Source organism: Pinus tabuliformis, chromosome 2_2 (assembly GCF_031772625.1).
Source record: "Pinus tabuliformis cultivar Carrire ecotype Pingquan chromosome 2_2, CPIR1, whole genome shotgun sequence".
NCBI classification, from domain to species: Eukaryota; Viridiplantae; Streptophyta; class Pinopsida; order Pinales; family Pinaceae; genus Pinus; species Pinus tabuliformis.
The window spans coordinates 1237414125-1237558303 of record NC_142300.1 but is presented as its reverse complement, the minus strand read 5'-3'; the positions used below and the strand labels follow the sequence as shown (position 1 = coordinate 1237558303).

General features: G+C 37.1%; 1 protein-coding gene and 1 pseudogene across 1 annotated transcript; both read left to right on the top strand.

The window, feature by feature from the left end:
* The first annotated feature begins 52093 nt into the window (after positions 1-52093).
* LOC149197962 (dirigent protein-like) lies at positions 52094-53123 on the top strand. The gene has a single exon (XM_089404024.1). The coding sequence runs from the start codon at positions 52316-52318 to the stop codon at positions 52904-52906; it is 591 nt and encodes a 196-aa protein (XP_089260150.1). The 5' UTR covers positions 52094-52315; the 3' UTR covers positions 52907-53123.
* A 15009-nt stretch (positions 53124-68132) lies between these two features.
* On the top strand, positions 68133-131759 carry LOC149197961 (dirigent protein-like; annotated as a pseudogene).
* The last annotated feature ends 12420 nt before the right edge of the window (positions 131760-144179 follow it).

The following is a 144179-nucleotide window of genomic DNA, read 5'->3' as shown; positions in this document are numbered from 1 at the left end:
TGGTTGTCAATATCTGCACAATTTAAAGCAATGTTATATTTATATAAAAGATCATAAAAATAACCATTTTCATACTATTGTTTTAAGAGAGATTTGCTTCCTTCATCTTTCTTTGCTGACATAGTTGGTTGGTACATGTCTTCATCCTCTTTAATCAAATTTGTTGTTGCAAGCATGTTTTTGATCTAGGTGGATATTGGTGGCCACCCGCCAATTCCACTTGGACCCCCACCATTGTTTCTTTCAGTTTTTCAGTTTCCTTAATTGTAGCACAATTTACTATTTTTAGCAGTTTTTCGGGTCCTAAACTTCTAGAGCCGTTTTGAGGCCCTAAATGACATATTTTTGGCAATATACCGCTAGTGACTTCTTGCCTAGAATCGTATTTTCCATCGTATTCCTCGGAGAGATCTTTCCAACGGGTTATCATGCGTGTCAAATGAAGATAATATGACCAAGTCGCGACCCTAGGAAGTTGGCTGTCCATCTCACCCCAAAGGGCTTGTTAGCCCTTGAGGTGCAGTGCTTGTATTTTTAGCAGAAATGTCCCATGCTTCAGCTCCAATGGCCACATCTCCTTTGCTACACTTTGGCCATAAGCTAGACTTCAAAATATTACTCTCGCATCTATAATTGCATCGGGTCCTGATCCAAATGGATCCAAATATGCTCTCTAAGTCTTCAAAAGCTAGTAAAATCATGCCAAAGATCAAAACCATTGCAGGAGAAGAACCCTTAGAATGGCGGAAAAACATTATCGGGAGGCAAAAATCCAAGGAAACAATGAAAAAGCTGAGTATAGGAGGTCTAAACAGTGAAATGCATAGCAGCCGTCAGATCTGGGTGATCAACGGTCTAGATCTGATCTGCGAGTCGCAATCGGTGGTGGCAATCGACGGATTGAGGGTGAACCATATGAAACTTATGATGGCGACCGGCGGAGTCAACTAGGACCGTCGATCAAGCACACAGATCGATGGCCCACGTTGCATCGCAAGATCGCTATCGGAGAACACAACAGAGCGCTCACCATTGGCCCGGGGCATGAGCGATATGTGATTGCGATCAATCGCATCAGCGGATCGCAATCGGGGAAACATTATGGAGCAGGGCCTTTATACATGTATATGTGCGATGCGATTAGCCGAACCCGATGGCTATATAGGCATTATTGCATAGATTTTCAGATCCACCGAAAGGCATTTGTTAATGTATTTTCACATATTTTGTTATTTAACAAAATATAAAGGGACAATGCCGATGCGATAAAACCCGGACCCGAAGGGGTTCAGGAATGAAAATATATAATATTTCAAATCTGCCAAAGCCATTTTTTCAGGATTTTTAGTGTTTTTTAACGTATTTCAAAATACGAAAGGAAACCTTGGAAACAAAGCCAAAGTGACTTGCGATAGCGATTGAGGGCGGACCCGATAGAGGAATAGACCATATTTGAGGGCTTTTGAAGTCCGAAATGAACTGTGCTTTGGTGGAATTTTACAGTGTTGCAGCATTTCTCTGTGTTAATAGAAAGCGGCCATTTAAAGGATTTCAAATTCTCGATGCACTCATCCAAACAAAGGCCGGGAGACAGAGGAGGGATAAAAAGCCACAGCACGATGTTGCCAAAACCAACGGAAGTGATCATGGAGCATCGCTAGCACGAACGCTCCCTGACAGCGCAACAAATTACTAGAATGCTTTTACTCTGCTGTTAGAAAAGAAACCTCCGAGCTCATGCGTGTCTAGTCATGGCATCAAGTCGTTGAAAAGACATAAAGGATAGATTAAGACACTTCGAGCCTTTGAGAGCTCAGGAGCATTGTAAAAAAGCCTATAAATGGCTGAAAGTTAGAAGTATGATGGGTTCAACTTTTGGAGACTGTGGATACTCTGCTCCTCTAGCTTCTCATCTTCATTCCAATAATATAAGCTTCTTTTGTTGTTACATGTTCAATTCCCAATTTCTCTTCTATTCTAAGCTTGCACTTGAATAGGTTATTCATGTTTTCTCTTGTGTCTAATGCCAAATAACTGTCATCTTATCTTTGGGTTGATAAATTAGATTCGCAAACTTCATTAACTTCCTGTAGCTAGCCATTCATATGTGTTTATATATGCATCTGTTGGTACAGTCAGTATTCTCCATCTATCCATTGAATCTATAAACTATTGAGCATTAGTGGTCTAAAGACTTGTAAAGCTGAGGGTGTTCATGCATGTCTTGAGTGAAAACAGAGTTGAAACAGGCATCTAACTTGATCCAAACCATCATCCATTCCAATAGTTTAGAGTACAATATTGAAGATTTATATGTTACCAGGCATCTCCGAGCTACAACCTAGGAGATCTTCCTGTAGTGATAACATAATTAGCATCATTGCCGGGGAGAGGAGACTAAAGCTCAGCTTCCCTGGGAGACGACACATATCTAGCTTTGATGATAGACAAAGTCTGGGCACTTTTTCAGTGGTAATCATCTATCTAGCGGCTCTACTAGAGGACAAACCTCTTGGCAACTACACTTGATAGTTTTGGCTCAGTTTGTGAGGCATACTCAGAGAAATCCTTAGAAGCCACAAGCTGACCCAGTATCTGACCCTGAAAAAATCATCAAAGAAAGAAAGGCATTGCAGAAAGGAGCATCAGGTTTAGGTAGCTCTAAACAATATTCTATATCTCTTCAAGAAAATCCTGTAATAGAACAAATACATGTTGAGAGTATAACATCTAATACTAGCAGTGAAGAAAAAATCTCACAAATTCATAGAGCTCCTTATTCTTTAGGTTCTCCTTTTGTTGCAAGCCCAAATGAAACCTCTCCTCCTTTCCCTCATACCCCTTTAGTCTTATCATTCACTCCTCGGCCCTCTGTCATTCAGACTTCCAGTACCCTTATAGCCACCACAGCTATGGAAGGCCCACAAGCACCTACCAAAATGGAAAGAATCATAGCTGCTAGGTATGGACCTCTAGTACTGCCCACTCCTTTGAATGCCATGCCTACTGGAGAATATCATAAGGATAGGCCTAAGTTCACTGGGACTGAAGGTGTTTCAGCTAAGGAACATCTTGAATCATTCTATAGCTATGTTGATAACCTAGACATTAGTGAAGATGACGTATGGATGAGAGTCTTTGTCCAAAGTCTAGATGGAGAGGCTAGAAAATGGTTCAGAGAACTGACCCCAAGGATAGCAGATATTGAGGCTTTGGATGATGCATTCCTAAAGCATTGGGGGGATAAGAAAGATCTACTCTACTACCACACAGAGTTTGGGAACTTAAAGAGGGAAAATGGTGAGTTGTTGTCTGATTTTAATAAGAGGTTTAACCGCATGTACAGCAAGATACCAGCTGAAGTAAAACCCACTACTACCTCTGCTAAAATCACCTATGCCAGTGCCTTTGATTCTGACTTCTGTCTACTATTGAGGGAGAGGCGATGTGCTACTTTGGCTAATATGCAGGATGTAGCCTTGTAAGTAGGATCAAACATCATGGCTGTAGAGAAGCTCAAGGGAAATGTTGATAGAAGGAGACAGAGAGGCGAATCTTCATCATCTTCAGATCCCAAGATAGATAAAATGACCAAGATGATAGAGTCATTAGCCTCTGAAATCTCTAAATTAAAGGTTGAGCAGCATCCTGGCAAAGGAAGAGTTCCTAATACCTTTGCTCCTAGACAAAGGTATTAGTCATAGTCTGGAATGAAATCAATCTATTGATTTGATTGCTTCCAATATCCAGTGTCTTTGTATACAACATTGTTGTGTGTTTTATTCACATTTATTCTATGTTTAGTTGATAAGGGTTTAGCTTACATTGTGCCAAATGCAAATATGTGGAAAAATATTTCATTGTGTACTTAGTTTCCCTTTAAGTTTGGGGTATGTAATCTTTGATGAAATTTTTGGATCCAGTTAGAGGAAGGGACTTTGGGGATACGTGACACTTCCCAAGTGAGATAATTGTCATATCCTAGATTCCAAAGACGCGTGTATTCATAGCTCGCATTGTTAGTTGGTTCCCTAGGGACTAACTACTCGTATGGGAAAACCGAATACCCTAATTTGTGAAGAACAAATTTAAACAAACTTAGCTAGCAACTAGATGAAGCTTTTATGGTCTGCTTACATTTGTATGTGATAGAGTTGCAAAGAAAGCACACTTAACACATATAACATTTGTGTACTCTGCATGTGCGCAATTGCGTGTAATGAATAAATGTTATGTGGGACAATGGTCATGTGAAACAAACAACATAAACTTTTATTTAGAAAGTTCGTACCTTTGCAGGAAGCTCTAACTGCGAAGGTGTGATTTTGCCTAGGTAGGAAAAAAGCATAGTGAAAGCTTTTTATTGTATCTCTGCACTCCATATACCATATAACATTTTTTGAAATTTATAACAATGTTCTTTCAATGGTCAAATGTGATTTTAGAAAGTGTCTCTGCTTTATAACAGGTCAATAGAATTATGCAAATTTACTCTTTAAATAATTTAGTTTTCGTATATGCATAAAAATATCTGCCATCACCATGTAGAATGAACCACAATTGTGAATAGCCATGGATGATGTAAATGGCGTCGTTCGGTCTCTAGATAATAAGATTTATTTCAAATAAAATTGAATTGTTGAAAAGGCTTGTGGAACTAGTTTACTACTACAAGGCTTATTAATTGTTTCACAGAACAACCATCATTTGGCTTAAACCAGAGTGCAAAGAAAGGAACAAAAGCTTTCTTCTGCAATGTTCCAATGCTCTAAATCATTTTTTTTGTCTAGAAAAATCTTCTGCACATCTACATTTGTGATCTTACAATTGTAATGCTCTAGATGTAGAGATGTAGAAGTGCGAAGAAAGCACAATTAAAACATGTAACATATTCATATTCCATATAAATTTAAACAATTGAAACATATAACATTTTTCAAACTGTCTAGTAAATAGAACAACAAAATTTTTAGTTACATGTATATCGAGTGCGAAATAAGGGTGTACAGAGGAACGTGCAAAACACATAATAGAGATGTGGAGTTGCAAATACTTGTACCTTTTCCAATGGCTCTGGGTTTAGATATGTGGTTGTGCATAGATACAAAAGAAGAATAATGAAAGATTTTTTCTGCATCTCTATACTTCCTATCAAGAATGTTGTTCAGACAAATCATCTATTATTGATTTATCATTCAATTTAGAGATACATGGCACATTTATAGTAAACCATCAAATGGTAAAAAGTCAATCTTGGAATATTCATTTTCGTATTAACTAGTATTTAATTATTTAGGCTTCTTGGATGCATAAAACAATGCCAACAGAGATATAGATTGCACCAATGCAAATAAAGCTTCAGTGTAGAGGAGGATTTCACTGTGAGGAATGCGGAGATGCAAAATAAACTGATATATAATATTTCTCGGTATTTACTTGATAGGAATCTCAAGACTCGACACAATGAATATTTTCCAAACAAAGATTTCATTGTGCACATAAAATTTTCTGACCTCAGTGTTCTTTAGTATATTCTCTATATGAATTTCCGAGCTTCGCTTAATATACAAACCTCCACCTTCGCACATATTCCCCTCCACACAAATAAAATGATATGTAATATTGATCAATATTTGTTCAATATGAGTTTCCTGTCTTTGCACAATGTATGGATCCACAACTATGTATTTCGCACAATGTATTAAAAAATATGAATATTTCATTATAATCCTAAAAAACATAGTTGGGTGGCCGCATGTGCAGAGTACAGAAGTGCAAAGAAAATGAAGAAGCATAATTAAACCTTTTTTCCACACTCTGCATAACTTTAAACAATTATAACATATAACATAAAATTGACTACTCCAATTACAACTCCATAAATATGGATGGAATTATTATTTATTGTATGATTTGCATGGAAAATTGCCATCATACATGCAAATGATAGAACTACAATATATTGTGTTCTAAAAAGCATGGAATTAGAAAAAGTATTACTTGGTTTACGAAAACTTTCCTATCAACAATATTGTGCACAAAAATCTACTATTATTGATTTGTTGTCTAGTTTCAAGATCCATGACACATTTATAAGAAACCACCAAAAGGAAAATTGTGATCATGGAACATGAAAATGACGAGATTACAAGATACCGTGTTTCAAGAGGCATGGAAATGAAGAAAGAATTACCTAGTCCGTGAAAAGTGATCATAAAAATGGGAAAAAGGAAGAAAAGTAACGATCATGGAACATGAAAATGACGAGATTACAAGATACCGTGTTTCAAGAGGCATGGAAATGAAGAAAGAATTACCTAGTCCGTGAAAAGTAATCATAAAAATGGGAAAAGGAAGAAAAGTAACCATAAAAATGGGTGGGAAGCTTTCATTGCACCATTGTAATGCACAATGTGGATAAGCTTTCATTGTGTCGAAAAAGGTTAATAAACCCTTCATTGTGTCGACAACACATATGTGAAAGTGGCTTTTATTGCGAAAACAAATTTATACTATGCATGGTACAAAGTTTTCATTGTGGAATGCAGATATGGGGAAGAAGCTGATATCAATTCGTACACTCTACACAAGGACGATTGTGTAGAGAAATATTTCATCATGCGCATGAAATTTTCCGTACTTAGTATTCCTAGTATATGCTCAATGTGAATTTCTAGGCTTTGAGATATTATTAATTTGTCATCCAGTTTAGTGATCCATGACACGTTTATAATAAATAATAAACCATCAAAATGTGTAAAAGTCAATTTTGGAATATTCATTTTCCTGTTAACTAATATTTAATTATTCAGGCTTCTTGGATATGTAAAAGAATTTTGAGAGAGATATGGACTGTACCAATGACAAAATGTGTACCCTACATTTCCTTAATCAAATAATTAGCAATAGAGATTCTGAGCAACGAGGTTCAGCAGGGGGGCACGACGCTCTGAAACGGAGTGTGAATCTTCCAAGATCGATGAACAACCAGCCCGGTTATAATATATTCCATTTAAAGATCCATCCCGTCCATTCAGAGCATCATGTCCGATGAATTTTTACACTTTTATATTTAAAAATTTATAGTTACAAAATGTTAGCAATTTAAGACTTTCTTTTAAAAGAAATAACAGAGAAGGTTAGGTTTTATAAAAAATTATCAAAGTTAAAATATATTTGGATCTCAGGTTGGATAGTAGCTATTATAGGAATTGCGGTCTATTGCTTAATTCAATTAAAAGGTTAATAAATTTGGATCTCAAAGTCATATGGATTGAGATATATATTTTTTACTAGACGGAGAATAATGGAAATTTATTTTTAATATCTAGCATTTCATTTTTTTACATTACATTTAGTTTAAGTTTTTTTGTTCATACCATTAGATTTTACTTATATGTTTCTAGAATCTTTAATACTGTAAATTTGATGCATTTTATTTTTTTGGGTCATTTTAAATTCAAACAAGATTAATAATCAAAATAAGTAAAAAGGGTATTGGCTGGTTCTCTTAAAAATTCATTTCGATTTTTTAAAATTTTGAAAAAATTAATATTATATTACTTTTATCAGATGTATATTCTCGAATTTTTACTGAATTGAATTCTACACACTTTTTTTTTTTCAGTACCGAATTGAATCGGATTCGAAATCGATAATTATAATTTTAATTGAGTAAATAGCTGAAAAACATAAATAACCATTTTAAATTTCTTGTAATAAGTCAAATTGAATTAAGTGAGCCTTATAACTTGAATTATCTACTTTATAGATAATTGTATGTGGAAAACAAATTTGTATCATTAATCAAAGAGTAATAACTCATATTATTTATGTGTGTAAAATTTTGTGTTGCTTTCCTCTTCTGTGTTCAAATTGGGTTACATTTTACTTTTAATGCACCAGTCAATTTCATTTTCTACGTGTTTTCGCAATAGCAAGTTCTCGCTCAGCGAGAATCCCTTTCAGAACCTAGGTATCTGTCTCTGTTTTTGGTTGATCACACGACCTATCTGTCTCTCTTTCTCATCGATTCTCTTTAAAACTGTGTTTACTTTTCGTATTTAAAGATATGATGCATGTTTATGATTTGAAATTAAAAATCATACGAAGGTAAAAAAAAAAAATTAATATCATATGTTCATTTTTTATTTTTTATAAAATTTTGTTCATTGAAGAAGCCGTCTATTTTCTCACACCATGCTTTGAGGGCTTTTCTAAATTTATATAAAGTTTCTTCAATATGTAGAAAAGATGTTCTTTACCTTGTTTCACAAAGTCACCTAGTTGAATAAGGTAAATCTCTTTTCTTTTTTTTAATTTTAATTTAGAAAATTTAATTTTACATCTAATTGGTAGCTTTTAATTATATTTTGTAATCAATGTTATGATCATGATTCTAATTTTGTTTAATTTTGATATTGTTGCAAAAGTATCTTCATATTTTATAAGTTTGTTTTGAGTAACTATTTGCAACAAATCTTGTCTTATATTTGTCTATGCTACCATCAACATTAAATTTTAGCTTGTAAAACCACTTTGATTCTATAAGGACTTGTTTTGAAGTAACTCTATTAATTAACATGTTCCATTTTTCATAATATAATTATATTATTTTGGGAGTCCATCTCTCCTTTTGTTTTTTTGGAGTATCTTCAGCTCTTCTTCTTGGTTTACCATGATTATTTGAGATGTCCATGCTACTCGAACCTTATGCTCGTGTTCAAAATGCAACAAAAAAATATCAGTTTGACTTTGCCTTGGTCAAATTAGAGAAATTTCGAATTTATATTTTGGCAGAAATCTTGGAGGTAGTTAACTGAGGTGATACAACACTTGTCACTCAGTTAATTCGAGTTGGGGAAGCTTGAGTTCTGTTTAGTATTTTTGATTGTAGATTTGTAGCAATCTATGTTAGTTAATTTGAGTTATTATCAGTGTAACTAGTTCTAACTATTAGAAGAAATACTGGAGGTCAAGTTGTGGAAGTGGAACTTCAACCACACTCAGTGATCAACTAGTTAAGTGATCAATCAACCCAAAATAATTGTTGTATGAAGACAATTTGAGTTACTTATTTCAGATGGAGATTCCAAGGAAATGTATTATCAATTGTAGCATATTCTAATGTGTACAGGTGGTGCATGTAGTCAGAGGAAGGACACTGGGGAATTGCACAATTAAATAATGGGAAATTCCTAAATAATAGGGGCCAATTTCCCAATGAAATAACACAAGGAAATAGGAGCTGGGAGGGCCTAAAAATTGGTTATGTTGGCCAAATTCAATCAGTCAGGAAAAGGGATAGACTATACACTTGCAAGGTGTGCTCAAGCTTGAGAAAACATATGTATTTCATCTCTATTATTTGATTAATGATTTATAGATACTAAGGGGTTTTGAGCAATTGTTTCCCCTAAATAAATTTCTATGCATGTGTGATGGTTCCTTTCGCATATCTATGATTTGTGTTCTAGATGGTGATTTAACTTCCACAGATCAATAGAATAACTTCAAGTCTTGTGATTTAGTAAATTTCATGAGCAATATTGAATCTACACATTAATTTCTACATGGTATTAGAGATAGAATCACTGTACAACAAAGATTTCAAAGTTGTCATTGCACGAGGTTCGAATTTGCAGATCAGTGTTGTAGGTTTTCTTCGGGACTAAGAAGATGGCTTTCAATGGACTAAGGCTTGAGTATGCCCTTAAGGGAAGCTCAAATTATGTTGCATGGAAGGACCTTATGGAGGTAGTATTAGAGGATAATGGGTTAAAGGAATTTATTTATAATGATATTCTGAAACCAATAACATCTAATGCTAAGAATCTAACATAATGGAAGAAGTGTAGCCAAGGTGAGGAGAGTCATATTAGAGGGAGTATGAGACCATATTGTCTCAAATATCCATGGGAAAGAGACTCCATATGCAATGTGGCAAGCACTGACAAATTTGTTCTAAAATAGTAGTGACCACAGGAAATTGGCACTCAAGAAAAAGCTCTGAAATATCAAGATGCAGAGGAACAAGACCATTCCACAGTACTTGAGCAGGTTCACACAATGTTGTGATGAGCTTGGTCAAGTTCGTGTTACTGTAGAAGAGGATGATTTAGTGAGCCTAGCCCTTCTAAGCCTTCCCAAGAGCTAGCACAACTACCAAGATTCGGTGAATGGGAGGGAGAAAATACCAAATTGGGAATGCCTATGGTCTGATTTGGTACAGGAGGAAATCAGGCAGAATACCAGAGACAAGCATCATCCAAGGGCAAGGATGAGGAGAACTATGTCTTGGTTAGAAAGGAAAAGAAAGGGAAAGGAAAGAAATCCTAATCCAACGAAGAATCTTGTCAGGGGGGCAAGAAGAAAGACTTGTACAGAATCAAGTGCTTTCACTATCATGAATTTGGGAACTATGCCACAAAGTGTCTACATAAGAAGACAAGCAATAAGACCTCAGGAGTAGCGACAAGTGAAGCTTTGGCTTCATAGTTCGAGCTTGATTTTACTCTCAATACATGCATGACCATCACCATGATGGGAAGTGTGTGGTACCTGGACAACAGTGCCTCGTTCCATATGACACGGAACAAATATTTTTTTTAGTGATTTGGAGGAGAAGGATCTCCATATACACATTGAGATGCGACGTGGTGGAAGATACAATGCAACCAAGATTGGTATAGTCGCCTTTCAGAGGGAGTCAGACTCTACTCTTAGACTCAAGGATGTGATGTTTGTTCCAAGTCTAAAGAAGAATCTTGTCTCTTTTGCAGTTTTGGAATACTATGGTTACGATGTGATCTGCATCAAAGTAAAGGCATTCCTGAGACACATAGCCATGAGACAGGTGAAGCATATGGGGGTTCGTGTGAAGAACCTCTAAAATCTAGATGTGGAGGATTGTGTTGCATTGATCACAAAGGTGGAGAAGATGTAGAGTCGCGATGTCGGTGGAATTTAGCATAGAATATTTAGCCACTTGCATCATGGCGCTTTGAAGATGATGCATCATATTACCACAGGCCTCCCCAAAGGACCACTAGAGCAGCAGGATACATGCAAAGGGTGTATCTTGGGGAAGTACAAAAAACCACTTTTCATGATCGGGATAGCATAGCACATGTAGTCCTTGAAAGGATCCACTCTGATGTTTGTGGACCTTTCTCGATAGCCTCCACTCCCAGGCACAAATATTTTGTCATCTTTGTTGATGACTTCTTGCGGAAGTGTTGTATCTTCTTCATGCGGAAGAAGGATGATACTTTCTCCAAGTTCTTAGAGTTCAAGGCACTCGTGGAGAAAGAAACATGCAAGAAAGTGAAGGCTCTCAGGAGTGATAATGGAGGTGAGTACGTTTCGAATGAGTTTAAAAATTTCTATGCAAAAGAAGGCATTCAATGAGAGTTGACAACACCCCATAACCCACAATAGAATGGGGTGGCTAAGAGGAAGAACAATAGAATTGTTGGAGCAACACGGATGATGTTGCATGACCAAGTCCTACCTCTACACTTTTGGGTTGAAGCATGCAACACAACAGTCTATTTGTAGAATAGGAGTCCTCATCGAATTCTTGGCATGATCACACTGGAGGAGGATTTCTCAGGGAGGACACTGGATGTTTCACACTTCAAGATTTTTTCCATCTTTGTTTACTGCCATGTCTCTAAACAATCAAGGAAGAAGTTAGAGCCGACAATAGAGTTGGGGGTCTTTGTGGGTTACATAGAAAATCCCCACAACTACCATGTGTACTTTCCATCCCTCAGAATGATAGTTGTATGAAGGGATGTCAAATTTGATGAAGACAAAGCCATGTGATTCTCTCTTGAGAGGGAGCTTCAGATCCCATTAGAGGAGGAGATTTTAGCTCCAAAGAAGGAGCCTCAATATGTTGTGGAGTAGCCACAAGTTGAGGAGAAGAGAGTGGAGATAGCCACTCAAGCAGAATCATCTAGAGAAAACAAGAATAGAAGCAAGGAAGCTAAGAGACTTGTGCAGGATGCAAGGGAGAATGTGGGTGCTCCTTCAAATTAGCATAGGTGGAGAAGGTCACCAGATCGGTACACTAGCTACATGGCTCTAATGACTGAGCTAGTAGAGATTAAGCCATCCTCTTTTGAGGAAGCAATAGAAAAACCGGTATGGGTTGATGCCATGGTCGAGGAGTACAAATCCATTGCAAACAATAGTGATTGGGAAGTGGTCCCAAGACTAGCAGAAAAATCAGTTATGGGTTCGAGATGGATCTTTAAAGTGAAGCATGTAGCAGATGGAAGCATAGAAAAGTAAAAGGCCTGATTTGTGGCCAATGGGTACTCTGAGGTTGAGGGAATTGACTGCGAGGATACCTTTGCTCCTATAGAAAGGTACTCATCAATGATATCAATCCTTGCTTTGGCTACAAATATGGGGTGGAAGATCCACCAGATGGATGTGAAAACAACATTCCTCAATGGAGTTATGGAGGAGGAGGTGTATATCGAGCAACCAGAAGGCTTCGATAATTTTGATCGAGAGTCTCATATGTGTAGACTCAAGTGAGTGTTGTATGGTCTCAAGAAAGCACCTCGTGCTTCGTACATAAGGATTGATAGCTATCTCACTGATTTGGGATTCACCAAAAGTGAAGCAGATGAAAATCCCTTTCATATTTTGGTAGAAGGTAAATTTTTTATTATTGTTTTATATGTTGATGAATTGATCTTGACTGGTGATGAGTAGATGATTAAATCTTACAAGGAGGACCTTGCAAGAGAGTTTGAGATAAAGGACATAGGTCTCATGTACTACTTCCTTGGGTTGGAAGTATGGCAAGGTGATGGGGAATTGTTTGTCTCTCAGGGAAAGTGATGCACGAGCATTCAGCCCAAGAAAAATCATTGTATTTTAGTGGACATAGGGGTATTGTGTTTTCAAGGAAGTTGGTTTCCTAAGAGTGAATTAAATGTAATTATTAATGTTTTGAGTGATTTTAATGAGAGAAGCTAGAATAGGGAATTAATTGAATATTGTGAGGCATAATTGTAAATGTTCTCGAATATAGGAGAACATGAGAGATTTAGGATAGTTGAGAGATTGAGGGATTTGAGAATTGATTGTAAATATTAGATTAGGAGTCAGTTCATGAATTTATGGATTAGTGAGGAGTTTTAGGAACAAGAAAGAGATTTAACAATTTTGTTAAGGAATTTATGGATCTAAACCAGAATTGGTTTTAGAATTCCTTTGTATAAATGTAAGCCTAAAAGGCAATGATAGGAGTTAGAAAAGTTAGATAATTAGCTGGTTAAGCTAGAGTGTGGGATTTAAGCCTACGGGCAGAGTGTGAAACAGAGGCCACTGACATTGAATATTAGGCCAACAGTGAGTCTTTTATGTAAATATTTGGTTATTAATACAAACAACTCAATTCTGAGTTCGAATGTGTATTTGGAGTGTTGAATGATGAGTTATGATTGAATTGGAATTTAGTATAAATATGTGTGCAAGCAGAGTCGAGGTGAATACACAGAGGAGGAGAAGAGACAAAAGATCTTAATGGGCATTGAAGGATTGCAGAACCAAAGTAATGGTTGAATCATTTGTCAGTGAAGAACTCATAGAGTTAAGCCAGGAGGAGTGCGCAGTGAAATAGAGAGGAAGAGAAACCTTTGAAGAAAACCCAGGAACCACGGTAAACATTGAAGACATGGTGAAAAACCAAAGTAAAGAGGCGGACGAAAGAATGAAGTATTGTTGAATAGAAACCGTTGGATCTAATAGATCAATGGACCAGATCCAATTGCAGAGGAGATGGAAGAATATCGCATCGGCAGAAACCCCTCAAGTGTTGTCGGATGGCCGAAGGGAATAAGCGATTGTGATCATGTGATTAATTTTCAACCGTCGAATCACAAGCCTGATCGACGGTTGAGGTGTAGTCACATATCGCAAAGGTTAGGAGCTAAAGGACGGTGCGATAACCATAGCCGATAGCGATATTGCGATATCGCCAATAAGCCGATGAGGTCGATCGGCGATCGGAGATCGGAACGATCGGAAGTATTGGCGTTTCGGGGAAACGGAGATCGGGAGTTATAGCAAAAAGGTCTGAAAGGCGCGGAACCAAAAGGTTATAGAGCCAGACTCAATTCCATTTGAGTTCCGGCCTTAAGCGTTGGAGCGGGGTTCCATGTGTTTTCTGTGTAATGCAGAGATTGGACGGGAAATGCAACAAGCGATGTGAAGCGGACCCGACAGGGTTATATGGGCGTGTTTGTTATAATTGAAGTCCGATAGTTTAATCGCATATCGGATGTGAAGGAGGTGTGTATTATTGTGACCCGCGGAGGAGCCGATACTCGATTGTGATAAATGTGGAACCTCGAAAGACGTGCAGAGGCTGTATAAAGCGAAAAGGTATGTTTTATGGGTATTTTCTTTGTAAAAGGGTTATAAAAGTAAATATCCCCGACGAAAGGTTTACGTATTAATTTATATGTAAATCCAACATTGTGAAGGAATATAAAGATCTCATGCGATAAATATATGTAACCAATGGTTAAAGAGGGAAGGTTATATAGAAATATGTATAGATATATGTGTGTGTGTGTGTGTGTGTGGTTAAAGGGTTAATGAAGGCTTGAGGGTTGATTTAAGTCCCGATAAGTGGATATTGCCTAAGGGTTAAGCTAAAGTCTAAACTAAGGTTTATGCGGGGTGATTAATTTCCGATAGAAAGGAAAAGGTGGGTGAATGATAGACTTTGTTAGTCTATAAGTTATTCCACATGAGACTATAAAAAGGGGCCTTAACCATTTATGGTTGTAGATTTGACTCCTTGGGGAGTTAAATTCTTGGGACAAGTGTGCTTATGCATTTCACATGCATACTGTGGGTAAAGCAGGGGTAACCCTACGTCATTTGGTATCATAGCATAATTGTGATTGAAACAATTGATAGGAGAACAGAATAAGGAAATTCTGTAGAAAAGAACTTAGAACAGAGTTGTGTTTTAAGATGTGTATGCAGGCAAGGGAGATCAGATTTTAATCTGACAAATAGTAGGCACACAGAGATGATGTGGAGCAGAACTTGCAGATGCAAAAGACAAAGGACAATCCATTCAAAGTACAGGAAATGGTAGAACAAGATCATGCAGAGATCTTGAAGGTGAGATGACATGTTTTGTTTAATTTGATTTGAATACTAGAGAGTTGTGATTTTTTATATTGACACACAGGTGACAACATAAGGAGGTGAGAAGGTTGTAGCAATCTAGAGCAAGGAGTGCTCAATTGGTTCCAGAGAAGAGAACCAGAAGGATGCTAAAAGTCTAAGTTCAGAGGAGAGAAGCTTAGTGAGGCATATGTAGCAAGAAGGAGACTTGTTACTACAGAGGTATTGTTGCAGCTCACAAAGGTAATTCTACAAAGGATATGGGTAGAATTGTCTAGGTAATGAAGGAAGCTGGTAAGACTTTATAAGTGAAAGAGGAAGTAGTCAGAACCAAATATTTCATGGTGATTGAAATACAAGAGGACAGTTGTGTTCTTGAGAAGATGCAGATGAGTTGAAGCCTAAAGGAGCAGAGAAGAGTGCTCAAAGGAGGTTTCCGAGATAGAGGACCCATGCTTACCAAAAGACTGAGTGAGGAGAGCTTGGTGAGGTAAGTGGCAGCAGGGAGGACTTTTTGTTGTAGAGGCTTTAATGTAGCTCATAGTAAGTGAGTGAGGAGCTCACAAAGATAGAGAAGAAGATGGCTACTAATAGTCATCATAGAGGTTCTGAAGAAGACCACAGTAGAAGAAATATGAAGGAAGAGGATGCCAAGGCAAATGGCAAGAGGATGAGTCAAGAGGAGCTTGACAAAGAGATTGCAGAGATGAAAGAACAACTCAATGTATTGATGATGATACTCGAGGAAAACCAGAGATTAGGTTGGGTCTTGAGCAAAAAGCCAGTGAGGTGGCATAAATTACAAAGGAGACTATAAAAGAAGAGAAGTCAGCAGGTGAATAGGCAATTAACAGAAGAGCTGATAAAGCTCGAATAGGTACTGGGTATTCAATTGAGATCTGAAGAACTCAGAGAAGCTGAATTGGAAGTGGAAGTATCCATTTGTGAACCAGAACAAGGTGAAGTTCTGGGTGAAGAAGAAGGAATTATTGATGATTTTCTGAACTGTTGGACAAATGCAAACCAGCAGGAAAAGGTAAAACCTTGTATTGTTGAAACTAATAATTTTGATGTGATTACAGGTTTTACAGAGGATGAGCAATCTTTTGAAGCTGTCAAAAGTATGGAAGAGTATCTTTCTGAAGATAAAAACTCTGAAGTAAAGGATGATGGAGAATGTCTCTTAAATGAGAGAAGCAGTGAAGTATTGTAGCAAAAAGAATTTGATAATGCATTGATATTTGAAACTCTGACAACACAGGAACAATTTCTTGTGAAAGAAGGAGATGAAATTCAGTCGGAAGAGCTGATATGTGAAGCAACAGTTGAGACTGTTGAACCTTGTAATTTTCAGATTTATAGTTTTTGTACAAATGCAGGAAACATAAGTAATGATGAAGTACTTATGAAGTGTCACAGAGAACTTGAATTGCTGGAGTATTTGCTGGGAAATTTAGAGTATGATAGTGTGATTACAGAGGAAGGAGTTCACTACATTGGACAAGGGCAGAAAGACGTCATAGAAGCAGATGGTATGGAGGAGATGCTAGCTAATAGTCTCGTGAATTCTATTGGGAATTAGAATCAGCATACTGATGTGCTGATAAAGGAGGAAAAATCATAGCAGCATACTGATGTGTTGCCAAAGGGAGATAAGGCACAGAAGCCTTATGATTTTTATTTTAACAAGTGTTTGATGAGTGCAGGTTTAGTTGCAGATGCTGGAGGAAACTTGGCACAGATGAGCAGCCAAATAAAAAATGGAAGAAGAAGATTATATGGAAGAATTTAATCCATGGAACAGAGATGTTCAATTGTTGGAGAAAATGATGGAAAGTCAGGATTCAGTGCAGACAAAGATAATCTTGACAGAGGGTAAGGATGAAAGGGAGGCAGTAAGTGTAGGAGTCAAAACAAGAGCAAAAGTAGAAGGAAAAGTAAGGAACCAGCAACTACAAATTGAAAGTAACCTACAACAGTTTGAAGAGTTAGTGGACAATAGCAACAACCTGAAGCAGAGAGAAAGAAATAGAAGTAAGTGGAAAAGTATAGACCAGACCAAGGATGTGCTAGACACAGAGATTGAAGAAATGTGGCAGCTGATGATAAAACAATCCATATGGAGGAGATTAACAGTAGCAGGAAGAATGATCAATCAGAATTTGAAACTGATTGAAGAGAAGAAAATGAAGTAGAAGACAGCAGACATACAATAGCAGCAAAGGAACAAAGCATTTAGGCAGCTACAAACTAAAGTTTGGGACCCTGGAGGTTTTTTTTATCAACTTATGAAGACACATGATTAGGAGATCATGAAAATTTTCTACTTTGGGAGTCTGATGCAGGAGCATTCATCCCAAGAAAAATCATTGTATTTTAGTAGACATAGGGGGATTGTGTTTTCAAGGAAGTTGGTTTCCTAAGAGTGAATTAAATGTAATTATTAATGTTTTGAGTGATTTTAATGAGAGAAGCTAGAATAGGGAACTAATTGAATATTGTGAGGCATAATTGTAAATGTTCTTGAATATAGGAGAACATGAGAGATTTAGGATAGTTGAGATATTGAGGGATTTGAGAATTGATTGTAAATCTTAGATTAGGAGTCAGTTCATGAATTTATGGATTAGTGAGGAGTTTTAGGAACAAGAAAGAGATTTAGGAATTTTGTTAAGGAATTTATGGATCTAAACTAGAATTGGCTTTAGAATTCCTTTGTATAAATGTAAGCCTAAAAGGCAAAGATAAGAGTTAGAAAAGTTAGATAATTAGCTGGTTAAGCTAGAGTGTGGGATTTAAGCCTATGGGCAGAGTGTGAAACAGAGGCCACTGACATTGAAGATCAGGCCAAAAGTGAGTCTTTTATGTAAATATTTGGTTATTAATACAAACAACTCAATTCTGAGTTCGAATGTGTATTTCGAGTGTTGAATGATGAGTGATGATTGAATTGGAATTCAGTATAAATATGTGTGCAGGCAGACTCGAGGCGAATACACAAAGGAGGAGAAGAGACAGAGGATCTTCATGTGCGTTGAACGATTGCAAAACCAAAGTAATGGTTGAATCTTTCGTGAGTGAAGAACTCATAGAGTTAAGCCATGAGGAGTGTGTAGTGGAATAGCGAGGACGAGAAACCTTTGAAGAAAACCCAAGAACCATGGTAAACAATGAAGAAACGGTGAAAAACCAAAGTAAAGAGGCGAACGAAAGAATGAAGTATCGTTGAACAGAAACCGTTGGATCTAATAGATCAACGGACCAGATCCAATCATAGAGGAGATGGAGGAATATCGCATCGGCAGAAACCCTTCAAGTGTTATCGGATGGTCGAAGGGAATAAGCAATTGCGATCATGTGATTAATCGCCAACCGTCAAATCGTGAGCTTGATCGACGGTTGAGGTGTAATTGCATATCGCAAAGGTTAGGAGCTGAAGGATGGTGTGATAGCGATAGCTGATAATGATATTACGATGTCGCCGGTAAGCCGATGACGCCGATCGGCGATCGGAGATCGGAATGATCGGAAGTATCAGTGTTTCGGGGAAATGAAGATCGGGAGTTATAGTAGAAAGGTCTGAAAGGCACGGAACTGAAAGGTTATAGAGGCAGACTCAATTCCATTTGAGTTCTAGCCTTAAGCATTAGAGCGAGGTTCTGTGTGTTTTCTGTGTAATGCGAAGATCAGAAGGAAAATGCAACAACCGATGTGAGGCGGACCTGACAGGTTTATATGGGTGCGTTTGTTATAATTGAAGTCTAACAGTTTAATCGCATATCAGATGCGAAGGAGGTGTGTATTATTATGACCTGTAGAGGAGCCGATACCCGATTGCAATAAAGATGGAGCCTCAAAAGATGTGCAGAGGCCGTATAAAGCGAAAAGGTATGTTTTGTGGGTATTTCCTTTGTAAAAGGGTTATAAAAGGAAATAGCGCCAAGGTTTATGTATTAATTTATATGTAAATCCAACATTGTCAAGGAACATAAAGATTTCATGCAATAAATATATGTAACCAATGGTTAAAGAGGGAAGGTCATATATATGTGTGTGTCTGTGTGTGTGTGTGGTTAAAGGGTTAATGAAGGCTTGAGGGTTGATTTAAGTCCCGATAAGTGGATATTTCCTAAGGGTTAAGCTAAAGTCTAAACTAAGGTTTATGCAGGGTGATTAATTTCTGATAGAAAGGAAAAGGTGGGTGAATGATAGATGTTGTTAGTCTATAATTTATTCCACATGAGACTATAAAAAGGGGCCTTAACCATTTATGGTTTTAGATTTGACTCCTTGGAGAGTTAAATTCTTAGGACAAGTGTGCTTATGCATTTTACATGCATACTGTGGGTAAAGCAAGGGTAACCCTGCATTAGAAAGTATGCCAATGAGATACTTTAGGGGTTCCGCATGGATAGGTGCAAACCCATGGAGACTCCTCTAGCGACAAATTGGAATAAAGAGGATGCCACTTCACGTGAGGAAGTGGATGCGACTGTTTACCAATAATTGGTGGGTTGACTCATGTATCTTGTGAAAACATGACCAGACATGTGCTTTGCACTTAACCAGTTGAGTTAAGCCAACCAGTTGAGTTAAGCTATGGTTAGGTCAACCAAATTGTTTTGGAGAGAAGCTAAGCGTGTTCTACAGTACCTCAGAGGCACTACCTAGTTTGGACTATGGTAGAAACGGACAGAGGGAGTGAAGCTGTGTGGATTCACAGATGCATATTAAGCGTGAAGTCCATCAGACCAGAAGAGTACATCAGGTGGAATTTTAAGTTTTGGGTATGTAGCAGTCTCTTAGTACACCAGGAAGTAGAGATCAGTGGAACTCAGCTCAATAGAAGCAGAATACATGGCTGCCAGTCAAGCATCATGTGAGGTGGTCTAGATGAGAAAGATACTTGTTGGCTTTTTTGGTCAGATGATGGATCCTACTGTGATTTACTGTGATAATAAGAGTTGTATCAAACTCTTTAGAAATCTTATTTTTCATGATGGATCCACGTATATTGATATCTGGTATCACCATCTACGGGATTGTGTGCAAAGGCGGATTATGTTGTTGCAGTACATTCCAAAAAAGGAACAAGATGTTGATATTTTGACAAAGCCCTTGTCAAGAGGGAAGTTCAAGATCCACAGGTGCAGGATAGGGGTGGTTTTTAATCCCTTTCTTGCTGAGAGGGAGTGTTGAAAATGCAATAAGAAAATCTAAGTTTGACTTTTCCTTGGTCAAACTAGAGAAATTCGAATTTCTATTTCAACAAAAATCTTGGAGGTTGTTAACTAAGGTGACATGGCACTTGTCACTCAATTAACTTAGTTAATTAGAGTTGGGGAAGCTTTATTTCAATTTAGTATGTTTGATTTCTAATTTGTAGCAATCTGTTTTAGTTAATTTGAGTTATTTTAAGTTTAACTAGTTCTAACTGTCAAAAGAACTAAAGGAGGTCAAGTTTTGGAAGTGGAACTTCAACCAGACTTAGTGATCAACTAGTTAACTAATCAATCTACCCAAAATAATTATTGCAAGTAGAGAATTCAAGTTACCCATTTGAGATGGAGATTCCAAGGCAGAGTACTCTCATTTGTAGCATATTCCAATTTGTACAGGTGGTGCATGCAGTCAGAGTAAGGACCCTAGCGAATTGTGCAATTCAATAGTGGGAAATTCCTAAATAATAGGGGCCAATTTCCCAATGAAACAACAAAAGGAAATAGGACCTTGGAGGGCTTGAAAATTGGCTCAGTATTGGCTAGAGTTAGTCAGTCAAGCAGAAGGATAAACTATAAACTTGCATGGTGTTCTCAAGCTTGAGCAAGCATATGAATTTTATCTCTATTCTCTAATTAATGCAATATAGATAGTAAGGGGTTTTGAGCAGTTGCTTTTCCCTAGATAAATTTATGTGCATGTGTGATGGTTCCTTTTGCATGTCTATGATTTGTGTTCTAGATGGTGATTTAACTTCTGCATGTCTGTAGAATACCTTCAAGTCTTGTGATTTAGTAAATTTCATTAGCAGTATTGAATCTACACATTAATTTCTACAACTTGCCCCTATTAAAGAACTTCTCCATCTTTGAAAATAAACAAAAGTGAAGAATTTATACATGGGTGGTTGGGTGTAATTGATCTTCCCCACTGAGATTCAAATCCCCTAATGACATGATGAGTTATAATTCCTTGATAATTATTGTTGTAATGGTTTCGAGCCTATGAATATCGTTGTATTAACTTTGATCCTTGTGAGATCTTAAGTGAGTATATATGTACCCATATTCAAATCCCCCTAGTGACATGATGAGCTATAATGCATTGATAAATGAATATTGTTATATCTGTTTTCATCCTCGTGAACGCCTGAGTATATATGTGGGTTTTCATGCTACCAAAAACCCCACTCTATTGTTGCATTGACTTTGAACCTTATGAACTAGCACATGTGTGGGTTGGGGTGGTACCAACAACCTCACTCTATTGTTGTATTGGCTTTGAACCTTGTGAACTCTTAAGTGAATATATTTGTGGGCCGAAGTCGTACCAACAACTTAACTCTAGCTTTGAAGCTAAGACAAGGACTAATTTCTTTCATATACATACATACATACATACATACATATATATATGATCTCTAATTATTTTATTATACCTATCACATGCACGGTATTATGCATTCAATTTTGCTTTGACTTTGTATTAGTTTGTTTTTCACCAAAAATTTATGATTATTATTTAACTTTATTTATTTGTAAGATGATTGGTTGAGGTCTTATTATGGGTTGTTTATTAACTTCCATTTCTATTAGTTACTAATTTTTTGTTTTTAGTTTTATTTCATTTTATTTAACTTTGTGATTTATTTTCCTTTTTCTAATATTTCTATTTTCATGACTTTTAGTGTTTCTCTCCATATTTTCAATTTAAGATAACTTACTATCATATTAAAAACATATTTTAATAAATTAAATTATAAAAAATTATATACATTAATAAGAAATAAAACACACACACACACATATATATAGATAGTATATTTTTTTTGTAAGCTTGGTAGGACTACATCTTCATCATGTCCAACTTCTCACCCCTATCGGGCATAGCACAAGATTTGAACCCAATACTTCCCATTCCAATTAAATTGTATATTGTTAATATAAACAATTTTAATTTTTGGTAATGGCATTTAACAATACAATATTTTATTTGTTGTTTTATTTTTTCCATGAAATTTTATGTCTTTATTTTCTTTTTTTTTGTAAATGAGTACAATATTTTATATTAATAATAACAAAGTTTTACTTATATAAATCTTTGTCTTTATATCTTTATTATTTAGTTTAATTAAACTATATTTAAGCTAAACAGTAGGTACTAACTACTATGTAACACTTATTTATAATTAACATTAAAAATATGAATCTATTTATCAATATTTTCTTAAATACAACATATCAACTCCATATGAAATACATAAAATTATATATAATTTTTTATAATTATATATGAAAGTATCCATCACTCTTATATTATAGAAAACACAAGAGTAATTTTTTTCTTCACTTTCCATTATTACATATAAAATAAATATTAAAATATTTATTTCTTTTAATTAATATTGATTATTTTAAATGTTATATATCAAATCTACGTGAAAGTAAAAGGAGTGATATATATTCTTTAAAGTAAGATATAAAAAGTGTTTATAAACCTAATAATTTACTATTTGAATTTTTATTTTAAATTTCATTTTTAAAATTAAATCATATAGTTTATTTATTTATTTGTTATTATATTGTAGATATAAGGACTTTTTTATATACAATTATTGATTTGTAACAAGTGACACAAACTTGTAGGTTATTTGTTATTTTTTTTAGGTTTTCCAAACACTTTTTCTTGTAAGTTATTTGTTAGGTTTTTTTTGGAGGGTTTTCTAACATTTCTCTTGATCGAATAAATACACTATAGATAAGAGACAGTGTCTATCTATTAGATTTTTTTGGAGATTTTGATAGTGTTTAGGCATTTTTTTGGGGTTAAATTTGTATTTTTGTTTAAATTAGGTTTTGACTATATATTCGAATTCAATATAGTGAAAAACTCTCGAGCATGTAAATTGTGGAGACTTCACAACTCAAACATGTGATTTTAGCACATCTTTGTTGGATTGCCCAAAATAACTCATAATACTCAGGTACTTAATAGAATCACAAATTTGAATTGTGAACTTTCCACTATTGGAGTTCCCCTAATTTTTTCAGGTATTAAATTCATATATAAAATCAAAAACTTAATTTAAACAATAATAATAAAAATTTGAGCAAAAAAATCCCACCAAATTTCAATCAAATTCTCTAAAAAAAAATAAAAATAAAAAATAAAAATCAAATAAAATCAAATAGTTAAATAAACCTACCTTTATTTTTAAAAGAAATTCATATGCTCCTTAATTGTCCAACTTTAATATTCAATCCTATTCTCTTTCAACGTTGACTTCGTTCCGTTTTTATTTTTAGAATATGATGCGGTAGTTATATAAATAAACTCCTAAAAACTTAGACTTCAATTTCTTTTACATGATTATATGAATAAAGAATTCCAAAAAAAAATTATTTTTTTATTTTATAAAATTATTATAATTATTATAACATATATGAACAAATTTACAATTCCATGTTATACTTACCACATTTTTATTTTTATTTACATGATGTATATTTTCTTTTTATAGAAATGTCAAAGGTCTTATGAAGTAAGATACAGGGTTGCGGATTGCATAAAAGATTAATATATATTTTTATATACATGATCTATATTTATCTATTACATATTTTTATATACGTAATTTATATTTATCTATTAAATATTTTTATATAAGTGATTTATATTTATCTGTTAATGTCAAAGCTTTTATTAAATAAAAAGAGCTAAATATTTTTATATGCATGATTTATATTTATCTATTAATGTCAAAGTTTTTATTAAATAAAAAGAGTTAAATATTTTTATATACATGATTTATATTTATCTATTAATGTCAAATTTTTTATTAAATAAAGAGTGTTATGGGGCAGCAAGTCTCTTCTTTGAGTAGACAAATAGTGAACCCGCAATCCTTCTTAAAACATCAATGTTGAGATAAGGAAGCAGTTGTCAATATTAAGATAGAAACATAGAGATAGTTGATAGTGAGTTTTAGATAGAAATCATTAAAGACCTTATTAGGAGGTTGAGCAAAGAAATACTTATAGGTGTCTTATTCAGAACATAAATAAAACAAAGTCAAAAGTCAATATAACAACAACAATAAAAGAGCCAACACTAAGAGTTGATCCTGCAGCAGCAGGAGTAGTGGCAAGGAAAGCAATACCAGTACCAACCCCAGTCCCTCTGAAAGGCGGTCTCTTCTCTCAGATCCCTGTGTTCTAGCCACTACTTCCTCTAAAGGGAGTATTGTGATAAAAGGAATCTAAATAGTCAATGAAATGAGAAAAACCTTTGTCCCATCCAAGAGTATCAAAAGATAATACTTCATCAACATGTGATGCAGGGGTTACCCCCGCACATACCCACAATATGCATAAACATGCATAATTACATCTGTCCCAGGTATTTGACTCACAAAGGAGTCAAATCTTCACTTTACATGGTTAAGGCCCCTTTATCAACAGTTCCTTTTATATCGGAAGCAATCACCCCGCTTAAAACCCTCTATCAGGAGTTAAATCAATCCTCTAGCCTTCATTTCCCATTTATTAAAGTCTTCTGTTATATCCTTCTTATCGGGACTTAAGCTTCCTCACTCAACCCTTATGAACCCATAATTCACATATATATAACCATCTCCCTTTATACATTGGTTACGTATGGGTTTAACACATCAAAACCTCACTTCGACGCTTTTTACTTATAAATCATTTACAAAGGAAAACATACGCAATCACACCTTTTTTCCATCTCAGTACGGCCTCTGCACACTTTCCAAGGATTGGCTTTATCACAATCAGCTATCGGCTCCTCTGCGGGTCTTAAATTAACCCATACTCCTTCCACTTTCCGATATGCGATTTTCTTTTAGAACCTGACCGCATCACTTGAACAAAAATACAAAGGAATAACGGAAAAACCTGCTCCGGTACATATAACTGGATTTCAAATCTGATAGACCCACCACTATAAACTCTGTCGGGTCTGTATCTTCCGCTTTCCATTCGTCACTTATTCCTGCCGAACTCCAATCTCCTACTCAATCTCTGTTGTCCATTTCATTCGTCGATCCAACGATTATCGGCGCATTACTGATCAGCCTATCGGCATTCCATCGCAATGTCCCTTGACTGCTCCGATATGCGATTAGCGATTAGATCTGGGCCCTCGATTTGGACTCTCGATCTGACGGTCCAGGATCCATCACATTATCACAATCGCTATCCTCTAAGGTCGGACCCCTTCCACTTCAAAACGATGATCCAATCAATCTTCCAGACCCGATAAGGATATAGGCCACCCTTTATAACATTTCAAGTCCGGATTCCAAATCCGACAATGTTTTGCGCTCATTTTTAGTGTAAGTTGGGTTTTATACTTGTGGGACTTAAACTGAGTAATAAACTTCGCCGATGTGATATTTCGCTTTGGTCCTCAGCGACATCATCTCAACCGTTGATCTTCCAGATCTAACGGTTGCTGAGCGCTGATACTTCACTTCTCGCTCCTCCTTCTTTATTTAGTTTTTATGCTAAGTCTTCAGTTCTTCCATGGTTTAGCTCCTCCTCAAAGAGTTCGATTCCTTCACTGTTTTCGCTGCGACTCCCTCCTGAGCTTGATTTCTATGATTTTTTATCACTGACACTGGGCTTTAATTGATCTTTCGAATGGATTCAAAGATCCATCATGAACCGCTTGGTTCGTTCTTCTCCTCTGTACTCTACTTCGACTCTGCCTGCAACCTCCATTACAGAATCTACGAGTTCACAATAATCAATCATAAAACACTCAATTCACACATTTGCATACTCAGAATCGAATATATCTATATATAAACATATAAATAGTTGATTACATAACGAGACTCTCTATCTCGTGACCTGATATTCTACTATCAATGGCCTCTCCCTCTACTCTACCCATAGGCTTACATGTATGCCAGATAGTTTTGTTGAACTAATCCTGGTTCAACTCTTAAATCCTCTGAACTGACTCCTAGATGTACTCTATCCTCTATGTCCACTTCTAACTCATTAAATTCCTAAAATCTCTCTCTCGTTCCTCAAATCATGAACTACTTTAAGAGTTGGATTTGACTTCTAACTCTTTGTCATTACTAACCACTCATGTCCTCCTTATTCGAGAGCATTTGCAAGATATCTTACACATCTAATTTGATTCCTATTTTAATCACTCAAAGTCTAATATTACATCAATTTATCAGTTAGGAATCCAACTTCCTAAAAATACATGACCCCTATGTCTACCTAATTACAATGATTTTCTCTTGGGTTGAATGCTCCTGCATTAGACTCCAAAAGTAGGAAAAATTTATGATCTCTTGATCATGTGTCTTCTGATCTTTGTCTTCCTGGATCCCACACTTGGTTTTGTAACTGTCCACATGCTTGGTTCCCTTGTTGCTGTTGTACTTCTGTTTTCTTTTACTTTATCTTTCTCTCCTTGTCAATCAGGTTCAAGTTCTGATTGATCTTGCTTCCTGTTGCCACCATTTTCCTCCATTTGAACTGCTTCATCATCAGTTGCCACATTTCTTCAATCTCTTTTTCTAATGCATCCTTGGACTGGTCCATATTCTACTTCTTACTTCTTCCTCTTTCTCTTTGCTTCAGGTTGTTGCTGCTATCTACTAACTCTTCAATCTGATGTTGGTTACTTTCAGTTTGTAGTTGCTAGTTTACTTTTTCTTCTTCTTTTGCACTTCCTCCAACTTTTACTTTGCTTACTCCAACTTTTTCCTTTCTTGCTTTGTTGATTGTCTCCCTATCATCCTTACCCTCTTTCATGATTGAATCATGACTGTTCAGCACTCTCTCCAGCAATTTAACATCTTTGTTCCATGGATTGAATTCTTCCACAGAATCTTCTTCTTTCATCTTTAAGTGGCTCAGCTGTGCCAAATCTCCTCCAACATTTGCAATAAAACCTGCACTCACAAAACACTTGTTAAAATTAAAAACACAAGGCTACTGTGCCTTATTTTCCTTTGGCAACAATTTAGTTTGTTGCTCTATTTCTTTCTCCTCTGTTAGCACATCAGTATGCTATTTTGAATTCTCAAAAGAATTCATGAGACTGTCCATTAGTCTCTCTTCCACACCATCGGTCCTAATGATGTCTTCCTACTCTTGTCCACTGTAGTGAACTCCTTCTTTTGTAGTGTCAATCTGTTGAACTTTCATATCCATCTCCTTCTCCTTATAATTGTCATTCATGACAATGTTTTTGTCTTCCTTCTTCAGCAATCTCTCTTGAACATCTATTCTCTATTTTTCCAACTCCCTTCTTTGAAAGTATAATTTTCTATACAACTCAATAATTTCAATTGGAGTAGATTTTGGAAATTTCACACAGTTTTCCATACCTTCCTTTCACAAATCATCAGATGTCCTTTCTCCCTTTGCTAAGTCTTTTGCATAGACTTCTTCTTTCTTAACATCTTTCAGTAGATGTCCTTCTTCTTCAGTACATTTTGCCTTGATGTCCCTCTATAACTCTTCTCCCAGAGTTATCCTTGTCTCATCATCTTCATTAACATCCACCTGCATTTGTTTTTCATCAATAACATTAATAAAACTCATTTGATTACCTTTCTGAGACAATATTTCTTCATTCTTCATCAGAATAAGATCCTGATTCCTCATCTCCATGACAGCTTCTATAGACTCATCCATAGACTTTTCCTTCTGTATGCAGTCAAATTCCTCCTCTTTTGAAATGTTTTCTTTGTCACCTTTTATTTCTAGATCTTCATCTCCTCTGAAGATATCTTCAAAAGGATGCTTTTCTCCTGCAAGATCTGCCATCATACATAAACTATCTGTTTTAAAAATATAAGGCTTTGTGGTCTCACTTGATGGTTCAGCCATCATATCTCCTTCATGTTCTAAATCCTTCATATGATTCATAAATTCTTCGATGGTCTCTTCTTCAATCTCCTCAAGCCCTTCACTTGGTTGCTTGATATTTTTCCCCAACTGTATATGAGACCTATCTATCTCATCTTCTTCTAGAACAAAATTTAGATTCTGCTTGTCTTCTTTCTCCTTTATGACAATATTAGTAAATTGTCCTTCTTTACATATTTCACCTTCAAACATACATAAATTGTCAGATTTAAAACCATGTGACCCTTTGGCCTCCCTTGTAGTTTCAGTCTTCAAGTCTTCATCTTCACTTTCTCCCAGAATTTCTCCTTGTTCTGGTTCACAAATGGACTCTTCCATTCCCAACTCTACTTCTTTGAGTTTTCCCATCAGCCACCTTACTTGCTTTTGTTGTAGCCTTCTCTACATCTCATGCCATTTTACTGGCTTCTTCCTCAATACCCAACCTTGTCTTTGGCTTTCCTCTAGTATTCTCCTTAATGCATCGAGTTGTTCTTTTAACTTTGCAATATCCTGGTCAATTTCCTCTTGGCTTATCCTCTTGCCAATTTCCTTGGCATCCTCTTTCCTCATCTTTCTTCTGTTGTGGCTTCTCTCTGAACCTCCGTTATGACTATCAGTAGTCATCTTCTTCTCCTCTTTCTTCATAAGCTCCTCTCTTATCTGCAACAGCTAGTCCTGCTGGCTGCAATCTTACCTCACTAAGCTCTCCTCACTCAGTCTTTTGGCAAGCACAATCCTCTATCTAGAACCTCCTCTTGAGCAACACCTTTGCTCCTTTTAGGCTTCTGCAATCTCTCACTCTCTCTTGAGAACACTTCAACTGTCCTCTATGTCCAATCTCTTGTTGGATTATTCAGGTTCAATGTCACTTTTCCTTCAGAGTGTTTTCCTTACTCTATCTTCAAGAACACATCTGGTTCTCCTCTCACAGCTTCTCTTACTGTCACCTATGCATTAGTGTAAAAACGCACATTGTCAATTTAAAACAGAACATATTATCTCACCTTTAAGATCTCAGCATGATCTTGTTTCACCATTCCACCTGTACTTTGAATGGATTTCCTCTATCTCTTGCATCTGCAAGTTCTGCTACATATCACTTATGTGTGTCTTCTTCTTATCATATTAAAATCTGATCCTTCCTCTTGCCTTCATAAACACCTTAACACATAACTTGTTCTCAATTCTTTCACATAGAATTTCTTTGTTCTGTTTTAATTACAATTCTTCTCTGACACCAAATGATGTAGGGGTTACCCCTGCACATACCCACAGTATGCATAAACATGCATAATTACATTTGTCCCAGGTATTTGACTCACGAAGGAGTCAAATCTTCACTTTACATGGTTAAGGCCCCTTTATCAACAGTTCCTTTTATATTGGAACCAATCACCCTGCTTAAAACCTTCTATCAGGAGTTAAATCAATCCTCTAGCTTTCATTTACCCATTTATTAAAGTATTTCGTTATATCCTTCTTATCGGGACTTAAGCTTCCTCACTCAACCCTTATGAACCCATAATTCACATATATATAACCATCTCCCTTTATACATTGGTTACGTATGGGTTTAACACATCAAAACCTCACTTCGGCGCTTTTTCCTTATAAATCATTTACAAAGGAAAACATATGCAATCGCACCTTTTTTTCGTCTCGGTATGGCCTCTGCACACTTCCGGAGGATTGCCTTTATCGCAATCAACTATTGGCTCCTCTGCGGGTCTTACATTAACCCATACTCCTTTCGCTTTCCGATATGTGATTTTCTTTTAGAATCGGGCCACATCACTTGAACGCAAATACAAAGGAATAACGGGAAAAACCCGCTCCAGTACTTATAACTGGATTTCAAATCTTATAGACCTGCCACTATAAACTCTGTCGGGTCCGTATCTTCCGCTTTCCATTCGGCACTTATTCCTGTCGAACTCCGATCTCCGACTCAATCTCTGCCGTCCATTTCATTCGCCGATCCAACGACTATCAGCGCATTGCTGATCAGCCTATCAGTATTCCATCGCAATGTCCCTTGACTACTCCGATATGTGATTAGCGATTAGATGTGGGTCGTCGATATGGACTCTCAATCCGACGGTCCAGGATCCATCGCATTATCGTAATCGCTCTCCTCTAAGGTCAGACCCCTTCCACTTCAAAACGTTGATCCGATCAATCTTCTAGACCCGATAAGGATATAGGCCACCCTTTATAACATTTCAAGTCCAGATTCTAAATCCGACTATGTTTTGCACTCATTTTTAGTGTAAGTCGGGTTTTATACTTGTGGGACTTAAACTGAGTAATAAACTCTAGGGATGCGATATTTCGCTTTGCTCGTTAACAACATCATTTGGACCGTTGATCTTCCATATCCAATGGTTGCTGAGCGCCGATACTTCACTTCTCGCTCCTCCTTTCTTACTTAGTTTTTATGCTAAGTCTTCAGTTCTTCCATGGTTTAGCTCCTCCTCAAAGGGTTCGATTCCTTCACTGTTTTCGCTGCAACTCCCTCATGAGCTTGATTTTTGTGATTTTTTATCACTGACACTGGGCTTTAATTGATCTTTCGAATGGATTCAAAGATCCATCATGAACCGCTTGGTTCGTTCTTCTCCTCTATACTCTGCTTCGACTCTGCCTGCAACCTCCATTACAGAACCTACGAGTTCACAATAATCAATCATAAAACACTCGATTCACACATTTGCATACTCAGAATCGAATCCCTCTGTATATAAACATATAAATAGTTGATTACATAACGAGACTCTCTGTCTCGTGACCTGATCTTCTGCTATCAGTGGCCTCTCCCTCTACTCTGCCCGTAGGCTTACATATATGCCAGATAGTTCTCTTGAACTAATCCTTGGATCCCCACCCCAAAGAAATGCATGGTGGGCAGCCAGATGCAACAAAGGAAGCACTTTTGAACTCGTTTGCCCATAATATTGATGACACACTGACACTACATAATCAAGGGAAAAAAATCTACAATAAAAACAACTCCATTTTCAAGTGTAAGATGAATAAAATAATATTAACTAAATTGTAATATTCACATTTATTTAAATCAACTTTTTTAATAGTATTAAAATGGAAAAGTTGTTCATACCTAATAGGTTAGTAATTTGTTTTGACTTGGAATGAAAGAGGCCAAGTCAGTTTTGTGCTGGGTGCATTACATCATTTCAACGCACCAAATCAAAAACCCAAACATTTTAATTGTAACTCTCTTCATAAACGTAATATGGACTTGGTTGATGTAACATAAGTTTTATCTTTAACCTCAGACGGATGAGTATTAATCTCACTAAGTTTCATCCCTTAATACACGGTGATAGGTTTGATTGTAATTTTTTCAAGTTTGTTGATTTTTTAATTTGCATTTTTCTTCCTTTGATTATTAAAATTAAAATTAGTATCAAGATTATATATTTTAAAATTAGTATTAAGATTATATAATTAAAATTAGTATTAAGATTATATAATCTATAATTTAATATCGGAATTTAAGCTTTGTATGTATCTCGACGTGGACATTAGTTATTCGGATCATTCGACTGTGATAAAGATGAGACTGAAAACAATGATAAGTCATAGGAACTTAACCTCCGTAATCATATTGGCGTTGACATTAGAGAGATACCAGATGTCTTTTTAGTAAACAAATTTATTTGTGAATACTTTATATGAAATTTAACATGATATATTTTATTTTAGATAAATATTGAGCACTATTTTTATCTCTACTTATTGCATTTTCATTTTTATTTATTGGATAGGAATGATATAGTATTTAATATGATATATTTTATTTTAGATAAATATTGAGCACTATTTTTATCTCTACTTATTGCATTTTCATTTTTATTTATTGGATAGGAATGATATAGTATTTAATGAAAAAAAAAACCGACAATCAATTATATCATTAATTTGGTTTAATATATGATATTTTATATTTGTTATTTGATTTAGATTTAAACTATATAAGATGGATGTATATTGTAGAATTTTAGAATATGTTAGAAATATAATTGAAAAGTGAAATAATTGATATTTTCTTAATCTTAATTTGCAATCTACGTAAGTTCATCATGTAAGATAATAAATAAAATAAGTGAGGTTTGTACAAAGGGGACGAAAGTCAAAATTGTTACTATGCCCATAGTGGCAGTCAAGAAAATTTCTTCGGATCTACAATCACTTCCTAAAAAGCTCAAAAAGCCAACAGTCGTTTACTACATAACGTGTAATCTCAACTTTCGAACAGTGGAGGTTTGTGCATAATCTATTCAGAACAACAATGATATCAACTAGAGAAGAACAATGATATCAACAAGAAGGATGATATGAACACCACATGCACAAATGCCCCACTACTATGCCTTATCAAAGAAACCAACATAATCCATCATAGGAGCCATCAGAAAAGGGATATAGCAAACCTTTCTGGACGGCAAGGTCAAAGATAGTCATAAAAAAACCTAGTATCTGAGGAAGAATCCAGGAGATGTCGAAAATGTGGGCCTTCAAAGATCTTCTTGTTGCGGACTTTCCATATGCTCCATGCAATGAGATTGGCACATATTTATAGTGCCCCAAATTACGAACCCATCATTCAATCAAAGATTCCAGAAAATTGATTGGACCACATTCCCAAAGATTAAGTGTGAACAATGATTCATACCACAAGGCTCTAGAGAAATTAGAGTTAAAGAAAAGGTGATCCACATATTCTGATCCCTACATACAAAGGATACAAATGTTTGTACCTTTGAATCCGTGTTGAATCAAGTTATCGTAGGTCAAAATCTTGTTGTCCAATGCCAACGAGATAAAACACTTAAGTTTTGGAGGGATTGGCCATTTCCAAATGATCTGCTTCCACCAATTTACACAAGACGAATCAAATTTTTTAGTGATGACATCATAAGCGAATCTGGCCATGACCTATCCAATGAATGCGTTCCCAAGCCAAAGAGTGGTATCGTCCCTGTTGTTGAGTAACAACCCACTACATGACAAATTAGATATTAAGTCATCTCACTCGAAGGTTGGTGATCCGGATTTAAGCAGGAACGCAATAGATTACAGAGATAACCATAAATACGGAGATGCGATAACCATAAAAACAGAGATGCAGCGGAATTAATACTTCATTTCATTAATGGAGAATACTGAAATATGCTTACAAATTGAAATAACCCAGCTAGGGCGATGGTAGCTTATCTCTGAGAAGAGATGTGTCTGCTACATGCCTCTGAACTGTTTCGAATTGTGTTACAATGAGGCTCGAGGGCCTATTTATTGTTGAGAAACAATGGAAAACCCTTCACATTCCAAAACCTAACCCTAGAAGATGAAACGCCAAATTGTGGGCCCCATTTTTGGGTAAGTTGGTACATCAACTTCCCGGGGTCACGAATTGGTCGTACTATCTCCATTTGACGCGCATGATAGCCCGTTGGAAAGATCTCTCCAAGGACTACGATGGAAAAGACGAGTTTTAGTTAGAAAAATCGCTGGCGGTGGATTTCCAAAAAAACGTCGTTTAGGGCCTCAAAACGGCTCCGGAAGTTTAGGACCCGAAAAATTGCTAAAAATAGTAAACTGTGCTATAATTAAGGAAACAGAAAAAACTGAAAGAGACAGTTGTGGGGGTCTAAATGGGATAGGTGGGTGGCCACCAACATCCACCTGGATCATTCCTCCCCCCTTAGGAAGCAATGGTCTCCATTGCGTTGAGTTCCTCCCTGAGATGAGGAAGCTTCTGCAGAGCTGGGTCTCTGGTGAGCTGTTCTGCAATCTCTGATGTGTCCAGAAATGGTGGGGAGCATGGTCGGCGACGGTCCACATTGAACACTCGGTGCAAGCGAAGGAATGGAGGAATGCTGTGCTTCAAAGCATTGTTTCCCGTAGCCTTGTTACTGGTGTAAGGACCATGTCGAAGTGGTCTGAGTTTCTGATGGGTTCTGGTAAGGCGCTCCCTCTGCAAATGTAACCAAACTTTGTCGCCCCCCTGAAACTTGTGTGGTACCCCTCCGAGTAAGGAGAAGTTGTTCTTGTGTTATGTCACGACTGTATCCCTCTGTTGCTGCTGCTGTGTGGAGGAACCCTTCGCGGGGGTCATGGATGTAGCAGTGATCTTCCCCTTACTTTGGGAGCAAACCAGACAGAAAATAAATTTCCTAGTCTGTGAGATGAGCTTGCTGCCTTTCTTAGCAGTGATCAAAGAGGTGGCGGTAGGTGGGGCTACCTCCGGTATCCTGTATAATGAATTATCCAAAGAAATGATGACAGCGCGAGGCCTTGACTCATACACAGCATGTCGCCTCCACAAGTATGGTTGGCCTAATAGTACATCACAAACATCCAGAGGTGTAACATCACACAATACCTCGTCTGTGAAGGGCTTGATGCTGTAGGGAAGGTGGCACTGCTGGCGAACTTTGAGATCTCGTCCTTCGTGAAGCCAACCGATACTGTACGGCTGTGGGTGTGGTGTAGTTGGTAGGCCCAACCGCTTCACGACCTCTGCTGAAATGAGGTTATTTTGGCTACCACTGTCGACAATGAATTGCAGCGGCGAACCCTTCACCCACATCTGTGAGTGGAAAAGACGTTCCCCCTCCTCTGCATCTTCGGGCTCATTTTTCTGGATCTTGGCAGTAGCAACAGTGGCGCTGGGATCCGCATCAATGATATGCTTCCCTTTGTCATTCCCCTTGTCGGGTTCTGACTCAGAGTCTGAACATGCATCTGATTCGGAAGCCTTCAACTCGGCCACCAGGGACTGCTTGGTCCGACACTCACTTGTGTTATGAGTGGGACTCTTGTGGAACTCACACCACTTTCCTGTGTCCTTCTTCGGCTTCGTGGTGTTGTTCTTTTCTTGCAGCTTCGATGGGTTGTCTTGGGTCACCCCGCCTTGGCTTTGTCCTTTGGGCTTTGGATTTGCAGATCCAAAGTCTCGCTTCTTTTGTTTGAACTTTTGCTCGATTTTGACAGCATATCGGTATGTTGTGCCGAGTGAGGAGATGTTCAAGAACTCCATCTCTTCCTGGATGTATCTGTGTAGGCAGCCGCGGTATTTGAGTACCAGATGCAGCTCAGAATCTTTGATACCCAATTGTGTGCGAAGGGTATGAAAAATGTTTGTGAACTCCGGCACATCTTGGTCTCGTCCCTGCCGCAGTGTGGTCCATTTGATGTATTTGTCCTCATAGCTTTTGACAGGGTAGTACTGCTCCTTGATGGCATCCCGGAAGTCATTCCAAGTGGGTGCGGCTGAAAACAATGAGCCTGTACTTTCATCCTTCTGTTCGCAGTATGTTTCCCACCAGTCCTTGACGTGGGGGGCTGCTTTGAGAAGAGCGAAAACGATCTTTTCCCGACTTGAAAATTCATGAACAGAAAAATACCCATCTAGCAGATTTAACCATTTATCTATGGCATCTGCGTCTATTTGACCCTCGAAGATGGGGATTTCAAAATTAACTTGTACCTTAAACGGTGTGGCGTTTCCAGAGTAGCTATTGGAAGCCGATGCGTCACCTCTGGGTAGCCGCTGAAGGATCTGCGTAAAGCTATCCATCATCGCGTTCCTTTGCCGCTCGAGGGCTTCTTCGAGCAAGATTCTGATAGGATCTCCTGCCCCCTCGTCTTTCTTCTCATCCGCCATGGGAGGTCGTCGAGATTTGTGAGGCTGGTCTTGCAAAGGTTCGACCAATTCAAGCCCTAACTCCTTATATCCCGACCTCGTTGGGGACATGCAAAGAAAAACAGAGAAAAAGCAGACCGCTCTGATACCACTGATCCGGATTTAAGCAGGAACGCAATAGATTACAGAGATAACCATAAATACAGAGATGCGATAACCATAAAAACAGAGATGCAGTGGAATTAATACTTCATTTCATTAATGGAGAATACTGAAATATGCTTACAAATAGAAATAACCTAGCTAGGGCGATGGTAGCTTATCTCTGAGAAGAGATGTGTCTGCTACATGCCTCTGAACTGTTTCGAAATCTGTGTTACAATGAGGCTCGAGGGCCTATTTATTGTTGAGAAACAATGGAAAACCCTTCACATTCCAAAACCTAACCCTAGAAGATGAAACGCCAAATTGTGGGCCCCATTTTTGGGTAAGTTGGTACATCAACTTCCCGGGGTCGCGAATTCTTCGTACTATCTCCGTTTGATGCGCATGATAGCCCGTTGGAAAGATCTCTCCGAGGACTACGACGGAAAAGACGATTTTTAGACAGAAAAATGGCTGGCGGTGGATTTCCAAAAAAACGTCGTTTAGGGCCTCAAAACGGCTCCGGAAGTTTAGGACCTGAAAAATTGCTAAAAATAGTAAACTGTGCTATAATTAAGGAAACAGAGAAAACTGAAAGAGACAGTTGTGGGGGTCCAAATGGGATAGGTGGGTGGCCACCAACATCCACCTGGATCATTTGGAGAGCCCCGAAGGCCCAGATCGTGAGAGTTAATCCATCTACCATTTTTTTGTTCCTATGCACTAGGCATGTAAGCATGACCAAGCTTATAGATCCCACGAAAATTCAGTACAGTAATAAGATGTGGACATAGATTGTAAAAGGTCAACACCCCAGTAAAAGGGTCTGTTTCTAGACAAATTTTGTCTCCATGCCCAACATTCCATGCCATCCACCTTATGATCCACAATATTGCATCCATTAGACTCCTTCATATGTTTTAACCCCCAACATAATTCAAATTATTGTTAGGATCAATGACAGGTAGATTCTTCAAATATTTCTCTACAAAGATATTGCTCCAAATGTCAGAACCAGTTATCACCCTTTAAAAACTTTTCATAGCCAATGTTAAACCAAACCATTAGAGGTTATTAAAACCCCAACCCCCACTATATTTTGGATGTGAGAGAGTCTCCCATTTAACTAGATGAAAGCCACAACTTTTCTTTTATCCTGCCCATAAAAACTTAGACATAATATATCTGATCCTCCCAAGAATTGTTTTAGCAACCTTTGAAAGAAAAATCCATAAGACAAGTATGCTTTCAAAGACCTATTTCACCAATATCATCCTCTCACCAATGGATAGCCATCTGTTACACCAAATACTAATACGATGGTCAATGCGCCTCTCTAAACACATCCAATCCTCCACTAGATAGCAGTTTGGCTTAAGGTGAAAGCCAATATAGGTAATACCATGCTCCAATTGTGTCATCTTGTAAGGAAGGAAGGCGGTAATGGATCGCAAATTTCAGCAGGGATATTGTGTTGGAAAATGAGAATGTAACCGAGATGACCAACATTCCAGTTGCAACACAAAAGGAATAGAAAATAACATTATATACTTTCCATTCCGAGACAATCCCATCAACAAAAATCAAAACATTGTCAAAAAAATAAAATGCATGATAAATATGTTCTTTGATAACTTAACACCTCTAATGTTACCATCATCTTTGACCTATTTGATCATTAAGCTTAAACACTTAATGACCATCATAAATAATAGAGGGGGCATAGAACATCTATGATGCCAACCACGAGAAGATGGAAATAAATCTAATGGGATGCCATTTATGAGCACTACAAAATTTGCAAAGGTGATGCAACACATTATCCATTTCATCACCTACCAATCCATCCAAGGTTCACAAGTGTGCTTCAATGTCTTAGTCTAGCAATTTGATGAGAAATTATCCATGTCAATGGCAAGGGCTTCACTGTTAATCATATTGGCATGTATTGTTTTACAATTATTAATAAAACAAAATGGTTGCATTCTTTTTCAAATCATTTGTATGTGTCAAGCTTTTGATTGCATGGTGGTAGCTTCACACATTCTCTCTCCCATATCTCTCTTTTTTTAATTACATAAAAGAAAATCATACATAAAAATATATTTAGTACTAATAAAATCAAGCATTTTTAAAACTTATCTAATAATATGGTAATTTATTTAATTTGATTTTTTACCTACTAAACTAATTGATATGCATAAAAACATCCTAATCATAAAGATTTCCATAACTATTACTAAATATTAAAATTAAAATGAAAATTTGAGTTTGTGTAATAACTCATGAGTTCAATTAGAGAAATCATTAATAAATGCTCTTGCATCATGGACATGATTTCTGCTTTGGTCTGTACACAATTAAAAAAGGGGGAGTTTTAAGACAATATTTAAGACATTTTTTTAGTAGATTGTATTAACTTGAGACAAAAAAGACTTGTAAATTGTCTTAAATATTGTCTTTAAGTGAGTGTCTCAAATTATTGTCTTAAGAAATTGTCTTTATAAAGACAATATAGAATATATGTATTATTGTCTCTTAAGAGACAATTCATTTTTTTCTCTGAAGAGACAATAGCTACGATTAAAGACATATTGTCTCTATAGAGACAATATGTATTTAATCCCATATAGAGACAATATGTCTTTAATCCCAGTTATTGTTTCTCTAGAGACAATAAAAAATTGTCTTTAGAAAAAAAAATATAAAATGTGAATCTCTTTGCTTCTTTAATGACTAATTCATGTTAGGGCATGATGAAATTGAACCACCAGCTTCCTACTTGCAAGGCAAGTGCTCTTCCATTCAGCTAGCACCCTTTAAAGAAATATGTTATCTCGATAAGAAAAGAAAAAAATCAAACAAAAGGAATGTCATAATGTCTTATCTCGGTAATGTCGCTCAAATATAAAAGTACCTCCGGTCAATATGGCAATGAAATCCAAGTATTGGCTTTTCCTCTCTCCAAATCCATGAGCTTTCAAAGCACCAACCTTCAATGCACCCCAAAGCTTGTTGACAACAATAGTAACTAAGCTTCTTGTTCAATGTCCTCCGCAATGATCAAAATGGGATACCTCCCACAAATGGCATCTTCTAATATTGTGATCATGTCTCTTGCATTTGTGATCTTCTTATCAACCAAAAAAAGTTGCAATTTACAATAAATAAAGATTCAATTCCAGTCCTTGATAAGTAGAATGAAAAAGAAAACACAAACAAATAGATATTTAGCAACCCTATGCTTAGCAATGCTCATCTTTCTTTTTTATCATTAAATCAACACTCCCAGTTTAATAAACAAACAAAAAAATACCTTGAGGAACAAAATATACAATTTCATAAAAACCAATAAAACCCAAAATCAACCTTGAGGGTGTATGATATGCATACTAGTAAGATGGAAGTGACTAGGAAATCATTTCACAATTTCATTGAGAGCAAGGGTTAAGAACCAGATAGAATTTCTTGGAACCTTGATATAACCAGGTTTCTACCTAGCTGGAACCTTGCAAAACATCAAAGTTCCACCTATATTTATGCCAAGTGTGTATGGCGATGAAATATTGAGGGTTTTATTTAAAAAAGAGTGTGATTTTCAATTATTTTGTCTCACATTAGAAGGAAAACAAATGAATAACAACACAAAAAAAACAAGAAGAAACTTATTTTGCATCAATTACCTTGCAATTATCATACTCAACGAACATCTTCTCACTATCTGTCACAAAGTGTGGATAAATATAACCACGATCAAATTGCATTCCCTCTAGAACATACAAATTATTTTATGCGTGTTTTCCCTCTTCAAGTGTCACAACAACTTTCCTTCCAACTTTATTCAAAGCCTCTGTTATCATTTTTCCTATTTCATAGTTATTCATAGCACTCACTGAAGAAACATCTACTAATTCACTGTCTTCAACCTGGAAAATAATACAAATTTCAAAGAGTTAACATGTGCAACCATTTACACATAACAAAATTTCCAAAAATACAAATGTTTCACAAGAAACTCTTCAACATGCTACCCCGGAATAAGGATTAAACGATAATGCTACATAAAATATTTCCATAATAAAAGTTCACCTCAACCATAATATTAAAACCTAATGACCATCATAAATAATAGAGGGGATATAGAACATCTATGACACCAACCACGAGAAGACGGAAATAAATCTAATGGGATGTCATTTATGAGCACTACAAAATTTGCAAAGGTGATGCAACCCATTATCCATTTCATCACCTACCAATCCATCCAAGGTTCACAAGTGTGCTTCAATGTTTTAGTTTAGCAATTTGATGAGAAATTTTCCACGTCAATGGCAAGGGCTTCATTGTTAATCAGATTGGCATGTATTGTTTTACAATTATTAATAAAACAAAATGGTTGCATTCTTTTTCAAATCATTTGTATGTGTCAAGCTTTTGATTGCATGTTGGTAGCTTCACACATTCTCTCTCCCATATCTCTCCTTTTTTAATTACATAAAAAAAATCATACATAAAAATATATTTAGTACTAATAAAATCAAGCATTTTTAAAAACTATCTAATAATATGGTAATTTATTTAATTTGATTTTTTACCTACTAAACTAATTGATATGCATAAAAACATCCTAATCATAAAGATTTCCATAACTATTACTAAATATTAAAATTAAAATGAAAATTTGAGTTTGTGTAATAACTCATCAGTTCAATTAGAGAAATCATTAATAAATGCTCATGCATCATGGACATTATTTCTGGTTTGGTCTATACACAATCGAAAAAGGGGGAGTTTTAAGACAATATTTAAGACATTTTTTGAGTAAATTGTATTAACTTGAGACAAAAAGGGCTTATAAATTGTCTTAAATATTGTCTTTAAGTGAGTGTCTCAAATTATTGTCTTAAGAAACTGTCTTTAAAAAGACAATATAGAATATGTGTATTATTGTCTCTTAAGAGACAATTCATTTTTTTCTCTGAATAGAAAATAGCTACGATTAAAGACATATTGTCTCTATAGAGACAATATGCCTTTAATCCCATATAGAGACAATATGTCTTTAATCCTAGTTATTGTCTCTCTAGAGACAACAAAAAATTGTCTTTAGAAAACAAAAATATAAAATGTGAATCTCTTTGCCTCTTTAATGACTAATTCATGTTAGGGCATGATGAAATTGAACCACCAACCTCCTACTTGCAAGGCAAATTCTCTTCCATTCAGCTAGCACCCTTTAAATAAATATGTTATCTCGATAAGAAAAGATAAAAATCAAACAAAAGGAATGTCATAATGTCTTATCTCAGTAATGTAGCTCAAATAGAAAAGTACCTCCAGTCAATATGGCAATGAAATCCAAGTATTGGCTTTTCCTCTCTCCAAATCCATGAGCTTTCAAAGAACCAACCTTCAATGCACCCCAAAGCTTGTTGACAACAACAATAACTAAGCTTCTTGTTCAATGTCCTCTGCAATGATCAAAATGGGATACCTCCCACAGATGGCATCTTCTAATATTGTGATCATGTCTCTTGCATTTGTGATCTTCTTATCAACCAAAAAAAGTTGCAATTTACAATAGATAAAGATTCAATTCCAGTGCTTGATAAGTAGAATGAAAAAGAAAACACAAACAAATAGATATTTAGCAACCCTATGCTTAGCAATGCTCATCTTTCTTTTTTATCATTAAATCAACACTCCCAATTTAGTAAACAACAAAAAAATACCTTGAGGCACAAAATATACAATTTCATACAAACCAATAAAACCCAAAATCAACCTCGAGGGTGTATGATATGCATACTAGTAAGATGGAAGTGACTAGGAAATCATTTCACAATTTTATTGAGAGTAAGGGTTAAGAACCAGATAGAATTTCTTGGAACCTTGATATAACCAGGTTTCTACCTAGCTGGAACCTTGCAAAACATCAATGTTCCACCTATATGTATGCCAAGTGTGTATGGCAATGAAATATTGAGGGTTTTATTTAAAAAAGAGTGTGATTTTCAATTATTTTGTCTCACATTAGAAGGAAAACAAATGAATAACAACACAAAAAAGAAACAAGAAGAAACTTATTTTTCATCAATTACCTTGCATTTATCATACTCCATAAACATCTTCTCACTATCTGTCACAATGTGTGGATAAATATAACCACGATCAAATTGCATTCCCTCCACAACATACAGATTATTTTATGCACGTTTTCTCTCTTCAAGTGTCACAACACCTTTCCTTCCAACTTTATTCATAGCCTCCGTTATCATTTTTCCTATTTCATAGTTATTCATAGCACTCACTGAAGAAACATCTACTAATTCATTGTCTTCAACCTGGAAAACAATACAGATTTCAAAGAATTAACATGTGCAACCATTTACACATAACAAAATTTCCAAAAATACAAATGTTTCACAAGAAACTCTTCAACATGCTACCCTGGAGTAAGGATTAAATGATAATGCTACATAAAATATTTCCATAATAAAAGTTCACCTCAACCATACGATTGAACAACTACAACTATTAAATGTCTAACAAGACCACACAACCAAATGTATTCCTCAAGACAAATATTGAATGAAAAATGAAAAAAGAAAATTGAAACCAAAAATACCTTAGGTGACTAATTCATTCAGTTAGATGCAATGCCAAACCATCAAAAAAATATAAAACCAACCTGCTCAAAATATGAGGATTTCCCTCCTTTAACAAACATTTGTGTTCTGAAAGAATGTCCTTTGTTTTCATGTCTATGCGCCTACTAATTTGAATGAGTTTGTGATCTGAAATGGGGCACTAAAGGCTTCTTGTCAGCTTACAAGAACCTCTCCCACTCCAAAGCTTATATATTCCCAAGATCTATGCTTATGATTGACAATTTGCGGAATAAATAACTTGAAATAAGTGTATGCTTTTAGTTTGCCTTTGACTGCCTAATTGCCTTAAGTTTATTTTCTTAAACTAATATATAAACACACATAACAGTAAATGCAGCAAATAAACAAACACATAAAGACAACAAGTTTAATTAGGAGTTCACCCTGATATCTTGGGCTATGTCTCCATGAGCTCTAGTCAACTCAACTAGGCTCTTTGGGATTATGGTAATGCTTCTTTTACAAGTTCCACACTTAACTCCATTGGTTTACAACTGAACCTATGGGTTTAGAATACCATCTTATCCCACTGGTTGTCCATACTCTATAGATAGATCTAGGTTTCTTTGGACTAGATTCCTTCAATCAGCGCTCCGTGCTATCTTGAGCTCCTGGCTTGCACCAACACCCTCAGAATTATTTTACTGTCTCTAGAATTCCTTCTTCTGTCTTCAACACACTTCGGACATCAGCAATAGCTTGATCATTTGATCTCTTTGTTGTTCTACAACTTCATTACAGCCCATGGCTCTTAGAAGTCTGTTTTGAGCTCTCTGGCTCTGCGACTCTGGCTCTCTAGCTAACTAGCTCTGGCTCTCAGTTCTCTGGCTCATCTGGCTCTGGCTCTCTTAGATATCTGGCTCTGTCTATTTGGCTCTGCCTCCAAACTCTGGTGGCTCTGCCTCTATCAAGCCTCCCACCTCTGGTGGCTCCTTTGGACTGCAGCTCTACCTCCAACCTCTGGTGGCTCTGCCTCTGTTTGGCCCACTGGCTCTGAAGCACTCGGCTCTCAAACTCTCGGGCTCTCTATCCCTTCCTCTTCCTGAGGAATCATCCTTTTGACATTCGCCCCCAACCTCTGGTGGCTTCTGCTTCTGCTTTTCTCTCTAGCTCTGTAGCTATCTTGCTCTCTGGCTCTCTGGCCTTCATGCTCTCGGCTCTGTGGCTCTTTGCCCAGCCGTGAGCTCCCTGAAGGGAGACTAACTTCTTCACTTGGTTCTCTGGCCTTTGAGGAATCCTCCGACTCTACGGCTTCCATCCGTTCCTCTGTCCCCAATCATGAGGAATCATCCCTTTCTGGCTCTTCAACTCTGTGTGCTTCATAACGCATTCCTATTACAGAAACACATGCTTATAGTGTGGCACAGGTGCGATGGACTGTTCCCAATGGAAATGAATCGGTGTGCACGAGGAACCGGTCATTTTTCCTTCCTCTGGCATTGACTCCCGTTATAGCCAAATAACAGAATACACAGGCCAACGCACGAAAAACACATCACGAGCCTTTTAGCCAGACTTCAAATAATATGCTATCGCCCCTATAAGACTTTTGGGTCCATCCTTTCATCACATATCGCAATCACTTTGCGTAGGCCAAAATCCCAAATACATGGAAAATACAAAGAAAATCCGCAAATCTGGATTTTAAATATTATGAAATCGCATCCATAACCTTATCGGGTCTGGCTTTTATTGCATGTCGCAATCGCACGTTGCATTAGCATGACTCCTTTGTGCCGGTCGTTGATCACATATTGCAATCGCATGTCGCAAGTCGCAACGGCCCTTGTATCGGGGATTCATCGATCGTCAATCCTCGATCGCTTTATCGGCGCTATTGCTATCGGCTCATCGCATCAGCGTATGTTGCATGTAATGGCCCCCTTGGTATTTGCGCGACCCGATCGCCAATCGCCAATATCGCAATCACTAATCACACATGTAAACGGCGTGGGGTTCCGATATTGCGCAAAGCCTTCCTCCGATGCAATATGTCAGAGATCGCTAATCGGGGAGTCCTTCCACCTTTGCTTAAGTCCTCCCTTTGAAACTTTCCAATGCAACATTTACATATAACTCCGCCTTTGACCCTTTTCTTTATCTGACTCAGATTTACAAAGGATTTGTGCCATATAGCACCTTTTACCGCTTATATGAAGTCATTTAGACTTAGAGGTTTATCTAAGATCCATTTTGGATCACGCCTTCCCACTAAAAAGCTTTTGGACTCCAAAAGATTGATATACTGATCTGAACAGTAAATGAGAGTACATCACCCTCTTCCTTCAGCCTCCATACACTTGCCTTGCATAGTGCCTCTAAACCAAAGCCTTTAAATACTTTCCTTTCTGGATGTGCTTGTCCTCCTCGGAAGAACTGTCTTCCTCCTTGACTTCATGCATAACTCCTGCTGAGAAGGTTACAAAAGGTAGTTTGAACCTCTCTTCCTCGATCATTGATCCAAGGTGGCTGAAACAAATGTGAGGTTACGTCTTCTTCACAAAATTTTACATTTTTATCTGTTTGACATATTGTCAACAACAACTATCAACAACAATAGAATTACAGACAACAACTAGATGGCCTAAACTCTTGCTTCAACAAAAGAAACAGATTTCACATCTTGTGAACACCTCCATGTCTTTACATCTGCATTTACAAATGATGGACTAGATAACCAGCTCGATATTACATGTATGTTTAAAAACAAAGCAATCAACTCTTCAAGTTAATCACACATACATGTTCAAATACAAGGAAATCATCAGCATCCTTGTGTTCATGCACATGATTCTCATGCATGCATTTCATCCTTCAACTTTCGCTTAAGTACACTGTACTTTCGAAGCTAAAATGAAATATAATGTTTCATCCTTCAACTTTTGCATAAGTACATTGTACTTTCAAAGCTGAAATGAACATAATGTTTGCAGCAATAAAGTGAGTCTGTCTACTCAACTTTTTCATCCTGCAACTTGCATCTCATTAGCAACGAAATGCACTAAATCAAAAGACAAGCAACCTTTTGCAACAAACGTCTTGTGCTTCAAGGATTGTCTTGAGGTCCTTCGGGATAAGGAGAATGCCTTCATCTCTTCTTCCTTCTTGTCCTCTCCTGGACTTAGCTATCAATAGATTTCCCTTCACCTTTGCAAACTCAAACAACAGTCAATTTACAAACAATCAAATGGTCTGAATTTGACTATTTGAACACCTTTCAAGTCAAACAAACATATAGATGGCTCTATCGATCAAGCATTCTAATCTGATACCACTTGCATCATGATACAACCTGCTTCATGATACAACCTGCTCCATGATACCACCTACTCTGGTATAACTTAAGCTCTGATATTACCTTCTTTGAAATAGGGCAATAAAGGCTTCTTGTTAGCTTACAAGAACCTCTCCCACTCCAACGCTTATATATTCCCAAGATCTATGCTTATGATTGACCATTTGCGAAATAAATAACTTGAAATATGTGTATGCTTTTAGTTTGCCTTTGACTGCCTAATTGCCTTAATTTTATTTGCTTAAATTGATATATAAACACACATAACAGTAAATGCAGTGAATAAACAAACACATAAAGGGAACAAGTTTAATTAGGAGTTCACCCTGATATCTTGGACTACATCTCCATGAGCTCTAGTCAACTCAACTAGGCTTTTGGGATTATGGTAATGCTTCCTTTACAAGTTCCACACTTAACTCCATTGGTTTACAACTGAACCTATGGGTTTAGAATACCATCTTATCCCGCTGGTTGTCCATACTTTGCAGACAGATCTAGGCTTCTCTGGACTAGATTCCTTCAATCAACGCTCCGGGCTATCTTGAGCTCCTGGCTTGCACCAACTCCCTAAGAATTCTTTTATTGTATTTGGAATTCCTTCTTCTTTCATTAGTACACTTCGAACGTCAGCAATAGCTTGATCATTTGATCTCTTTGCTGTTATGCAACTTCATTACAACCCACGACTCTTAGAAGTCTGTTTTGAGCTCTCTGGCTCTGCAGCTCTGGCTCTCTAGCTAACTGGCTCTGGCTCTCAACTCTCTTGCTCATCTAGCTTTGGCTTTCTTAGCTATCTGGCTCTATTCGTTTGGCTCTGCCTCCAACCTCCAGTGGCTCTACCACTATCAAGCCTCCCACCTCTGGTGGCTCCTTTGGACTGCGGCTTTGCCTCCAATCCCTAGTGGCTCTGCCTTTGTTTGGCCCACTGGCTCTGAAGCACTCGGCTCTCAAACTCTCGAGCTCTTTGTCCCTTCCTCTTTCTGAGGAATCATCCTTTTGCCATTCGCCCCCAACCTCTGGTGGCTTTTGCTTCTGCTTGGTTGTCTGGCTCTGCAATTATCTTGCTCTCTGGCTCTCCGACCTTCAAGCTCTCGGCTCTGTGGCTCTTTGTCTAGCCATGAGCTCCCTGAAGGGAGACTAGCTTCTTCACTTGGCTTTGTGGCCTTTGAGGAATCCTCCGACTCTGCGGCTTCCATCTGTTCCTCTGTCCCCAATCATGAGGAATCATCCCTTTCTGGTTCTTCAACTCTGCATGCTCCATAATGCATTCTAGTTACAGAAACGCCCGGTTATATCATGGCACAGGTGCGATGGACTCTTCCCAATGGAAATTAACCGGCGGGCATGGGGAACCCAGTCATTTTGCCTTCCTCTGGCATTAACTCCCGAAATAGCCAAATAATGGAATACACAGGCCAACGCACGAAAAACACACCACGGGCCTCTTAGTCAGACTTCAAATAATATGCAATCGCCCCTATAAGCCTTTTGGGTCCGTCCTTTCATTGCATATCGCAATCGCTTTGCGTATGCCAAAAACCCAAATACATGGAAAATACAAAGAAAATCTGCAAACCTGGATTTCAAATATTATGAAATCACGTCCATAATTGTATCGGGTCTAACCTTTATCGCATGTCGCAATTGCACGTTGCATTAGCATGGCTCCTTTGTGTCGATCGCAAGTCGCAATGGCCCTTATATCGGGGATTCGCCGATCACCGATTGTCGATTTCTCTATCAGCGCTATCGCTATCAACCCATTGCATCAGTGTATCGCATCGGCGTATGTCGCATGTAACGACTCCGTTGGTATTTGTGCGACCCGATTGCCGATCGCCGAAATCGCAATCGCTAATCACACATGTAAACAGCCTGAGGTTCTGATATCGCATGAAGCCTTCCTCTGATGCGATATGTTGGAGATCGCTAATCGGGGAGTCCTTCCACCTTTGCTTAAGTCCTCCCTTTGAACCTTTTTGATGCGACATTTACATATAACTCTGCCTTTGACCCTTTTCTTTATCCAACTCAGACTTATAAAGGATTTGTGCCATTTAGCACCTTTTACCTCTTATATGAAGTCTTTTAGACTTAGAGGTTTATCCAAGATCCATTTTGGATCAGTTTGGCATGTGCTGCAACAAATTAAACAAAAAGGTTTCATTTCAAATTATGATTCAGAAATTTAATATACAATCTTTGTATGTTGGGTCCTTCCTAACAAGCTCATAACAATTGACAAAAGGGTTAAAATTTTCAAATACCTGATGACAATTTTTTCTTTCAAATACCATCTTAAACTCATTAAATCCCAAACCAAAACTAAAAAATAAACACCATAAAACCCTACAAAAATGAATAGATCGTAAACCAATACTAGTGGAAAAGAATTACCTTTACATCTTCAATTATTAAACCATGTGCAAGCACAACAGATGTGGTGGTTCCATTCCCAGCTACCTAAAAAAATATGCAATTATGCAATACCCTAGAGATCTATTGAAAAGCATTCATAGTTTATATTCCATATCATTATTCATGGATATTTGTCTTATAACTTAGTCAAGCTTATAAAATATATTTCATAAGAAATAAAAAATATATTTCTTCAGTATTCTGAGGTGTGGAGTATGATTTCATTGTGCATCTTGTGCACTTTCGCATATTCGCACTCCATACAATGAAACTTTTTTCCATATTCTATAATTAAATCAATCTATTGATTTTATTGATTCCTATATCAAATTTATTTGTATACAACATTGTTGTGTGTTTTATTCACATTTATTCTATGTTTACTTGATAAGGGTTTAGCTTACATTGTGCCAAATGCAAATATGTGGACAAATATTTCATTGTGCAAGTAGTTTCCCTTTAAGTTTGGGGTCTGTGATCTTTGATGACATTTTTGGATCCAGTTAGAGGAAGGGACTTTGGGGATATGTGAAACTTGCCAAATGAGATGATTGTCATATCCTAGATTCCAAAGACGTGTGTATTCGTAGCTTGCACTGTTAGTTGGTTCCCTAGGGACTAACTACTCGTATGGGAAAACCAAATACCCTGATTTGTGAAGAACAAATTTAGAAAAACTTAGCTAGCAACTAGATGAAGCTTTTATGGTCTGCTTGCATTTGTATGCAATAGCGCTGTAGAGAAAGCACACTTAACACATATTACATTTGTGACCTCTGCATGTGCACAATTTCATGTAATGAATAAATGTTATGTGGGACAATGGTTATGTGAAACAAACAACATAAACTTTTATTTAGAATGTTCGTACCTTTGCAGGAAGCTCTAGTTGAGAAGGTGTGATTTTTCCTAGGTACAAAAAAAGTATAGTGAAATCTTTTTTTGTATCTCTGCACTCCATATACCTTCAAACAATTATAGCACATAACATTTTTTGAAATTTATAACAATGTTCTTTCAATTGTCAAATGTGATTTTAGAAAGTGTCTCTGCTTTATACTGGATCAATAGAATTAGGCAAATTTACTCTTTAAATAATTTAGTTATCGTATATGCGTAAAAATATGTGCCATCAACTTGTCGAATGAACCACAATTGTGAATAGCCATGGATGATGTAAATGGTGTTGTTTGGTCTCTAGATAATAAGATTTATTTCAAATAAAATTGAATTGTTGAAGAAGCTTGTGGAACTAGTTTACAACTACAAGGCTTATTAATTGTTTCGCAGAACAATCATCATTTGGCTTAAATGAGAGCAAAAAGAAAGGAACAAAAGCTTTCTTTTGCAATGTTCCAGTGCTCTAGATCATTTTCTTTTCAAAAAAATTATTCTACACGTCTACATTTGTGATCTTACAATTGTAATGCTCTAGATGTAGAGATGTAGAAGTGCGAAGAAAGCACAATTAAAACATGTAACATATTCATATTCCATATAAATCTAAACAATTGAAACATATAACATTTTTCAAACTTTCTAGTAAATAGAACAACAAAATTTTTAGTTACATGTATATCGAGTGCGAAATAAGGGTGTACAGATGAACGTGCAAAACAAATAACGAAGATGTGGAGTTGCGGATACTTGTACTTTTGCCAATGGCTCTGGGTGTATATATGTGGTTGTGCATAGATATAGAAGAAGAATAATGAAAGTTTCTTTTGCATTTTTATACTTCCTATCAAGAATATTGTGTGGACAAATCAATTATTATTGATTTACCGTCCAACTTAGAGATACAAAGCTCATTTATAGTAAACCATCAAAATGGGAAAAAGTCAACCTTGGAATGTTCATTTTCTTGTAAACTAGTATTTAATTATTGAGGCTCCTTGGATGCATGAAATAATGCTGACAGAGATACAGATTGCACCAATGAAAATAAAGCATCAGTGCAGAGGAGGCTTTCACTATTTGGAATGCAGAGATGCTAAAGAAACTAATATATAATATTGCTCAGTATTTACTTGATATGAATTTTGAGACTCCACACAAGGAATATTGTCTAAAGGAATATTTCATTATGCACACAAAATTTTCTAACCTCAGTATTCCTTAGTATATGCTCGATAACTTCGCTTAATATACAAACTTGCACCTTCGCACATATTCCCCTCCACACAAATAAACTGATATGTAATATTGATCAATATTTTCTCAATATGAGTTTTTGGTCTCTGCACAATGTATGGATCCACAACTCCATATTTCGCACAATGTATTAAAAAATATGAATATTTCGTTATAATCCTAAGACACATTGTTGGGTGCCCACATGTGCCAAGTACGGAAGTGCAAATAAACTAAAAAGCATAATGAAACATTTTTTTGCACTTGTTTATAACACATAACATAAAATGCACTATTCCAATTACAACTCCATAAATATGGATGGAATTATTATTTATTGTACGATTTGAGAGGTGCAAAAAATAATGTTGTAATTTACCTCTCGTACTAGCAACTTCAATCATTTTCCTAAATTATCTAATAATGTTGTGATTTATTTAATTTGGAGTTGTCTATAGTGCGACTTTTTGAGATTCCGGTGACGGAATCCGGCGGAAGAAATTGAGATGAAATCATGATTTGTTGCAGTTAAAATGGTTTTTTAACTGCATATTCGGATTCAGCACCCTGAAAAACCCCTGGGACGCTTTCATTGTGCAGAAACTAGTTATCAAACTTCGATTTCAATAAATCACTGCCGGATTTTCACCGGAAAAAATCGCCGGAAAGGCTTTCAAAAAGTCGCGTTAAAGACTACGGCATTTAATTTGTTCTCAGCAAACTAATTAATATACATCAAAACCTTCTGTACGATAAAAAGATTTCAAAATTATTACTAAATAAAATTTTGAAAAACCCCACTTCCTTACATGTGTGCAATTAGAAAAAATCATTAGCAAAATGTTCGTGCATCACGGAACATTATTTCTGCTTTGGTTTGCAGCAGGCGGTGCCTCTTATTTTATGAGCTTAAAAACAAAATAATCATTTACCTCAACAAGATTCACGGGGACTTTTCGTCACTCCACCCACCCACTTGAGCTCCATGACCGTCACAATACTTGTATTCTTTAATTTTCCTTGAAAGTGCCACTTTATGTTTCTATATATTGTCAGATTCAATGGTGGGCGGCGACCTAACTTTTCCGTTTCCAGCCAAGCCGTCCAACGAGTTCTCCACATCCAAGCTTGACCGCCCATCACCAGAAAATTATTGACTTCCACTTAATGCTGCCGTAATCAAAGAAAAGCACTAGAATTTTATATCCTACTTTGCAAATTCCATGTTACCACTGTCTAGGGCAAAATATAATATGTAGCGCTAGCCAATGAATTTTCAGTAATTTGCTTCTAGTTGGCGAAGGTGGAAGATGGCTGGTCTTACGGATAAAATATAAACTATAATGTCAAAATGTAAAATGAAGATTATTGTGGTATAGATGTGTAGAGTAGAGTTTGTATCAAAATTGACTACATGCTCCGACTGTGATTAATCCTTGCTGAGTCAAGCCGATATGGAAGCTTAGTTATTTTTATATTCAAAATTGTACATTTCCTAAAGACTAGTCCACCGAATGATCGTGTATATATAGAGAGTTGAATGGGCAATACTATCAAGCGTTGCACTGCACTCGGGGAGCTCTTCTCGCTAGTTGAGCCCTGCCGCTCCCACTTGTCATTAGTCTTGCAGCATTGATTCATTGATCCCATATCGTCTTCTACATCACTTTAGTGTATTAGATTGGCAATGGCAATCAAGAATCATAATACAGCTGTGCACTTGGGTTTTATATGGCTTGTGGTGTCTAGTGCTATGTTGTTGCAATCTAGTGATGCACACAACTATATGAAGCGTTCACTCCCAAAGCCATGTAGGAATCTGGTGTTGTATTTCCACGATGTAATCTATGATGGTACCAACGCCAAGAACGCAACATCTACGCTTGTGGGTGCTCCACACGGGGCTAACCTCACACTTCTCGCTGGAAAAGACAACCACTTTGGAGATCTGGCGGTGTTCGACGATCCCATCACTTTGGACAACAATTTCCACTCCCCTCCGGTGGGCAGAGCTCAGGGATTCTACTTTTATGACATGAAGAACACCTTCAGCTCCTGGCTTGGATTCACTTTTGTGCTTAACTCCACAGATTACAAAGGCACTATCACATTCTCTGGAGCCGATCCAATCCTTAAAAAATACAGAGATATATCTGTCGTGGGAGGCACCGGGGATTTCTTAATGGCAAGAGGAATCGCCACAATCTCTACGGATGCGTACGAAGGAGACGTTTATTTCCGTCTGTGCGTGAATATCACACTCTATGAGTGCTACTGATATCATTTACTTGTACTTCGTCTCTTCTCTCCTTCGGTTTTGCGTTTCTATGTCCATCTAATTTGAATTAGTGTATTCCATAGCATGCATAGCTATGGAACATGTTCATTGAATAGCATGCATTGAACTTGTTCTGTAGTGTGAGAATCTTGTATTTCGATCTCGTATAAGGCCATATCCAATAAGAATTCTACGCCGCTCGAATCGTTTTCTTTTAAATTGTTGAAGTATTGGTTACATTTTGCTTTTAATGAGCTAGTCAATCTCATTTTCTACTTTGCTTCGCAAGATCAAGTTCTTGCTCAGCGAGGATCACTTCCAGGACCTAGGTATCTGTCTCTCTCTTGGTTGATTCTCTTTAAAATTGTGTTTAGTCTTTTCACTTTTAACCATATGATATATATTTCTGATTCGAAAAAGAAAAATTCATAGTTTTTTTTTTAGAATTGTATTTGTTATACAAATTAGTACAAATGTTGATATTTGCTGAGAGGCATATATCTACCAAATGGAATTATATTGTGGGCACATACACAAATAAAAATTAATTTATATTAATACACTCAAATATACAATGGATATAAATATTATTTCCCATCAATATTGTGCACAATGGTATAAATATTATTTCGAATCAATATTGTGAATTATATTGACTAAACAGACGCATCAATCAAACAAACAAAATTAGTGTGTGTTTCAGATATATTGAACAAACTCAATACAATACATGAGCGTTATATTGAGAGTCATAAAATTCTAGGTCAAAACGTACTTCTGCTAGCGCCTAGTCTCCTGTCTCAGACCAAGAGTAGATTGAGAATAAGAGCATATTCTATTTAAAAATATATGAACCTTCTTTCAGACATTAATTTGCACTGGAACTTCAAATCTAGATGTGGGTTATTTAAGGTTTTAGGGGTTTTGTCAAATTTATAAGTCGATTAGTGCATTATTGCAGGTGATCAGATTTAGTGTCTGCGCTTTTAAATTGTATTAATATAATTTTGAGGAGTGTACCAAAAAAAAAGTTGGAAAATTTAATTCTAACTATTTGCTAAGTGTTACTATTGTTACTTTACATGTCTTAGTTCAATTTTAGATAGTTCAGTTAAGTTGAGTTTCACTGCAGCCATATATTTAATGTTATCTTAATTTATCACTGATGTATCCAATGTAATCTTATTTAACTGATTCATAATATTAAGAAGAGTAATCCTTTGCTCCATGTTTTCTCTTTGTATCAGACCTAGGTCGCTTAAGACTCCAAAAAGAGCACCAGAGACCAAAAAATAGAAGAAGAGAAAAGTCTTCGCTGTTTGAAGAAACTAGTTGTGTGAAGTGGTTCTGCGAAGAAGGCAAGTCAGAATTTTAAAAGGAAATGTCTTTAAGAGAAAAAGCCTTCGCTGTTTGAAGAAACTAGTTGTGTGAAGTGGTTCTGCGAAGAAGGCAAGTCAGAATTTTAAAAGGAAATGTCTTTAGTGGGATTTTTTGGAATTTTTAGTGTCGAAATCTTGCAGAAAAATTTGAAGTAAAATCTTGATTTTTGTTATTTAAACTGGTTTTTTTATTGTACATATGGGTTCAGCACCCTCAAAAACCCCTAGAGCACTTAGATTGAGCAGAGATTACCCATCAAAGTGATTTCAATAAATTCCTACCAGATTTTAGAGAAATTAGACAAAAACCCACCAAAATTTTTTAAAAACAAATCACAATAAAAACAACTGAATTTTAAAAGGCCAAGAGAAAGAAGCAGATTGTTTCCTCAAGTTAAAAAGAAGACGGAATTTTTTTTTGTTAATTTAAAAAAAAAATGAGTGATCAACACACCCATTTTCAGAAAGCAAGTGAAAATATCCGGAAGTGCGCTGACAGCCAGCTTTCGGTGGTTGTTTTTAATTAGAGCACGCCACACTCAAAGTCAAAAGGCAATTAAGCCACGTTCTCTTTGACGCAAGAACGTCAGCTGATTTGGAGCATTCGACACTTATAGTCAAAAGGCAACTAAGCCCCTAGTCAAGTATTTTTGCTAGTGAACCACCGGCCCTTTATTCTAAAAAGGGGAAGTTCCTTTTAAAACATAAGACAAGTTTGAACCCCGAATGTCAGGCAGGTCAACAGTTCGAACCACGGGGATTATGACAAAATCCCTCGACGTAGAAAAGTCAAAGCTTCGTTTGGTAGGTAAAAACGTATATTTTTTTTAAGAAATGCTCATGGAATAATTAAAAAGGGGCATGTGCATAGGTCGAAATTTTAAAAGGGGCTTTCTAAGATTTAATTTTTTTTATTTAAAAATTTAAAAATGGTTTTATTTATGGATTTTATATCAAAAAGATTTATTTGAATTTTATAAAAAAAATTCATGTTCTTTGGAGTGTTGTTTCAAGTTATATAACAGGGAAATCACATCATAAATGTTGAAGGGTTTACAGAGGTTTAATTTTTATTTTAAGGTAGTCACTATGTCTATAAATTGATTTTCTTGTTGAGCCACAGTCATACATTTCTTAAAAAATGGGAAAAACCAAGAGGCTAAGAGACCAAGACAACCAAGGAGGCATGAGATGCCCTTGAAAGGAGTTTTGGTGTAAAAGGGAGCAATCTAGCTAAAGACAAAGAGTTTGGTGAATCCCACTGTGCTCAAACACAAGTGGATGAAGATTTGGTGAATCCAACAACAAACCTCGCTAATGATGGTGAAGCAGTCAATGATATGCTGAATCCAACAATTCAATTTGTTGATGTCAAGTTTGATAAAGACTTGTTTCCTAATGATGAATGGTTGCAAATGTTGCAACAAAAAAATCATATCGACATGATGTTATTCAATGAGAGAAGCCCACTTGAGTCTGAAAACCAAGTGTAAGACAACTTGTCTGCAACAACACAGGTTAGTAAAGAAGTGGAAGTGACAGAGACAAATACAGAGATACAGGGAGAGGCAAAGAAGGAATCCCACAAAGAGAAAATAGAGAAAGAGGAAGAGGCAGAGAAGGAAGCGCAACAAGAGAAAGCTCTTATTGCAAAGCGGGAGGAACGTAACTAGATACAAACAGAGGCAAAGAAGAGGGCCCACAAAGAGAAAACAGAGATAGAGGAAGAGGCAAAGAAGGAGGAACAGTAGGAGAAAGATCTCATTTCATCGTAGAAGGAACAAAACCAACATGGTTTTGTAGATGTTTTTGCACTTACCATTGATTTCCAATGTGCAGGTAAACAGGACGATTATGAATAAGAGTTAAATTTCCTTTAAGCATGGATTGCAACACCACACCTTGATAAGGTTTGCATAGAAGCTGCAGAAATGAATGTTGAAGACACCATACATGATGAACACATCAATGGAATTATTAGGTATTGGAGTTTTGAAGATATAATTTTTTATTCTCATCTTATGTTGCAACAAATTGATGATAAAAAACACACTACAAAAGATGACATGTCGCATCGGTCCACATACAAACATATTTTTGAAAAGATAGATGATATGCATACACTATGTGGAACAAACGAAGACTTGCACCAACAAATGAAGAAACTAAGGTTTGAAGGATACAACAAAAATAAAAAGTTGAAACAATTTAGAGGTTATAGGATCTGGAAGGAAAGAAAAAGAAAAGGAAACTGAGATGATATTAAATTTTTAACTTGTAAGATTAGCTGAGACATAGACCAACATGCATCTTTGTTTAATTTTTTTTGGGTTGAAATTAAGGGGGAGTGTTGGAGAATCTATTTCCAACCACCTGCTAGGTGTCATCGTTGTTACTCCAAGTGTCCTAGTTCAGTTAAGTGGAGTTTCACTGCAATTATTTATTACTGATGTCTCCAATGTAATATTATTTGTCTCCAATGTAATATTATTTAACTAATTCGTAATATTGAGAAGAGAAATCCTCTACTCCATGTTTATCTTCATTCTTTGTCAAAAATTTCTCTTATTAATCATAAAACTAAGTTAATAATATGATCATTTAAATCAAAACTATTAATTCAACCACTAGATTATAATATAATAATTTTTTATAAATCAGAAAAAGTGATGAAACAATCACCAATAACATATAAGAAAAGCTTCCACATTAATAAAATACAGTACTTTATTCCACTAAATTGTCATATTAAAATTAAAAAAAATAAAATATCACTAAAATTGAAAAAACTAAATATCACATTAACAAAACAAAATGTAATTAAAAATATGTCGTTTGACAGATATACATTGTCAAAATTGAAATATCTTCTCCTTGGAACATTTCTCCAATGACTCCCTCCAACTTCTGTGCAACCCATTTCCACTTAATTCCACACAAATCAAAGCAAATTTTGTTAAACCTATTTCACATTCTTTGTTGGTCCAACTAATCGCACTATAACAAACCAAAACAACGTCGTGGGGATGACAATAACTGCAAAATTGAAGTTGGAATTGAAATTGTGATCGAAATCAAAATTGAAACATGTAGTGGAAGAGAAACATTGTCGAAAGGGAATGGAAGAGGTGGATTAACAGATGGAAAATTATTTTCAATTTGATAATTTTGGTTTTGAAGCTGAAAACTGTCATCTTCCATCTCCTAAACCTTTAATTTAATCTGTCTCATTGTGACATAAATGAAGAATATTCAGCGTATATGAAATCTCGACCATCCAAACAATTTTTAATTTATAAAGAATTAACATTCCTCGACCCCAATTCTAATATAGACAATGCCTATTGGTGTAATTATGATCATTTTTATTTTTTATAAAACATTGTTGAAAGAAAATGTTGATTTGGTACAGGAGGAGATAACGCAGAGCACGAGAAATGAGACCTCATCCAAGGGCGAGGATGAGAAGTGTGCCTTGGGTGGAATGGAAAAGAAAGGGAAAGGGAAGAAATCCCAATCCAATGTAGATTCAAGTCAAGGGGACAAGAAGAAAGACTTGTCTAGAATCAAGTGCTTTGACTGTCCTGAATTCATGCACTATGCTACGAAGTGTCCACACAAGAAAGCAAGCAAGAAGACCGCAGGAGAAGTAGTGGGTGAAGCCTTGGATTCATAGTGATGGGTAGTGTGTGGTATCTAGACAACAGTGCCTCATTCCACATGATGAGAAACAAATAAGTTTATAATGAATTGGAGAAGGATCTCCAGATGCATATCGAGATGGGAGATGATGGAAGGTATAACTCGACCGACATTGGTATAGTGACTTTTCAAAGAGATTTTGGCTCCCTTCTCAGGCTCAAAGATGTGATGGTTGTACCGGGTCTAAAAAAGAATCAAGTTTCTGTAGTTGGCTTGGAGGAATGTGGCTACGATGTGATATTAAGAAAATGGAAGGTTTTCCTAAGACATATTTCCATGGGACAAGTGAACAAAATCAGGGTTTGAGTGAAGAACCTCTATAAATTAGATGTGGAAAACTCTACAACATTGAGCACAAAAGCAGAGAAGGTGCAGAGCAGAGATATCGGTGAATTATGGCATAGAAGACTTGGTCATTTGCATCATGGTGCTTTTAATATCATGCAACATATTTCTACAAGCCTCCCCAAAGGAGCACTAGAGCATTGAGATACATGCAAAGGGTGTACATTGGGGAAGTACACAAAATCCACCTTCAATGATCGGGAGAGCAGGGCACATGCAGTCTTTGAAAGGATCCACTTTGATTTTTGTAGCCCTTTCTTGACAACCTCCACTACCAAGAACAGGTATTATGTTATATTTATTGATGATTTCTCACGGAAGTGCTCGATCTACTTCATGTAGAAGAAAGACTAGACATTCTAAAAATTTGTTGAGTTTAAAGCACTTGTTGAGAAAGAGAGTGTCAGGAAAGTGAAGGCTATAAGGAGCGATAATGGTGGTGAATACATGTCGAATGAGTTTAAAATGTATATGAAAAGGTAGGCATTCGATGGGAGTTGACAACACCCCATAACCCACAACAAAATGGGGTGGTTGGGAGTAAAAACATAAGTATTGTGGGAGAAACACGGGCGATATTGCATGACCAAAACCTACCTCTACACTTGTGGGCTGCAGCATGCAACACAATAGTCTATTTGTAGAACAAGAGTCCTCATAGGATTCTTGGCATGAGTACACGAGAGGAAGCTTTTTCAGAGAAGAAACCAGATGTGGCACACTTCATGATATTTGGATCATCATTTTACTGTCATGTTTCCAAGGAAATAAGGAAAAATCTAGAGCCGACAACAGAGTTGGGCTTATTTGTGGGGTACACAGATACACCTCACAACTATCGTGTGTACTTTCCATCCCTCAGGATGACAGTGGTTAGAAGGGGTATGAAATTTGATGAGGAGAAGAAAATGAGGTGTTCTCTTGAGAGGGAGCTTTAAGTGTAGTATGATCATGAGTGTTTGGCTCCAAACGAAGAACCTCGGGAAGTTGTGGAGAACCCATAAGTAGAGGAGCAGAGAGTGGAGAAATCCACTCAAGAAGATACATCTAGAGAAGGAAGGAAGCGAACTAGGGAATATGAAAAATTATTGTAGGATGCTAGAGAGAATGTGGGAGCACCCACATCACAACGCAGGCAGAGGAGGTCACCAGATCGGTACATTGGCTAAATGGCTCCGGTGAGTGAGCTAGTAGAGACAGAGTCATCCTCATTCGAGGAATTTGTAAAGAAACTAGTATGGGTTGATGCTATGGTAGAGGAATATGATTCCATCGTCAGAAATAATGTTTGGGATGTGGTCCCAAGACCAGTAGACAAATCAGTGGTTGGTTCAAGATGACTTTACAAGGAAAAGCATGCAGTAGATGGGGGCATAGAGAAACACAAGTCCAGATTTGTGGCCAAGTGATTCTCTCAGGTGGAGGGAATTGACTACGAGGAGACCTTTGATCCAGTAGCAAGGTACTTATCCATTAGGTCAATTCTAGCATTGTCATCACAGATGGGGTGGAAGATCCACCAGATGGATGTGAAGACACCATTCCTCAATGGAGTTATTGAGGAGGAGGTGTATATTGAGTAGCTAGAGGGGTTTGAGACTATTGATAGAGAGTCACATGTGTGCAGACTTAAACGAGCATTGTATGGACTCAAGTGAGCACCCTATGCTTGCTATATGAAGATCAATAGATATCTCAATTGTTGGGGCTTCACCAAAAGTGAAGCAAATGCAAACCTTTATCACATTGTGGTAGAAGGTAAATTATTGATTATTGTTTTATATTTCGATGACCTGATCCTTACTAGTGAAGAAAAGCTAATCAGATCTTGTAAGGAGGACATTGCAAGAGAGTTCAAGATGAAGGACATGGCCCTCATGCACTACTTCCTTGGTTTGTACGTATTGTGAGGAGATGGGGAACTATTTATCTCTCACAACAAGCATGCCAATGAGATACATAAGAGGTTCAACATGGACGAGTGCAAACCCATGGAGACTCCTCTGGAAGGAAACTGGAGGAAAGAGGATGCTACTTCAACTGAAGTAGTAGAGGCTACCATTTACAGGCAACTTGTGGGTTCACTCATGTATTTGGTGTACACATGACCAGACGTGTTATGCAGTTAACCAACTTAGTCAAGCAATGGTTAAGCCAACCAAATTGTATTGGAAGGCAACGAAGCATGCATTGAGATACCTCAGAGGCACTACTAAGTTTGGACTTTGGTACAGATGAACATAGGGAGTGAAGTTGCAAGGCTTCACGGATATAGATTGGGCGGGGATTCCATTAGAAAGGAAGAGCACATCAGGAGGAATTTCCAGTGTTGGGTCAGCAACAGTTTCTTTGTACAACAGGAAATAGAGCTCTGTGGCACTCAGCTCAGCAGAAGCAAAGTACATGGCTGTAAGTCAAGCAACATGTGAGGCTATCTGGATAAGAAAGATTCTTGTTGGGTTATTTGGTTAGAAGATGGATCCTACAGTTATTTAATGTGATAATCAGAGTCGTATCAAACTCTCTGAGAATTTAGTATTTCATGATCTATTGAAGCATATCGACATTCGATATCACCATCCACAAGATTGTGTGCAAAGACAGATCATGTTGTTGTTGTACATTCCAACAGAGGAACAAGATGCATATATTTTGACAAAGGCTTTGTAAAGAGGAAAATTCAAATTCCATAGAAGCAGGATTGACATATCTGATAATCCCTTTCTTGCTAAGAAAGAGTGTTGAGAATGTAGCAAGAAAATCTAGTTTTTACTTTGTCTTGGTCAAACTAGATTAAAATTCGAATTTCAATTTCAGTAGAATACTTGGAGGTAGTTAACTTGGATCTTTTCACTCAGATAACTCAATAAGTTTGAGTTGGAGACACGTTTTTTCAGTTCTACATGATTGATTGCTAATTTGTACCAATCTCTTTCAGTTAATTTGAGTTATTGCTAGTTTAATGAGTTCTATCTATCAAAAGAACTAGTGGAGGTCAAGTTGTGGGTGTGTAACTTCAACCACACTGAGTGATCAACCAACGAACTGATCAACCAACCTAAAATAATTGTTGCATGTAGAGAATTTGAGTTACCAAGTTGAAATTGGAGTTCAAGGGTAGTCTACTATTAGTTGTAAACTAATCCAAGTTGTACAAGTGGTGCATGCAATCAGAGGATTGGCCTATTTTAATTGCACAATTTCTTGGTGTAAAATTCCTTAATAATAGAGGCAATTTCCTGATTGAACAACACAACGAAATAGGAGTTTGGGAAGGCTTGAAATTGGCTAAGTGTTTGGCTAAGTTCAGTTAGTCAGGTAGAAGGATAGACTATACTAGAGGAGGGTGTGCTCAAGCTTGAGCAAGCATTGCATTTCTTCTCTATTATCTGATTAATGCAATACAAATAGTAAGGGATTTTGAGCAGTTGCTTTCTCCTAGATAAATTTTTGTGTATATGTGATGTTTCCTTTTGCATGTCAATGATTATTGTTTTAGATGGTGAATTAACTTCAGCATATGAGTAGAGTAGCTTCAAGTCTTGTGATTTAGTAAATTTTATAAACAATTTTAAATCTACACATTAATTTCTATGTTCTCTCTCCCATCTCTTTTTCTTAAACACATTAAAAATTTCATACAGCATTCTCCTTCCCATCTCCTCTTTCTCCCTTTTTTTTAAACACATTAAATATTTTATACATCAATCTACAATGACAAAACATTTAATCATTTTCTTAAATTATGTAACCCTCTCTTTATTTATATATATATTTTTAATTATCTAACCATCTCTTAATTTATTTAATTTGAAATTAATTAATATACATCAAAACCTTCGAACCAGAACTATTAACATCATTAACAAAATGCCGGTGCATCACTGAACATTATTTCTACTCTGGTCCGGAACAGACACTGCCTTCTAAAAATAAAATATTCAAATAATTTTTTAAAAAACCCACTCGAGTAAATCATGAGTTCAATTAGAAAAAACCATTAATAAAATGCTCCTGCAGGAGGAAATAGTATTTCTTCTTTGGTTTGCCGCAGGGCGTGCCTCTTATTGTATGAGCTTAAAAACATAATAATCAAATACCTGAACAGGATTTACTGAGAATTTTCGTCACTCTACCCACCCACTTGATCTCCATAACCGTCACAATGATTGTATTCTTTAATTTTCCTTGAAAGTGCCACTTGATGTTCTTCGCTTTTCGAATGACTCAGTTCCGATGCATTTTATCTATTGTCAGATTCAATAGTGGGCAGCGACTTTTCCGTTTCCAGCAAAGCCATCCAACGGTTAATGACTTGCATGTGCTGCTGCCGTAATCAAACAAAAACAATAGAATTTTATAATCCGAGTCTGCAAATTCCATGTTCTCACTGGCTAGCGAGAAATATAATATGTAGCGCTAGCCAATGAATTTTCGGTAATTTGCTTCTTAGTTGGCTAATGTGGAAGATGGCTGGTCTTACAATAAAATATAAACTTTAATGTGAAAATGTAAAATGAAGATTTTCGTAGAGATAAGAGTCACTACAGTTTGTATCAAAATTGACAATATGGAAGCTTAGTTATTTTTATATTCAAATTTGAACATATCCTAAAGGCCACTCTACTCATCTATCGTCCATATATAGAGAGTTGTATTGACAATATTCTCGAGTGTTGCATTGCACTCGGGCAGCTCTTCTCGCTAACAGAGGCCTGCTTGTAAGATTTTTGAGATACACAGATCTAGATCTGCAAAACAATAAACAAGCTTGCAAGAGAAGGAAGGAAGCGAGCAAGAATTGAGAAAATAATGAAAAATTGATTCTACAATATTAGTTTTAGAATAAATACATAAAAGCAACTAAGTTAAGCTTAGTTGTACATGCAATAACTAAAGCTAACTAAAGCTAAGTGTGCTTTATTTTATGTTAATGTGTACATGTGCCACATGCAAGCAATAAGTTAACTGGAGCTAATCTAGGTGCATATACACCAACACAGCTAGTCTAAGTGCATGTACACCAACACAGCTAGTCTAAGTGCATGTACACCAACACCCCCCCTTAAGCATAACTTAGGTGAGTGTGATGCAAAATGAATGTGTCCCGGCAACACGGCGATTTTAGGTACCCATATACAATGCATAAAAAGGAGGAAAGAGGGAAAACCCAGTGGGAAGAAAACCCCCCCTCAAAATATAATGCAAAAGTAGAGAAAAGACAACTGCTAGGCAGTCGTGTCCTTCACCCCGAGACGATCTCGCAGGAATCGAAACTTCTGCTCAGTGAAAGTCTTGGTGAAGATGTCAGCAATCTGCTCGGAACTAGGACAGTACTGAAAATCGATGATCCCATCATGAATGAGTTCTCTAATGAAGTGTATGTGGATCTCGATGTGTTTGGTACGCTGCCGCTGCACTGGATCTCTGCAAAACTTTAGCGTACTTTGATTATCGCACCAGATGACAGTTGGATGATGGACACTAATCCCAAGCTCAAATAGGAAATGTTGTAGCCAAATTGCCTGAATAGTGGCATTGACTGCTCCTCTATACTCGGCCTCTGCTGATGATAAAGCAATGGCAGCCTGCTTCTTACTTGACCAACAAATTGGGCCGGATCCCAAACTAAGTACATAACCGGAAGTAGACTTGCGATCAATGGTGTTGCCAGCCCAGTCTGAATCTGTGAACCCGATGAGATTCAAAGAACAATTGGCTGCATAATGAATCCCATAGGTGATTGTCCCCTGGACATATCGAAGGATGCGCTTTGCAGCATTCCAGTGTAACTCATGTGACTCCTGCATGTATCTGGAAACTGCTCCGACAGCATAGGAGAGATCAGGACGGGAGTGAGTGAGATAAATAAAACTTCCCACAAGCTGGCGATACAATGTGCAATCAACCAATGGTGTGTCTTTGCCATTCTCAAGCTTTATCCCTGATAAGAAAGGTGTGGCTGCTGGCTTGCAGTCACTCATGTGAAATCGTGCCAAAAGATCTCTGGCATATTTTGGTTGAGAAATGGTAATGCCAGAATCACGCTGATGGATCTCTAGTCCAAGGAAGAAATTTAGCAAGCCCATGTCTGTCATAGAAAACCGCTTATGCAATGCAGTTTTGATGTTAGTAATGACAGAAACTGAACTACCCGTTATCAAAAGATCATCTACATAGAGTACTATGATCAACAAGGAGTCAATTTTCTTCAGAAAATAAACATTGGAATCAGATTTGCAGCGTACAAAATTTTGAGATAACAAATAAGAATCCATCTTTGCATACCATGCTCTAGGTGCCTGCTTGAGGCCATAGAGAGACTTCTTTAGTTTGCATACCAGAGATGAATTCTGCATGTATCCCGGTGGCTGCTCCATGTAGATTTCCTCCTCGAGATCACCATGAAGAAAGGCATTCTTCACATCCATATGATGCACCTCCCATCCTCTTGCTGCTGCAATGGAGAGAGCTAGCCGAATGGAATCCATTTTTGCCACTGGAGCAAAAGTCTCATCATAGTCAACACCATGTACTTGCTGAAAACCTTTTGCTACCAATCGTGCCTTATATCGACTAACTTGGCCATTTGATGCTTTCTTGGTCCGGTAAACCCACTTGCATCTCACAAGTTTGTGATTTGAAGGTAGCAGAACCAAATCCCAAGTCTGGTTCTCAATGAGAGAGTTATATTCCTCATCCATGGCGGCTTCCCATTCAGGATGCCCATTTGCTTCTGCATAAGTTTGTGGATCAGATCCATGCATCATATAAGCATGCATGGGCATGGATGGCTCCATAGCTAAAAGTTCTTGCGGATCTTCCTCAAACAGAGGGATAGAGGCAGAATCATCAAGGATATCACTCATGCTGCGCCATTTTTGTGTTGAAGGTGGTCGAGAATCTTCCGAACTACATGCAGAAGTATGATCTCGATGTTCAACAACTGGTGGCCTAGCAGGGGTCACAGGAAAAGACTCATCTTCATCAGAATGCTGGTCTGAAGTTTCATTTGCATACTCATCAATGAGTGGTGATGAAAATTTGGTAACAAGTTCATCTACTGGTGCATGCGAAATATCTTCGTCAAACTTTACACTCCTTTCAATAAAGAGCTCTTCAGTGTGGATATCAAGCAATCTGTACCCTTTGACTTCATCAGAATATCCAACAAACATGCATGCTTTGCTTTGAGGCTCCAAAGCCTTTCTCTTCTCTGGAGGAATGCGGGCCCATGCTCGAGATCCAAAAATGCGGAAATGACTAACTTCAGGTTGCATGCCAGTCCAAGCCTCAAAAGGTGTTTTTCCAGTAACAGATTTATGAGGACATCTGTTCTGGATGTATGAGGCACAATTAATAGCTTCGGCCCACAATTTCGACGGAAGAGATCTTGCATGCAACATGCAATTAGCCATCTCTTTCAAAGATCGATTTTTCCTTTCAGCCACGCCATTTTGTTGTGGAGTGTAAGGAACTGTATGCTGCAACTGTATGCCTGCTTCATCACAAAGATTCTTGATATCTTTGTTGACATATTCCGTCCCATTATCTGTGCGGAGTATTTTGATGCGTTTTCCAGACTGATTTTCCGCATGCGCTTTGAAAATCTTTAGATGTTGAGAAACTTCAGACTTGAGTTTCAAGAAGTAAACCCAAGTGAATCTCGTGTAATCATCTATAAATGACAACACATATCTTGCTTTGCTCATTGAAAGCACCGGAAATGGACCCATGAGATCACTGTGTACAAGTTCCAAAGGTGAAGAGGCTCTCCATGCATGCCCCTTCTCAAATTTTTCTTGTGGATGCTTTCCAAGAGCACATCCATTACAAACACCATCTGAAAATTCAATGGTTGGCAATCCTTTGACCATCCCTTGCTTACTAAGCTGTTGCATATATCTGAAATTCAAGTGCCCAAATCTCTCGTGCCAAATCCTACTTTCTTCATTTGCATGCGTAAGTAGCAAAATAGAATCTGATTGAGGAACAAAATCAGAAACTGTATATAGACGAGATTGATCATTTACCTTGCCAGATGCAATCTTCAAATTGGTTTGCATGTCATAAATGCTCACGGAATCTGGGGTAAATTCCACTTTCCTTCCGCTGCCTGTGTGTGTCATCTGATACACTGAGAGAAGATTCACAGAAAGCCTTGGAATATGCAAGACATTTTCAAAACTTCCATCTTCGAATTGCACTCTTCCTTGTCCAGTTGCTGCAACTGCAGAATTATCCCCCATGAGAATGGGAGGACCTGAGTATGCATGTAGAGAAGAAAAGGATTCCTTTGAAGAAGCCATATGATGTGAAGCTCCTGAATCGATGATCCATTCTTGTGGTGCAGAATGAAGAGCAATCAAAGCATGCCCGTTACCTCTTGGATCTGGTGCTTTTTCTCCAGACTTCTTCTTAGCATTCTCAGGAATGTGGTCTCCAAGATTGTGTTGTTGGAGTGTCTGCGCCATAAGATCTATAGTCTTCTTCATGCATGCAGATTCAGGATGAAAACCACAGTGGCAATAATTGCACATGGATTGCCCTTTTGTTCCTTTCCTTTCCTTTGAGCCAGATGATCCATCAGGGGGTTTGGGATGTCCTCCCTTTCTTGGATCAAGATCCTTCTTCCCTTTTCCTTTCTGATGGTCTTTGGAATTTGCCTTTCCTTACTGTGCATGCGCTTTGGAATTTTTAAGTGTGCCCATTTTGATGAGCTTATCTTGCTCATGCATCAAAGACTGAATAAAAGAATCCAGTGAGGGCATCTTCCAAGCTGCACCAGTTGCAAATCTGACTGTGTGGAATGTAGAGACGAATAATGCATACTCTGGACCAAGTTTTGATAATGGAAAGAATCAACTGATTTTCTTGCTTGGATTTGTCGATCCCGCATCCTTTCAGCTGAACCAACAAGGCTTTATACCTTGTGAAAAAATCTTGAATGTTCTCAAAGTTTCTCGGATCTAATGATTTTAACTCATTTTCGAGAATGTGACCTTGCATTTCATCCTGTTTTCCAAACAATCCTTCCAAAATTTTCCATACTTCATTTGGAGTTGAACATGATTCAACATGAAATAGCAGTTTCGGAGAAATAGATAAACATAGGATGCCGAAGGCCTCGTCCATGCGATTGAAATATCTTGTTTTCTCCATTGCCGATGTTGGTTCAACTTCCGTTTCCATGGTTATTCGAAATAAGCCTCTACTTCTGAGATGAAGTTGAATCTTTGGCTTCCATTCGAAATAATTATATGGAGTGAGAATTTCCGATTGTGGAAACTCTAATTTAGACTCCATTCTTTGTTGTTGCTTCAATCTTCTGAACCTGCAAATAAAATTGCTTGTGCACTGATTACAAATCCCTGTGCTCTGATACCATGTAAGATTTTTGAGATACACAGATCTAGATCTGCAAAACAATAAACAAGCTTGCAAGAGAAGGAAGGAAGCGAGCAAGAATTGAGAAAAGAATGAAAAATTGATTCTACAATATTAGTTTTAGAATAAATACATAAAAGCAACTAAGTTAAGCTTAGTTGTACATGAAATAACTAAAGCTAAGTGTGCTTTATCTTATGTTAATGTGTACATGTGCCACATGCAAGCAATAAGTTAACTGGAGCTAATCTAGGTGCATGTACACCAACACAGCTAGTCTAAGTGCATGTACACCAACACAGCTAGTCTAAGTGCACGTACACCAACACTGCCTCTCCCGCTTGGCATTAGTCTGGCATTGATTCATCGACCCCATATTGTCTTCTACATCACATATGTCTATTAGATTGGCAATGGCAATCAAGAATCATAATACAGTTGTGCACTTGGGCTTTGTATATGTTGTTGCAAACTAGTGATGCACACAACTATATGAAGCGTCCACTGTAGGAATTTGCTGTTGTATTTCCACGATGTAATCTATGATGTTACCAACACCAAGAACGCGACATATACGCTTGTGGGTGCACCATAGGGGGCTAACTTCACACTTAATTCTCACTGGAAAAGACAATCACTTTGGACATCCGGCAGAATGCAGATCACACCACAAACTCTGAATTTACATTGCAAAGAAATCATTTTATACGTCATGGTGAAGCTTCATTTTATACATCATGATGAAGTTTTTGGATTGTCGTTGACAATGGCTTCTTCAAGACGCTATATGAAGCTATATGAAGTCTCTAGAAGCTCTGAAACAATCTCCTGAACTCTCGAGAAGACTTCCTACCCAATACAGTTAATGCGGAAGGTTGGTTGATTGGAATTAATGTTTTCCAATTCTTTCCCTATATCGCAATTCATAAGACATAAACATACTCTTAATTGACATGCCTACTAATCTAAGTCTCAGCTAGGCTTACAACACAATCTGGATTTTCTACAACACATGATTTGATATCATATCTTTCATTTTTTCCTTCTTACTAAAGGGTCCATGCTTGTTCATTTGTTGTTGCAATTTCATCTTCACCTTTCTTGCCATAAAATAGTGATGGAGCTTCTCCTTTTTTGATTGCGAGTTAAAATTCTTTATATTCAATAATGTTGTAGGTTTTTTGGACTTATACTTGTCCTTAATGCTTGCAATTTCTTCTTTTATTGCTTCTTATTGGCTGTCAATATTTGCACACTTAAAAGAAATGTTAGATTTATATAAAATATCATAAAAATAACCATTGTCATACTGCTCTTTTAAGAGAGCTTTGCTTCTTTCATCTTTCTTTGCTAACATAGTTGGTTGATACATGTCTTCAGCTTCTTTAATCAACTTTGTTGTTGCAAACATGTCCTGCATTTGATTTGTGCACGGAGGTAGGAAACTCTTCTCACCGAACAACAACTCATCAATAAGATGCTTTTCTTGCATAAGATTGAACCACTCTTCATGGGATACATAATTCTCATCAAATTTCACTTCATATGTCTTTGCATCACAGGGAGTTTCATCACTATCACATGCTACTCTATTGTCAACTATAGACATACTTTGAGTCTTGATCCCAATTATGATGCTTTCAACACAATCACCATTTTTAACACCACCACTTTCATCATCGTCAACTTTCTCACTCCCCTCCATACTATACTTCATTTCAAGAACATCTCAAAATATTTTTGTATTATGTATTCACCAAATTCATGCAAAATACTAGACAAAATGTTTTCATCTAGAACTGATATAATGAGAAATAATGCTACTGCACTTCTACACTTATCATCAAAATTCATAGAAGTTTCTAGGACAAATTTCCATAAATCTATTGAATCCAGCAATCCTTGCATTTTAATTTCCCAAGATTAAAATTTTTAACTATGAAAGTAGGCAGAACTGGCATTAGTCGCTTCAATATTGCATCAATGTCTTCAAATTCTTTGAGTTGGTTCAAATTTTTATCTAGTATTTCATATTTTGCCTCTGCTATTTGATTATCTCTCTTAATATTTTTTAGTTCTCTTCGAAACTCTTTGAGTCTCTTTTACTGACCCATTGCTCGTTGCTCTACAACATAGCCAAATCTTTATAAGCGTTCTCAACAACCAAAATAAGAAACTCAGATAGCCCAATCGATCACGCATTAAATCATGCCTTAAGATTCTCACTTTACACCATGAGACATTCATGGTACAAAACCCATTATATATATATATATATATATATATATATATATATATATCCCTTTGAACGGAATAATACAAATGTCTCCCCATATATAAAAGCACTTTTTTTTAATAAACCAACTTTAAAAAAACACTCAAAAGTCTCCAAATTATTTTAAAGCAAGGTGCTTTCACAACTTTAATTACATTGTGTGAATATATTAAATTCTTTTCTTTTATTTAAATGGACCCTCCTCCCTTTTTGTTTCCATGCAACGCTACTAAAAAAGAACATTTGAAAACACTCACTAGGTTTAAAGAACTTTACACTATCTTTAAAGAAAATTCAACGAGCTTCAACTACGGCCATGTTGTCCACAGGTTGTGAGTTTTTTCTCAATGCTCCTTGGCCTCCAAGCTCCTTCACGCTTGGCACATCGTTATTTCACTTCAACTTCACGTTGACAACATCTCCACATAGCGGTGGGCCACTTCAAACACAAAACTCCACGATGGTACAAGTTCAACCCTCTTCGTTGGGGAATTGAAGTTTTCACTGGCCTTCAGAATCACTCTTCTTCCCAATCCACAATTGTTAGACTAATTCAGCGATCCACAGTGATCGAACAACGATCTCCAGGTGCGTGCTCTCAATTATATTTCATCGAGTCCAATAGCTTCGTCCCGCCGGCTCCAGCTCAAATCTCCCTTGCCAGTTCTATACAATATCAATTCAAACACTTAACACAAAATCTTGTACTCTAGATTGCAAGATCTCCATGATAGCTCATTAAATACAATAGCAGCGGCTCTCTGTTGAGGTCGAGAGTTAGTGCCTCTCTTCAACCACCTCTTAGGGCTCCACACAGCTTAGTGTGACTATGTCGCTTTCCCATAACAACAAGATCTGACGCTCTTTGCACACTCAAAACAACAAATAAATTCACATTGTTTCATGCTCTCTTCATAGTGGGCTCTCTCACATCTCTTCCACACACAACATTGCAACAAACAAAAGACTCGGCAGAAGTCTCTAGTTCTTCACCGTAGCAGACCAATCTGATGGTTAATAGGCACAAAACACCCTCACTAATCTTCACACACACAAGGCACTTCTGGAAGTCCGACAGCACTTCCAAATGCTACAATATTCCTCAACCACCACGCACAACTCACATAAGCTCTGATACCATATCAGAGAATGCAGATCACACCAAAAACTCTGAATTTACATTGCCAAAGAAATATTTTTATACATCATGATGAAGCTTCTAGATTTTCGGTGACAGTGGCTTCTTCGGGAAGCTATTTGAAGTATCCAAAAGCCACGAGACATCCTCATGAACTCTCGAGAAAAATTCATACACAATACAATTAATGCAGAAGGTTGGTTGGATGGCATTAATGTTTTCCAACACTCCCACTTAATTCCAACCACATAATAAACACAGAAAATACCCAGTAGCACAATTCATAAGACGCAAACATACTCTTAATTGACATACCTACTCGTCTAAGTCTCAATCAGGCTTACAATATGATTTGGATTTTCTACAACACATGATTTGATAACACATCTTTCATTTTTTCCTTCTTGCTAAAGGGTCCATGCTTGTTCATTTTTTGATGCAATTCCATTTTCACCTTTCTTTCCATAAAATAATGATGGATCTTCTCCTTTCTTGATTACAGGTTAACATTCTTTGTATTCAATATTGTTGTAGGTTCTTGCCCCTTATACTTGTCCTTAATGCTTGCAATTTCTTATTTCATTACTTCTTCTTGGCTGTCAATATCTGCAAAAGGAATGTTAGATTTATATAAAATATCACAAAAGGAACCATTGTCATGCTGCTCTTTTAAGAGAGCTTTGCTTCCCTCCTCTTTCTTTGCTGACATAGTTGGTTGATACATGTCTTCAACCTCTTTAATCAACTTTGTTGTTGCAAACAAGGTGTCCTGCATTTGATTTATGTATGGAGGTAGGCAACTTTTCTCACCAAACAATAGTCATCAATAAGATGCTTTTCTTGCATGAGATTGAACCACTCTTCGTGGGATACATAATTCTCATCAAATTTTACTTCATACATGTCTACCTCACAGGGAGTTTCATCACTAACACATGCTACTCTATTGTCAACTACAGACATACTTTTAGTCTTGATCCCAATTATGATGCTTTCAACAAAATCACCATTTTTAACACCACCAATGTCATCGTCTTCAACTTTCTCACTCCCCTCCACACTTTACTTCATTTCAAGGACATCCCAAATTATTTTTGCATTATATATTTCACCAAATTCATGCAAAATACTAGACAAAATGTTTTCATCTAGAGCTGATATAATGAGAAGTAATGCTACTACACTTCTACACTTATCATCAAAATTCATAGAAGTTTCTTGGACAAATTTCCATAAATCTACTAAACCAAGCAATCCTTCAATTTTAATTTCCGAAAGCTTAAAATTTTTGATAAAGTAGACAGAACTGGCATTAATCGCTTCAATATTACATCAATGTCTTCAAATTCTTCGAGCTGGTTCAGATTTTTATCTCATATTTGATATTCTTCCTCTTCCTTTTATTCTCTCTCTTAATATTTTTTATTTCTCTTCGGAACTTTTTGAGTCTCTTTTACTGACCCATTGCTCATCGGTCTACCACATAGCCAAATCTTAATGAGCATTCTCAACAGCCATAATAACAAACTCAGATATCCCATTAAATCACGTATTAAATCATGCCTTAAGATTCTCAATTTACACCATGAGACATTCATGGTACACAAACCCATTTTATATATATTTTACTTTGAAAGGAATAACATAAATATCTCTCCATATATAAAAGCACTTTTTTTAATAAACCCACTTAAAAAAACAGTCAAAAGTCTCTAAATTATTTTAACGCAAGGTTCTTTCACAACTTTAATTACATTGTGTGAATATATTAAATTCTTTTCTTTTATTTAAATGGACCCTCCTTCCTTTTTATTTCCATGCAACATTGCTAAAAAGGAACATTCGAAAACACTTGCTAGATTTTAAAAACTTTACACTGTCTTTAATGAAAATTCAACAAGCTTCAATTACCACCATGCTTGTCCACATGTTGTGAGTTCTTTCTCAACGCTCCTCGGCCTCCAAGCTCCTTCATACTCAGCACATCGTGATTGCACTTCAACTTCACGTTGACAACATCTCCACACAATAGTTGGTCGCTTCAAGCAGGAAACTCCACGACAATACAAGTTCAACCCTATTCGTTGGCGAATTGAAGTTTTCATTGGCATCCAGAATCACTCTTATTTCCAGTCCGCAACTGTTAGACTGATTCAGCGATCCACATCAATCTAATAACGATCTCTAGGTCCATGCTCTTAATTATTTTTCACCGAGTCCAACAGCTTCATCCCGTCGTCTCCAGCTCAAATATTCCTTGCCGACGTTATACAATATCAATTGAAACAGTTACAATAACAACCTATACTCTGGCTTGCAATATCTCCACAATAGCTTGGTAAAAATAATATGAGTGGCTCTCTGTTGAGGTCGAGAGTTCGTGCCTCTCTTCAACCAGCTCTCAGGGCTCCACACATCTTAGTGTGATTATCCCGCTTTCCCACAGCAGCAAGAGATCACGCTCTCTGCACACTCAACACAACAAGCAACTTCACACTATCTCATGCTCTCTGCACAACGAGTTGTCCACACAAATCCTAAACAACGCACACAGCAGGCTCTCTCACAACTCTTCCACACACAACATTGCAACAAACAAAACACTCGGTGGAAATCTCTAGTTCTTTATTACATTAGACGAATTTGGGGGTCAGCAGGCACAAAACAACCTCACCAATATTCACACACACACCAGGCACTTCTAGAAGTCTGACAACACTTCCATAGGCTGCAATCTTCCTCATCCACTACGCACAGATCACCTAACCTCTGTTACCATATCAGAGAATGCAGATCACACCACAAACTCTGAATTTACATTCCCGAAGAAATAATTTTACACATCATGATGAAGCTTCTAGATTTTCAGTGACAATGGCTTCTTCGGGAAGCTATCTGTGGTCTCCAAAAGCTGCGATACAACCTCCTAAACTCTCGAGAAGACTTCCTAACTAATACAATTAATGCGGAAGGTTGGCTGGTTGGAATTAATGTTTTCCAACACTCCCCCTTAATTCCAACCAAATGACAAACACACAAAATACCCTATAGCTGAATTCATAAGACATAAACATACTCTTAATTGACATGCCTATTGGTCAAAATCTCAGCTAGGCTTACAACATAATATGGATTTTCTACAACACACGATCTGATAACACCTTTCATTGTTTCCTACTTGATAAAGGGTCTATGCTTGTTCATTTGTAGATGCAATTTCATATTAACCTTTCTTGCCATAAAATAATGATGGAGCTTCTCCTTTCTTGATTGCGGGTTAACTTTCTTTATATTCAATATTGCTGCAGGTTCTTGTGACTTATATTTGTCCTTAATGCTTGCAATTTCTTCTTTTATTGCTTCTCCTTGGTTGTCAATATCTGCACAATTTAAAGCAATGTTATATTTATATAAAAGATCATAAAAATAACCATTTTCATACTATTGTTTTAAGAGAGATTTGCTTCCTTCATCTTTCTTTGCTGACATAGTTGGTTGGTACATGTCTTCATCCTCTTTAATCAAATTTGTTGTTGCAAGCATGTTTTTGATCTAGGTGGATATTGGTGGCCACCCGCCAATTCCACTTGGACCCCCACCATTGTTTCTTTCAGTTTTTCAGTTTCCTTAATTGTAGCACAATTTACTATTTTTAGCAGTTTTTCGGGTCCTAAACTTCTAGAGCCGTTTTGAGGCCCTAAATGACATATTTTTGGCAATATACCGCTAGTGACTTCCTGCCTAGAATCGTATTTTCCATCGTATTCCTCGGAGAGATCTTTCCAATGGGTTATCATGCGTGTCAAATGAAGATAATATGACCAAGTCGCGACCCTAGGAAGTTGGCTGTCCATCTCACCCCAAAGGGCTTGTTAGCCCTTGAGGTGCAGTGCTTCTATTTTTAGCAGAAATGTCCCATGCTTCAGCTCCAACGGCCACATCTCCTTTGCTACACTTTGGCCATAAGCTAGACTTCAAAATATTACTCTCGCATCTATAATTGCATCGGGTCCTGATCCAAATGGATCCAAATATGCTCTCTAAGTCTTCAAAAGCTAGTAAAATCATGCCAAAGATCAAAACCATCGCAGGAGAAGAACCCTTAGAATGGCGGAAAAACACTATCGGGAGGCAAAAACCCAAGGAAACAGTGAAAAAACTGAGTATAGGAGGTCTGAACAGTGAAATGCACAGCAGCCGTCAGATCTGGCTGATCAACGGTCTAGATCTGATCGGCGAGTCACAATCGGTGGTGGCAATCGACGGATTGAGGGTGGACCATATGAAACTTGTGATGGCGACCGACGGAGTCAACTAGGACCGTCGATCAAGCACGCAGATCGATGGCCCACGTTGCATCGCAAGATCGCTATCGGAGAACACAACAGAGCGCTCACCATTGGCCCGGGGCATGAGCGATATGTGATTGCGATCAATCGCATCAGCGGATTGCAATCGGGGAAAAATTATTGAGCAGGGCCTTTATACATTTATATGTGCGATGCGATTAGCCGAACCCGATGGCTATATAGGCATTATTGCATAGATTTTCAGATCCACCGAAAGGCATTTGTTAATGTATTTTCACATATTTTGTTATTTAACAAAATATAAAGGGACAATGCCGATGCGATAAAACCCGGACCCGAAGGGGTTCAGGAATGAAAATATATAATATTTCAGATCTGCCAAAGCCATTTTTTCAGGATTTTTAGTGTTTTTTAACGTATTTCAAAATACGAAAGGAAACCTTGGAAACAAAGCCAAAGTGACTTGCGATAGCGATTGAGGGCGGACCCGATAGAGGAATAGACCATATTTGAGGGCTTTTGAAGTCCGAAATGAACTGTGTTTTGGTGGAATTTCACAGTGTTGCAGCATTTCTCCGTGTTAATAGAAAGCGGCCATTTAAAGGATTTCAAAGGCCCGATGCACTCATCCAGACAAAGGCCGGGAGACAGAGAAGGGATAAAAAGCCACAACATGATGTAGCCAAAACCAACGGAAGTGATCATGGAGCATCGCTAGCACGAACGCTCCCTGACAACGTAACAAATTACTAGAATGCTTTTACTCTGCTGTTAGAAAAGAAACCTCCGAGCTCATGCGTGTCTAGTCATGGCATCAAGTCGTTGAAAAGACATAAAGGATAGATTAAGACACTTCGAGCCTTTGAGAGCTCAGGAGCATTGTAAAAAAGCCTATAAATGGCTGAAAGTTAGAAGTATGAGGGGTTCAACTTTTGGAGACTGTGGATACTCTGCTCCTCTAGCTTCTCATCTTCATTCCAATAATATAAGCTTCTTTTGTTGTTACATGTTCAATTCCCAATTTCTCTTCTATTCTAAGCTTGCACTTGAATAGGTTATTCATGTTTTCTCCTGTGTCTAATGCCAAATAACTGTCATCTTATCTTTGGGTTGATAAATTAGATTCACAAACTTCATTAACTTCCTGTAGCTAGCCATTCATATGTGTTTATATATGCATCTGTTGGTACAGTCAGTATTCTCCATCTATCCATTGAATCTATAAACTATTGAGCATTAGTGGTCTAAAGACTTGTAAAGCTGAGGATGTTCATGCATGTCTTGAGTGAAAACAGAGTTGAAACAGGCATCTAACTTGATCCAAACCATCATCCATTCCAATAGTTTAGAGTACAATATTGAAGATTTATATGTTACCAGGCATCTCCGAGCTACAACCTAGGAGAGCTTCCTGGAGTGATAACATAATTAGCATCATTGCCGGGGAGAGGAGACTGAAGCTCAGCTTCCCTGGGAGACGACACATATCTAGCTTTGATGATAGACAAAGTCTGGGCACTTTTTCAGTGGTAATCATCTATCTAGCGGCTCTACTAGAGGACAAACCTCTTGGCAACTACACTTGATAGTTTTGGCTCAGTTTGTGAGGCATACTCAGAGAAATCCTTAGAAGCCACAAGCTGACCCAGTATCTGACCCTGAAAAAATCATCAAAGAAAGAAAGGCATTGCAGAAAGGAGCATCAGGTTTAGGTAGCTCTAAACAATATTCTATATCTCTTCAAGAAAATCTTGTAATAGAACAAATACATGTTGAGAGTATAACATCTAATACTAGCAGTGAAGAAAAAATCTCACAAATTCATAGAGCTCCTTATTCTTTAGGTTCTCCTTTTGTTGCAAGCCCAAATGAAACCTCTCCTCCTTTCCCTCATACCCCTTTAGTCTTATCATTCACTCCTCGGCCCTCTGTCATTCAGACTTCCAGTACCCTTATAGCCACCACAGCTATGGAAGGTCCACAAGCACCTACCAAAATGGAAAGAATCATAGCTGCTAGGTATGGACCTCTAGTACTGCCCACTCCTTTGAATGCCATGCCTACTGGAGAATATCATAAGGATAGGCCTAAGTTCACTGGGACTGAAGGTGTTTCAGCTAGGGAACATCTTGAATCATTCTATAGCTATGTTGATAACCTAGACATTAGTGAAGATGATGTATGGATGAGAGTCTTTGTCCAAAGTCTAGATGGAGAGGCTAGAAAATGGTTCAGAGAACTGACCCCAAGGATAGCAGATATTGAGGCTTTGGATGATGCATTCCTAAAGCATTGGGGGGATAAGAAAGATCTACTCTACTACCACACAGAGTTTGGGAACTTAAAGAGGGAAAATGGTGAGTTGTTGTCTGATTTTAATAAGAGGTTTAACCGCATGTACAGCAACATACCAGCTGAAGTAAAACCCACTACTACCTCTGCTAAAATCACCTATGCCAATGCCTTTGATTCTGACTTCTGTCTACTATTGAGGGAGAGGCGATGTGCTACTTTGGCTAATATGCAGGATGTAGCCTTGTAAGTAGAATCAAACATCATGGCTGTAGAGAAGCTCAAGGGAAATGTTGATAGAAGGAGACAGAGAGGCGAATCTTCATCATCTTCAGATCCCAAGATAGATAAAATGACCAAGATGATAGAGTCATTAGCCTCTGAAATCTCTAAATTAAAGGTTGAGCAGCATCCTGGCAAAGGAAGAGTTCCTAATACCTTTGCTCCTAGAAATCCAAATCCATATAGAAGAGCTAATGAGCAGTTGCAGATTTTGCAAAGAAGCAAAGATGCCAATGAAGACCAAATGGTGAAGACCCATTTCCAGAATGTAGTCATGGAAGAAGAGCAATTTGAAGAATATGATGAGATCCATTGTCTGGAAGACAAAGGTAATGCCTCCTTTTTTACCTCACCTACCCTTGAAAAGTCATTATTCAATGACCAGCTCAACCAAGAATGGGATGGTGAAGTTGTTCTGCAAACTGAAGATCGGCACAGGTATGATCTGAGGTCGAATATGAATAATGCCAAGGAAACTCATGTTCAAAGAGCTGTTGTCCCTGCAGTACAACAAGCTAATAAGCAGAAGCAACTGGCAGTTGATCCCATCATCCTCAAAGCTCCAGCGCACGAGGTAAGAGGCCTTGACAAGTCTCCTTCTCCTTTCAGTTTTCAATCAGAAATTTAGAAGCTAAGAATACCTATACCTCTGATTGAACTAGTGAAGAATGAGTCCTTCAAGAGATCTATCCTTAAGGCCCTTGAGCCAAATGCCATCCAAGCCTCCACTGACTATGTAAATATGCAAGATGACAAACCAGTTGTTGTTCTCAGCCCAATGATTGAAAACTATGATGACAACTCCCCATCATTCTATGTCTCTCTGACTATTCATGACAAAATCCTTCACAACTGCCTTCTGGACACAGGAGCCAGCCATAATCTAATGCCCAAGGCTGTCATGGATGAGTTGGGTCTTGACATTACCAAGCCTTATCATGACTTGTTTTATTTTGACTCTAAAAAAGTGAAATGTTTGGGATTAATCAGGGACCTAGCCATCACTTTGTCTCAGCTGCCCATGAAGAGCATGATGATGGATATTGTGGTAGCAAATGTACCCCCCAAGTTTGGTATGTTGCTTTCTAGAGGTTGGATCAAGAGATTAGGTGGAACATTAAAAAATGATCTGTCCTATGCTACTGTCCCAGTTTTTGGAGGTGAGAGCAGGAGATTATAGAGAGAAGCTCAGTTGGCTTATATCATCAGTGATGAAAGGAATCCCACTAATTATCCCATCTATGCTGTCAACACTGATTTTGGAGCCTATATTCTTCTGATTGAAGAATCCCAGTTGGCCTCCATGCAGCTTAAGAAACTAGTTTTCCAGATCACAGAAGAAGAAGCCCCACAAATTTGGGACATTTTCTTTGATGGAGCTTGCTCTAACGAAGCTGCAGGGGTGGGTGTAGTCCTTGTGTCCCCCACACAAGAATGCATTCATTTATCTTTCAAATTAACTTTTTAGGTCACAAATAACATAGCAGAATACAAAGCTTTGATATTGGGCTTAAACATTGCTAAAGAAATGGGCATCAAAGGTCTGAAGGTGTTTGGAGATGCAGACCTTATCATTTAGCAGGTCAACAAAACTTTCCAAGAAAAGCATCCAAGGCTGAAAGCATACAGAGATGAGGTATGGAAACTCAAGGACTCTTTTAATATTTTCAGCATTTCTTATATCTCGAGAATGAAGAACCAGCTTGCTGATTCCCTTGTTGTGTCTGCTAGCATGTTTATTCCTCCTTTGCCTCCTAAATTGACTTATGAAGTTCATGTGAAATATAGACCATCTCTGCTTCAAAATGTCAAATACTGGAAAGTTTTTGAAGACGATGATGAAATTAATATATTTTTACAAGTCATTGAGGAATTTTCTGAAATGCACATCGACCAAGAAAACAAAACCATGGAAGAGTGCAACCAGTCCAAGCTAAAGGATGAGATTGGTCAGTACAACATTGTTCAGCTGCCTAGTAACCATATACCCAAAGGATTGGTGCCCCTAGAGAAGCTATTTGAGCATAATGATGTACCTTATAAGCCTTCCAAAAAAGAAAATGAGTCTGTTGTTCATAAACATAATGTAGGGAGTCCTAACCATCCAAAGTACATAAATCTTTCCACTCACTTGTCTTTTGCCCAGAGTTCCAAGTATTGCACCCTGATGAAACAATTTGCTGATATTTTTGCTTGGGAATACAGTGATCTTAATACCTATGACACAAACATCATTCAACATAAGATCCCACTAGAGAAGAACACCATCCCTTTTAAGCAGAAATTAAGACCTATTAGCCCTCTCTTATTGCCTTTGATTGAAAAAGAAGTCAAGAAGCTGTTGGATGCCAAGATCATAATTCCCCTAAGGTATTAAAAGTGGATAGCTAACCTTGTGGTAGTAAGAAAGAAGAATGGAGAAATCAGGCTTTGTGTTGACTTTAGGAATTTGAACAAATGCTCTAAAAAGGACACCTACCCCCTGCCTAAGATGGAACACTTGCTGCAAAAATTTTCTAGGGCTAGAGTCATGTCTTTCTTAGATGGATTTTCAGGTTACAATCAAATTGGTGTACATCTAGAAGATCAAGAAAAGACCACCTTCATGACTCCTTGGGGCACTTTCATGTACTCCAAAATGCCTTTTGGACTGATGAACGCTGGGGCTACTTTTCGGAGGGCCATGGACATAGCCTTTGTGGGAGAGAAGGACAAGTTTGTCCTTATTTACCTTGATGACATAACAGTCTTTTCCAGCGCTCACAAGGACCATTTGCAGCATTTGAAGAAGGTGTTTCTAAAGTGCAGACAGTTTGGAGTTTCTGTGAACCCAAAGAAGTCACAATTTTCTCTAGAAGAAGGCAAACTTCTGGGACATATTGTTTCTATCGAAGGTGTGAAGATTGATCTAGCAAGGGTTCAAGCAATTCAGACATTGTCCATCCCAAGATCAAAGAGGGACATTCAATCCTTCCTGGGTAAGATTAAATTTGTAAGGAGGTTCATTCCAAACATTGCAGAGCTAGTGAAGCACATCACTTCCATGCTGAAGAAAGGATCATAAATAAAATGGACAGATGCTGCAAGAAGCTCTTTTGAAGCCATTAAACAAGCTATCATGGAAGCTCCCACTCTAATCAGCCCAGATTACACCAAGGAGTTTTATATCTTCTCTTTTGCCTCTTATGATACACTTGCAGCAGTTCTGTTATAGAAAAATGATGAAGGCGTAGAACACCCTGTTGCCTTTTTTAGCAAATCTCTGAGGGATGCTGAACTAAGGTATGACCTTATTGAAAAACAAGCTTATGCTCTCATAAAATCTTTAAAGGCATTAAGAATTTATATTCCACATTCCAAAGTGGTAGCATATGTACCTTCAGCCTCAGTAAAAGATGTCCTAACTCAGCCAGATATTGATGGAAAGAGAGCTAAATGGATTGAAAAATTCATAGAGTTTAACATAGAGGTGAAGCCCACTAAGCTTGTCAAAGGCCAGGGCTCGGCTAAACTTATGGCTGAGGAAAATTGCAGTCTGTTAGACATCAATTGCATGGGTTCAAATTCAGGTGATGAGTAGACAAAGGAAGCATCAGAAGAGCAAGAGCAGAATCAGCCTTTGTCTAAAAATCTAGCCACCTGTGAATGGTATTCCAGTATAGTTCATTTTTTGTAGAAGCTAGAAGTCCCTCCAGGGCTTAGCTCAAGTCAAGCCCAGGCCATTAAGCTCAGATCAGCCAAATTCTGCATTAATAAAAACCTACTTTATTGGAAAGACCCATCAGGAATCCTCTTTAGATGTCTAGATAAAGGACAATCTGTGGAAGTCATGCACTAGTTCCATTCTAGCATCTGTGGAGGGCATCATTATTGGAAAACCACAGCCCACAAAATCCTGAGAGCTAGTTATTATTGGCCTACTATGTTCTCTGATGTGTTTTCTTTTGTGAAATCTTGTGACAAATGTCAGAGGTTTGTAGGAAGACAACATCTAAAATCTCTGCGCTTGAATCCAGTACACATCAATGGTCCATTCTAGCAGTGGGGCTTGGACTTCATAGGTGAGATTAATCCACATTCCTGTGGCCAACACAAATGGATCTTGGTAGCCACTGATTATTTCACCATATGGATTGAGGTCGGACCCACTAAAAATGCTAATCATCAGGTTATCATAAAGTTCTTGAATGAGAATATTTTCACTAGATTTGGTTGCCCAACCAAACTAGTCATTGATAATGCAACAACTTTCAGGGCAGAAGAATTGGTGGACATGTGTGAATCCATGGGCATTCAATTGGTGCATTCTACCTCATATTATCCTCAAGGCAATGGCCTGGCAGAATCATCTAACAAGAGTCTTGTAAGGATAATCAAAAAACTGTTGGAGGACAACAAAAAGAGCTGGGATTCCAAGTTGAAGTTTGCACTGTGGGCTGACAAAGTTACCAACAAGAAGTCCATAGGAAATTCTCCATTTAAGCTGGTTTATGGCGCTGATGTTGTTTTTCCTATCCAGCTGATTCTCCCTGTGGCCAAATTCTTTCAAGAAGAACAGGATGAAACGAATGACATGGTAAGGAGAATGAATAACCTGGTTGAATTACAGCAGATCAGAGAGCAACTGGTTGAGAAGTCAAAAGTTCATCAGAAGAAAATCAAAGAAACCTTTGACAGGAAGGCAAAAGTGGACAATTTCCAAGTTGGTGACTGGGTTCTCAAATGGGATGCATTGAAGGAAAAGAAAGGTAATCATGGTAAGTTTGACTCCTTATGGACAGGTCCGTTTGTCATCACTCAAATTCAGCAGAACAATACCTTTATTCTGCACAGTCTAGAAGGAGAAGATGTTTTTGGTAGCCCAGTCAATGGGCGGTTCTTGAAACTTTATTTCATTTAAGGCTTTAAAGCCTTGATATTGTAAATATGTTTTTCAGTTTTTATTTTCTATGAAAAATAAACTCCATGCCCAATGGAACACTAGGAGATAGATTTGATTTTGGTTTTACAAGAAAGGCATTGGTTTGTGGTTCTTGAAACCTCACAAGGAGGCTTTCATCCCTAGAAGGAGCTAGTGTTAGCCCCTAAGGTGTAGTGTTGCTATTTTTAGCAGAAATGTCCCTTGTTTCAGCTTTGATGGCCACATCTCCTCTGCTCCACTTTGGCCATAAGCCAGACTTCAAAATATTACTCTCGCATCTATAATTGCATCGGGTCCTGATCCAGATGTATCCAAATATGCTTTCTAAGTCTTCAAAAGCTAGTAAAATCATTCCAAAGATCAAAACCATTGCAGCAGAAGAACCCTTAGAATGGCGGAAAAACACTATCAGGAGGCAAAAACCTAAGGAAACAGTGAAAAAACTAAGTATAGGAGGTCTGAATAGTGAAATGCACAGCAGCCGTCAGATCTGGCCGATCAATGGTCCAGATTTGATCGGTGGGTCACAATCAATAGTGGCAATCGACGGATTGAGGGTGGACCATATGAAACTTGTGATGGTGACCGGTGATGTTATGAAACTAGCTCAAGAAAAGATAGAAAAGATAGATCAACGCCTTAGAATTCAGCCTCTTCGAGGGGGCAACCTCCTTTACATTACATAAATGAACAATTCTTGGATGATTCAAATGAAAAAACCTCCTTTCTATATATAGGAGTCTAAGGAGTCACAATATAATCCAGCCGACCTAACAATAATAATATAAAGCCAAAAAAATAACAATAGAGGGATTCTATGGGGCACAGAAATAACAATATGGGGGTAATAGGGGCACAACAATATAAATAAGGGGTATAACTACAATAGTAATGGGGTAATCACTAGTATTATAGGGACCCAACATGCCCCTCTCCTTCAAAAAAGTGTTTTCCTCAACGCTTGAGTAGTTCTGGATACTTCTGCATAAAATTCTCATCCTCCCATGTGGAATCTTCAGCGGATAAGTTCTTCCACTTGATAAGATACTCTGAAATTGATCGATTTCGTAGCTGTCGAGTTCTTGTTTCTGTGACTGCTTCCGGTTCCAATATAATTTTTCCTTCCTCATCAAGTTCTGGCAATATTGTTTGAACTGGGAGCTTGTCGCCTATAACCTTCTTTAAACATGAAACATGGAAAACTGGGTGCAATCGAGAAGCTGCAGGAAGCTCCAATTTGTATGCCATAGTACCAATCTTTTGCAACACCTTGTACGGACCATAATACTTTGGTGATAATTTATTATCCTTAGCTTGCTTTAGGGACATTTGCTTATATGGTTGTAGCCGTAGGAATACCCAATCACCTACATCAAAACTTCTTTCACTGCGATGTTGATTTGCCTGTTGTTTCATTCTATTTTGTGCCAACACGAGGTTATCCTTTAAGAGTTGGAGGACTTGTTGTTGATGTTCGATGTGATGTTCCACTGCCTGAACCTTAGAATTTTCTCTTAAATATGATGTGATGGATGGTGGTTGATACCCATAAAGTGCCATAAATGGGGTCATTTTTGTTGCTGTATGGAAGGAAGTGTTATACCACCATTCAGCCAGAGGCAACCATTTGACCCATTGTGTCTGTTTATCAGATACAAAGCAACGAAGATATCCTTCCAAACATTTGTTTACTATCTCAGTTTGCCCATCAGATTGAGGATGATAAGATGAGCTATGAGCTAACTGAGTACCAAGACAAGAAAATAATTCTGTCCAAAAATTTCCAGTGAAAATGGGATCTCTGTCACTTACAATAATCTTTGGGTTTCCATGTAGCTTTTGAATTGTTTCCATAAATGCAGTAGAAACTGTACTGGCTTTAAATGGATGTGATAATGCACAAAAGTGTGCATACTTGGTAAGTCTGTCAACTACCACCATGATGACACTCTTTCCCTCAGACTTGGGTAAACCTGTGATAAAATCCATTGAAACCTCCTCCCAACGTTGGCTTGGAATGGATAAAGGTTGTAATAGACCCGGTGTCTTAATTGTTTCAACTTTATTTTGTTGGCAAACCAAACATTCCGCCACAAACTTTTGAATATCTGATTTAAGGCCATCCCAAAAAAATTCCTTCTTAACCCTGTGGTAAGTTTTTAAAAATCCTGAGTGCCCTCCTAAGGGAGAAGTGTGCAATTCCATAAGAATCTTTTGTTTTAGCTGGGAATTCTTACAGAGGTATAAGCGATCTTTGTACCATAACGAATCATTTTGCCAGCTAAATGTATCAGACGTACTGGAATCTTGTTGTAGCTTTCGAATAAGTGCCCACACTTCTTCGTCATTCTTCCATTCCTCCCTTGCTTCGTTTATCCAATCTGGTTGGATAATAGAAATGGCGCACAACAATGCTTCCACATCCTCATCCTTTCTTGAGAGTGCATCTGCCACCACATTTTGCTTCCCTTTTTTGTAGATGATTTCAAAGTCATAACCCAACATCTTTGTGACCCACTTTTGTTGCTCTTCAGAGGATAATCTTTGTTCTAAAAAGTATTTAAGGCTATCATGATCCGTTTTTACCTTGAAGTGTCTTCCCATTAGGTAGGGTCGCCATTTCTTAAGTGCATGGAGTATTGCCAACATTTCCTTCTCATAAATAGCTTTGCTTAAAAACTTTCCCTTGATTGGACGACTTTCAAAAGCAATGGGTCTTTCATCTTGCATTAGAACAGCACCAATTCCATTTCCTGAAGCATCACATTCCACAATAAAGGTTTTTGTGAAGTCCGGTGTAGCTAAGACCGGTGCTTGGCACATTGCCTCTTTAAGATGTTCAAAGGCCTTTGTTGCTTCCGGAGTCCATGAAAATGCATCTTTCTTCAATAATGTTGTTAGAGGTGCTGCTATTCTCCCATAATTCTTAACAAACTTGCGATAATACCCTGTCAACCCAAGAAATCCTCGCAGATGCTTTATGGATGTGGGGATTTTCCATTCCTTAATGGCTTTAATTTTGCTAGGGTCTACCTTAACTCCTTCATGAGATACAATATGACCCAAATATTCCACCTCCTGGACTCCAAAGAAACATTTGGATCTTTTTGCATATAATTGTTTCTCCTCCAATAGTTGTAGCACCCTGTCAACATGTTCAACATGATCCTTCCAAGACTTGCTGTAGATTAGTATATCATCAAAAAATACTAACACAAATTTTCTAAGGAATGGTTTGAAAATTGAATTCATCAAACCTTGAAATGTTGAAGGTGCATTGGTAAGGCCAAAAGGCATGACCAAAAATTCATAATGACCCTCATGAGTTCTAAATGTTGTTTTTGGAATGTCTTCAATCTTCATTCTGATTTGATGATATCCCGAACGAAGATCCAACTTGGTGAAGTAAATTGATCCATGCAATTCATCCAGTAATTCATCAATGACAGGAATGGGGAACTTATCTTTAATAGTGAGCTTGTTGAGCTCCCTATAATCCGGACACATGCGCCATGATCCATCCTTCTTGTGCACCAATACTACTGGAGCAGAGAAAGAACTTTGACTCGGTTGAATTATACCAGCCTCTAGCATTTCTGCAACCATACGTTCAATTTCACTTTTTTGGACATAGGGATATCTGTACGGCCTGATGTTTGGAGGAACACTTCCTGGAATCAGATGAATAGCATGATCATGATCACGCATAGGTGGGAGACCTTTGGGAGTCTCAAATACCTTGGAATGATTGTCCAGGACTTTTTGGAGATCTGGAGAAATAGATGATTCCGATGTGGAAACATCTAGCGAACATAATTGTGCAATTACACCTCTTTGCTCCTTTTTTAGAAGCTTTGTCATACCATTAGAGCTGATTATCTTTCCTGGTTTCCCTGCAATACCCCTTAATTCAACTTCCTTTCCTTCCGTAGAAAATTTGATGAAAAGTTCTTGAAAATTAAAAGCTATTGTACCCAAGGATTGTAGCCATTGGACTCCTAGTACAACATCAGCACCTCCCATTGGAATGGAAAGCATTGGGCTAGTCAATACATATTCTCCCATGGATAGCTTGATATTATGGCACTTTCCAGAGCAATTTATTGTTCCTCCATTTGCAATCATCACTTGACACTCTGGTGCTGGATATAGGAAGCAATTCAATTCTTTTGCTACCCTACAATGAATAAAATTGTGGGTGCTTCCTGAATCAATCAACACTATTACCTTTTTCTTCTTGATTTGTCCTTCTATCTTGATGGTTTGAGGAGTGGTAATTCCCGCCAATGCATTACAAGATATGGTCGGATTTATTTGTTCTTCATCTAGGCTTTGTTCCTGGAGTATATCCTCTTCTTTTGACCTTTCTTGCTCCTTTTCTTCTTCCTCTTCACAATCTATGTAGAATAATTTCTTCTCAGCACACTTATGACCTTTAGTGTATTTGCTATCACAACTGTAACAAAGCCCTTTTGCTCTTTTTTCTTCCAATTGTTGTGGTGTCAACCTTATAGGTTGTGGAAGACTAGGGGCAACAACACTTCCATCTTTATAGTTGTGAGTGGTATGCTTCCTGGTTGCCATAATTTTTCTTTCCATTTTTCTTGCTAACCTGAATGCCTTCTCTAATGAATCAGGTTCCCAAAGGCGAACATCATGTTGGATATTATCCTTTAAAGACCCTATGAACACATCAATCCTATGCTCCTCTGGAATATCTTTTACCCTTATGTTCAATTTTTGGAACTCCTCAATGTGCTCCATTACTGAACCCTTTTGTTTGAGACTTATCAATTGGCTAAAAAAAGTGTTGCTTTTTGTATCCTCATAATGTGCTATCAATTCTTCCGTAAAAATTGCCCAAGTGATAAATTGTTTACGAGAGAAAAGCCATTGATACCATACAAACTGATTTGGTTCCAAATATACAGTTGCCATACGTACCTTTTGTGTGTTTTGCACATTATTGAGATCGAAGAATTGCTCCATCTGTAATATCCATGTGGCAGGATCCTTGCCATCAAACTTCCTCATATCGATTTTTGGAATATGGTGAGTCTTCGATCCAACATTAGCATCTATGGAATCATGATTAACATTTCTTTTATTCTCATCATGAGTTTCCTTTAGTACCCTTTCATCCTTAGTGCCCATTTCTTGTAGCAACTTATTCATATTTATCTTCAATTCGTCCATGTCTGTCTTCAAATCTGCCATGTCTCTCTTCAAATCTATGTTCAAATCATCCATCTTAGCTTCCATGCCCTTTATCTTAGATTCCACGCCATTTATCTTAGCTTCTGTTAGCTTTTGTGAGCGTGACATTTGTTGCACTTGTTCTTGTAATTTTGATATATCATGTAGCATTTCTTCCTCTTCTTCATGAGTCATGCTAGAGCTTTCAGGTTCCTTACTAGGTGTTTGCATTTTCTTTCCTCGGGGCATCAGTTACTGATAATAATGCTTTACTATGCCCTTTGAATTCCTTCAAACCAAGCTTATGCAAAAATTTAAAAAAAATAACTACACACCTTTTTTCACTTTGTAGAAGCCTGATATTGAATCTGATGTATCTCTGTAATTTCGGATCATTAAGTTCTGAAATTTTGGCCTGTAGTAGCCTTCTGAGTCCTCTTTCCAATGCCACAAGTCTGACCCAAATTGGTTTCTCCAAGGAAGAGTTATGCGAAATCTCCCACGGTTACTTGCTTATAGACTAGTTCAGTAGAACAAACTTGTACGACGTGCCACGAGTCATTGTTTCAACCTATGGATCTGAAACATGCATACAAGAAACTACAGTCCGTCCTCTTTCTGTACCTTCTTACGAAATTTCAATCCGATCCTCAGAGAGAAAGTTATGACGATTTTCTCCAGGTCACTTGTTTTGAATGTAATTCAGGAGTCTGCAAAAAGACCAACTTCCTCAGATCATATCTCCGAAAATATCACGCGAAAAGCTTTGAAATTAGGACCCAAGGTTCAGCGCGATTTCTTCTCAAATGGGTTTTTTTTGCGACTTCTGAAACGTCACAGAAAAAAGTTATAGCGAAAATGCCACGATGACCTGTTTGGAGCAGCGAAACCCTAGAATCCAAAGCTCTGATACCAAATGTTATGAAACCAGCTCAAGAAAAGATAGAAAAGATAGATCAATGCCTTAGAATTCAGCCTCTTAGAGGGGGCAACCTCCTTTACATTACATAAATGAAAAATTTTTGGATGATTCAAATGACAAAACCTCCTTTCTATATATAGGAGTCTAAGGAGTCACAATATAATCCAGCCGACCTAACAATAATAATATAAAGCCACAAAAATAACAATAGAGGGATTCTATGGGGCACAGAAATAACAATATGGGGGTAATAGGGGCACAACAATATAAATAAGGGGTATAACTACAATAGTAATGGGGTAATCACTAGTATTATAGGGACCCAACAGGCGAAGTCAACTAGGACCGTCGATCAAGTGCGCAGATCGATGGTCCCATGTTGCATCGCAAGATTGCTATCGGAGAACAGAACAGAGCACTCACCATTGGCCCGGGGCATGAGCGATATGCGATTGCAATCAATCGCATCGGTGGATCGCAATCGGGGAAACATTATGGAGCGGGGCCTTTATACATGTATATGTGCGATGCGATTAGCCGGACCCGATGGCTATATAGGCATTATTGCATAGATTTTCAGATCTGCCAAAGGCATTTGTTAATGTATTTTCACATATTTTGTTATTTAACAAAATATAAAGGGACAGCGTCGATGCGATAAAACCTGGACCCGAAGGGGTTCGGGAATGAAAATATATAATATTTCAGATCCGCCAAAGCCATTTTTTCAGGATTTTTAGTGTTTTTTAATGTATTTCAAAATACGAAAGGAAACCTTGGAAACAAAGCCGAAGAGACTTGTGATAGCGATTGAGGGCGGACCCGATAGAGGAATAGACCATATTTGAGGGCTTTTGAAGTCTGAAATGAACTGTGTTTTGGCGAAATTTCATAGTGTTGTAGCATTTCTCTGTGTTAACAGAAAGCGACCATTTAAAGGATTTCAAAGGCCCGATGCACTCATCCAGACAGAGGCTGGGAGACAGAGGCTGAAGGGATAAAAAGCCACAGCACGATGCAGCCAAAACCAACAGAAGTGATCATGGAGCATCGCTGGCACGAGCGAGCTCCCTGACAGCGCAACAAATTACCAGAATGCAGTTACTCTACTGTTAGAAAAGAAACCTTCGAGCTCATGCGTGTCTAGTCATGGCATCAAGTCATTGAAAAGACAGAAAGGATAGATTAAGACACTTTGAGCCTTTGAGAGCTCAGGAGCATTGTAAAAAAGCCTATAAATGGCTAAAAGTTAGAAGTATGAGGGGTTCAACTTTTGGAGACTGTGGATACTCTGCTCCTCTAGCTTCTCATCTTCATTCCAACAATATAAGCTTCTTTTGTTGTTACATGTTCAATTCCCATTTTCTCTTCTGTTCTAAGCTTGCACTTGAATAGGTTATCCATGTTTTCTCCTATGTCTAATGCCAAATAACTGTCATCTTATCTCTGCGTTGATAAATTAGATTCGCAAGCTTCATTAACTTCCTGTAGCTAGCCATTCATATGTGTTTATATATGCATCTGTTGGTACAGTTAGTATTCTCTATCTATCCATTGAATCTATAAACTATTGAGCATTAGTGGTCTAAAGCCTTGTAAAGCTGAGGGTGTTCATGCATGCCTTGAGTGAAAATAGAGTTGAAATAGTCATCTGACTTGATCCAAACCATCATCCATTCCAATAGTTCAGAGAACAATATTGAAGATTTATATGTTACTAGGCATCTCCGAGCTACAACCTAGGAGAGCTTCCTGGAGTGATAACAGGGCCCATAAACTCTTGGTGTTACTTCTCCTTGGGTTAGGGTTTTGGTTTTTTAGGGTTCTCTATTATTGTTCAATAATAAAAAGGCCCTTGAGCCTCATTGTAATGCAATTCAGAGGCATGTAGCCGCCACATATCTTCTCAGAGATAAGCTACCATCATGCGAGCTAGTCTTATTTCCATTCTATTTGTAAGCATATTTCAATATTTGATATTAATGAAATGAAGTGTTATTTCTACTACATCTTTGTATTTATGGTTATATATGTAATTTGTTGCGTTCCTATTTAAACCCAGATCAGTGGTATTAGAGCAATTTGCTCTTTCTCTGTTTTTCTTTGCATGTCCCCAAAGAGGTCGGGATCTAAGGAGTTAGGGCTTGAACTGGTCGAACCTTTGCAAGACCCGCCTCGCAAATCCCGATGGCCTCCCATGGCGGATGAAAGTAAAGACAAGGGGGCAGGAGATCCTATCAAAATCTTGTTCGAGGAAGCCCTCAAACGACAAAGGAACACGATGATGGACAACTTTGCCCAGATCCTTCAGCGGCTACCTAGGGTGACACATCTACTTCTGGTAGCTACTCTGGAAGCACCACACCCTTTAAGGTACAATTAACTTTGACATTCCCATATTTGAGGGTCAAATAAATGCATACACTATAGATAAATGGTTAAATCTGCTAGAAGGATATTTTTCTGTTCATGATTTTACTGGTCGAGAAAAGATCACCTTTGCACTTCTCAAAGAAACCCCCACATCAAGGACTGGTGGGAAACATATTATGAGTAGAAGGATGAAATCACGAACTCATTTTTTTCAACTGCACCCACTTGGAACTCATTTCGAGATGCCATCAAGGAGCAGTACTACCCTGTCAGGAACTATGAGGATAAATACATAAAGTGGACAACGTTGCGATAGGGAAGGGACCAAGATGTGTTGGATTTTACCAATTTTTTTCATACCCTTCACACGAAGTTGGGTATCAAGGATTCTAAGAAGCATTTGGTTCTCAAGTACCTCAGCTGCCTACACAGGTACATCCAGGACATCTTGTCGTTCGACATGACATACCGATATGCAGTGAAGATCGAGCAAAAGTTTAAACAAAAGAAGCGAGACTTTGGATCTATGAATCCAAAGCAAGGGAAAGGTGCCCCAAACCGTAGAACAAAGGACAAAGCCAAGGCATGGCGGCCTAGGAAAACCCGCCAAAGCTGTAAGAAAAGAAAAACGCCGCAAAGCCAAAGAAGGACACGGGAAAGTGGTGTAAGTTCCATAAGAGATCCACTCACAACACAAGTGAGTGTTGGGCCAAGAAGTCACTGGTGGCTGAGCTAAAGGCTTCGGAATCAGATGCATGTTATGACTCTGAGTCAGAATCTGACAAGCGGAATGAAAAAGGGAAGCATATTATTGATGCGGATCCCAATGCCACCATTTTCACCATGAATATCCAGAAGGAGGAACGCAAAGATCTAGAGGAGGAGGAGCGCCTCTTCCACTCCCATATGTGGGTAAAGGGTTCCCTGCTACAGTGCATTATCGATAATGGGAGCCAAAAGAACCTCATTTTGGCAGAGGTCATGGAGCGACTGGGCTTACCGACCACAGCACATCCATAACCGTACACCATCGGGTGGCTTCACCAAGGATGGGATCTTTGTGTGAGCCAGTAGTGCCACCTTCCATACAACATCAAGCCCTTCACAGATAAGGTATTATGTGACGTTACTCCCCTTGATGTTTGTGATGTATTATTAGGCCAACCATACTTATGGAAGCGAAATGTTGTGTATGAGTCAAGGCCTTGTGCTATTATTGTTACTTTGCGAAATAATTTGTACAGGATACTGGAGGTAGCACCGCCTACCGCCATCTCTTTGGTTACTACAAAACAATGTAGTAAGCTCATTTCCAAAACCGGGAATTTTTTTTCCTGATGATACACCCTTAGGGAAAGAAGAAGACAATGGCCACGACACCCAGACAGGGCCCCTCCGCACAGAAACAATAGATGGACAAGGTCATGGAGGAGTATGAGGACATCTTCACCTACCCCACAGGGGTTCCTTTGCATTGTAAAGTCAAGAACTCCATTGATCTGACCCTAGGTGTGCCGCTGCCCAATGGACCAATCTATCGACACTTTGTTCTGGAGAACGAAATCAAGAGGTAGATTCAAGATCTACTGCAGAAAGGTCACATCCGTCCAAGTTCATCACCCTGTGGAAGCATGATTGTGTTGGTACAGAAGAAGGATGGGACTTGGAGACTCTGTATTGACTACCTGGCACTGAACAAGATCACTGTCCAAAATAGGTACCCGATTCCACGGATTGATGACCTTCTAGACCGATTGAAGGGGGGAATATTTTGGCAAGATCGACTTGAAGTTCGGCTATCACCAGGTACCAATCAAACCCTCCGATGTGTGGAAGACTGCCTTCAAAGCCAAGGAGGGCATTTTTGAATGGTTGGTTATGCCTTTTGGGTTGATGAATGCTCCTACAACCTTCATGAGGATAATGGATGACATCTTACGGCCATTCACCAACTCATTTGTGGTGGTATACTTGGATGGCATCCTGATCTTTAGCCAGAGTTGGGAAGAGCATCTCCACCACATTCGACATGTTCTCCAAACACTGCAACAACACAAACTGTGTGCAAATTTGGAGAAATTCACGTTTGGCATGACCCAGGTTTAGTATCTGGGATACATTATTGATGAGCGAGGGGTGCATGTGGATCCAGCCAAGATCAAAGTCATTTGGGATTGGCCATCCCTAACCACTCTGATAGAGCTCTGTATCTTTCTAGGTCTTTCCAATTTCTACCGCAGGTTCATGTTGGGATTCTCTCATATCACTTGGCCCTTGAGTCAAGTCACCGAGGGAGGAGCAAAAGAAAAATTATTTTGGTATGAATCTCAACGTAAGGAATTTGCAAAGTTGAAACATTGCCTCTGCTCCACACCAGTGCTAACTCTATCAAAATTGCAACATCCCTTTGAGATTGAGTCAGATGCCTCTGACTATGCTATTCGGGCAATATTTACTCAACAGGGGCATCCAGTGGCCTATCACAGTGAGACACTTTCAGACACAGTCTGAAAGTATCCCACCTATGACAAAGAGATGTATTCCATTGTGCAAGATTTTCGAGAACGGAAGCATCACATTTTGGGGAAGGAAACAGTCATCCACACAGACCACCGACCCCTGTAGTTCATACAGACGCAAGGGAAGTTGCAGAATGATCACCATCAAAAGTGGTCCACATACCTGCAACAATTCCATTTGAATATCAAGTATAAGAAGGGTAACACCAATAATGTTGCAGTCTGCCTCAGCAGACCACTGATCATGTCGTTAACCACCGTGCTCAACTCTTGTGGGAAAGACATTTCTGATTGGCCACTTCTCTACAAAAGCGACCCAGAGTTCGGCCACACATATTAGATGTTCTTGGAGGTTCAACAAGCTCCAGATTTTCACCTCCAAGATGCCCTGCTATGACACCTAGGACACCTTTGTGTTCCTTCAAGTGAGCGAGTCAAAATGATTTGGGAAGCACACTACGGTTGGGCTGTTGGGCATTTCAGGGTTGACAAAATAGTGGCAGTACTGAAGAAGTATTTCTACTCACTGAATCTTCAAAAGGATGTTGGGTAGTACATCAGATCCTGCACTGCCTGTGCCATTTCCAAACCGACCATCAAGAAGCAAGGCCTCTATAATTTGCTACCTACACATATTCTACCTTGGGAACCCATCTCCATGGATTACATGTTGGGCCTTCCTTCTACTAAGCATGCAAATGGTTGTGTTTTTATGGTCGTCGACAAATTTTCGAAGATGTCCATTCTAGTGGCCTGCAAGAAGAATATCACAGTAGAAGCCACTACTAAACTTTTCTTTGACTGAGTGTGGGTACACTTTAGGATCCCACAGTCTATCATCTCAGATCCGGACAGCAGGTTCCTCAGTAAATTTTGGTCTAGTCTCTGGTCGATGCTAGACACCAAGCTCACTAAGTCTAGAGCTTTCCATCCCCAAACTGATGGCCAAACAGAGGTCATCAACAGGATCATCATACACATTTTGCACATGTACAACTCAAAGCATCCATGCAGATGGGATGAGAGCCTTCCCTATGTCTAGCACGCCTATAACCAGTCTCTCCACAGCTCGATTGGCCACAACCCTTTTCAGGTGGGCTTGGGATTCTAGCCACTATGTCCCATTGATGTGGTCATACCATTTTCAGCTACTCAGGCAGATTCGGCTCAGGTCTAATCAGAAGCTGATAAGACAAACAAATTCATTGAGCACATCCAGCATATCCACCAGTAGGTCCTTGACATTCTGGAGAAATCAAATGCCAAGTACAAGCAGCGACATGATCAACATCGAGTGCCACACAAGTTTCAAGTGGGCGACAAAGTTTGGTTACATTTTTAGAAGGAATGCCTTACTGAAGGCTATTGTAAACTCATACGACGCCGATATGGTCCTTACACCATTACCAAGGTTGTGGGTGAAAATGAATTTGAGCTCATCATTCCCCCATTCCTTGGCCTGCACCCAATGTTCAATGTGGAATGCCTTCGACCATACTTCTCACCATTGTTGGACACATCAAACATTGCAGAACAACTCACACCTATAAAGTTAAATCCAGATTGCATGGAGCAAGCCATAACTAATCAGATCATGGACACGTAGATTAAGAACAATCACCAACAGAAGATCCAATTGTATCGAGTTGTCAAAGCAGGCCAACTCCTTCACTAGTTCAAGTGGCTCACCAGGGACCAAGTTCAGTAAAAGTTTCATCATCTCATGGAGGAACTCAACGCAATGGGGACCATTGCTTCCTAAGGGGGGACGAATGATCCAGGTAGATATTGGTGGTGACCCAACAATTACACTTGGACCCCCACCATTGTTTCTTTCAGTTTTTTAGTTTCCTTAATTGTAGAACAGTTTAATATTTTAAGGATTTTTTCGGGTCCTAAACTTTCGAAGCCATTTTGAGGCCCTAAACGACATATTTTTGGCAACCTACCGCTAGTGATTTTTTGCCTAAAATTATCTTTTTTTTCATAGTCCTCAGAGAGATATTTCCAACGAGTTATCATAAGCGTCAAATGGAGATAATATGACCAAGTTGCAACCCCGGGAAGTTGGCTGTCCAACTCACCCCAATGGGGCCCATAAACTCTTGGTGTTACATCTCCTCGGGTTAGGGTTTAGGTTGTTTAGGGTTTTCTCTTATTCTTCAATAATAAAAAGGCCCTTGAGCCTCATTGTAACGCAGTTCAGAGGCATGTAGCCGCCACATCTCTTCTCAGAGATAAGCTACCATCGCCCAAGCTAATCTTATTTACATTCTGTTTGTAAGCATATTTTAGTATTTGATATTAATGAAATGTAGTGTTATTTCTACCGCATCATTTTATTTATGGTTATATCTATAATTTTTTGCATTACTATTTAAATCCGGATTAGTTGTCTAGCATTTTATTCTTGTATGGAGGTAGGCAACACTTCTCACCAAACAACAACCCATCAATAAGATTCTCTTCTTTCTTGCATGAGATTGAACCAATCTTCATGGGATACATAACTCTCATCAAATTTCACTTCATACATCTCTGCATCACAGGGAGTTTCATCACTATCATATGCTACTCTATTGTCAACTACAAACATACTTTCAGTCTTGATCCCAATTATGATGCATTCAAAACAATCACCATTTTTAACACCACCACTTTCATCATCTTCAACTTTCTCACTCCCCTCCATACTGTACTTCATTTCAAGAACATCCCAAAATATTTTTTCATTATGTATTTCACCAAATTCATACAAAATACTAGACAAAATGTTTTCATATAGAGCTAATATAATGAGAAGTAATGCTACTGAACTTCTACACTTATCATCAAAATTCATAGAAGTTTCTAGGGCAAATTTCCACAAATCTACTGAACCAAGCAATCGTTCCATTTTAATTGCCCAAAGATTAAAATGTTTACGTGAGAAAGCAGGCAGAACTAGCATTAATCACTTCAATATTGCATCAATGTCTTCAAATTCTTCGAGTTGGTTCAAATTTTTATCTAGTATTTCATATTCTGCCTCTGCTATTTGTTTCTCTCTCTTAATATTTTTGAGTTCTCTTCAGAACTCTTTGAGTCTCTTTTACTGACCCATCGCTTGTCACTCTACCACATAGCCAAATCTTTATGAGCATTCTCAACAATCATAATAACACACTCAGATAGCACAATCAATCACGCCTTAATATTCTCATGTTACACCATGAGACATTCATGGCACACAACCCTATTTTATATATATTTTCCTTTGAAAGGAATAACACAAATATCTCCCCATATATAAAAGCACTTGTTTTTAATAAACCCACTTAAAAAAAACACTCAAAAGTCTCCAAATTATTTTAACGCAAGGTGCTTTCACAACTTTAATTAACTTGTGTGAATATATTAAATTCTTTTCTTTTATTTAAATGGACCCTCCCTTTTTTTTTATGCAACGCTGCTAAAAAAGAGCATTTGAAAACACTCACCAGAGTTAAAGAAATTTACACTACCTTTAAAGAAAAGTTAATAATATTCAACCACCACCACACTTGTCCACTGCCTTTGAGTTCTTTCTCAGTGCTCCTCGGCCTCCAAGCTCCTTCATGCTCAGCACATTGTTATTGTACTTCAACTTCACATTTACAACCTCTCCACACAGTAGCGGGTCACTTCAAATAGGAAAATCCATGATAGTACAAGTTCAACCCTCTTCGTTAGCGAATTGAAGTTTTCACTGGCTTCCAGAATCACTCTTATTCCCAGTCCACAGATGTTAGACTGATTCAGCGATCCACAATGATCGAACAACGATCTCCAGGTGCATGCTCTCAATTATTTTTCATCGATTCCAGCAGCTCTGCCTTGATGACTCCAACTCAAATCTCCCTTTCTAGAGCTATACAATATCAATTCAAACACTTTCCATGACAACCTATACTCTGGCTTGCAATATCTCCACGGTAGCTCTGTAAATATAATAGCAGTGGCTCTCTACTGAGGTCGAGAGCTTTTGCCTCTCTTCAACTAGCTCTCAAGGCTCCACACAACTCAGTGTGATTATACCGCTTTCCCATAGCAGCATGATCTCATGCTCTCTCCACACTCAATATAGCAAGCAACTTCACGTTGTCTCACGCTCTCTACACAGCAAAATCTACACACAACTCTTAAACAACACACAAAACATATTCTCTCACAGCTCTTCCACACACAACACTGCAACCAACAAAATACTGGACGGTAGTCCCCAGTTCTTCACCACAATAGACCAATCAGATGATCAACAGGCACAAAACAACCTCACCAATCTTCACACACACACACACACCAGGCACTTCTGGAAGTCCAACAACACTTCCATAGGCTACATTCTTCCTCAACCACTACGCACAAGTCATGTAAGCTCTGATACCATATCAGAGAACGTAGATCACACCACAAACTTTGAATTTACATTGCGATACAAAGAATTTTATACATCGTGATGAAGCTTGTGGATTGTTGGTGACAGTGGATTCTTCGGGAAGCTATCTGAAGTCTTTAGAAGTTGCGAGACAACCTCCTAAACTCTCAAGAAGACTTCCTACCTAACATAGTTAATGTGGAAGTTTATTTGGTTGGAATTAATGTTTTCGAACACTCCCCCTTAATTCCAACCGCATGAAAAACACATAGAATGCCCTATACCATAAGACACAAACATACTCTTAATTGACATGCTTACTAGTCTAAGTCTCAGCTAGGCTTACAACACAATCTGGATTTTCTACAACACACGATTTGATAACACATCTTTCATTTTTGTCTTCTTGCTAAAGGGTCCATGCTTTCTCATTTATTGATGAAATTTCATCTTCACCTTTCTTTCCATAAAATAGTGATGTAGCTTCTCCTTTCTTGATTACAGGTTAACATTCTTTGTATTCAATATTGTTGCAGGTTCTTGCGACTTATACTTGTCCTTAATGCTTTCAATTTCTTCTTTTATTGCTTCTTCTTGGCTGTCAATATATGCACACCTAAACGAAATGTTAGATTTATCTAATATATCATAAAAATAACCATTGTCATACTACTATTTTAAGAGAGCTTTGCTTCCTTCATCTTTCTTTTCTAACATAGTTGGTCGATACATGTCTTCAGCCTCTTTAATCAACTTTGTTGTTGCAAACATGTTGTCCTGCATTTGAAATGTATATGGAGGTAGGCAACTCTTCTCACCAAACAACAACATGTCAATAAGATGCTTTTCTTGCATGAGATTGAACCACTCTTCATGGGATACATAATTTTCATAAATTTTCACTTCATGCATCTCTGCATGACAGTGAGTTTCATCACTCTCACATGCTACTCTGTTGTCAACTATAGACATACTTTCATTCTTGATCCCAATTATGATTCTTTCAACACAATCACCATTTTTAACACCACCACTTTCTTCATCTTCAACTTTCTCACTCCCCTCCATACTGTACTTCATTTCAAGAACATCCCAAAATATTTTTGCATTATGTATTTCACCAAATTCATACAAAATACTAGACAAAATGTTTTCATCTAGAGCTGATATAATGAGAAGTAATGCTACTGCACTTCTACACTTATCATCAAAATTCATAGAAGTTTCTTGGAAAAATTTCCATAAATCTACTGAACCAAGCAATCCTTCCATTTTAATTTCCCAAAGCTTAAAATTTTTACCTAAGAAAGTAGGCAGAACTGGCATTAATCGCTTCAATATTGCATCAATGTCTTCAAATTCTTCGAGCTCGTTCAGATTTTTATCTAGTATTTCATGTTCCACCTCTGCTATTTTTTTTTCTCTCTTAATATTTTTGAGTTTACTTTGTAACTCTTTGAGTCTCTTTTACTGACCCATTGCTCGTTGCTCTACCACAGAGAAAAATCTTTACGAGCATTCTCAACAACCATAATAACAAACTTAGATAGCCCAATCAATCACGCATTAAATCACACCTTAAGATTCTAACTTTACACCATGATACATTCATGGTACACAACCCCATTTTATATATATTTTCATTTGAAAGGAATAACAAAAATATCTCCCCATATATAAAAGATTTTTTTTTTAATAAACTCACTTAAAAAAAACTCAGAAGTCTCCAAATTATTTTAACGCAAGGTGCTTTCACAACTTTAATTACATTGTGTGAATATATGGACCCTCCTTCCTTTCTTTTTTTTTCCATGCAACGCTACTAAAAAAGAGCATTTGAAAACACTCACTAGATTTAAAGAAATTTACACTGCCTTTAAAGAAAATTCAATGAGCTTCAATTACCACCATGCTTGTCCATGGGCTATGAGTTCTTTCTCAGCACTTCTCAGCCTCCAAGCTCCTTCACGTTCGACACATCATTATTGTAACAACCCTGGTGAAAATTCCATGTAAAAATATATAAATACCACGGATGATGGGACACGTATTCCGAGTTGAATGGTGGGAAAGACATCTTAGGTAGTGTTCATTTGGTTGTTTATGGCTAAGGAAATTGGGAAAGGCAATCGCTAAGGAAATAAAGAATCAAAAAGGTATTTTGGCACATTTATTTCTGAAAAATAATGGAAATTAGGAGAAAAGGAAGGTGAAAGGTCACATGTTTCATGTGAGGAGTAAATTGAAGGAAAATAATGGAAAATGAAGAAAATATAGGCCTCATTAATAAAAAGACTTTTGAGGATCAGTGGGCAAGACTTGGTTAGTTTAACTTTGGAGCTCTCTAATTATTCTCTCTCTCTCTCATACTCTTGGACACTTAGAGTTTTCTTGGAGCACTTTGGCATTGGAGCAAGAAAGGAAAAGAAGGTAAGAGGAGCAAAGATCAAGTAGGGAAAGGCAAGATCAAGCAGCTACAATTGCCTTCATTGCAGGTATCAATTTGCATGTGTATTTTCCTTGCTAGATTTGGCATGCATGGGATTGCATGTGTTCTTTTCTACCATGGCATGGGTTTTTCCAAGTGTGACAATATTTTCAGCCTAGCCTTGCCATTTCCTGATAGTTTTTATGAGATGGGTTCTCTCATGTGTTTTGTGGGGGATGGACAGATTGGATTCGAAGCTGAGTGGGGTGGACCTCCGAATTGACAAACCCATGCTGGTAGTGGTACCTGAACCAAACTGAGGATGCACAAAGCCACTAGCCTAGTGACCCCTAAACTGGACTATGGGTTGCAGTAAAGCGAGATTGTGTGCCTTGGTGGGCCTAGGAATCCTTGTGGTGAATGGCGGGACATACAGTAAAGCCAAGAGGTGGATTTTCTCTCTGTTGGGCCTAGTGATTCTAGGATGGAATGCACGGTAAATCCTGGAGAGTATGTCTCAGTGTAGGGCCTAGTGATCACGACAACAAATGCATAATAAATCCTGAGAGACTAGGAGGCACTCAAATTCCTCAGGGTGTAGGCGGAGAACTCTAGTCGCATCCACAATTATTGGTGTTTTTTATGTGCTCTATGAGTCCCACATTCATGCTTGGAATATGGCACATGGGTTATTGGCTGAAGAGAGACTTGGATCAGCCAATCTATGGTCGGGTGGAATGTGGTAGTCCCATCACCAGTTGGTTCATTTCATTTATTAATGAAAAATTCATTCCCTTGATTTTCATGTGCAAATGTACTGATATATATATGGATTTTGATGGCTGATATGTTTATTGTATTTCTGTTTCTATTATTTTGTTTATATGCACATTTACCTCGGAGGTTGTTATACAATGATATCAAAGTATGGTTCAAACACTTGGACTGGATGGGCTCTATCATAGGTGAAAAGAAGAACAAAGGTTAAATTTTAGACCTTTATGTCATATCTGTTATAACTTTTCTTCTGTAGAATATTAGAAGTTGAAAATTTTTCCCTATTGAAGGTAAATCCCACTGATAATGTGGTAAAAATTTCAGATATTGGTTCACAATACTTTAGGAATTATGATCTAAGGAAGATGACCTTCCTAAATGCACCTTTAAACAAGTCATGTTGAAATTTCTGCAATAATTCATATTCTATAGGCTTTCAGATGTTGAAATATTGTCCATGTTGAGGAGACATACCATGGATTATGTGGTATAAATTTCAGATATCCTGTCGCAATATTTTAGGAGATATGAGTAGAGGGAGTCGAGCCTTCTGAATGCTCCTAAAATCAGGCCTCAAACAGGTCACGCTAACATTGTTGTTATAAATTTTCTTCTGGGCACTCTCAGGCGCTGAAATTTTTTCCACAGTGAGGGGAAATCCCATTGATATCGTGATAAAAATTTTAGACATTTATTCGCTATATTTTAAGAGATATGACCAGTGGAATTCGAGCTTTATGGATACTCCTATAATTGTGCACCAAATATGATTTTGTTGGTATTTTGTTATAACTTTTCATCTATGAAATATCAGAAATTGTAACTTGAACCATAGTGAGGGATAATACCACTGATCATATGGTTCAATTTCCATAACTTGTACTACTACAGTTTAAGATATATGCATTGAATCATTAGCTCTATTAGTTTACATGCAAAGTGTTTGATGAAATGCTTAAATGGTTCAATGATTAATTGCATACAAACTGTTTGATAAAATGCCCCAATGAGTATGTTGTTTGTGGTTGGGGATAGTATTGTTGTGTAATAGTATTGTTGTAGTTGATATATGCCTACTTGTATGCAAATAGTTTTCTATATTAGTTTGCATGTAAAGTGTTTGAAGAAATGGTTACGTGGAAATGTAATAGTATAGTAGTTGTTTGAAGGAAAATGTAAAAGCATGGTAATTGTTTGAAGAAAATGTTATTTTTAGATGGGATAGTATTGTAGTATGATAATTTGAAGAGTTGCATGTAGGGAATTTGAAAGGTTGCATGAAAGGAATTTGAAAAGTTTCATGTAGGGAAAAGGAAAAGTGGCATGTTTTTAGTTATTATGTTACAAGTGGAATAAGTGCAATGTTTTTGACTTAGTCTCATACAAATGTATGAGAAATAAAAATCAATTTCTTTTCAAGTGTGGTTAAATTTAGTAGAGCTTTGGAGATCCCATTTCCATAATTGGACATTGGATATCGGGCCATTATAGTAGCTTCCTCCTTCTACCTTAGTGTGGACCATGGATAGTAAGGGGTATGTTTATAGGTTGTTAGAATTTTTGAATGCTGATTTCAAATTAATAGACATGATGTCTTGATTTTTTGAAGATTTGAATGATACATACTTACATCCTTGTATGTTAGGTTACATTTTTTGAATATTTTGGATTACATGTATCGGTATTGTAGGTTGATTACAAAATTTGATCACTTATGTTCAACTACATGCATTTATGCGTAGGTGTAGTTGATTTGACATTGCTTATGCATACTGTTGGTTGCATGTGGCAATGTGTACAATGGAGTAATGGTTGTTGTCATGCATAAGGTCATGGTTTGTGTAGTTGATATGGTCATGCATTGATGACTAGACTCTAGCTAGAATGATGTGTGTATGGTTTGGTACTCATTTGTTATATGTCTATATATATTTGTTATGCATGTATGGTCTTGGTTATAATATGCATGAATAGTAGGTCAAACATGCCTTGTGAAGTCATGGTATGCAATTTAGGTCATCATGATGCTATTGGTTGTTATGATGCTAATGTGTTGGTTGAGATAAAGCAGGAGATGCAGATTATCATAATGAGGTTGTAGCATTGGACTTTGGGGTAAGAGCAGAGAGTCATACATGTATTGTATGTTCGACATGCAGGTATGTAAGTTAAGGATTTTTATATTTATCAGGTTTACATACATTAGGTTTGTGTACATGTCTTTTGATGCTACGGTTACATTCATGACATATGTTGGTGGATTAGTGTAGTTATATGCACGTGTCGGATAGTTAAGAATGATAGTAACCTATAGCTATATGCATTGCTACTGTTGTTTTATATTAGACAACTTGATGATTATGTTATATGTTGCTAATGAGTATGTTATAGGTTAACTTGTTGATTGTTATATGACAACTAGCTTGACGATTTAGTTATATGTTGTTGATGAGCATGTGTTGAAGCCTCAAAAATCATTGCTTCAACATGGGGGGAAACCACCCGGTCCGGACCTTGGTTGGTAGCTCCTTTTCCATTTGAAGTAGTGGCTCCGACTGGGGATAATGGGACCAGTTTCCAAATCTATTTAATGCTTGTGCTAATGAGGTGATATGTGAGGTTTTAAAGGAATGTCAAAGCTAAAAGTAATCTAATATTAACTAACAATCGCATGCATTTTATCCTAATTTAAGTACTATCTAATTATAAATATACCCGGGATTTAAATTGATGTATGCGATCTACAACAATATCTGAAAGAAATTGGTAATAAAGATCATTCAATTGCGATGAGAAGTGAATCCGTTTTAACAATAATCATTTCGTATAAAAGTTAGCCAAAACGATTGTGAAAGATATATATTCAGCATAAAATAAAGATCATCATCATGCAAAAGTGCAATAATGGTAATCAAGATTCAGACTTTCATACATAAACAATTGGAAAAGAAATCATTGCTTAATAAATAAGTAAAAAGGATTACGAGATAAAAGTACCATTTATAATACGTCCTACAGATGTGTTTCAACAATATTGATCTATATTCAGTCCATTCAACACCATCTAAGAGTACAAAAGTGCAATTTCAGTAAAAGATGCTAAATCAAATAGAAAATAAATCTTGTTCCATTAATTTCATCAGAACTTCCTCAAAGGGACAAAAGTGCATGTCTTGAAGACTGTTTTTGATAAAAATTATAGACCCCTCTCTAAATGCATGAGAGGGGTTTAAATACTAAAACTATGAAACTAAAAATAGATTATTACAAAAATAGTTGAGGAGGTTTAAACGACTTGCCTCAATTTATGCAAAAATAAAATCAAAATGGAAATAAACAAGGTGACTAACTATCCTGCATTTAATCTTTCATATCACAAATATGCATCATGGGCTTGATTTGTGTTGGTTGGCTGACTTCAACTTTCAACTGTCCAGCGAATATGGCATCGGTCAATGCTGGTGCCATTTTCTCTATAGAAGTGGTTAGGCATCGCAGGGTCATCCATTAGCTATGAGGCTTGACCAAATGTTGTCAATATGCCTCCCAGTTTAACCTAGTTGTTTGCCTTATCACTTCTACTTTCCCTGTCGCTACCTGTTTCCATTGTTCTTCAAGTTGTTTCGCATTAGGAAGGAACCTGGAATGGAGTCTGCCACAAGGTTGGCATTAGGTAAATTCTCATTGATGTTTTCTATGACATTGTTTGTTGCTGCCGCTGCGTCTGTTGTTGCCTTTTCTGCTTCTTTAAGCCGAGAATCCCAGCTCGCAAATAGGATTTCCTTATGCGATTCTTCTAGCTTGGACAGGTTGACCTTTCTCCCATATTCTATATTTTTCGAGGCAATAATATCAGAGAGCTTTTTAAATATCTCATCATATTCAAGTCTCATTTCCATGACTTGACTTGTCATCTTATCATTTGTTTCACAATAAGATTTCAACTGTGAAATCTTCTGGCAGAATAATTCTTTCTGGTGCATCAACTGGGAGTTAAGACCAAGTGCTTCAGTAACAAACTGGTCAATTTTTGGATCGTCTTTGTGTAGATCAATTATTGCCTGCATCTTTGCTTCCTTCTTGGCTAAGCTGGTTTGATGTTCTTTTTGCATCTGTTCAATACCTGTTGAAGCTTGGGCAACTGTATCTCTGTCTCCTGGTCAGATTTTACTTGATGTAATTGTTGCCCAAGCAACATTGTTTTATCTTCCTTTTCTCTAAGAAACATTTGTATTTCTGTTGCTTTTTCCATGGTTGCTATAGCATAAGCACCTACAAACTATGAGAGTCTAGTAAGGTTGGAGAATGGATCAACAGGTGAGTCTTTTGATAGAACATCCATTGGTTCATTTTCAGGGGTAGTAGTAGCTGCAGAGTCCAATTTCTTTTTCTTTCTTTGTCTTTTCACCACGGCCTTAAGTTGTGGGATATAGAACACATCTAGAGGGGGAATTTCTTCAATTCTCAAAATTATTTTGGAAGTGGGGGTCGCAGGGATGTGCTCTACCTATGGTGTATTTGCAGTCTCTTCCACTGTAATTTCCAGAGTTGTTTTCTGTTGTGGAGTTTTCAAATCAGGCATCTGTTCCTCTATGTTAAGGCTTCCATTAAAATTGTCCCACTCTTCCTCTAAGTCAATTACCATGGGTTTTATTGGTTGTGCGGAGGTAGTGGGGATTTCAGCCTACTTGCTAGCTGAAGTTTCTTCACCTATCTTCTGTGTAGATTGGGTTGTATCCTTTACTGACTCCATGCTTCTGCTTTTCCCATTTTGCGACAACTGTTGCGATTCCTTGGTAGATTTCTCTTGAGCTTCCACTCTAGAATCAGTCTTAGAATTTTCTTTGGAGTCACCTTCTATAGTCACATTAGGAGTAGGCTCCCTTATTGGTTCAATCAATAATTGGTCCAATGGGACCTTTGCCAACCTCCTTTCTCTGTAACTGTTAAAATTTTCCAGATCTTGTGCCATATGCTTCACCTCTGTGAAGGTATTTTTCTGCAAAAATATGTCATCAAAGGCATCTGCCTCATTGTTGAATAGTTTTATTTTCACAAGAGTGGTGAAATTTTCGATAGTGTCGAACGGGTCATATCGCCTTCCAGGGAATTTAGGTAATCGTAGAGATAGCATGTTCTCTAGTTATTTGAATACATGCCCTAGGTCATGTAATGCAAATGCTCCACACTGTACAAGGAATGTAGGCCAGATGGCCTTCTTTGAATCCTTCAATGTCTTGCTCATTCCTCCCTCACTAGCTGTTTGATAGGCTATCTCTCTAGCCATCAATTTATCTGGAACATAGTATGGGAGGACATGGGGGGAGGTGATGCTGCCAAAAACCCTGATATATGTAAATGTTTCCTCCCCAAACCATCTGGCCACTGGGAGGATGTCTACTTCAGCTTCTTGGGAAAACCTGGGGGCATCTCGATTATAAAGCCGCTTGTGAATAGGGAGCATAACTCCATGACAAATCTTGAAAAAATTTGGTTGAAAATTGGATTCCCACATGTACTTGTGGTATATGTGAATGGGAAGTGGATTTCAAACAGTCCATTTCCATCCCATGACAGGGATTTTCAAACTAAAACAAATTGTGTCCATGACATAGGCGCTCATAAAAGATGGAGGGAAAACCCTCAAAGAAACACTTCTTTTCCTTCTATACTGGATAATTGTTTTTGCTAAATTTTCAAACAGAATTTGTGCCCAATTCATTACAGTTGTGTTAACAGTTGCATCTATTAACGACAACCATTCTGGGGAGAACTTAGTACTATCGGGTCTGCCAAATATTCTACATAACATAGCCGCTGCAAAACTATGAGGGGGACAAACAGACGAAGTAGTGTACATATAATTTTTGTCTTTTTTATTTTTTCCTCATTATTGGACCAAGTCCGGGTGCAGTCTGCTGGGTCGTCATTTTCTTTGGAAAACTTCTCCATGAACTGCCTGTTGTAGATGACTTGTGGCTCTGGTAGGAGGTACATAAGTCATAGGTTATCTAGGGTAAAAGATCCATAACCCCTTGGATTTTTGTCCTAATTCTCTATATGAGATGTCAGCTTCATCAATAACCCATTTAACCATGTCGGTATAAGGGATTATCTTCGGTCGCGCGGCTATATGGTGCAAAAATGAGCATGTTGTTTCTAGAATGGAAGCGTATGAGGAATCACATCTATCAACTATACTTTTTGTTTCCATAATCCTCGGCTACTCCTCCTCTAGTATGTTATACATAGCCTCCCATGTAGAGGTTGCTCCCTCTCTGTTACATGTAATATCTGTAAACAAAGGAGTAATTTCTGATTCCTCAGAAGCAACTGTCTTGCCTTTCTTTACCATTGTTCTCCATGATTTTCTCTATGGACTTTTCCTGAAAGTGAAGAACAACAGCTATCGGATACACAAAGATGAACGTAAAACGAAATAATGCAGATAGCTTTTAAAGCTGATAAAAGGAGTTTTATTTGAACGCATGTAAGAAGATATCATATCACGCTAAATGGCTTTTCACACATAAATGCAGTTATCTCTTACTAAATTCCCACTAATGATTTGTTATCCCTTAGCTTTAGTGATCATAAATGTTTGCATCGTAAAATGGGAAGAAAGCTTCTAGGGTGACGAGCCTTTGAATTGCGATGATAGCGATTATGCGATTTGCGAAGCAATATCGCAGATCACAATATCGCAATATGCCTTTCCGCCTTTCTTACCTCCCGTCTGTGTTTCTGTGAGATGCGAGATGCGAGCCGCTCGTTAACTGTTTCAAAATGTAGCTAATTGCCAGGTTTATCCTATGTAAAAGACCCTTTTTACTGAGTGGCGGACCTAAAACATTTGCTTATGATATTTAAGGAGTGGGTCCAGGTCTTAATCACATTTCGCAATATTGGCTGGTGGTAAGTACACAGTGTTCATTTAAACGCCCGAAATGCGATGCGATAAGAGTTGGAATGCCATCATAGTTTCGCATCTCGCATGTTTCGCAATGACCTTTTTAAAGCAGGCCCTTTATGAATGGTGATATGTAATGCGAGACTTAAGCCTAAAAAGTTTAAGGACTTAGTTTATGTCGGATTTTATGATAGTTTCGAGCATAGAGTCCTTACTTAATCATTTTTCTTGATTTTGGAGGGTTAGAAAGATCTTTTGGTGGGTTTAAATCATGTTATATGTGTGAAGGTAAGTTTCTAGTAGTTTTTCTAAAAAATGGTTTTGATTATTATCTTTGCTTTATTCCAAAAATAAAAGAAATTCATAAATGCTAAGTTTTGTTTTTTGGATAGAATTTTTTTTAGGGTCCCCATTTATTAACGTAGTATTAACTACTATCATTAATAAATGGGGGGTTGTTGAATACCACAACAATTGGCGATTAACTTGGAAGAACCAATTATCTCTGAGAGTTTTTTGAAATTTCTAAAACTTCCAAAATAAAAATAGTTTTTGAAATAAAATAGTTACATGGAATATAAGGTAAGAAATACTATTGTTTATTAATAAAACAACATCTACTTAACTACCATTCTTTTTATTATTCTTTTCTCATAAAAAGTTACTTTGTCTACATCAGTCTTTACTTGTTTTTTTCAAGATAAAAGCAAGAAGTCTCTCCTCAAATCAGTTTTTGGTATACTTAGTTGTCGTAGGTAGAGCCTCTACTGCCAGTAGGCATTCATAGCCTCGATAGGGTTACCTTTTAACTAGCAATGATCCAGTATCCCACTTTAATCAGAATGCAATTTTAAAGATAAGCTCATAAGTGTACCTATTGCTTTCTTTCTTTTCTGAAGTAATTCATTGTTTCTTCAGCTCTTCATCTTTTGTTTCTTAAAGGACAAAGTCTTGGTTTGGTGACCAATATTGACAATGCCATTCACTTGATTTGTAACTTAACTGAACAAGTTGGCTCGTGATGAGACCCCTTATCTTTTGAGTAATATAATCTTAAGTCATTACCTGGTTTTGATATGCAGTGTTGGTAATGCCAGTTTGTTATAATCTTATGATCATGGTAAGTCGGCTCTTGATGAGACCTCTTATCCTTTAAGTTTAAGTATATTTTAAAATTAAACTCTAAAAATGAAAGTTGATTAATTGGGGAGGATCATTGGCTCCTTAAGAATTTCTGGACAACAATTGTAGAGTTTTAAAGATGCCTTTTTTGAGAGGGACTTTGCTTTGTTATAGATACTTTTGTGGACTGATGTAAAGGAGAAGTTTCTTTCTTAAAGCTAAGTTTCATCAAAATCAGATAATTCTGGCAGAAAACAGGCAATTTAAGAGCAATCAAACTTACCTATATATTTCATATGTGAAGCTTACTTTCATAACAATCTTTACTTATACAAGCGAAAAGTCAAAATTAAAAGGAGACTATCCTTTGTAATACCAAAATTAAATGATTTTCAATTGGTATTATTCTTCCTAAAAGAAAATTTTAACTAAAAGAAATAATATAGAGTGGACAGAAGAGATCATCTTCTATGGAAAGTATTTCTATAGAACGTGTCCAATAATAGGTAGAGATTCTCTCTTACCTGATAAATCTTGTAGCAGAAAGGTTGATGGGTCTAATTGTTCCACAATCTGAAATGGCCAAGCCACATTTGTTGGAACTTGGTATGCTTACCTTTCTCTTCATAGGCTTTATCCTATTTTAATACTAGGTCTCCGAGTTGAAAATATTTTGAAGTTACAAAATTTGAATCAAAGGAGGCTTTGACTAACTGCTGATGATGTGCATGTGTGGTCCTGGATTTTTCCCTTTCCTCTTCAAGCTTAAGAATTTGTAATTGTCTAATCTGCATAGATGAGGAAGGATTTTATTCAATGAATTGAACTAAGGATAAGGAGGGATAGCTACGTTTGTTGGTAAGACTGCTTCTTTCCCATAGACCAAATTAAAAGGAGAAGTGCTAATGGAGGCTTTCTGAGTTATTCGATCTACCCAGAGAGAAAACAATAAACAATTATGCCAGTTCTTTTGGCCTTGGTCAATAATTCATTTAATAATCTTGATGAGATTTTTGTTTGTGGATTTGGCTAATCCATTTCTTTGCAGATAGTAATTGGCCGAATACTTAAGCTTAAAACCTCTTTTAAGAGCAAATTTTGTCATAGGATTGCCTGAAAAATAAGATGCATTATCAAACATCAAAGTAGATGGTAAGCTAAACCTGGTGATGATAAATTGATCTATAAATTCAATAATATTTTCTGAATTGACTACCTTGAGTGGAATTGCTTCTACCCATTTGGTGAAATAATCAGTGGCTATAAGGATGTATCTATGCTACTTAGAAGAATGAGGAACGATCTCACCTATTATGTCCAATCCCCATTGTTCAAATGGTTGGTCAATGTTGACGGGTTGTAATGGTAGTGCGGGTTTTCTCTGTCTTCCAACAGCTATTTGACAAATCTTGCATCTCCTTACATAACTGTGTGCATCTTTGAATAACATTGGCCAGTAATAGCCACATGCAAGATTTTATGTGCTGTAGTATCACCTCCAAAGTGACCACCAGTTGGTCCATCGTGAAGTTCCTGCAACACCTTCTCTGCCTCAGATTTTTCAAGACATCTAAGTAAAACAGAATCATAATTTATTCTAAAAAGCACATCGTCGACAATTTGATATTGCCTAGCTTTTAATCTCAAGGCTCTTTTCTTTGTGTAATTTAATTGGGTTGGTGCATATCCGTTTTTCAAGTAAAATATGATATCAACATACCTTGATTCTGTGTCGTTAAGGCTTACCTCATAGATTTGTACATAGTCACCTAAATGCTGCAATTCTGATAGATTCGATGCTCCTGCCAACATCCTGCAAAAACCTTGACCTTTTACAATTTTCATTGGTTTAATTTCTATGTCATATTCTTGCAGGGCTGTCACCCAATTTGCTCTCTTTTCTCCTACGTCCCTTTGTATTAAAATATTTCTCACTGCTGAGAATGGTACTATGACTTTAGTGTGGGTCTTGAGGAGAAAAGGTTTAAAGTGTTTTATAAATTTGAAAACAACAAAAGCTTGTTTTTCAACATCTGAGTAATTTAATTCAACTCCTTGCAAATTGGAGCTAAAGAAAGAGATTGGGGCTTCAGCTTTATCTTGATTCACTTGTGTCAATATGGCCGCATATGATTTCTCGGAAGTGAAAGTATATAGAATGAAATGATTGGAAAAATTCGGGGTTGCTAAAGATGGGGCATTTATAATTGCTTGTTTTATCAAGCTAAAAGCTTCATGTTCCGAATGTCCCCATTTAAACAGAGAATTTTTCTTTATCATGGATTGAAGAGGTAAAAAAATTCTCGAGAAGTCAGGGACAAATCTTTTAACAAAATTTATTTGACCCAAGAAAGATTGCATTGATTTTTTGTTATGGGGTAAAGGTATTTCAGAAATTTCTCTAATTTTGTCAAGGTCAATATGAATTCCTTCTTTGGACACAATGAATCCAAGGAGCTTTCCTTCACTTAATGTGAAAAAAGACTTCTTGGGGTTCAGAGAAATTCCATACCTTTGGCAATGTTCAAATATTTGTTTTAAGTCTCTTAGATGATTACTGCGTTTTTTGGAGTATACTGTTATATCATCCAAGTATATCACTACTGATTTGTTTACTAAACCCTTGAAGGCTATATCCATAGCTCTCTGGAAAGTGGCACAACCATTGATCAGTACAAATAGCATTTTCTGATAAGCATAAGTGCTCCACTTTGTCCTGAATGTAGTTTTCAATTGGTCATTTGGGTGTACTAAGATTTGATTATAACCTGAGAAACCATCCAAGAAAGACATTAATTATGAGCCTGCTACTGATTGCAAAATATGTTTCAAAGGGGGTAATGGGAAATTGTCCTTTTGGCAAGCTTTATTAAGGTTGCAGAAATCTATACATATTCGAATATTGTCATTCTTTTTCCTGACTGGGACAAAATTGGAAACCCATCGAGAGTGTCTGATAGGAAAAATAATTTTGGCTTTCAGCAGTTTATTCAACTCAGATTCAATTTGAATTTCTAAATTAGGATGAATTTTCCTCAATTTTGTTGAATAGGTCTTTCATCAGATATCATGGGAGTAATATGTTGAATAATAGAGGTGTCATATGTCTTGAGATCTTCATAGTTCCATGCGAAGACATTCTTGTATCTTTTCAACAAACCTATAAAAGCTGCTTTTTCGTCTGACATAAGATTGAGACCTAAGTTGATATTTTGAGGTTTTAAATTAGTCCCAAGATTGATCAATTCAAACCCCAAAGTTGAACTCTAAAGTTTTGAATTGGTGGATCATTTAAATCTGTCTTTAAGGTCATATAAATCTTCCAACTTAACTACAGATTTCGGTATAGCATTAATGATTGTTTCTTGTTTAAGTTGGTTATCATGTTGGTCCTCATCAACTATCTGGTCATCGTAAGAACCTTATGAGGTCAGGAATCTTATGATATCTGGATCGTTATTAAAGACTCTCCAGTTGGTGATATTGTCGGGAATAGAAGGCCTAAAAATTAATTCAATGGAAAATTGATCTGGGCTGTAATCTTCTAGTGGGATAAGCTTGGAAGTGACATTGGCTAGAAGATCGACACTAGCATTCTAGAGTCTTGGAATAGGGGAAATATTAAACACTGTGAAGTGGAGAGTTAGGTCTTGGACTAATGACTGATAATGTTTCAAATGTCCTGACAAACCGTGTATTTCACCTGTTTTATGACAATCTCTAATCTCCAAATACTTGGAGTTATTTAACGTCAAGGCCAATTTCCTTATACAAACCTTGAACTAGTGCTTCATATTTGGCGGTGTTGTTTGTGCAATCGAATTCAATTATGCATGCTAACATAGTTTTTTCCCCCTCTAGGCTAACTAAGATGCAACCTGCTCCTGCTCCATCATTGGATTTAGATCCATCAAAAAATAATTTCCAAAATAAATATCTAACTACAGGTTTATCTACAAAATTTACACATTTAGAAGTGTCCGTCTGAAAAAAATTTCAACTTGAGAGACAACAGAGTTTTCTAAGAAAGGTGAAGTATAAGCATTGAAATTTCCTAGAAATGATTCTACAAAATAATTTCTGATGATATTCTTGCTATACGTGACTGGTTCATTTTCTCCTTCTAATTCTGTCACTATGAACTTTTTATGCTTCTCGCGATTAACCCTTATTTGATTTGGTTTGCCATTATAAGGGAGCCACATGTGAGACTATTCAGTTGAAAAATAACCATGATTTTTTTCTGACCAATCCGTCCTAAAGATTAAGCCATAGAACTCAGGAATGTTAGCTATAAGTATGTCAATGACTTGGAAAACTTTAGGGTTTGATGAAAGTATGATGGTTACTTGATTAACTTCCCCAACAACTTCGACTTGAGAGCAATCTAACTGAACTATTCGTACAACAGATTTATGAGGCTGAACATTCAACTTTGCACAAACCGTTCTGGGCAAGATGTTATATGAAGCTCCAGAATCAACTAGACAGTTATGTAAGTTTTTTTTAAAGACTTCAAAAGTAAGGAGAAATGGCGGGGTGTGGGATTTTGATCTTCCCCCAATTAAAGCTATATCAGTTGGATCAATTTTATTCAAAGAAGCACTAGGGGGTCTTCCCATTTCTTGGGCAGCTTGTGAGATCACGACAGTAGGAAGTGGTGCAGTAGGTACTGCTTTAAGTTCTTTGAGAAGTAACTTCTGCTGATGTTTCAATTTACTAAGCTCATGAAATGTGATGTTTTCCCTAGTCTTCTTCATATCATCAATAATATTATATTCCATTTCATCAGAAACTATCAAAGTTTTAGATGAAGGAGAAGGATCCAAATGGGTAGGTGTATTTTGAGTGGATTTTGGTACAGATTTCTTACCTGTTGCTTTGTCCCTAGGGGGTTGTATTGATTCCTTTTGTTTTGGATATGTTTGTGACAATTCAATAGGATTTTTACTTCGGGTAGCGACAGGTAATGCTTCTTGAGTTTCTCCATTGGGAAGTATAAAATCCCACATCCCTTGTAACTCTTCTACTTCCTCATCGTCTGTTTGTTCTTCGCTTATTGAAACTTCGTCCTCCTCTCCATCTGATTTAGCATTTGATATGGCATTTGGGGGTTTAGGATCAGTAGATGAATTCCTTTTAAATGGTCTAAAATGTTTTTTAGAGGAAGTCTCTGCTACCTATTTTTTAATATCAACCATTTTGTTAGACATGGTTCTGAGGACTTTCTATAACCCTTCAATATCAAAAGGATATTTTGTTGGTTTCTTCTTAGAGTCATCTCTGGAGGTTACTTTCTTAGATTTCTGTTCTTCTAATGCATTTTTCTTTTCCACAGCTAGAATGTGTTTTTCCACAGCTATTTCCTCTTTCATATTTTCTGCCAAAGTTGGTTTGGCAGCTCTATCAATGAAGATAGTTGTGTTTGATGGTAGAGCAGAGATGTACCACTCATTTTGGACCTCATCGCTAGGCTTAGATTTCGTTGGTATCTTATTCAATAATTTATTGAAGCGAGAGTTTAAGTCCTTAATGGGTTCCTTCGGTTCAGCTTTCAAATTGGAGAGATCATTGATTAGGGTAGCCATCAATCTATCATCTCAAAATTTAGTTAAAAATTGATCTTGAAAAGCATCCCAACTATTAATAGAACCTAATGGTAACGAAAAATACCATGATACTACTTCTCCTTGTAAAGTATATGGAAATAATCTTACAACTGCGTCTTCTTCCTCTACTTCATTCATGTTAATGGACAACATAAAATTATTTATATGTTCCTCGGCTAATAGGCGATTATCAGGATTGAATTTGGGAAACCATTTCCCTGGGTTTACTGGTAATTGATGTAAAGTTCCAACCATACTAACAACCCCTGGATTTGTCCATGGCCTTGGAGGATTTTGTGCCATTGCTGGTATGTGGGTAGGGGAAGGTGTAGCAATAGTGTTTGAAGGTGACTGAGTAGAGGAAGATGTAGCTATTGTACCTGTGTGAAGCATGATCTGAAGTGGTCAGGTGGATGACTGATCTTGTGAGGGTATAAATGGAATGAATGAAGATGATGATAGAACCTTGCAGTGAGATTCGGATGGTGTTTTCTTAGCTCTCTTTCCACTTGGAAGAGGAAATTTGAACAAAGGAATTCCGAAATTTTCGCTCTGTGCTCTAGTCAACCGTTGAGATGGAGTGAATTTAGAGGTAACACTATCTTGGGATAACTCAGATTCTTCTTGAGATAGTGAAATCCCCTGTAATTTATGAATCAAAGCTTGAAGTTCAGGGGCTTCGGTAAAAGAAGAATGGTCTAGCTTTTTTGGGATTTCGGCAACGGGTTGTATAATATTCTGTGCAACTTCTCACTTATGATCAGGGGATTTGGAAGACTTTCGAGAAGTTGGAGGTGAGGATGAGGGATTTTTACTCTTAGAATGGCCTATTAATTTAGATTTACTTTCCATTCATAGCCAGGCCCTCCTAGCGCAAAAATGTTGAAGCCTCGGAAATCATTGCTTCAACATGGGGGAAAACCACCCAGTCCGAACCTTGGTTGGCAACTCCTTTTTTGTTTGTAGTAGTGGCTCTAACTGGGGATAATGGGATCAGTTTCCCAATCTATTTAATGCTTGTGTTAATAGGGTGATATGTGAGGTTTTAAAGTAATATCTAAGCTAAAAGTAATCTAATATTAACTAACAATCACATGCATTTTATCCTAATTTAAGAACTATCTAATTATAAATATACCCAGGATTGAGATTAATGTATGCGATCTACAATAATATCTGAAAGAAATTGGTAATAAAGATCATTCAATTGCAATGAGAAGTTAATCTGATTTAACAATAATCATTTTGTATAAAATGTTAGCCGAAATGATTGTGAAAGATATATTGCATAAGGAATTATTCATATATTTAGCATAAAATAAAGATCATCATGATACAGAAGTGCAATAATGGTAATCAAGATTCAGACTTTCATACATAAACAATTGGAAAAGAAATCATCGCGTAATACATAAGTTAAAAGGATTACGAGATAAAAGTACCATTTATAATATGTCCTACTCATGTGTTTCAACAATATTGATCTATCTTCAATCCATTCAACACCATCTAAGAGTATAAAAGTGCAATTTTAGTAGAAGATGCTAAATCAGATAGAAAATAAATCATATTCCATTAATTTCACCAGAACTTCCTCAAAGGCACAAAAGTGCACGTTTTGAAGACTATTTCTGATTAAAATTCTGGACCCCTCTCTAAATGCATGAGAGGGGTTTAAATACTAAAACTATGAAACTAAAAATAGATTATTACAAAAATAGTTGAGGAGGTTTAACTGACCTGCCTCAATTTCTGCAAAAATAAAATCAAAATGGAAATAAAGAAGGTGACTAACTATCCTGCATTTGATCTTTCAGATCGCAAATATGCATCATGGGCTTGAGCTGTGTTGGTTGGCTGACTTCAGCTTTCAACTATCTAGCGAATATGGCATCAGTCAGTGCTGGCACCATTTTCTATGTAGAAGTGGTTAGGCATCACAGGGTCATCCATTAGCTATGAGGCTTTACCAAATGTTGCTAATATTCCTCCCGATTTAACCTAGTCATTTGCCTTATCACTTCTACTTTTTTTGTCGTTTGCTGTTTCCATTGTTGTTCAAGTTGTTTCGCATTAGGAAGGAAACCCAGAATGGACTCTGCCACAAGGTTGGCACTATGTCAATTCTCATCGATGTTTTCTATGACACTGTTTGTTGCTACTGCGGCATCTGGTGTTCCCTTTTCTGCTTCTTTAAGCCGAGAATCCCAGCTCACAAATAGGATTTCCTTATGTGATTCTTCTATCTTGGATAGGTCAGCCTTTCTCCCATATTCTGTATTATGCCAGGTGATAAAATCAGAGACATTTTTAAAGACCTCATCATATTGAAGTCTCATTTCCATGACTTGACTTGTCATCTTATCATTTGTTTCGCAATAAGATTTCAACTGAGAAATCTTCTGGCAGAATAACTCTTTCTGGCCCATCAACTAGGAGTTACGACCAAGTGCTTCTGTAACAAACTGATCAATTTTTGGATCGTCTTTGTGTAGATAAATTATTTCCTGCATTTGTTCTTCCTTCTCGGCTAAGCTGGTTTAATGTTCTATTTGCATATGTTCAAATACCTGTTGAAGCTTGGCCAAATGTATCTCTACCTGCTGGTCAGATTTTACTTGCTGTAATTGTTGCTCAAGCGATGCTATTTTATCTTCCTTTTCTCTAAGAAACATTTTTATTTCTATTGCTTTGTCCATGGTCGCTATAGCATAAGCACCTGCAAACTATGAGAGTTTAGTAAGGTTAGCGGATGGATCAATGGGTGAGTCTTTCCATAGAACATCCATTGGTTCATTTTCAGGGGTAGTAGCAACTGCAAAGTCCAATTTCCTTTTCTTTCTTTATCTTTTAACCATGACCTTATGTTGTGGGCTATAGAACACATCTAGAGGGGGAATTTCTTCAATTCTCAAAATTATTTCAGAAAAGGGAGTGGCAAGGATGTGCTCTACCTCTTGTGTATTTGTAGTCTCTTCCACTGTAATTTCCAAAGTTTTTTCCTGTTGTGGAGTTTGCAACTCTGGCATCTGTTCCTCTGTGGTGAGGCTTTTATTAAAATTGTCCCACTCTTCCTCTAAGTAAATTACCATGGGTTTTATTGGCTGTGCGGAGGTAGTGGGGATTTCAGCATACTTGCTAGCTGAACTTTCTTCACCTATCTTCTGTGTAGATTGGGTTGTATCCTTACTGACTCCGTGCTTCTGCTTTTCCCATTTTGTGATGACTGTTGTGATTCAATGGTAGATTTCTCTTGAGATTCCGCTCCAAAATCGGTCTTAGATTTTTTTTGGAGTCACCTTCTATAGTCACATTGAGAGTAGGCTCCCTGATTGGTTCAATCAATAATTGGTCCAATGGGACCTTTGCCAACCTCCTTTCTCTGTAACTGTAAAAATTTTCCAGATCTTCTTGGTCAAAAAGTAGTTGTGCCATATGCTTCACCTCTGTGAAGGTATTTTTTTGCAAAAATATGTCATCAAAGGCATCTGCCTCATTGCTGGAAACTTTTATTTTCACCAGAGTGGTGAAATGTTTTATAGTGTCGAACAGGTCATATTGCCTTCTAGGGAATTTAGGTAATCGCAAATATAGCATGTCCTTTGATTCTTTGAATGCATGCCCTAGGTCATGTAGGTCAAATGCTCCAAACTATACAGGGAATGTAGGCCAGATGGCCTTCTTTGAATCCTTCAACGTCTTGCTCATTCCTCCCTCACTATCTATTTGATAGGCTATCTCTCTAGCCATCAATTTATTTGGAACATAGTATGGGAGGACATGGGGGGAGATGATGCTGCCAAAAACCCTGATATATGTAAATTTTTCCTCCCCAAACCATCTGGCCACCGAGAGGATGTCTACTTCAGCTTCTTGGGAAAACCTGGGGGCATCTCGATTATAAAGCTGCTTGTGAATAAGGAGCATAACTCCATGACAAATCTTGAAAAAATGTTGTTGAAAATTGGATTCTGACATGTCCTTGTGGTATATGTGAATGGGAAATGGATTTCAAACAATCCATTTCCATCCCATGATAGGGAATTTCGATCTAAAACAAATTTCTTCCATGACATAGGCACTCATAAAAAATGGAGGGTAAACCCTCGAAGCAACACTTCTTTTCCTTCTATACTAGATAATTGTTTTTGCTAAATTGTCTGACATAATTTGTGCCCAATTAATTACAGTTGCGTTAAAAGCTACATCTATTAATGACAACCATTCTAGGGAGAACTTAGTACTATCAGGTCTGCCAAATAGTCTACATAACATAGCCGCTGCAAAACTATGAGGGGGACAAACAGACGAAGTAGTGTACATACCATTTTTGTCTTTCTTGATTTTTTCCTCATTATTGGACCAAGTCCAAGTGTAGTCTATTGGGTCATCGTTTTCTTTGGCAAACTTCTCCACAAACTACCTGTTGTAGATGACTTGTGGCTCTGGTAGGTGGTACATAAGCCGTAGGTTTTCTGGGGTAAAAGATCCCATAACCCCTTGGCTTCTTGTCCTGAATTCTCTATCTGAGATGTCAGCTTCATCAATAACCCATTTAACCATGTTGGTATAAGGGATTATCTTCGACCGCATGGCTATGCGGTGCAAAAATGAGCATGTCGTCTCTAACATGGAAGTGTCTGAGGAATCACATCCATCAACTGTAATTTTTGTTTCCATAATCCTCGGCTGCTCCTCCTCCAGTATGTTATACATAGCCTCCCATGTAGAGGTTCCTCCCTCTCTGTTGCATGTAGTATCTGTAAACAGAGGAGTCATTTTTGACTTCTCAAAAGTGACTGCCTTGCCTTTCTTCACCATTGTTCTCAACACTTTGCTCTGCGGACTTTTCCTGAAAGTGAAGAACAACAACTATTGGATACACAAAGATGAACATAAAACGAAATAATGTAGATAACTTGGAAAGGTGATAAAAGGAGTTTTATTTGAATGCACGTAAGAAGATATCATATCATGCTAGATGGCTTTTCACACATAAATGCAGTTATCTCTTACTAAATGCCCACTAATGATTTGTTATCCCTTAGCTTTAATGCTCATAAATGTTTGCATCATAAAACGGGAAGAAAGCTTCTAGGGTGACGAGCCTTTGAACTGCGATGATAGCAATTGTGCGATTTGCAATGGAATATTGAATATCGCAATATCGCAATATGCCTTTCTGCCTTTCTTACCTCCCGCTGTTTCTGCAAGATGCGAGATGCGAGATGCGAGCCGCTCATTAGTTATTTCAAAACGTAGCTAATTGCCAAGTTTATCCTATGTAAAAGACCCTTTTTACTTAGTGGCAGACCTAAAACATTTGCTTATGATATTTAAGGAGTGGGTCTAGGTCTTAATCGCATTTCGCAATATCGGCTGGTGGTAAGTACACGATGTTCATTTAAATGCTCGAAATGTGATGCGATAAGAGTTATAATGCCATCACAGTTTCACATCTCACATGTTTCGCAATGACCTTTTTAAAGCAGGCCCTTTATGAATGGTGATATGCGATGCAAGACTTAAGCCTAAAAAGCTTAAGGACTTAGTTTATGTCGGATTTTATGATAGTTTCGAGCATAGAGTCCTTACTTAATCACTTTTCTTGATTTTGGAGGGTTAGAAAGGTCTTTTGGTGGGTTTAAATCATGCTATATGTGTGAAGGTAAGTTTCTAGTAGTTTTTCTAAAAAAGGGGTTTTGATTATTATCTTTACTTTATTCCAAAAATAAAAGAAATGCCTAAATGCTAAGTTTTGTGTTTTGGATAGAATTTTTTTTGAAGGGTCCCAATTTATTAACGTAATATTAACTACTATCATTAATAAACGGGGGGTTGTTGAATACCACAATAGCGTGATATATAGATTATTATTGTTATATGCTATTAACTTGATGATTAGGGTCATTTCATTGAGATATTGATGTTATAACTTGGATTGGTCATATGTGTGATGGTTGTGTTCATTGCCTTGAAGATCTTGATGTTTTATGTATTGTGTTAACCTGGTTTGACCTATGCAGATGGTTATGGTTGCGATATTCAGGTATGAACCAACATATTTGTGAGATGGTGTCATACTAATCTAGATTGACATTACATATGTGTGAATGATAATTGTGTATGAGTTTACAATATGAACATGTTAGATAGATATTGTTATGGATATCATGATCTTATGAGTGATTTGCACACATGAAGTCTTCTTAACCATGATTTTGTCTGACATTATGTGGATATGTGCTATATTCATGAACATGCACTTGACAAGTATATTAGCTAGTCTTTAGCTACAGGTGGATCTGTTAAAGGATTAGAGTCCCTTGAGAGATGGCATGGATGTTTTCATTTGAAAGAAGTGTTCTTGGCAAAATAAGATGAGGTAACTGTTGTATTATTATGCTTAATTATACATTGACAGATATGTGTTTATGGCAGCATGATGCAAGGAGTTGCATGGCAAGACAGGTTGCCATGGAATCTTGAAGATGGCTTAGGTTGAACTTTCCTTGGGAACCATGGGGATTGAGTCATGGTGTTTGTTGTTAGACTTGTGCTTTTGGTCTTTGTGATTTTCTTGCACTTGATTTGTAGCTTTGTTTATGTCTAGAGTATGGCCATACCACTTTGTTTGTGTAGTCGTGTTGTTATCAGTTTTCATGGTTTTCTTCTTGTTATTGTTTTCGTTCTTGCCTTTTATGTTTTGAGTCCAGGGAATTGGTTGGGAAAAAGGAAAGTTGATGGAGCTCGAGGAGAGATGTGTGGTACTCGATGGGTGATGTAAGATTAAGATGAAGCTCTATGCATGAGTAAGCACAATGAAAGGTAAGATTATGATTATTGGTTGGACTGGTTGGGCCCATGGTGGTAAATGGACGGTGATGGTACATACATGAGAAAGGTAACGAAAAAGGTAGAGTAAATGGATCTGAGGTGTCAGATGCCTTGGCAATGTTGGGAATTGTTGTTCTCAATATCGTGCATGTTATGCATGAATAAAGGAAGTTCTCTTAACCTTGACCTTGATATCTAGTAATTATTTTATGATCATGATTATGTTGATGTTTATATATGTATACATCTATGTATGTATGACATTGTATAACATGACGATGATTGTTTATGCTAGTAATTATATATGTATGTATCTATGTATCTATGTCACTGTTTGACAAGGTTGTCAAGGATCATTCTTGTGGAGGAATGATTGCTTATGCAGGAGAACAACATGAAGAGGTTCCTGATCTTATGAGGAATCAATTGGGAAGAACAGTCACGACAAATATACGAGGTCAGTATCATCTCGATATGATTTGGTATTGTATACCTGTATTATACCTATGTTTATGTTATGACAGGTAATGTTAAAGGATACATCAACAAAGTGAAAGGAGCATGGTCTGCGGCATGCTAGGATAGGCATGGATGAGATACTTGAAGCATGGTTTCTTGGTAAGGACAGTATGGTTTTGGATGTGTGGTACTTCTGTTGTGCATATACTGTATATGTTGTACATGTTTCATATATGATGTGTGCACATGCAGTGTTGTGTATACATAGCATGTGTACATGTTATTTATGCAATGTTATGTACAGGATGGTACAAATAGGGTTGTGCGAATATTGCATATGGGGTGTTGTATACATATTGTATTGTCTTCATGATGTATATGTGACATGTGTGCATATGGTGCTCTGTGCATGTTGGATATGCAATGTTGTGTATGGATGATGCTATGTACATGTTGGATATGCAGTGCTATGTACACGTGGTGTTGCATGCATGTTGTACATATGGTGCTATGTACATATGGTGTTGTGTGCATGATTGTACAAGTGGTGCTGTGAGCATGTGGTGCCATGTACATGTTGTACATAGGGTGCTATGGGCATCCAGTGTTGTGTACATGTCGTGCATGTGATGTTATGTACATATGGTGTCGCGTACACATCATGCACGTAGTACTATGTACATGTGGTATTGTGTACACGTTGTACAGTGGTGTAGTGAACATGTGGCATTGTGTGCACGTTGTGGAGGTGGCACCATGTACATGTGATGTTGTGCACATGTTGTACAGGTGGTGTAGTGTATAGGTGGTATTGTGTACATGTTGTACATATGGTACTAGTGTACACGTGTGGTATTGTGTGCATGTCGTCGATTTTGTGTTATGGTCATGCGGTATTATGTATGTGAATCATGTAGTCATGGTATTGCGGTGTGTGTACTTGTTGTGTAGTAGCCTGTGTAGGTACATGCATTGGGTGGTATTTCACATCGAGTATAGATTGATGCATTGTATTGTATACACTCGGTGTAGGTGTATGTGTTGTATGTCAGGTGTAGATGCATGTATTGCATGGTGTGGTATGCCGTGTGGTTGTATGTGTCTGATGTACATTCTGTGTCTATGCACATGGTTGAGGAGAAGGCAGTGGGTGTTTTTTGAGTGTAGTAACCGATCCGAAGTGTGTATGGAACAAATACAAAGGTAGAAGCTAAGGATTGAGGAAAGGATAAGTATCATCATTTTATTTCAATTTTATTATGCATGTGACTTATGACTATGGTATATGATGATTGTATGTGATCTATGATTTTGGATTATGATGGTTACATGTGATTTATTATTTTTATCTATGATGGTTGTGTTTTGAGGTAACCTGATGTGATATTTTTATACATGTTGATTTGGTCAAATATTCTAGTTTGACTTGTTGTGACATGAAGCGAACAAGATTGCAAATGTACCTTATTGATGAGCTACCAATGAGGTATGATGTGAATTTATTTCAATTTATTTTAAATCTAATGGAAGTTATGTGCTTCTTACAGGAATGCATGAAATTCTCAGTTGGGTGGTTGAAATCGACTGCAAGAATTAACCACAACAACAAAGGAATTGAAACATGCAACAATATGTTGGTAAAGCACTTCAGGAGCAGGGCCATTGTGGGACACTGGTACCCAATAGTGTCCATTAATTTCAATGAGCATGTTATGACCGGTATGATGTGTTGAGGCAGCTATATGCCTTGGTTTTTGTATCTTATGATGCGAAGAAGCCTTTCTAAGGTATGGACTACCCGGGATGGGGGTGCCAATGGAACTTGGAAGGTGAGTGTGTAGTAGAGAAGGGAAGGTCACGGATGGATTTTTTTGGTCATTTGCATTTCCAGATGGAATCAGATGCACATTGAGAGTGCGCACTGGAACAATGAGCCAGTAACTATTTGCTGAGAGGACAAGTGGTGCAGATTATAGTGTTGGACATTGGATGCAAATTTGACTTTGAAGTGGATTCTGGACTTCCTAGGAAGGAGGTGGATCCTAGTGTTACTTTGAGGGTAGAGATGTGAGCCTCTGGATTCCCTTGTTATGGATATGGGCATCATATTCTCTTATTTGCTGGTTTAGAAGATGTGCATATGTGTATATGTGGTTATTTTAAATATCATAATGAGTTGTGTCATAAAGCTCCAACATGCGGTATGGTTTTTATCTAGTCATTTTGTCATGATGTTTTTCTTTTAAGAAGTTCATTCCTTGTAAATATTGTAACGAGTTGTGTTATAAAGCTCCATGGGCAGTATGTTTTGTTTTCAGTATTCATGTGGTTATAGGTGTCATTGAACACCGAGGACGGTGTTCCCCCAAGGGGGAGGGTTCTATAACATCCCTAGTGAAAATTCCATGTAAAAATATATAAATACCACAGATGATGGGACACGTATTCCAAGTTGAATGGTGGGCAAGACATCATAGGTGGTGTTCATTTGGTTGTTTATGGCTAAGGAAATTGGCAAAGGAAATGGCTAAGGCATTAAAGAGGCAAAAAGGTATTTTAGCACATTTATTTATGAAAATAATGGAAATTAGGAGAAAAGGAAGGTGAAAGGTCACATGTTCCATGTGAGGAGGAAATTGAAGGAAAATAATGGAAAATGAAGAAAATAGAGGCCTCATTAATAAAAATGCTTTTGAGGATCAGTGGGCAAGACTTGGTCAGTTTAGCTTTGGAGCTCTCTCATTATTCTCTCTCTCTCTCATAATCTTGGACACTTAGAGCTTTCTTCGAGCACTTTGGCATTGGAGAAAGAAGGCAAGAGGAAGAAAATACCAAGTAGGGAAAGGCAGGATCAAGCAGCTACAATAGCCTTCATTGTAGGTATCAACTTGCATGTGTATTTTCCTTGCTAGATTTGGCATGCATGGGATTTCATGTGTTCCTTTTCTACCATGGCATGGGTTTTACCAAGTGTGATAGTATTTTCAACCTAGCCTTTCCATTTTCTGATAGCTTTGATGAGATGGGTTCTCTCATGCATTTTGTGGGGGATGGCCGGATTGGATTCAAAGTTGAGTGGGGTGGACCTCCATATTCACAAACACATGGTGGTAGTGGTCCCTGAAATAGACTGAGGATGCACCACTAGCCTAGTGACCCCTAAACCAGACTATGGGTTGTGGTAAAGCCAGATTGTGTGCCTCGGTGGGCCTAAGAATCATTGCCGGTGAATGGCGAGATATACGGTAAAACCAAGAGGTGGATTTTCTCTCCGTTGGGCCTAGTGATTCCATGATGGAATGCATGGTAAATCCTAGAGAGTATGCCTCGGTGTAGGGCCTAGTGATCCCTGGATTAGACTGCAGATGCACAATAAAGCCTAAGAGACTAGGAGGCACTCAAATTCCTCACAGTATAGGTGGAGAACTTTGGTGGCATCCACATTGGTTGGTGTTTGTGATGTGTTCTATGAGTCCCACATTCATTCTTGGAATATGGCATGGGGGTGATTGGTTGAAGAGAGACTTGGCTCAGCCAATCTATGGTCGGGTGGAACGTGGTAGTCCCATCACTGATTGGTTCATTGCATTCATTAATGAAAAATTCATTCCCTTGATTTTCATGTGAAAATGTATTGATATATATATGGATTTTGATGGTTGTTATGTTTATTGTATTTTTGTTTCTATTATGTTGTTTATATGCACATTTACCTCGGAGGGTGTTATAGTTATTTCACTTGAACTTCACTTTGACAACATCTCCACACAGCAGTGGGTCACTTCAAACATGAAACTCCACAATAGTACAAGTTCAACCCTCTTCGTTGGCGAATTGAAGTTTTCACTGGCCTCCGGATTCACTCTTCTTCCCAGTATGCAAATGTTAGACTGATTCAACGATCCACAATGATCGAACAATGATCTCCAGGTGCATGCTCTCAATTATTTTTCGTCGAGTCTAGCAGCTTTGTCCCGTTGGATCCAGCTTAAATCTCTCTTGCTAGCACTATACAATATCAATTCAAACACTTACCACAACAACCTGTACTCTGGCTTGCAAGATCTCCATGGTATCTTGGTAAATAGAATAGCAGTGACTCTCTGTTGAGGTCGATAGTTTCTACCTCTCTTCGACCAGCTCTCAGGGCTCCACATAGCTCAGTGTGATTATGTCGCTTTCCCATAACAGCAGGAGCTCATTCTCTCTCCACACTCAACACAACGAGAAAATTCACATTGTATGATGCTCTCTACATAGTGGACTCTCCACACAACTCTTAAATAACACACACAACACTGCAATAGACCAATTTGATGGTCAGTAGGCACAAAACCACCTCAGCAATCTTCACACACACACCAAGCACTTCTGGAAGTCTGACGACACTTCCACATGCTGCAATCTTCCTCAGCCACTATGCAAAACTCACCTAAGCTTTGATACCATATCAAAGAACGCATATCACACCACGAACTCTAAATTTACATTTCCAGAGAAATAATTTTATACATCATGATGAGGCTTCTGGATTTTCGGTGACAGTGGCTTCTTTGGGAAGTTATTTGAAGTCTCCAGAAGTTGAGAGACAACCTCCTGAACTCTAGAGAAGACTTCCTACCTAATATAGTTAATGTGGAAGGTTTGTTGGCTGTGTTAGTGCTAGTCTTCGCAGCCTGTCACCAGGGATCAACATGAGCTCTTACTAGGTTTGTTTTGGTTAGATGTTTTGCACATGATATTCAGCACAAAACATGCCACAAATGTGTCCATCAAAAAAATCTTGTAAAAATATTTCCAACGGTATATCACACTCCTGTAACCAGTTTCTGGATCATAAGTTATGATCGAAATGAATGATTGATTCTTGGTTATGCATGTTTTGAGGTCGGTTGCTGCACACAGGGACAAGTTTACTACAAAATCAGTTTGGACAGGAATTTTACAAAAGTGAAAGAGTTTTTTTTCCATCACCTACCAAATAACAAAAACCTCCTTCAGTTTATCCACACGTTCTACTATGTGGGAGATATGTAGTGATATTTGGAACCTACATTAAAACAAAACAAATTTTTTTATTTATTTTACTGTTTTAGTCATTTTAGTGTGATGCCATTTTACAACAGATGGAAAGTAATTTTGAAAAACCCAAGGAGATTTTTGTTAACCAGGAGCCATAAAACAAAAACCTCTTTCAGTTTATTCACAGGTATTGTGAATTTGAGTATGTGACTAGATCTTTACAGCTCATTTTCACAGATATATTTTTTTAATGATTTTCTATTTTAGAGATGATTTTGTGGCACAGATTCCGAGCAACTAGAAATGAATTTCCAAACTTTTAGAGAGGTTTTTCTCCAAAATGACCTTATATACAACAACCTCTTTCCGTTTTGTAACAGGTGCTATGGTTTAGGAGATACGAGTTCATCTTCAACACTTATTCTCAGAAATTTGGTCCAAGTTTAATGTAACTGATTCTATTTTGAAGAAGATGGTTGAGATCAATTCCCTTAATACATGGATGAGCTAAATGTATAAATTTTATGAATTTCATAGTGTAGAAGTTCAATTTTTGCAGCAGAGAGGCTGCTTGGCATTATGTAAAATTTTCCTGAATATCATTTTAATAAAGCAGTCTTTTGCACTTTGGATCTGGGATTCATCACGGTGCTGATGTTTAGTATGTTTTTCCTGTAATTCATTTACACATTATGTTTCTTCTACCTTGTTACAGCATTATCTAATTAATATGTTAGGAATTCATCTGTAATGATGCTCCTTTCGTGATGATTTTGTTGTTAGTTGTAATGGTTGTCTTATGCAGAATTCATCCTTGGCTAGATGCTCTGTTGAGCAACCTCGTGATTCTCTTTCATCTAAAGTTGTTGTTGCAGATTCATCCTTTCTCTGATGCCTGCAGGGCAGTGGGTTTTCTCCCCTTTACTTCTCACATTTACAATCTTCACTTGGCTGAACATGGCACTTAACTTGCCCCAGGTTTTCTAGCAGAAACTGACATCGATTCCATAGTCCAATCACCCTTTCTCTTGTTGTTTTCAACTCGAAACAAATCCAATCAAATCCTCTGAGCTACTATACCTAGCCTAAAATCTACATTAAATTCAGTCATCTCAAGCCCTAATTTCCAATATCCTAATTGAGATTGACAAGGAGAGGGCCCTCTCCCGACCTGGTAGGGCTAGCTACTAGGTTAAGTGTGGTTTGATGTTACCCTAGACCTGCCTTCCTTAAGCTTGAGGTCAATCTAGGCTCTAACATAGTGGCGACCGTACTGGGGAAGAGGTGGCAAATCTTCTTCGGGAAAGATCATTCAAGTTGCAGATCTGATTGCTGATGGTGGACAACAGTAAGACACATATGAAGGCTGAAATCATCTACCTGATGACTATAATGTTCAAGATCTTGAGCTTCGAATTCACTGCCAAAGAATCTAGTTTTCAGAATGTTCATGGTAATCACTGATGATAGGGTATGTGGCAAATCCATTATCTAGTGAGATGTTATTGATTTTAAGGGATGAGATAGCAAAATTTCAGATTCATCAGAGTTTTTTAACATCATTTTTTCTTAGCTTGAAATCTAGCTGACTCACACCTGAGAATAAATATTGTTTTCCTGGCTTAGTGGTTGAAATATTGGAAAATGAAATTGAATTATTCGATGTTAAAATTAAATCACATGAATTCTGAGACCCTAAACAGTTCTTGGAAAGTCTCCCTCCTCCCAAAGAAGAAAAGATAAGGATGCCCTTGGATGGTTGGATTGAAGGATGTTACGATTTACAACGAGGATGTGACAATCTCCAGCCAAGAGCATATGTTAATGAGCTGGGGCAGCAGATAGAATCTGGTTTCTATGATCCCATAGCAGCATATATGGAATATATTTTTAAGTTGAAAGAAAAACCAGGTTGCCTTTTACAGAGCCAGAGGTAATATGGGTATATACTGCTAGTAGGATTTCCAACTATCTTTTGGTTCAAACACTATCAAAAAACAACATCATTGTCACAGTTACTTGATTGGTTGATATGGAATTACAACATCACTTGATCTATTGGTTTTGCAGCAAAGTAGGGTAGATTTGTAAATAAATAAGCTGCCAAAGGCAACATTTCAGTTTTCGATATTTGTTATGTACAGGTTGCAGTATGTGTATGTTTGGATTGGTATGAGTTGTTTGGAGTTGGTAACTATTTTACCGTATTGCCAAATGGATGAGGCACTTTGTCTACTATGTTCTTGACACCTCCAAGGAGCTACCATCCCCAATAAGGCCGATGTTAGTGCCAGTCTTCGCAGCCTGTCACCAGGGATCAACATGAGCTCTTACTAGGTTTGGTTTGGTTAGATGTTTTGCACATGATATTCAGCACAAAACATGTCACAAATGTGTCCATCAGAAGAAGCTCGGAAAAATATTTCCAACGGTATATCACACTCCTGTAACCAATTTTTGGATCATAATATATAATCAAAATGAATGATTGATTCTTGGTTATGCATGTTTTGAGGTCAGTTGCTGCACATAGGGACAAGTTTACTACAAAATCAGTTTGGATAGGATTTTAAAAAAGTGAAAGAGGTTTTTGTCCACCACATACCAAATAACAAAAACCTCCTTCAGTTTATGCACAGGTGCTACTATGTGGGAGATATGAAGTGATATTTGGAGCCTACATTAAAACAAAGCAAATTTTTTATTTATTTTACTGTTTTAGTCATTTTAGTGTGGTGCCATTTTACAATAGATGGAAAGTAATTTTGAAAAACCCAAGGAGGTTTTTGTTAAAAACGAGCCATGTAACAAAAACCTCTTTCTGTTTATTCATAGGTGTCGTGAATTTGGATATGTGACTAGATCTTTACAACTCATTTTCACATATATAAATTTTTAATGATTTTCTGTTTTAAAGATGATTTTGTGGCACAGATTCTGAGAAACTGGAAACGAATTTCCAAAATTTGAGAGATTTTTTTCTCCAAAATGACCTTATCTACAAAAACCTCTTTCAGTTTTGTAACAGGTGCTATGGTTTAGGAGATACAAGTTCATCTTCAATGTCTATTTTCAGAAATTCGGTCCAAGTTTAATGTCACTGATTCTATTTTGAACAAGATGGTTGAGTTCAATTCCCTTAATACATGGATGAGCTAAATGTATAAATTTTATGAATTTCATAGTGTAGAGGTTTGATTTTTGTAGTAGAGAGGCTGCTTGCCATTATGTAAAATTTTCCTGAATATCATTTTAATAATGCAATGTTTTGCCCTTTGGATCTGGGATTCATCACGGTGCTGATGTTTAGTATGTTTTTCCTGTAATTCATTCACACATTATGTTTCTTCTGCCTTGTTACAACATTATCTAAGTAATATGTTAGGAATTCATCCGTAATGATGCTCCTTTCATGATGATTTTGATGTTAGTTGTAATGGTTGTCTTATGTAGAATTCATCCTTGGCTAGATGCTCTGTTGGGCAACCTCGTGATTCTCTTTCATCTAATGTTGCTATTACAAATTCATCCTTTTTCTTATGCCTGTAGGGCAGTGGGCTTTCTCCCTTGTACTTCTCACATTTACAATCTTCACTTGGCTGAACATGGCACTTAGTTTGCCCCAGGTTTGCCAGCAGAAACTGACATCAATTCCATGGTCCAATCACCCTTTCTCTTGTTATTTTTGACCCGAAACAAATCCAATCAAATGCTCTAAGCTACTATACCTAGCCTAAAATCTACATTAAATTCAGTCATCTCAAGCCCTAATTGCCAATATCCTAATTGAGATTGACAAGGAGAGAGCCCTCTCCCGACCTAGTAGGGCTAGCTACCAGGTTAAGCGTGGTCTGATGTTACCCTAGACCTGCCTTCTTTCAGCCTGAGGTCGATCTAGGCTCTAACAGGCTGGAATTAATGTTTTCCAACATTTTGATGATCCCGTCACTTTGGACAACAATTTCCACTCCCCTCTAGTGGGCAAAGCTCAGTGATTCTACTTTTATGACATGAAGAACACTTTCAGTGCCTGTCTTGGATTCACATTTTTCCTCAACTTTATAAACCATAGAGGCACCATCACGTTTGGTGGAGCGAACCCAATACTTAAAAATCATAGAGATATATCGGTAGGGGAGACACCAGGGATTTCTTAATGGCAAGAGGAATCGCCACAATCTCTATGGGTGCGTACGAAGGAGACGTTTATTTCCGTATGTGGGTGAATATCACACTCTATGAGTGCTACTGATATCATTTACTTGTACTTCATCTCTTCCCTCCATGGGTTTTCCATTTCTATGTTCATCTAAGTTAAATTAGTGTATTCTGTAGGAGATATGCATGAATAGCATGCATTGAAATAATGCCTACTATTGTAAATTGATCTTTGGTATGAGAATCATGTATTTCAATTTCGTTCTATAGTGGTCAGTGAATTTCATTTTCTACGTGGTTTCACAAGATTAGGTTCTTGCTCAACGAGGGTCCCTTTTAGGTCCTAGGTATGTGTCTCTGTTTTTGGTTGATCACTTTTTGGACCTAGGTATCTATCTGTATTTCTGCTTGATTCTCCTTAAAATTGTGTTTTCTTTTCATATTTAAAGATATGACATATATTTATGATTTGAAAATAAAAATAATAGGAAATTAATTGTTTTATTTAATATCATATGATCATTTTTAATTTTTATAAACTTTTGTTGAATGAAGAAGGTGACTATTTTCTCACACCATGTTTTGAGGACCTTTCTAAGTTCATATAAGGCTTTCTTCAGTATTTAGATAAAATGTTAAACCTCTTATTTTAAATATCAATTTATAAAATCCAATTTTACATCTAAATTTTGTAATCAATGTTATGATTATTATTCTAATTTTGTTCAATTTTGATATTAATGCAAAAGTATCTTCATATTCTATAAGTTCTTTTTGTGAGTAACCATTTACAACAAATCTTGACTTATATTTGTCTATGCTACCATCAACATTAAATTTTAACTTGTAAAACAACTTTATTCCTATAAGGACTTGTTTTGAAGAAACTCCATTAATTACCATGTTTCATTTTTCTTAATATAATTATATTATTCTAGGGAGTCCATCTCTCCTTTTTCTTTTTTGAGTATCTTCATCTCTTCTTCGTGGTGTACCTTGAGTAATTAATATGAGCATGCTACTTGAACCTTAAGTTTGCCCATGTTAAAGAACTTCTCCATCTTTGACAATAAACAAAAGTGAAGAAGTTATATATCCTCCTCATATTGAAATGTAAGTAGTGTTTGTCTTCATGTCAATGTATATATATATATATATATATATATAGATATCAATTGGATTTATAGAGATTAGTTGGGGACAATGGTTATTAACTTTCCCACCTAGATTATATATGTCAATAGGGGTTATCTAGGGTGGTTGGGTGTAATGGTTGTTATCTCCCCCACCCAGATTCAAATCCCCTAACGACATGATGAACTATAATTCCTGGATAATTGTTTTTGTAATGGATTGGAGCCTATGAATATTTTTGTATTAGCTTTGATACTTGTGTAGATATATGGGTTTTCATGCTACTAACAACCCCTCTAGATATTCTTATATTGACTTTGAGCCTTGTGAACTTTTCTGTAAGAATATATGTGGGTTCAAGTAGTACCAACAACCTCACTCTATTGTTGTATTGGATTTGAGCCTTATAAATTCTTAAGTGAGTATATTTGTGGGTTACCTCGTACCAACAACCTCACTCTAACTCTTAGGCTAAGAGAGAGACTATTTTTTTATATATATATATATATATATATATGATCTTGAATGGTTTTGAGCCTTGTGAACTCTTAAGTCAGTATTCACTCTGTTGTTATATTGGCTTTGAGCGAGTCGTGAACTCTTAAGTGGGTATATTTGTGGGCTACCTCATACCAACAACCTCACTCTAGTTCTCAGGCTAAGAGAGAGATTAATTTCTCTTATATATATATATATATATATATATATATATATATATATATATATATATAATCTTGAATTATTTTATTTATAATTAACATTGAAATATTAATCTATTTATCAATATTTTCTTAAATATCACATATCAACTCCATATAAAACATACATGATCTTTTTATAATTATATACAAAATTATCCATCACTCTTATATTCAATATAGAAAGCATCTAATATATAATTAAGGAGTAATTTTTTTTCTTCACTTTCAATTATTACCTATAAAGTAAACATTAAAATATTTATTTGAATTAGTATTGAATTATTTTTTATTATTGATTATTTTAAAGGTTATATAACAAATCTACATAAAAATAAAGGAAGTGATATATCTTCTTTATAGTAGGATATAATAAGTGTTTATAAACCCAATAATTTATTTTCTTTATTTTTTGAATCTTCAAATTTCATTTTAAAAATTAAATCATATAATTTATTTATTTAATTATTATTATATTGTAGATATTAATTATATTTTCAAATACAACTATTGATTTGTAACTAGTCACATGAACTTGTAGGTTATTTTTTAGCATTTTTGGAGGGTTTCCCAATGCTTTTTCTTGGTCTACGAGTAGACTACAAGTAAGAGGCATTTTCCAGCTATTAGACCTTTTGGAGATTTTGGTAGGAATTAGGATTTTTTTTTTTTGTCAAATTTGTATTGTTCCTTAAACTAGGTTTTGATTACATATCGCAATTCAATATGTTGAAAAATGTTTGGGGCACTTAAATTGTCGGGAGTTCACAACTCAAACTTGTGATTCTAGCAAATCCCTGTCGGATTATCCAAAATAGCCCAGAATATTGCAAGGACTTGATGGAATCAGAAGTTTGAGTTGTGAACTCTCCACATTTGGAGTGCCCCTAAATTTTTGATGTGTTGAATTCATATATAGAATAAAAATCCTAGTTTAAATAACAATAATGAAAATTTGCCAAAAACAATTCCATGTAATTTCAACCATATATATATATATATATATATATATATATATATATATATATATATATATATATATATATATATATATATATATAATGTATGAATAAAATGCATATACTTAATTGTCCAAATTTAATATTCATTCTTATTCTCTCTCAGCATTGATTTGTTGAAATTAATGGAGAAAGTTTGTTTTACTATTACGCATGTCCTAGATTAGGATCACTTCCTATTTTCTAGGTGTTAGTTCTAAATATCCCTACTATTATGTAAAATATATATTTGTTTCTCAATAATGAATTGATAGAGCACGTTCTCTGCTTTGGGCAGTCTCTAAGTGCAACGTGCTCACCCGAGAGTTGTAAGTTTCAGATTTATAGTTTGTCCTCCTTTTCTTTTAACTTGGTATGTAAAGAAAATCGCTTAACTCAGTGAAGCCCTTCCAACTCAGTGAGTCGACTTCATAGGTAAGCAGTGGTATATATCTAAGTCTGCCTGTCGGTGCCTGGTGCTTTGCTGTAAGTAGATGAGTGAGAGTGGTTTTTTTATATTATTTGTTCAACTATGGTGGTGTGTTGCACTCATCGTAAGGTGTGTATTGGAAAGAGGCATTTTTACTATTTTACAACTAGTAGCAAAATGACCACAACCTTAGTGGGAGGAATTATCATATCGGAGCTATTATATATCAGATCAGAGGGAGGAATGAACCCTTCCAACTCGATGGGCAGTCTTCATAGATCTTGTAATTGAATTCGCTCCTTGATCAATTGCTAGAGGCTGAAGGGATCTTGGAGTAGATTCATAGATCAACTTGTCAAGATGAATAATCATATGGCAGAGGCATACCTAAATGAGAGCAACAAGCTCGATGGGTCAAATTATTCAAACTAGAAATTCAAATTGCAGACACTGCTTGAGGGGCAAAGTGCATGGGTGATTGAAAATGGGGATGAATTGAAGCCGACTGTAGATGGAGGCAGAACAAATGTAGCAATTCAGGATTGGGAGAAGAGGGAGAACAGAACAAAAGTGTTCTTGAAATTGTCTGTGAAAGACTGCATTATCCCACACATCAAAGATTGTAAATCAACAAATGATATTTGGACAACTCTCAAGGATTTGTATGAGATAAAGAATAAAAATCTCTTATTGTTCATGAAGAGAAATATTCTCTCCATTAAAATGGAGGAGAATGAATCAATTGTTGCATTCATCTCTTGAATCAAGGAACTAATAAATAAGTTGGCCAATATAGGGGAGACAGTGTTAAACACTGATCTTGTGATGGTTACCATGAATGGTATGAATGATGATTATCAGATGTTTATTACAGGCCTGAACGTGAGAGAGAAAGCCCCCAATTTCGAAGAATTGACAAGGATCTTGATGCAAGAGGAAGAGAGGCGGATGACTTTGAAACCCCAAAATTCATATCTTACATTAATGGTAAAGAAAAAGCCTTTTAGGGAGAAAGCAAGCATAGGAAAGAAAGGCGGAGGTACACCACAGAGAAAGAAAACTCAAGGTATGTCTTTGACCAAAAATGATTGAGGAATCAAGTGTTTTTACTATGGTAAATCTGGTCACATTGCTAGGAATTTCCATAAGAAGAAGGTTGATGAGACTCAACATAGGCATAAGAAGCATGTAGGGCACTTTGCTGATGAAGATGAGAACTAAAAACCTTAGACTATTTTTATATGATTCTGATTTCTCTGCAGAGAATGATGAAGCTGACACTTGGTTTGTGGATTCAGGAGCTTCCACTCACATGACAGGTAATATTTGAAGATTTTAAAGAGACCAACAGTGGTGCTAATACCTACCTTGGTGATGACAAAGGATACTAGATCAAAGGATATGGAAATATTCCTATAATATTGCCTGATGGTAATATCATGTGTATTCAAAATGTGATGTATGTATGAGGAATTAAAAAGAATATGATCTTTTTTTCTATGATTACATACTAGAATCGTAAGGTAGAGTTCTTTAAATCTTACTGTGTTATTAAATATCTACTGGATCATTTGAAGCCAGTTGTGATAGGAATACGAGTTGGAGGTCTGTACAATCTGAATGTTACAAGTGCACCACATCAAGCGTTAACTTCAACATCTGTGACAACAGTGAACCTGTGGCATCAAAGTTTCAACACATCAATATTCCTGACTTATTGCTGATACAAGAGAAAGGTACAGTCAATGGACTACCTATCTTAAAAATTAATATATTGACTGTGAAGGATGTTGGGCTCTTAATTTGTCATTATTATTACCACTTCTTAACATTCATTTCATCTATTTCCACTATTCTTTTATCACATTATTTACCATAATTTATTATATAATTCCATTTCATATTGATTTTTGCTCTTGTGGATAAATAATATCTAATCTCATTTATTTTTAATAATTAATTATTATTATGCATGATTTTGGTTTATTCATTCATTATAACCTCACTCATGATTTTAGCCTCCAAGATCTCTTCCAAATTGCTGATTTGGTCTTCAATAAATAATTAGATATTCCAACTCAGGAATTCACTGGCATAAGAAGTGACAGTTTTGTGTTCGATGTTTTGGGCAAATGAAAGCGAATCTGGAAAATCCGAGATATGGGATTTGTTCAGAATGGACCAAATCAGTTTCATACTGAGTAGTTTTCAGAAATTTGGTTTGTATTGGGAGAAATTCAATGTTTTTCAAAGGACATATTTGCATATTTGTTGTCGCGGCCGTTTCCCAGAATTACCCAATTGTAATAACCAAATTCGAATTGTTCCAGCTGAATCATGACGGACAGATCTCTCAGATCTCATCTTGAATATTGGGATCAGTTTGTTGCAAGTTTCCTTTGGATGTCTGTATATTTAAAAGACACAATTCAGAGAGAAATGGGAGCTAGCTGATGTAAGAATTGAGCCTTGTAATAGTGGAACTCTTGTTAATGAAATTTCCAACCTTCTAATATTTTTCTCAATATGTGAGTTAAGCACAGCCATGACCAGGGAGTTGGGCCCACTCTTCTGATCAGGGACTGTGCATGTATCCTTTTTATGTATATTGTTTTACTTGTTGTATTTTCTTTATTGATATTACATATTTCCATAGATTGTTGTGAATGTTTTTCTTTCTGCAATTTAGTTTTCATTATTGTTACAGCGATGCTTTAATTTCTTAGTCACAAACCCTTGGTCAATGTAATATTGTAACCTTGCTCCTGCATATACCTTGCATGTTACCTGGAAAAGTGTACGCACCCGGATTGATGAATTAATGTAGGAAACGGGATTGAATAATTTGTTCATACTCGGACACCAACATTTTGGCGCCATTGCTGGGAAAGGCTAACAAGGTGCAAAACATGATTTGTATCGATCAGAGGGTCAATCTCTCATCCTGGGAGGGAATCGTCCTTTGACACCCTGCTCCAAGTCCTAAGCGTAGTTATTTTTCCCGCATTTTTTCTTGTTTTTCTTTTATAGGATCCACTCTCTCGTCTTAGGGAGGGAATGGTCTTTTGACGCCCTGCTCCAGGTCATGAGCATAAATTTTTCCTGCATTTTTGTTTTCTTTGATTTTTGAAAAACTAATCTCTCGTCCTGGGGAGGGAATGGTCCTTTGACACCCTGCTCCAGGTCCCGAGCTTTAGATTTCCTTGTGTGCATTCTTTTCTTGTTTGGTTTCTTTCCCTGGGGAGGGAAGGGTCTTTTGACACCCTGCTCCAGGTCTTGAGATTTAGATTTCCTTTCAAAAAAAAATTTGAATGACTAGAAAGAAAAAGGTAGAAATTTGAAGAAATCTTATCATTTCACTCAAAGTGGTGATGTAAGCACCACCCATTCCACTAACAAATTGACATGAATATCTTAAGGAGGAACCTCAAATCAGCACATGAATAACATCTTCTATTATGGTAAGAAATGACTCACATTGTTACTTTTGAATTCCATATCAGCAATCTAGGAGGAATGACACAAATGCATATAATTCCTCCATCTTCTCTACCAAAGGTCCTACCTTCCTTCTTGCTAAGTTCCTTGCATTAAGGCTTAAGCCCTTAGTTGGTCATACGAAGTCCTTCATAAAAGAATCTGCTTCCTTTATTGATGAACTCAAGGACATTAAGCTTGACCCTGGAGACATCCTTGTTAGTTTTGATGTGGTTTCCCTGTTCACCTACATCCCTATTAATGAGGCCTTGGAGGTTATCAACCGCCTATCAGATCCTGACACCGCTCGGTTAGTCGAGATCTACCTCACTTCCACCTTTTTCAGTTTTGAGGGAGAGTTCTTTGAGCAAACCTGTGGAGTTGCCATGGGCTCACCCCTATCCCCTGTCATTGCGAATCTTTTTATGGAAGATTTTGAGTCCAAGGCTCTAAACTCTTCTTGTCTCCTGTGCAAGCTTTGGAAAAGGTATGTGGATGACACCAATGTTATCTGGTCTCATGACCAAGAGGAATTAGATCTCTTCTTCAATCATCTCAACAATCAATCCTCGACCATTAAGTTCACTAAAGAGCAGGAAGTTGATGGTTGCCTCCCTTTCCTTGATATTCTTATTTCTAAGAATAGTGATGGTTCCGTCTCCCACCAACTTTTTCGAAAGAAAACGCATACGGAGTAGTATCTTCATGCCAGTTCCCACCATTTCCCAGCTCAGAAGATGGGTGTTCTCAATACCCTTGCTACTCGAGCCCTAAGGATCTCGAATAAAAAGAGTTTTGAGAAGGAAAAATCCCATCTTCTTGATGTCTTTGTTGAGAATGGTTATAGTAGATACATGGGTCATAAGGCTTTCCTAAAAGCTGCCAAGAATTCTCTTGTTAAAAGGGAACCGAAGGAGTGGATTCCAGGTGTCCATCTTCTGTTTGTTCAAGGGACCACTGATAAGATTGCAAGGATTGTCAAGATGCATAGGGTCCCTGCGACCTTTAGTCCCCTTAACACCATTCGTATGTCCCTCAGATCAGCAAAGCATCCTATCGACCCTAAAGATATGAAAGGGGTATATATTATCCCTTGTTCCTGTGGGACCCCCTATATTGGTGAGACGGGTCTCTCCATCAATCAAAGGATTAGTGAACACGCAGCTGACCTCAAGCATTGGAGATCAAAGTCTTCCGTTTTAGCTGAGCATGCAGAAAAAAACCAATCATCATGTTTGTATTGAGGAGGCTAGTGTCATTGCTAGAGTTTCGCAGTTCCATCATTGGAAATTCAAAGAAGCTCTTGAGATTGAAAAGAGGCCGAGCAATCTCAATAGAGAGGATGGCTCGAAAATCAGTAGGTGTTGGGTCCCAACTCTCTCTTCCTAGTCTCTTTCTTTCTGATCTATTAGATTATTAAAATATATTCAATTATTTTTTCTGATTAGTTAAAATATTTTATTATGTTCTCCCTTGGCCTTTTTTTTTTTAAGTGCCTTTATAACTATCTACCCTCTTAATTAATTAATTATATATATATATATATATATATATATATATTATATATATATATATATATATATATATATATATATATATATATAGATATATATATAATTTATATTTATTTTTTAAGGTAGTTTAATCCTTCAGGTATATTCTTTTATCTGTTATTTTTTTATTTTTTTCAATTAACTATATATTATTTATTTATTTTAAGTATCTACCATCTTAATTAATTAATTTATTTCATATATATATATATATATATATATATAATATATATTCATAAAATTTAATTTGGTAAGATCCTTCTTTTTTTTTCAATGATTATTATTTTATTCTAATATATTTATTTTTTTTTATTTTTTTCAACTAACTTTTAACTTAACCTCCTATTTTTAAAAATTATATATATATAATTTATATATATATTTTTAATTAATTAGTTATACCTCTATATCTTATTAGTTATATGTTCTACTCTAATATTTATATTTTCTATTTATCTATTAAATAGTTAATACTTTTAACTATTTATTAACTCAACAACCAATTTAATTAAAATTACTTTATACATATAATTTATATATTTATGTAAAGGTAAGGTCCCTTATTATAACTAACTTACTTTTAATTTATAACTGGTTTGTTTGACCCTGGTCCCAAGTCAAATTTAGTCGTTGTCCTAGTTAGCCGTTGGAGGCTCTGCTCAAACTATTTAACAGGCAAAGATGGATCTGATTTTTCAACTTGTCCCGACGATGAACCACACTAGTTGGTTCGAAACACGTTGACAAATGATATATCTTGTGATTTATGCCGAACAAATTCTCTTAAACTTGATATGGATCACAGAAGCCTTAATTCGACAAATTTTCATTGTTTGGATAATGAGGACCCATATACATTCTTATTTGAGTTTGAAGTACTTTGTAGAGGATATGATTATTGTACTAATGATCAAAGGTTGAATGTGTTTCCTCTTACTCTAAAAGGAGCAGCTCTTCGATGGTTCATGAACCTTGGTGGGAACTGCATCAAAACATGGGAGGACATAAAGAATGTATTCTTGGAGAAGTACCGAGACTATTACAAGGCTAATGAAGATATTTTCAGTATGATACAAGGGGAAGATTAAAGCTTGGAGGACTATTTGGAGTGATTTAAATACAACCTTCAAAAATCAAAGCATAAGCATTTGGAAAAAGAGATCTTAAAAACACTCATTCTTAAAGGAATCAAAGATGAAATTTTAGAAATCTTAAATTTGATAGGAAAATGTGACATTTTTCAGCTGTCATATGATGATGTTTGTTATTTATGCATAAGGTATTCAAGAGGAATATCCAAGGCTGGTAAGAATTCTAGAGAATTTTCTTCTTTCCTTTCCAAATCTGCTACAAGAATAGGAGATATAAGAGATGAAATCAATGATTTATTTGAACATTTTAAAGTTGATTTTATTAGCACTCTAAATTCACAATTGCATGTTTTGCAGGTTAAGAAAAGTCAAGCAGAATTTGAAGAAGTGATTTTTCCTCAATGCTAAAAGGAGCATCACATGGATAGTTTCTCTTTCTTACCTGGGATGAAAACAACATTTCCAAGAGATGGAGAAGCTGCAGCAAATTCACAACCATGGAAACCTTGGCCTAGATGTATGTTTCAAAACACTTGCTCTCCATTGTCTTACTTGCATAATCTATTATGGAATACTCATGTGTTAGGGCAGCCATGCCAAACTCAATATAACCCCCGTCAGTCTTGTCCACAAGTTTGGCATGGTTCATCCTATGATTACATGACTACTCTCCCTCATCTTGTAGCAGAAAAATATCATCCATATTCTTTTCCATCTTTTCAAGAACACCTTTCTTGCGTATCAAAATCATCCACACGTCCCAATCAACTACATCATCAAAATCCTCCATGCCCTACACAATATCCTGCTCAACTCATTCCACACCCTCACCATAATAAACCAATACAACATGCTTACAGTGTTGAATTGCAAAATTTACCTACCCTTCCCACCCAACCTATCTCGCATACGCAATTGCAGAAAACTTATATCGAGATTGGAAATGTTCCAAATCTAAAAATTGTAAAAGTTATGGAAGAAAAGGAGGTTTCTTCTAGTCTGTGTCAACAAGTTGTTTTAGAAACTCAAGAACTTCATGATATGAAAACTATGGGAAATAAAGAAAGTAAAGGATATATTGAAGATTGGTTTCACTCCATCAGTTGTTCGCAGCGTCACTCCATACTTCAACAATTTTTGACACCATATTTTCAAGGGAAGTTGGTCTCTCATACCCTAGTATTTATTGACAGACATTTCTCAAATTCGGGTGTGTATACACTTGATGCCATACTTCTAAAATGGCTCCATTGGAAGTACTGTTATGCGTAAGTATGCTTTATTTTTCAAGGTAGAATAGGTTAGTGTAGAAAATAGAATAAATAAGTATATAAATAATTTTTGTTATATGTAGAACGAGTTGTGTTTGTTGCAACTTGCTGAGTATATCAATATCAATGGTAAATGTTTGAATTTAATTATGTATGTAGATGTATTATATTGAAAAACAAATTTCTACAAACACTCATCATCATTTTGAAAAAAAATAAAAAAATTATCATATCTTAGGGCGTGTGGACTTGATAAAACCACTAAAATCATAGTCGGTACAGTCATGTTTTGAGGAAAAAAAAATGGGTATATTTTCAAAACATATTTCTATCCTAAGTAGTCCTTTATTTCTACTTTCTAATCCAATTTGAATCACTCAATTTGGATTTGAAATGAAAACATTATGACCAAACCATTGACAGTATGTCGAGTATGCAACTCAGGAACAGAGTTGGGACAGTCTGTTTCTGGAGGCCTAAATGACTAGATTTTTGAAACCTGTTGCTATGATATATCACCCTATTAATCTAGTTTACAATGCAATTTTAATCACCCGATTTTGATATCATATGAGAAAGTTATGACCAAAATACGGACTATCTATCGTAAATCAGCACCTTTAAAACTCTGTTTTTCCAACTATTCCTTCGCACATTTTACCCATCAATTCTTCATGATTTCAACAGATGTTTCTATTGGATATATTTACATGAATGCAATTTAATCTCCAATTTTAATCTGTTCAATCCGTCATCAAATGAAAAAGTTATGCTTAAAATATCAACTGTTGGTCTAAGTTGGGAAATCGAAAATGACTTTGTTATGCAGGTTGTTCTAAGTAAATTTGACATATCATATCATAAAATTTTTAAAATATGTTTCAATTGGAGATATACCTATTAATTCAATTTCATTTGACTTTGGAATCACACAAATCGGACGAAAAAAAAAAAAAAAAAAGTTATGATTAAAATACTATTGGTTAGTATGGTTGGCCATCGTTGTCCCACAGGTAATAAATTAACTCTACTTTGTTATTTTTTTTCCATGGATTTGTTTTACAGAGTAACTACTTGTTAATTTTTTTCACATTTATTGGATTTATAGAGCCCGATCACCTCTCTTCTTCCATGATTACATGTTTTATTACAGGTAGACGCTTTTTTTTTGCAAGTCTGAGGAGAATAAAAGAGGTCAATTTGTTTTTGAACAAATGATTATTGAAGGAAATGATAATGAAATAATAGATTTCCATCCCAACATCTATTAAGAAATCTAATATCATATAATTTTTATTCTTTCGAGGTGCCATGGAAATTGATCATAAGAGTTTGTTACAAATTATTCATGTTATTTCTCACCAACAACATGAAGACTTTTTCATTACCTAATGGATTCATAACAGGAGAAATGGAGAATTGATTTCCATTTGAAGATCCAAGTCATTTCCGCCAAAACATTTTTCCATTCATTTACCATTGATAGATTGTTGTTTCTGGAAACAGATTGATATTCCCTTAGGAAACAACATTGCTTCAGTGAAAATCATAGCCATTGCAACTTAAGTTATTTATTTATTTATTGTTTTTCAATAAAATTGTTATTTCTTTTCTGATTCTTCTTATGTTTTTTTTTTCATGTGTTCAATGTCACAAATTTTGTTCCTTCATCAAAATAAAGGAAATTTCTCAAGTTTCATGATGTTGCTCCATATTTATCCATTTGTTTCTGAGTCTTATCAGTATATGGTTTCTTCATATCCATTGGGTGCTGCTACTCTACTACTCAGACACCAACAAAGGATGTGCATTTAGGAAAATGCACATGGATGAATTTCCCTCAAGTTTAAATAGAAGAAAAA

Excerpts from the sequence above, each read along its gene's own strand:
- LOC149197962 (XM_089404024.1), top strand. The coding sequence starts at position 52,316 with ATGGCAATCAAGAATCATAATACAGCTGTGCACTTGGGTTTTATATGG.